The 138,821-nt window shown below is 55.2% G+C and overlaps 8 protein-coding genes and 1 non-coding gene across 14 annotated transcripts in view; 1 reads left to right on the top strand and 8 right to left on the bottom strand.

Moving 5' to 3' along the window:
* Window positions 1-15,459, bottom strand: part of SLC27A3 (solute carrier family 27 member 3) — a 16,780-nt gene extending 1,321 nt beyond the window's left edge. The window contains exons 1-9 of the mRNA XM_064732651.1: window positions 14,895-15,459; window positions 13,165-13,374; window positions 11,976-12,134; window positions 9,553-9,677; window positions 8,099-8,293; window positions 7,123-7,213; window positions 4,968-5,166; window positions 1,904-2,001; window positions 951-1,081 (exon numbers count right to left, since the gene is read on the bottom strand). Of these exons, the coding sequence (XP_064588721.1) occupies window positions 951-1,081; window positions 1,904-2,001; window positions 4,968-5,166; window positions 7,123-7,213; window positions 8,099-8,293; window positions 9,553-9,677; window positions 11,976-12,134; window positions 13,165-13,374; window positions 14,895-15,429 (1,743 nt within the window). The 5' untranslated portion in view covers window positions 15,430-15,459. The remainder of the gene's footprint in view (window positions 1-950; window positions 1,082-1,903; window positions 2,002-4,967; window positions 5,167-7,122; window positions 7,214-8,098; window positions 8,294-9,552; window positions 9,678-11,975; window positions 12,135-13,164; window positions 13,375-14,894) is intronic.
* Window positions 15,460-21,271: 5,812 nt separating this feature from the next.
* Window positions 21,272-68,906, bottom strand: INTS3 (integrator complex subunit 3). The gene is made up of 30 exons (XM_064732782.1): window positions 68,594-68,906; window positions 67,525-67,608; window positions 65,963-66,046; window positions 65,059-65,172; window positions 62,302-62,386; window positions 59,138-59,204; window positions 56,263-56,407; window positions 53,047-53,176; window positions 52,849-52,946; window positions 49,999-50,190; window positions 48,134-48,221; window positions 47,137-47,216; window positions 45,493-45,584; window positions 43,927-44,033; window positions 42,620-42,739; window positions 40,395-40,524; window positions 39,576-39,630; window positions 38,100-38,203; window positions 36,281-36,325; window positions 35,620-35,739; window positions 33,330-33,483; window positions 31,330-31,398; window positions 28,018-28,093; window positions 26,586-26,699; window positions 25,409-25,457; window positions 24,126-24,293; window positions 22,611-22,711; window positions 22,057-22,129; window positions 21,810-21,969; window positions 21,272-21,713 (listed from the first exon to the last, which is right to left on the bottom strand). Exons 1-30 carry the CDS (start codon window positions 68,681-68,683, stop codon window positions 21,636-21,638), a joined length of 3,072 nt encoding a protein of 1,023 aa, XP_064588852.1. The 5' UTR covers window positions 68,684-68,906; the 3' UTR covers window positions 21,272-21,635.
* A 756-nt stretch (window positions 68,907-69,662) lies between these two features.
* On the bottom strand, window positions 69,663-93,901 carry NPR1 (natriuretic peptide receptor 1). 2 transcript variants are annotated; one of them, XM_064732780.1, is made up of 21 exons: window positions 93,148-93,900; window positions 88,048-88,247; window positions 86,696-86,809; window positions 85,564-85,699; window positions 84,096-84,187; window positions 83,870-84,005; window positions 83,708-83,792; window positions 83,511-83,631; window positions 82,862-82,936; window positions 81,788-81,865; window positions 81,562-81,666; window positions 80,910-80,981; window positions 78,814-78,976; window positions 78,569-78,724; window positions 77,290-77,458; window positions 76,249-76,395; window positions 75,957-76,149; window positions 73,638-73,812; window positions 71,365-71,463; window positions 70,669-70,760; window positions 69,663-70,027 (listed from the first exon to the last, which is right to left on the bottom strand). In XM_064732780.1, exons 1-21 carry the CDS (start codon window positions 93,845-93,847, stop codon window positions 69,977-69,979), a joined length of 3,159 nt encoding a protein of 1,052 aa, XP_064588850.1. In that variant the 5' UTR covers window positions 93,848-93,900; the 3' UTR covers window positions 69,663-69,976. The 2 variants fall into 2 exon arrangements, with proteins under 2 accessions (XP_064588850.1, XP_064588851.1); XM_064732781.1 differs by lacking the exons at window positions 69,663-70,027; window positions 70,669-70,760; window positions 71,365-71,463 and having other exon boundaries at window positions 73,684-73,812; window positions 78,569-78,626; window positions 93,148-93,901.
* A 688-nt stretch (window positions 93,902-94,589) lies between these two features.
* On the bottom strand, window positions 94,590-94,661 carry TRNAM-CAU (transfer RNA methionine (anticodon CAU)). Its single transcript has one exon. It is a non-coding gene; the product is annotated as a tRNA-Met (tRNA).
* Window positions 94,662-94,852: 191 nt separating this feature from the next.
* On the top strand, window positions 94,853-105,640 carry ILF2 (interleukin enhancer binding factor 2). Its single transcript, XM_064732783.1, has 14 exons — window positions 94,853-94,926; window positions 95,452-95,493; window positions 95,670-95,712; window positions 96,500-96,604; window positions 97,912-97,989; window positions 99,578-99,680; window positions 99,779-99,844; window positions 100,749-100,865; window positions 101,804-101,882; window positions 103,392-103,479; window positions 103,572-103,633; window positions 105,014-105,128; window positions 105,208-105,298; window positions 105,385-105,640. The coding sequence occupies exons 1-14, from the start codon at window positions 94,922-94,924 to the stop codon at window positions 105,543-105,545; spliced, it is 1,155 nt and encodes a 384-aa protein (XP_064588853.1). The 5' UTR covers window positions 94,853-94,921; the 3' UTR covers window positions 105,546-105,640.
* A 973-nt stretch (window positions 105,641-106,613) lies between these two features.
* Window positions 106,614-107,881, bottom strand: SNAPIN (SNAP associated protein). The gene is made up of 4 exons (XM_064732580.1): window positions 107,727-107,881; window positions 107,181-107,227; window positions 106,977-107,095; window positions 106,614-106,881 (listed from the first exon to the last, which is right to left on the bottom strand). The coding sequence occupies exons 1-4, from the start codon at window positions 107,831-107,833 to the stop codon at window positions 106,792-106,794; spliced, it is 363 nt and encodes a 120-aa protein (XP_064588650.1). The 5' UTR covers window positions 107,834-107,881; the 3' UTR covers window positions 106,614-106,791.
* A 254-nt stretch (window positions 107,882-108,135) lies between these two features.
* On the bottom strand, window positions 108,136-119,781 carry LOC135457610 (mothers against decapentaplegic homolog 4-like). Its single transcript, XM_064732317.1, has 12 exons — window positions 119,468-119,781; window positions 117,930-118,179; window positions 117,091-117,265; window positions 116,270-116,290; window positions 114,884-115,033; window positions 114,141-114,212; window positions 113,956-114,063; window positions 113,839-113,877; window positions 113,575-113,758; window positions 111,580-111,748; window positions 110,300-110,438; window positions 108,136-108,548 (listed from the first exon to the last, which is right to left on the bottom strand). Exons 2-12 carry the CDS (start codon window positions 118,152-118,154, stop codon window positions 108,349-108,351), a joined length of 1,482 nt encoding a protein of 493 aa, XP_064588387.1. The 5' UTR covers window positions 118,155-118,179; window positions 119,468-119,781; the 3' UTR covers window positions 108,136-108,348.
* Window positions 119,782-121,286: 1,505 nt separating this feature from the next.
* On the bottom strand, window positions 121,287-133,686 carry CHTOP (chromatin target of PRMT1). 4 transcript variants are annotated; one of them, XM_064732426.1, is made up of 6 exons: window positions 133,521-133,686; window positions 130,742-130,817; window positions 128,014-128,164; window positions 125,738-125,918; window positions 123,944-124,081; window positions 121,287-121,581 (listed from the first exon to the last, which is right to left on the bottom strand). In XM_064732426.1, exons 2-6 carry the CDS (start codon window positions 130,804-130,806, stop codon window positions 121,379-121,381), a joined length of 738 nt encoding a protein of 245 aa, XP_064588496.1. In that variant the 5' UTR covers window positions 130,807-130,817; window positions 133,521-133,686; the 3' UTR covers window positions 121,287-121,378. The 4 variants fall into 4 exon arrangements, with proteins under 4 accessions (XP_064588496.1, XP_064588494.1, XP_064588493.1 ...); XM_064732424.1 differs by having other exon boundaries at window positions 121,287-121,599; XM_064732423.1 differs by having other exon boundaries at window positions 121,287-121,599; window positions 125,738-125,921; window positions 133,521-133,685.
* Window positions 133,687-136,075: 2,389 nt separating this feature from the next.
* S100A1 (S100 calcium binding protein A1) overlaps window positions 136,076-138,821 on the bottom strand; it is a 3,840-nt gene continuing 1,094 nt past the window's right edge. The window contains exons 1-3 of one of the 2 annotated variants that reach the window (XM_064732569.1): window positions 137,738-137,834; window positions 136,436-136,619; window positions 136,076-136,334 (exon numbers count right to left, since the gene is read on the bottom strand). In XM_064732569.1, coding sequence (XP_064588639.1) covers window positions 136,191-136,334; window positions 136,436-136,576 — 285 coding nt within the window. In that variant the 5' untranslated portion in view covers window positions 136,577-136,619; window positions 137,738-137,834 and the 3' untranslated portion in view covers window positions 136,076-136,190. Of the gene's footprint in view, window positions 136,335-136,435; window positions 136,620-137,737; window positions 137,835-138,821 lie in introns of those variants that run through there. The other variant, XM_064732570.1, reaches the window with a different exon arrangement.

Raw genomic sequence — 138,821 nt, forward strand, 5'->3', positions numbered from 1 at the left:
CCAAACAGCCCCCTGAGCACCCCTGGGACCCACCGGGACCCTCTGGGATCCCCCAGCACCCCCAGGACCCCCAAACACCCGCCCGGTACACCCCAAGCACCCCCCGAGCACCCCCCGGTACCCCCAGGACACCCCAGGACCCTCCGGTACCTCCTGGGACCCCTAAACACCCCCCGGGAGACCCTGAGCACCCCCCGGGACCCCCTGAGCACCCCCTGGGACCACCCTGAGCACCCCTTAGCAACCCCCGGGGACCCCCAAGCACACCCAGGACCCCCAAACACCCCAAACACCCCCAAACAGCCCCCTGAGCACCCCTGGGACCCACCGGGACCCTCTGGGATCCCCCAGGACCCCAAACACCCGCCAGTACACCCCAAGCACCCCCGAGTACCCCCCGGTACCCCCAGGACACCCCAGGACCCCCAAGCACCCCAAACAGCCCCCTGAGCACCCCTGGGACCCACCGGGACCCTCTGGGACAGCCCAGCACCTCCCGGGACCCCCTGGGGACCCTCCAGCACCCTCCAGGACCCCCAAGCATCCCCCGGGGACCCCCCAGCACCCCCGGTACCCCCCGTTATCCCCCGGTACCGTCAGCCGCAGGAAGCGGGGCAGCGCGGCAGGAGCCGCTCCAGGTGCCCCCGTTCCCCCGTTCCCCCGTTTCCCCGTTTCCCCGTTCCCCCGTTTCCCCGTTCCCCCGTTCCCCCGTTCCCCCCGTTCCCCCGTTCCCCCCGTTCCCCCCGTTCCCCCGTTCCCCCCGTTCCCCCGTTCCCCCGTTCCCCCGTTCCCCCGTTTCCCCGTTCCCCCGTTTCCCCGTTCCCCCGTTCCCCCGTTCCCCCGTTTCCCCGTTCCCCCGTTCCCCCGTTCCCCCCGTTCCTCCGTTCCCCCCGTTTCCCCGTTCCCCCCGGTACCCCGGTACCCCCGGTACCCCCGTTATCCCCCGGTACCGTCAGCCGCAGGAAGCGGGGCAGCGCGTAGGGCGGCAGGAGCCGCTCCAGGTGCCGGTAGAGCCCGGGGCCGTCCAGGGAGTGCCCGGGGCGCAGAACGAGAGCGGCCATGCCGGCCCGGCCCTCGTGTCCTGCGGGAGAGGGGACGGTGGGGACACTGGGGGGACTGGGGACACTGGGGACACTGGGGAGATTGGGGACATTGGGGACACTGGGGGATTGGGGACATTGGGGACATTGGGGACACTGGGGACATTGGGGACATCGGGGGGATTGGGGACATTGGGGGACATTGGGATATTGGGGACATTGGGGACATTGGAGCCATTGGGGACACTGGGGATGTTGGGGACATTGGGGGGTTTGGGGACATTGGGGACATTGGGGGACATCAGGGACATTGGGGACACTGGGGACATTGGGGGTGTTGGGGACACTGAGGACATTGGGGACATTTGGGGACATTGGGGGACATTGGGGACATTGGGGACATTGGGGACATTGGGGGGATTGGGGACATTGGGGACACTGGGGGGACTGGGGACATTGGGGACGTTGGGGACATTGGGGGGGATTGGGGACATTGGGGACGTTTGGGGGATTGGGGACATTGGGGACATTGGGGACATTGGAGGGATTGGGGACACTGGGGACATTGGGGACATCGAGAATATTTGGGCACATTTGGGGGCGTTGGGGACACTGAGGGGATTTGGGATATTGGGAACATCGGGGACATTGGGGGGCATTGGGGACATCGGGGACATTTGGGACATTGAAGACATTGGGGATATTTGGGGACATTGGGGGTGTTGAGAACATTGGGGACATTTAGGGACATTGGGGACATTGGGGGGCTTGGGGACATTGGGGGGATTGGGGACATTTGGGGGGGACACTTGGGAATATTTGGGGGACATCTGGGGACATTTGGGGACACTCGGTGGCCGTACCTGGCACGGTGACCCCGTAGACGGTGGCGTCCTGCAGGGACTCGTGGGCCAGCAGCGCCTCGCTCACCTCGGTGGTGGCCACGTTCTCCCCCTTCCACCTGGGGCGGGGGGAGAGGAAAACGTTTAATGGGGACCCCCAGGGGACCCCCAAACACCCCCGGGACCCCCAAACACCCCCAGGACCTCCCGGGACCCCCAAACACCCCCGGGACCCCCCGGGACCCCCGACCTCTCCTGAGACAAGCCCAGAACATTCCACAGGGCTGAGCCCCCCTGGCTGTGCAGGGAGGGGGGGTCTGGGGGTCTCCCCATCCCAGAAGGGTCCCTGGAAGTGTCCCCATGGTGGGGAGGGGACTCTGGGGGTGTCCTTGGGGGTCTCCCCATCCCAGCAGGGTCTCTGGGGGTCTCCCCATCTCGGGGATGTCCCTGGGGGTGTCCCTGTCCTGGGGGGGGGAGGGGGCTTTGGGGGTCTCCCCATCCCTGGTCATACAGGGAGGAGGCTCTGGGGGTGTCCCATTGTGGGGAGGGGACTCTGGGGGTGTCCTTGGGGGTCTCCCCATCCCAGCAGGGTCTCTGGGGGTGTCCCTGTCCTGGGGGTGGCTCTGGGGGTGTCCCCACTCTGGGGAGGGGGCTCTGGGGGTGTCTCCATTGAGAGGGGTGTCCTTGGGGGTCTCCTCACCCTGGGGGTGTCCCTGTCCTGGGGGTGTCCCTGGGGGTCTCCTCATCTTGGGGATGTCCCTGGGGGTGTCCCTGTCCTGGGGGTGGGAGGGGGCTTTGGGGGTCTCCCCATCCCTGGTCATACAGGGAGGAGGCTCTGGGGGTGTCCCATTGTGAGGAGTGGGCTTTGGGGGTGTCCCCATTATGAGGGGGTCTCTGGGGGTGTCCCTGTTCCAGAAGGGTCTCTGGGGGTCTCCCTGTCTCAGGGGGGGCTCTGGGGGTGTCCCATTTTGAGGAGTGGGCTCTGGGGGTCTCCCCACCACATGGGGTGTCCCTGGAGGTGTCCCCATCATGGGGAGGGGGCTCTGGGGGTGTCCCCATCCCTGGTCATGCAAGGAAGGGGCTCTGGGGGTGTCCCTGGGGGTCTTCCCATCCTGGGGGATGTCCCTGGAGGTGTCCCCATCCCAGGGGGGTCTCTGGGGGTGCCCCATTTTGAGGAGTGGGCTCTGGGGGTGTCACATTGTGAGGAGTGGGCTTTGGGGGTGTCCCCATTACGAGGGGGGCTCTAGGGGTGTCCCTGTTCCAGGAGGGTCCCTGGGGGTCTCCCCACCTCATGGGGTGTCCCTGGAGGTGTCCCCATCATGGGGAGGGGGCTCTGGGGTGTGTCCCCATCCCTGGTCATGCAAGGAAGGGGCTCTGGGGATGTCCCTGGGGGTCTCCCCATCCTGGGGATGTCCCTGGAGGTGTCCCCATCCCAGGGATGTCCCTGGGGGTGTCCCTGTCCTGGGGGGGGGAGGGGGCTTTGGGGGTCTCCCCATCCCTGGTCATACAGGGAGGAGGCTCTGGGGGTGTCCCATTGTGGGGAGGGGGGCTCTGGGGGTCTCCCTTTTCCAGGAGGGTCCCTGAGGGTCTCCCTGTCTCAGGGGGGGCTCTGGGGGTGTCCCATTGTGAGGAGTGGGCTTTGGGGGTGTCCCCATTATGAGGGGGGCTCTGGGGGTCTCCCTGTTCCAGGAGGGTCTCTGGGGGTCTCCCTGTCTCAGGGGGGTCTCTGGGGGTGTCCCATTTTGAGGAGTGGGCTCTGGGGGTCTCCCCACCCCATGGGGTGTCCCTGGAGGTGTCCCCATCATGGGGAGGGGGCTCTGGGGGTGTCCCCATCCCTGGTCATGCAAGGAAGGGGCTCTGGGGGTGTCCCTGGGGGTCTTCCCATCCTGGGGGATGTCCCTGGAGGTGTCCCCATCCCAGGGGGGTCCCCCATTTTGAGGAGTGGGCTCTAGGGGTGTCCCCATCCTGGGGTTGTCCCTGGGGCTCTCCCCACCCCATGGGGTGTCCCTGGAGGTGTCCCCATCATGGGGAGGGGGCTCTGGGGGTGTCCCAGTCCCAGGGGATGTCCCTGAGGGTGTCCCCATCCCGGGGGGTGCTCTGGGGGTGTCCCCCCAGTCCCCAGGGGTGTCCCTGGTGGTCTCCCCACCCCATGGGGGTGTCTCCATCCCAGGGGCGTCTCTGGGGGTGCCCCATTTTGAGGAGTGGGCTCTGGGGGTGTCCCCACCCCATGGGGTGTCCCTGGAGGTGTCCCCATCATGGGGAGGGGGCTCTGGGGGTGTCCCAGTCCCAGGGGATGTCCCTGAGGGTGTCCCCATCCCTGGTCATGCAAGGAAGGGGCTCTGGGGGTGTCCCTGGGGGTCTCCCCATCCCAGGGGCGTCTCTGGGGGTCTCCCCATCTCGGGGATGTCCCTGGGGGTCTCCCTGTCACAGGGGGGGCTCTGGGGGTGTCCCTGGTGGTCTCCCCACCCCATGGGGGTGTCTCCATCCCAGGGGTGTCCCTGGGGGTGTCCCCATTGCAGGGGTTCTCCCTGGAGGTGTCCCCATCCCAGGGGGGTCTCTGGGGGTGTCCCATTTTGAGGAGTGGGCTTTGGGGGTGTCCCCATTATGAGGGGGGCTCTGGGGGTGTCCCTGGGTGTCCCCCCAGTCCCCAGGGGTGTCCCTGGGGGTGTCCCTGGAGGTGTCCCCATCATGGGGAGGGGGCTCTGGGGGTGTCCCAGTCCCTGAGGGTGTCCCCATCCCGGGGGTGCTCTGGGGGTGTCCCTGGGTGTCCCCCCAGTCCCCAGGGGTGTCCCTGGTGGTCTCCCCACCCCATGGGGGTGTCTCCACCCCGGGGGTGTCCCTGGAGGTGTCCCCATCCCAGGGGTGCCTCTGGGGGTGCCCCATTTTGAGGAGTGGGCTCTGGGGGTGTCCCCACCTCATGGGGTGTCCCTGGAGGTGTCCCCATCATGGGGATGTCCCTGGGGGTCTCCCTGTCACAGGGGGGGCTCTGGGGATGTCCCCATCCCTGGTCATGCAAGGAAGGGGCTCTGGGGGTGTCCCTGGGGGTGTCCCTGGGTTTGTCCCCAGCCCGGGGTGTCCCCGGCACCTGAAGGTGTCCCCGGTGCGGTCCCGGAAGCGCACGAACTGCTCCCGGTCCTGCTCCACCAGGTCCCCGGTGTTGAAGAATTCGTCGCCCTCGGTGAAAACCCCGCGGAGCAATTTCTGCTCCGAGAGCTCCCGGCTGCCGGCGTAACCCAGGAACGGCGTGCGGGGAGTGACCGGCGCGATCAGCAGCCCCGTCTCACCTGGGGGACAGCGAAATAAAATGGAGAGATTTTAAAGAAATTTGAGTTAATTAAAATATATTAATTATTTTAACCGGGGTGATCAGCAGCCCCGTCTCACCTGGGGGCATGGGGACACAAAATTCAGGGAATTTAAAGAAATTTTAATTAATTAAAATAGCCCAGGAATGGAGTACAGGGCATCACCAGGGCAATCAGCAGCCCCGTCTCACCTGGGGGACAGCGAAATAAAATTGAGAGATTTTAAAGAAATTTGAGTTAATTAAAATAGCCCAGGAATGGAGACCAGGGCCTCACCAGGGCGATCAGCAGCCCCGTCTCACCTGGGGGCATGGGGACACAAAATTCAGGGAATTTAGAGAAATTTGAATTAATTAAAATAGCCCAGGAATGGAGTCTGGGGTGTCACCGGGGCGATCAGCGGCCCCGTCTCACCTGAGGATATGGGGGCACAAAATTCAGGGAATTTAGAGAAATTTTAATTAATTAAAATAGCCCAGGAATGGAGTCCAGGGCATCACCAGGACAATCAGCAGCCCCGTCTCACCTGGGGGACAGCGAAATAAAATTTAGTGAATTTAGAGAAATTTGAATTAATTAAAATAACCCAGGAACGGAGTCCTGGGTGTCACCGGGGTGATCAGCAGCCCCGTCTCACCTGGGGGACAGCGAAATAAAATTTAGGGAATTTAAAGAAATTTGAGTTAATTAAAATATATTAATTATTTTAACCGGGGTGTCACCGGGGTGATCAGCAGCCCCGTCTCACCTGAGGGCATGGGGTGATAAAATTTAGGGAATTTAGAGAAATTTGAGTTAATTAAAATATATTAATTATTTTAACCGGGGTGTCACCGGGGCGATCAGCGGCCCCGTCTCACCTGAGGATATGGGGGCACAAAATTCAGGGAATTTAGAGAAATTTTAATTAATTAAAATAGCCCAGGAACGGAGCAGCCCCGTCTCACCTGAGGGCATGGGGGACACAAAATTCAGGGAATTTAGAGAAATTTGAGTTAATTAAAATAGCCCAGGAATGGAGTCCAGGGCGTCACCGGGGCGATCAGCAGCCCCGTCTCACCTGGGGGCATGGGGACACAAAATTCAGGGAATTTAGAGAAATTTGAGTTAATTAAAATATATTAATTATTTTAACCGGGGTGTCACCAGGGTGATCAGCAGCCCCGTCTCACCTGGGGACATGGGGGACACAAAATTCAGGGAATTTAGAGAATTTGGAGTTAATTAAAATAGCCCAGGAACAAACTACTCATGCTTAATAACTTTTGAACTAATTACCATACAAAGTGGGGAATGGGATGTATCAGAGTTATGAATGCGTATTTGTATTTTGGGTATTCATTTTATCTCTACAATAAATACCCAAATACATAAATATCCATGTATTTGGGTATTTATTGTAGAGATAAAATCTGTAATCACCTGTAAATCACAGTGTGTAGTTGGGAGTTATCCCACAATAAACATTCACTTCCTAACTTTAAATTGTCAAGAGTTTTCTGGATATCAAAATCCAGATTTTAGATAGATAGATTTTAGATAGATTTTAGATATCAATATCCATGTTGGGAATGGGATGTACCAAAGTAATGAATATTTGGATATTCAATATTGTATAGATATAATGTGTAATCACCTGTGAATCACGGTGTGTGTAGTGTAAATTTGGGAGTTATTAACTTTCTAACTTTAAATTGTCAGAGATATTAAAATCCATAGATCAATATCCATATTGGGAATGGGATGTACCAAAGTAATGAATATTTGGATATTCAATATTGTATAGATAAAAATCTGTAATTACCTGTAAATCACAGCGTGTATTTGGGAGTTACCCCCAAAACAAACTCACAATTTCTAACTCTAAACGGTCAGAGTGTTTGGATGTGGTTTCTAGATCAATATCCATAATTTGGGATCCATCCCGCTGCTCACCGGTGCTGGCGCGGATGCAGCGCCCGTTCCGGTCCCGCTCCGGTGCCCCGGCAGCGACGTCGTAACGAACGACCTCGAACGGGGAGAAGAGCTGGGACAGGGAGGGGAAGGGTTATTTTTATTAATGAAAATAAAATTAAAATATTAAATTAAAATTAAATTAAATTAATAAAGAGAAATAAAAATGTTACTTTTTAAAACTAAACAAAACCCTAAAAACAGCTCTAATAAATGTAAAATAATGAACTTTTGTCCCTTAGTCCTAACCCAAACCCTCCTTTATTTATAGTCCCATCTCACAACAAAAATTATATAAATATATTTATATATTTCCTTATAAAAATAAATATATTTTCCCGGCCTATTTTCCTGGCCGGGGGTGCCGGTGTAGTTGAACAGGGTCACGTTATATAGTTATATATTTATATTTATATTTTTATATTTCTATATTTCTATATTTCTATATTTATATATTTATGTATTTCTACATTTGCAGACCTTGTAGAGGGCGGAGCAGCGGCCCACGGCGCCGGGGGTGCCGGTGTAGTTGAACAGGGTCACGTTACACAGTTATATATTTATATTTATATATTTATATATTTATATATTTATATATTTATATATTTATATATTTATATATTTATATATTTATATATTTATATATTTATATATTTATATATTTATATATTTCTGTATTTGCAGACCTTGTAGAGGGCGGAGCAGCGGCCCACGGCGCCGGGGGTGCCGGTGTAGTTGAACAGGGTCACGTTATATAGTTATATATTTATATTTATATATTTATATTTATATATTTCTATATTTCTATATTTGCAGACCTTGTAGAGGGCGGAGCAGCGGCCCACGGCGCCGGGCGTGCCGGTGTAGTTGAACAGGGTCACGTTATATAGTTATATATTTATATTTATATTTATATATTTATATATTTATATATTTCTGTATTTCTGTATTTGCAGACCTTGTAGAGGGCGGAGCAGCGGCCCACGGCGCCGGGCGTGCCGGTGTAGTTGAACAGGGTCACGTTGCCCTCGCTCATCCCGTACGTCTCCACCACGCGCACGGGCCCGAAGCGCCGCTGGAAGCTGCGCCACACGTCGGGCCGGAGCCCGCTGCCCACGGCCAGCCGGAGCCCGTGCTGCCGTTCCGCGGGGCGCTGGGGGGGCAGCGTCAGTGCCGGGGGCCCTCGGGGGCACCGGGAACCGCCCGGGACCACCGGGAACCCCTTGGGACCACCGGGAACCCCTTGGGGGCACCGGGAACCCCTTGGGACCACCGGGAACCGCCCGGGACCACCGGGAACCCCTTGGGACCACCGGGAACCCCTCGGGACCACTGGGAACCCCTTGGGACCACCGGGAACCGCCCGGGACCACCGGGAACCCCTCGGGGGCACCGGGAACCCCTCGGGGGCACCGGGAACCCCTCGGGACCACCGGGAACCGCCCGGGACCACCGGGAACCCCTCGGAACCACTGGGAACTCCTTGGGACCACTGGGAAACCCTCGGGGGCACCGGGAACCCCTTGGGACCACTGGGAACCCCTCGGGGGCACCGGGAACCGCCCGGGACCACCGGGAACCCCTTGGGGGCACCGGGAACCCCTCAGGACCACCGGGAACCCCTTGGGACCACCGGGAACCCCTCGGGACCACCGGGAACCCCTTGGGACCGGCCCAGGGCCACCGTCAGCACCGGGAACCCCTTGGGACCACTGGGAAACCCCTGTGACCACCGGGAACCCCTTGGGACCACCGAGAGACCCTCAGGACCACCAGGAACCCTCGGGACCACCGTCAGCACCGGGAACCCCTTGGGACCACTGGGAACCCCTCGGGAACACCGGGAAACCCTCGGGGTCACCGTGGAATCACCAGGAACCCTCGGGGGCACCGGGAATCCCTTGGGACCACCATCAGCTCTGGGAGAACCCCACGGGACCCTCCCCTCATCCCAGGACCACCATCAGCTCCTGGGGAGTCCCCCGGGACCCCCACCCTGCTCCAGGGAACCCCTCAGGACCCTCAGGACCCTCCTGAACCCCTCAGGACCCTCCAGCCTGGCCCAGGGCCACCGTCAGCTCGGGGGGACTCTTGGGACGCCCCCCCAGATCTGGAGAACCCCCCGGGACCCCCTCTCAGCCCGGGACCACCGACAGCTCTGGGAGAGCCCCACGGGACCCTCCCCAACCTGGCCCGGGACCACCAACAGCTCTGGGGAACCCACCAGGACCACCCCAATTCGGGACCCCCACCAGCTCCAGGGAACCCCCGGGAGCCCCCTCAAGCCCAGCACCACCGTCAGCTCCAGGGGACCCCCCCGGGACCCCTCCCCAGCCCAGGACCCCCTCCCCAGCCTGGGACTCCCCTCAGCTCCAGGGGACCCCCCCGGGACCCCCATTGTGTCCCCCCGACCTGGGGCTGGTTGACGAGGTAGCGGCACAGCTCCCCGATGTACTGGAACACGGTGACGCCCTCGGCGCGGCAATCCTCCCAGAACTGGCTGGCCGAGAACTTCTCCTTCAGCACACACGTGGCTCCTGCGGCACGGAGATGGGGGGATCAGCCCCAAAACAGCCCCAAAAACAGCCCCAAAACAGCCCCAAAATATCCCAGAAACACCCCCAAAACATCCCCAAAACAGCCCCAAAACACCCCCAAAACACCCCCAAAAAAGCACCCCTAAAATATCCTAAAAACACCCAAAACTACCCCTAAAACACCCCCCAATACAATACCAAAACCACGCCCAAAACATCCCGAAACACCCCCAAAATACCCCCAAAACAGCCCCAAAAACCTCCCCAAAATCACCCCCAATAACACCCCGAAAAATCCCCAAAAGCATCCCCAAAACATCCCCAAAGACACCCCCAAAAACATCCCAAAACCACCCCCAAAACACCCCCAAAACATCCCCAAAACAGCCCCAAAAACCTCCCCAAAATCACCCCTAATAACACCCCGAAAAATCCCCAAAACCACCCCCAAAACACCCCCCAATACAATACCAAAACCACGCCCAAAACATCCCAAAAAACACCCCCAAAACACCCCCAAAACTCCCCCAAAATATCCCCAAAACAGCCCCAAAAACCTCCCCAAAATCACCCCCAATAACACTCCGAAAAATCCCCAATAACACCCCAAAACATCCCCAAAAATATCCCAAAACCACCCCGAAACATCCCCAAAACACCCCCAAAACAACCCCAAAACACCCCCAAAACTTCCCCAAAATATCCCCAAAACAGCCCCAAAAACCTCCCCAAAATCACCCCCAATAACACCCCGAAAAATCCCCAAAACATCCCCAAAGACACCCCCAAAAACATCCCAAAACCACCCCCGAAACATCCCCAAAACACCTCCAAAACGCCCCCAAAATAGCCCCAAAACATCCCCAAAAATGCCCCCCAATAAAACACCAAAACATCCCCCCAAAATGCCACCAAACATCCCCAAAACATCCCCAAAAACATCCCCAAAACACCCCCAATAACACCTCCAAAACACCCCAAACATCCCCAAAAACACGCCCAAAAACAACCCCAAAACACCCCCAAAACATCCCCAAAACACCCCAAAAACCACCCCCAAAACATCCCAAAAAACATGCTCAAAACACCCCCAAAACCATCCCAAAAACATCCAAAAAACACCCCCAAAACATCCCCAAAACCAGCCCCAAAATATTCCCAAAACATCCGAAAAACATCTCCAAAACACCCCTAAAACATCCCCAAAAACATCCCCAGAACACCCCCAAAAACACCCCCAAAACACCCCCAAAATACCCCAAAAACACCCCCAAAACACGTCAAAAACACCCCCAAAAACATCCCCAAAAACATCCCAAAAACACCCCAAAACCACCCCCGGTGCCCCGTGCCCGCTGACCGATGCCCAGGCAGCCCACGATGCCCAGCAGGGCCCCAAAACCCCCCCAAAACCCCCCCAAATCCCCCCCAAAACACCCCAAAACACCATAAAACACCCCAAAACCACCCGTGGGAGCCCCGTGCCCGCTGACCGATGCCCAGGCAGCCCACGATGCCCAGCAGGGCCCCAAAACCCCCCCAAAACACCACAAATCACCCCCAAAACACCCCAAAACCACCCGTGGGACCCCCGTGCCCGCAGACCGATGCCCAGGCAGCCCACGATGCCCAGCAGTGCCCCAAAACCCCCCAAAACCCCCCCAAAACCCCCCCCAAATCACCCCAAAACACCCCAAAACCACCCCGGTGCCCCGTGCCCGCTGACCGATGCCCAGGCAGCCCACGATGCCCAGCAGTGCCCCAAAACCCCCAAAACCCCCCCAAAACACCATAAAACACCATAAAACACCCCAAAACCACCCGTGGGACCCCCGTGCCCGCTGACCGATGCCCAGGCAGCTCACGATGCCCAGCAGGGCCCCAAAACCCCCCAAAACCCCTCAAAACCCCCCAAAACACCCCAAAACACCCCAAAACCACCAGTGGGACCCCCATGCCCGCTGACCGATGCCCAGGCAGCTCACGATGCCCAGCAGTGCCTCAAAACCCCCCCAAAACACCATAAAACACCATAAAACACCCCAAAACCACCCGTGGGAGCCCCGTGCCCGCTGACCGATGCCCAGGCAGCCCACGATGCCCAGCAGGGCCCCAAAACCCCCCCAAAACACCATAAAACACCCCAAAACCACCCCCGGTGCCCCGTGCCCGCTGACCGATGCCCAGGCAGCCCACGATGCCCAGCAGGGCCCCAAAACCCCCCAAAACCCCCCAAAACCCCCCCAAAACACCCCAAAACACCCCAAAACCACCCGTGGGAGCCCCGTGCCCGCTGACCGATGCCCAGGCAGCCCACGATGCCCAGCAGTGCCCCTGCCATGTGGTAGAGGGGCAGTGCCAGGTACACCACGTCCCTGCTGGAGGCTCCCACCAGCTCGTAGAAGCTGAGGCACATGACGGCCTTGAGGTGGGACACGCGGGCGGCCTTGGGGAGCCCTGGGAGGGGGAAAAAAATTCAATTTGTAAAAGAAAAATTGATAGAAATTGGTAAAATTTCATAAAAATTTTATAAAGCCCATCGCTGGTGCCACCAGTCCAACTTTGGTACCATGCTTGGTGCCACCAGCCCATTCCCGGGGGTCACCAGTCCATCCCCGGTGCCACCATTGAGCCCCGGTGCCATCCCCGGTGCCACCAGCCCATCCCAGGTGTCACCAGCCCATCCTCAGGGCCACCACCCTACTCCAGTGCCACCACCCCATCCCCGGTGCCATCCCCAGTGCCATCACCTCACTCCTGGTGACACCACCCCATCCCCAGTGCCACCATTGACCCCTGGTGTCACCACCCCATCCCCGGTGCCATCCCTGGGGTCACCATCGACCCTCGGTGCCACCAGCCCATCCCTGGTGCCATCAGCCCATTCCCGGTGCCACCACCCTACTCCAGTGCCACCACCCCATCCCTGGTGCCATCCCCAGTGCCATCACCTCACTCCTGGTGACACCGCCCCATCCTCAGTGCCACCATCGACCCCTGGTGCCACCGCTCCATCCCTGGTGCCACCAACCCATCAACCCCTGGTGCCATCCCCGGTGCCACTAGCCCGTCCCCGGTGCCATCACCCCATTCCCGGTGCCACCACCCCTACCCCAGGTGCCACCATCCAACCCCCAGCGCCATCCCCGGTGCCACCAGCCCATCCCCGGTGCCATTCCCGGTGCCACCATCCCATCCTCGCCACCAGCGCATGCCCAGTGCCATCCCCGATGTCACCATCCCATCTCTGGTGCCACCACCCCATCCCCGGTGCCACCATCCAACCCCCAGCGCCATCCTCAGTGCCACCATCCCATCCCCAGTGTCACCACCCCATTCCCGGTGCCACCACCCCTACCCCCAGTGCCACGAGCCCATCCCTGGTGCCACCATCCAACCCCCAGCCCATCCCCGGTGCCACCAGCCCACCCCCGGTGCCAATTTTATCCAAATGTGACAAAAATCAGAATGCCCGGTGCCGCCGTACCGGTGGTGCCCGAGGTGAAGATGTACAGGCACGTGTCGTTCATGTCCTCGGGCTCCCACAGCTCCTCGGGCCGCAGCTGCTCCGAGGCCGCGTCCAGCAGCTCCTGCAGGGCCAGGGCGCCCTCGGGGCACGGCCCCGGCCCGAGCACCCACACGGCCACCCCGTCCTCCCGCAGGGCGGGCAGCAGCGGCGCCACCGAGCCCAACAGCTCTGCGGGAACGGAGGGGCGTGGGGGCAGCTCGGGGGGCACCGGGCTCACGGCTCCATCATCCGCAGGGACACCCCGGTGCCATCGGCCCATTCCCGGTGCCACCACCCCTACCCCTGGTGTCACCACCCCCCAGTGCCATCCCCGGTGCCATCGGCCCATTCCCGGTGCCACCACCCTATCCCCAATGCCACCACCCCCCAGTGCCATCACCCCATTCCCGGTGTCATCACCTCAACCCCGGTGCCATCCATGGTGCCACCACCCCATCCCTGATGTCACCATCCTACCCCCGGTGCCACCAGCCCATCCCCGGTGCCACCAGCCAAGCCCCGGTGCCACCACCCTATCCCCGGTGTCATCACCCCAACCCCGGTGCCATCCATGGTGCCACCACCCCATCCCCAGTGTCACCACCCCATCCCCGGTGTCACCATCCTACCCCCGGTGCCACCAGCCCATCCCCAGGGTCATCACCCCAACCCCGGTGCCATCCATGGTGCCACCACCCTACCCTCAGTGCCACCACCCCATCCCCGGTGTCACCATCCCATCCCCAGTGCCATCCCCGGTGCCACCACCCCACCCCCGGTGCCACCACCCCATCCCCGGTGCCACCACCCCATCCCAGTGCCATCCCTGGTGCCACCAGCTCATCAATCCCCGGTGCCACCATCGACCCGTGGTGCCATCAGCTCATCCCTGGGGCCACCACCCCACCTCGGTGCCACCCAACCCAAACCCGGTGCCACCATCAATCCCCGGTGCCATCCCCGGTGCCCCAAGTGCCACCCACTCCTCGTTCCCTTCGTCCCCGTTCTTTATCTCCCTGGTCCCACTCCGGTTCCCCGTCCTCTCATCCCCCGGTATCCCCGGTATTCCCGCTCTGTCCTCGTTATACCCCGGGATCTCGGCACTCCGCGGTCCCCGTTATCCCCCAGTCCCCTCCCGGTCCCCTCGGTGTCCCCCGGTGTCTCCCCGTTATCCCCCGGTCCCCCCGGTGTCCCCCCGTTATCCCCGGGCTCCAAAATCTCCTCGCATCCTCTCGGCCCTTTTCCCCCACGCTCCCCGCTCCCGTCCCGGTGTCTCCCCGTTATTCCCCGGTCTCGCCGGTTTCCCCGGTGCCCCCTGCATTCCTCGCTCCCCTCCCGGTGTCCCTCCGTTATTCCCCGGTCCCCCCGGTGCCTTTCCCTCTCCATTTCTCGATTCCCTTCCCGGTGCCCTCGGTGTCCCCCCGCTTCCTCTCGCCCCTTTTCCCGCACGTTCCCCGCTCCCCTCCCGGTGCCCCCCGTTATCCCCCGGTTTTCTCCCCTCCATTCCTCGCTCCCCTCTCGGTCCCCTCGGTGTCCCCCCGTTATCCCCTGGTCCCCCCGCTTCCTCCGGGCCCTTTTCCCCACGTTCTCCGCTCGCCCCCGTTATCCCCCGGTCCCCTCAGTGTGCCCCCGTTATCCCCCGGTGCCTTTCCCCCTCCATTCCCCGCTCCCCTCCCGGTGCCCCCCGTTCTCCCCCGTTCGTTTCTCACCATCCGCCACCAGCAGCGCCGTGGCCCCGCAGCTCCTCAGGCAGTGCCGGAGCCCCGCCGGTCTCAGCGCCGTTCCCAGGAAGGCCGGGCGGGCTCCGAGCGCCGCCAGCCCGAACCATCCCCACACGAACCGGGGCTCGTTACCGACCAGCAGCCCCACGGTGTCGCCGGGCCTCGGCGGGGCCGGCAGCGCCCGCAGCGCGTTCGCCACCCGCGCCACGCTCCGCGCCGCGCTGCCCAGCGGCTCCGCTCGTCCCCGGAACCGCAGGAACGGCCGCGCCGGCGCCTCCCGGGCCGCCCGTAGGAACCGGGACACCACGCAGCCCCCGGGGCCGCGCCGCGCCCGCCGCCGCACCCGCAGCGCCCGCAGCGCGAACGAGAGATCGGCCCAGAGGTGCGGCCGGAGGAGCCGCTGCAGCAGCCCCAGAACGCCCAGAGCGGCCAGGAGCGCCCCCAGAGCGGGGCCGGGGGGCCCCAGGAGCGCCCCCAGCCCCAGCGCCCCCAGAGCCGCCCCCAGCGCCGCCGCCAGCGCCATCGCCCGCGCCCGCCTCGGGGCGGGGGGACACGCCCGCCCTGGCCACGCCCACCTTGGCCACGCCCACCGACCGCACCCGCTTTGGACACGCCCACTCGGAGCCCCCACCCCCCATTCGCGATCCCTCTGCCAAGCCCATCCCGTCCCTATTGTCCCCACTGTCCCCACCCCTGGTCCATCTGTCCCCTCCCCATTGTCCCGATTGTCCCCTCCCCTCTCCCATTTGTCCCCTCCCCATTTTCCCCACTGTCCCCTCCCCTCTGTCCCCCCCATTGTCCCCTCCCCTGTCCCTTCTGTCCCCTCCCCATTTTCCCCATCGTCTCCTCCCCATCGTCACCTCCTCATTGTCCCCTCCCTGTCCCCCTATTGTCACCCCCATTGTCCCCTCCCCGTTGTTACCCCTACATTGTCCCTCTGTCCCCCCCATTGTCACCTCCCCATTTTCCCCTCCCCTCTGTCCCCTCCGCTCTCCCCTCTCTGCCCCCCAATTGTCCCCTCTGTCCCCCCCTCTGTCCCTTCCCCATTTTCCCCACTGTCCCCTCCCTGTCCCCCCCCCACTGTCACCCCCATTGTCCCCTCCCCTGGTCCTTCTGTCCCCTCCCTCCTGTTCCCCCTTCTGTCCCCTCCCCATTTTCCCCACTGTCCCCCACATTGTCACCCCTGACCCCTCCCAGTGTCACCTCCTCTGTCCCCCCCGTCCCCTCCCCATTGTCACCCCCCGCTTGTCCCCCCATTGTCCCTCTGTCCCTCTGTCCCCCCCATTGTCCCTCTGTCCCCGCCTCTGTCCCTTCCCCATTTTCCCCATTGTCGCCTCCCCTGTCCCCCCTCTGTCCCCCCTGTCCCTTCCTGATTGTCCCCCCTCATTGTCCCCACCCCATTGCCCCCATTGTCCGTCTGTCCCCCCCATTGCCCCCATTGTCTCCATTGTCTCTCTGTCCCCCCATTGTCCCTCTGACCCCCTCATTGTCCCCTCTGTCCCCCCCATTGTCCCTCTGTCCCCCCCATTGTCCCTCTGACCCCCCTCATTGTCCCTCTGTCCCCCCATTGTCCCTCTGTCCCCTCTGTCCCCCCCATTGTCCCCACTGTCCGTCTGTCCCCTCTGTCCCACCATTGTCCCTCTGTGCCCCCATTGTCCCTCTGTCCCCTCTGTCCTCCCCATTGTCCCTCTGTCCCCCCATTGTCCCCATTGTCCCCATTGTCCCTCTGTCCCCCCCATTGTCTCTCTGTCCCTCTGTGCCCCCACTGTCCCTCTGTCCCCCCCATTGTCCCCATTGTCCCTCTGTCCCCCCCATTGTCCCTTTGTCCCCCCCACTGTCCCTTTGTCCCCCCCATTGTCCCCCCTCATTGTCCCCACCCCATTGCCCCCATTGTCCCCTTCCCTCTGTCCCCTCTGTCCCTCTGTCCCCCCATTGTCCCTCTGTCCCCCCATTGTCCCTCTGTCCCTCTGTCCCCTCTGTCCCTCTGTCCCCTCTGTCCCCCATTGTCTCTCTGTCCCTCTGTCCCCTCTGTCCTCCTCCATTGTCCCTCTGTCCCTCTGTGCTCCCCATTGTCCCCACTGTCCCTCTGTCCCCTCTGTCCCTCCCATTGTCCCTCTGTCCCTCTGTCCCTCTGTCCCCCCCATTGTCCCTCTGTCCCTCTGTCCCCTCCGGGGCCTCCCCGTGTCCCAGATTCCCCCTATCCCGGGGGGTTTGGCAGTGCCACCATGGGGGGGGGGGGGGTTGGCACTGTGGCAGTGCCACCACCCCCGTGTCCCCCCCGTGTCCCATCCCTGTCACCCCTTTTGTGGGGAGGGGGACACACGACCCCCGCCCCCCCCCCATGTCACAAATCGGGGCTGTTTAATGCAAAACAGGAAAGATTTTATTAAAGTTTTTATTAAAGTTTTTATTGCTGATTTCTTCAAAACACCTAAAAACGCTCAGAAGGGGGGGTGCAGGACCCCTCCCCAAATTCTGCCGCCCCCAGGACCCCCCAACTCCCCCTCCCCAAATCCTCCTGGAGCAGCCGCTCGGTTCCACCCTTTATTTACAACACTGGAGGAAAATGGGGCTGGGGGCTCCCCCTTTGTCCCCTTGGGGGGACCCCCACCCACACTGGGAGGTCCTGGGGCTGGGGGGGGCAGAGACCCCTCCCCATGTGGTGAAAATTGGGGGGAAAAGGAAAAGGACCCTGAGTTTGGGGATTTGCTGGCACCGGTTTGGGGTTTATTACAAAGGGCATTTTGGGATTTGGGGTTTATTGCAAAAAACCTTTTTGGGATTTGGGGTTTATTACAAAGGGTTTGGGTGCAGGGACATTTTGGAATTTGGAGTTTATTGCAAAGGGCATTTTGGGATTTGGGGTTTATTGCAAAAAACCTTTTTGGAATTTGGGGTTTATTACAAAGGGTTTGGGTGTAGAGGCCTTTTGGAATTTGGGGTTCATTGCAAAAAACCTTTTGGGATTTGGGGGTTTATTCCAAAAGGCATTTGGGAATTTGGGGTTTATTGCAAAAAACCTTTTGGAATTTGGAGTTTATTGCAAAAGGACTTTTGGGATTTGGGGTAAATTGCAAAGGGTTTGGGTGCAGGGGCATTTTGGGATTTGGGGTTTATTGCAAAAAACCTTTTTGGGATTTGGGATTTATTGCAAAGGGCCTTTTGGAATTTGGGGTTTATTGCAAAAAACCTTTTTGGGATTTGGGGTTTATTGCAAAGGACCTTTTGGGATTTGGGGTTTAAATCTCCTCTTTGGAAAGAGGAGATTTAATGGATTGTTCCATTAAAGGGAATTCATTGTTTTCCTGTTGTTTCATAACTGAGGGATCTCAAAGCTTGCTCTCATTTCAACCTCCCTTCTGGTTTCCATGGTCTCAAACTCTTTTTAAAATTTTGAATCATCTTCTGAAAATTATCTTTTTATAATTTCCAACTAACAGACTGGGATGAAGTCAGAACAATGAAAAAAGTCTAAATCCTCTTTGTGTTTGTTGTCTCATATTGTCCTAATTCAAATTAGTCCCAATTATTATTATTCTAATTGTATTACTATTTTTATAACACTATTATACTTTAAAAAATTTTAAAACCAAGCGATTGGCGTTTTTCACAATCCCAGTCTCTCAGTTGAAAATTATCAAAAGATTTTTGTGACTTTTCTAATTTTGGGATTAATGCTGGTGAATTTTCAGGGTCCCAAACACTGGGAGGGGGGAACTCTGGAGCTGTTTGGGAACAGCTGTTTTTAAAATTTAAAAAGTTGAATAGTAATAAAATGGTTATAAAAATAGTGATACAATTAGAGTGATAATAATTTGGACAATTTGAATTAGGACAATATGAGACAACAAACACAAAGAGGGTTTAGAATTTCTTCTTTCTTCTGACTTCATCCCAGTCTGTTAGTTGAAAATGATCAAAAGATAATTCAAAATTTTAAAAACAATGATCCCAACACAAAAGATAAAAGGGTTGGCATTTGCAGGGGCGAAATAATTCCCTGTCCGTGCTGTATTTATGAAAGCAGCTGTCATATTCCAGCCTCCCCCTCCTTTGTGTGCGTGGCTGCGGCTGTGCGGGAGAACCGTGACACAAAGTAGTCCCGCTCGGTGCCGGGAGCGCGGAAGGCGAAAACGCGGAGGGATACCAGGGATCGGCTGAGCCGCGTCACGCGCTGCGGAGGGATCTCTCGGTGATGCGGCCCGGAGAGGGGGCCGGCAGAGGGAGAGACGCGGAGGGATACAGGGAAGGCGCCGCCGTATTCGCCGGCTGTGGTGCCGCGTATGGACCCGGTGACGGCGGCAGCGGCGTGACCGGGCACGGGGATGTCGGCACGCAGCGGCTCGGAACCGGCACCGGGCTCGGAACCGGGAGCGGGCTGCACCAAAGCCGCGGCGAAAGCAGCGGCGGGGCCGTGGAGATAGGACTGCGCATGCGCGCGGCAGATCCCGGCAGCAGCGCTGCGGTTGGATGAGGCGGCGCGGAGGGATACCGCAGCTGCGGCGGTTGTAGCACTGCGCATGCGGAGGTTGTAGCACTGCGCATGCGTCACTGGGGCAGCGGGAGGGAGCCATCATGGCGGGTGGGCGGTGGCGGCGCGGCGGGAACGGGAACGGCGGCACCGCCGTGGCTGCAGGAGGTGGCGGAGCCGCGCTATCAGCAGCTCTGAAGCGGGGAGCTGCGCTGGGGCACGGCACGGAACGGGAAGGCGACCACGGGCGGCGGCGGGGCGGGCTCGTCAGCGGGAGATGATGCCGGAGAGGCGGCGGGAGCGGGAGCGGCGCCGGCTCGGGGCGCCCCGGAGCTGTGCCGGTACCGGGGCATTGCGCCGAAACGGCGGCACGGCTGGGGCGAGCCGTGGGCGGTGCCGTGCCGGGGGCCCGGGGGCAGCTCGGGGTGCACTGCGGGCGGCACAGGGGGCGCCGGGCGGGCTCGGAGCCACCGGGGACGGCAAAGACGGGACTCGGGGCAGCACCAGCAAAGGGGGCGACGGGGGCGGGAGGAGCGGCGGGGAAGCTGCGGGGGGACCGGAGCCGTGCGGTCCCGAGGGGAGGGGGGGGGGCGGGTCCCGGTAAAGACTCGCGGCTGCTGCTCTGGGGCTCCCCCGGGCAGCACAGAGCCCCTGCAGGCCGGGGCCCGCCATGCGCGGCCATGTCCCAGCGGGAGATACCAATAAAGTGCTCTGCTCAAACTGTGTCCTAAAGCCTCTGGCAAACCCGGCCGTGCGGTCAGAATGGGGAAATTCATTAAAGTGCATCCTGAAAGGTTGTTAAACTCCCGTCGTGGTCATGCTTTACGGCCGCTTTACGACAGTGCTGCTTTATAACAGCTTTGGGGCAGTCGCGCTTTACGGCGCCTTTTACGACAGTCGCGCTTTACGGCCCCTTTTTGCGACACTCGCGCTTTACGGCCGTATTTACGACAGTCGCGCTTTACGGCCGATTTTACGACAGTCGCGCTTTACGACCGATTTTACGACAGTCGCGCTTTACGGCGCCTTTTACGACAGTGGTGCTTTACGGTGCCTTTTGCGACAGTCGCGCTTTACGGCAGTTTTGCAACAGTCGCGCTTTTCATCATTTCCGTTTCTGGAACTTTTCCAGCACTTTCCAGCCCTTCACTTTACAGCACTTTATGCTTTTTATTTTGCTTTTTATTTATTTTTAAGAAACTTCATTTTTAAAATTTTGAGTTATCTTTTATTTAATTAACCTTAGCCATGCCCACTGACCACGCCCACTTTGGACACGCCCATTCTGAGCCCCTCCCCAACCTCTCTGCCAAGTCCAACCCCCTCATGTCACCTCTGTCCCCTCCCCTCCGTCCCTCTGTCACCCCAGCATTGTCCCCCGATTGTCCCCATTGTCTCCTCATTGTCACCCCCCCATTGTCCCCTCCCCTGTCCCCACTCCCTCCGTGTCCCAGATCCCCCCTGTCCTGGGGGGGGTTGGCAGTGCCACCATCTCGGGGGGGGGGGGAGATGGCAGTGCCACCATGGGGGTATTGGCAGTGTCACCAAGGGGGAGGTGGCAGTGCCACCGGGGGATGTTGGCACTGTCACCATCACGGTGGGGGGGGTTGGCAGTGTCACCATGGAGGGGGTTTGGCAGTGCCACCATCGTGGGGGGGGAAATGGCAGTGCCACCATCGTGGGGGGAAAAATGGCAGTTTCACCATCGGGGGGGTGTTGGGAGTGTCACCAGGGGGAGTTGGCAGTGCCACCAAGGGGGTTGGCACTGTCACCATCCCGGGGCTGTCACCACCCCCCCCCATGTCACAAACTGGGTCCATTCAATACAAAACAGGAAAATTTTTTATTGCTGCTTTTCTTAAAAACACTTAAAAACGCTCATGGGGGAGGGGGCAGGACCCCTCCCCAAATTCTCCTGCCCCTCCCCACCCCCAGGACCCCCCAACTCCCCCTCCCCAAATCATCCTGGAGCAGCCACTCGGTTCCACCCTTTATTTACAATTCTGGAGGAAAATGGGGCTGGGGGCTCCCCCTTTGTCCCCTTGGGGGGACCCCCACCCACACTGGGGGGTCCTGGGGTGGGGGGGCAGAGACCCCTCCCCATGTGGTGAAAAGGGGGTGAAGGGAATGATGGGGACCCCAAGCTTGGGGATTTGCTGGCACCGGTTTGGGGAGTCCTGGGGGGTTCCCCATGGAAAGGGGGGGTCCTGGAGGGGGTCCCCATGGTGGGGAGGGGTCCTGGGGAGGGGTCCCACCCCTCAGTCACTGTCAGACCCCACAGCAGAGGAACCTTTCCTTTTCCTCTTGGCCGGTTTGGGTTTGGTGTCCTCCTCCTCCTGCAGGGACATGGTGGGTGGGTGAGGAGGGGTCACACGGGATTTGGGGACCCCTTTGGGGGTCTCAGGGGGTCTGGGGGAGGGCGGGGGTCTCACCGAGGCGCTGCTGGAGCCGGACTCCTCCTCGTTGTTCTGGGGCTGTGCCGCGTTTTTGCGGCTGCGGGGGCTGGCCAGGGCCGTGGCCTTGCGGCGGCTCTTGGGGGGTTTGCTGGAGGAATCCTCGTATTCCTCAGCCAGGGAGAAGAGATCCGAGAACCTGGGGAGGGGGGCACCAGAGGGGCTCAGGGAGGGGGGGTCTGGGGTCTCCAGGAGGGGAGGGAAATGTGTGGGGAGGGGGTCTCACTTCATTTTGTGAGCTTCGTCGCAGCTGGCCTGGACGTGCTGCAGCGCCTGCAGGATCGGGGTCTGGCTGAAAACTGAGGGGAAAAATGGGGACAATGAGGACAATGGGGACAATGGGGACAATGGGGATGGAAAATGGGGACAATGGGGACAATGGGGACAATGGGGACAATGGGGGATAATGGGGATGGATAATGGGGACAATGGGGATAATGGGGATGGATATTGGGGACAATGGGGACAATGGGGACAATGGGGAGGGAAAATGGGGACAATGGGGACAATGGGGATGGATATTGGGGACAATGGGGACAATAGGCATAATAGGGATAATGGGGAGGGAAAATGGGGACAATGGGAATAACAGGAATGGGTAATGGGGACATTGGGGACAATGGGGTTAACAAGGATAATGGGGATGGATAACAGGGATAATGGGGACAACGGGGACAATGGGGACAATGGGGATGGAAAATGGGGACAATGAGGAGGGTCAGGGGCAGGGAGAGACCCCAGACCCAAATTGGACAGCTCGGGGTGTGGGGAGGGACCCACAGTTGTGCTTGGTGTTGGTGAGGTTGAGCCTGAGGTTGTCCAGGTGCTCCAGGATCTGCTCCAGGGTGAGCTGGGCCAGTTTGCTGCTGGAGCTGCGGAGGCTGCGGGAGAGGAGGGCAGAAAATGGGGTGAGAAATTCAAAAATGGGGTGGGAAACTAAAAAAAAAAAATGGGGGTGAGAAACTAAAAATGGGGAGGAGACACCAAAAAATGGGGTGGGAAACTAAAAAAAATGGGGGTGAGAAACTAAAAATGGGGAGGAGACACCAAAAAATGGGGTGAGAAATTACAAATGGGGAGGAGAGGCCAAAAATGGGGATGAGACCCCCCCAGGGACAGATTCCAGACCTCTGGCACTTTTGAGGCAGGAGAGAAAAACCGAAATTCCTCAGGGTGGGAATTCTGTGGGAATGGGGTAAAAGGTGATAAAACCTCCCCAACTCCTCAGGGAGGGAATTCTGTGGGAATGGGGTACAGGGAAGAAAAACCAATTCTTTAGGGCGAGAATTCTGTGGGAATGGGGCACAGGGAAGAAAAACCACCCCAATTCTTTAAGGTGAGAATTCTGTGGGAATGGGGTAGAGAGGAGAAAAAAAAACCCAATTTCTTAGGGAGGGAATGGGGTACAGGTGAGATAAAGCACCCCAGTTCTTTAGGGAGGGAATTCCTAAGGCCAGAACCCCCAGACCTCTGTCTTTTTTTGGGGCAGGGAAGAAAAACCACCCCAATTCCTTAGGGTGAGAATTCTGTGGAAATGTGGTAAAGGTGATAAAAACCACCCCAATTCCTTAAGGTGAGAATTCTGTGGGAATGGGGTAGAGAGGAGAAAAACCACCCCAATTCTTTAGGGAGAGAATTCTGTGGGAATGGGGTAGAGAGGAGAAAAACCACCCCAATTCCTTAGGAAGGGATTCCCAGTCCCAGGACCCCCAGACCTCTGCCATTTGTGGGGCAGGGGACAAACAGCACCCCAATTTTTGGGAAGGGCATTTCAGAATTGCCAGACCTCTGCCGTTTGCGGGGCAGGGGACAAAGAGCACCCCAATTTTTGGGAAGGGATTCCCAGGACCCCCAGACCTCTGCCGTTTGTGGGGCAGGGGACAAACAGCACCCCAATTTTTGGGAAGGGATTTCCAGTCCCAGGACCCCCAGACCTCTGTCGTTTTCGGGGCAGGGGACAAAGAGCACCCCAATTTTTGGGAAGGGCATTTCAGAATTGCCAGACCTCTGTCGTTTGTGGGGCAGGGGACAAACAGCACCCCAATTCTTTGGGAAGGGATTCCCAGTCCCAGGACCCCCAGACCTCTGTTGTTTGCGGGGCAGGGGACAAAGAGCACCCCAATTTTTGGGAAGGGCATTTCAGAATTCCCAGACCTCTGTCGTTTGTGGGCAGGGGACAAAGAGCACCCCAATTTTTGGGAAGGGATTCCCAGGACCCCCAGACCTCTGTTGTTTGCGGGGCACAAGACAAACAGCACCCCAATTTTTGGGAAGGGATTTCCAGGACCCCCAGACCTCTGCCGTTTGCGGGGCAGGCTGTTGTTTTTGATCAGCAGGGCCTTGATGTGCTCGCCCAGGAGGTCGTCGTGCCGCAGCCCCCAGTGCCGCAGGATGCTGGTGGTGAACTGGTCCTCGGGGTGGCACGGCCGGCTCAGCACCATCTTCACCATCTCCTCACTGGGCCTGCGCAAACGGGGGTGCGGGAGGGTGGGGGGCACACCTGGACCACCAGGAGAACCCCCCAGGTTCCCCAAATCCCTTTAGTGCCCCCCAAATCCCCTCAGTGTCCCCAAATCCCCTCAGTGTCCCCTGGAACTTTTTAATGTCCCCATATCCCCTCAGTGTTCCCCCTTTAGTGTCCCCAAATCCCCTCAGTGTCCCCTGGAACCCCTCAGTGTCCCCCAGTTTACTCAGTGTCCCCAAATCCCCTTGGTGTCCCCTGGAACTTCTCAATGTCCCCAAATCCCCTCAGTGTTCCCCCTTTAGTGTCCCCAAATCCCCTCAGTGTCTGCCCCTCGGTGTCCCCAAATCCTCTCAGTGTCCCCAAATCCCCTCAGTGCCCTCCCAAATCCCCTTGGTGTCCCCTGGAACTTCTCAATGTCCCCAAATCCCCTCAGTGTCCCCTGGAACCTCTCAGTGTCCCCAAATCTTCTCAGTGTCCCCAAATCCCTTTAGTGTCCCCTGTGGCCCCTTGGTGTCCCCAAATCTCTTCAGTGTCCCCCAAATCCCCTCAGTGTCCCTTGGAACTCCTCAGTGTCCCCAAATCCCCTTGGTGTCCCCTGGAACTTTTTAATGTCCCCAAATCCCCTCAGTGTCCCCCTCCCAGTGTCCCCAAATCCCTTAAGTGCCCCCTGTGGCCCCTTGGTGTCCCCAAATCCCTTCAGTGTCCCCCAGATCCTCTCAGTGTCCCCTGGAACCCCTCAGTGTCCCCCAGTTTACTCAGTGTCCCCAAATCCCCTCAGTGTCCCCTGGAACCCCTCAGTGTCCCCCTCCCAGTGTCCCCATATCCTCTCAGTGTCCCCAGATCCCTTTAGTGTCCCCTGTGGCCCCTTGGTGTCCCCAAATCCTCTCAGTGTCCCTTGGAACCCCTCAGTGTCCCCCTCTCAGTGTCCCCAAATCCCTTTAGTGCCCCCCCAATTCCCCTCAGTGTCTGCCCCTTGGTGTCCCCAAATCCCTTCAGTGTCCCCCAAATCCCCTCAGTGTCCCAAAATCCCCTCAGTGCCCCCCCCAGATCCCCTCAGTGCCCCCTGGAACCCCTCATTGTCCCCAAATCCCCTCAGGGTCCCCCCCAGACTCACTTTTCCCTGCGCAGCTGCAGCAGGAGGCAGGACAGGGCCTCGGGGTGCTCTGAAAGGGGAAGGAGGGTGGCAATGTCCCCAAAAAATGTCCCCAAAAAATGTCCCCAAAAAAACATCCCCAGGAATGTCCCCAAAATACGTCCTCAGAAATGTCCCCCGTGGGAATGTCCCCAAAATGTGTCCCCAGAAACGTCCCCCCATGGCAATGACCCCTGGGAATGTCCCCCCCAGGATGTCCCTGGGAAAGACCCATGGGAATGTCCCCAAAAAATGTCCCCAGGGTGTCCCCAGGCTCACCCTTGTACTTGAGGTGCTGCAGGATGGGGCTGAGGGTCTCCAGGGGGATGTTGTGGGACAGCAATGTCCCCATGGCAATGTCCCCCCATGGCAATGTCCCCCCATGGCAATGTCCCCATGGCAATGTCCCTTCAGAGTGTGTCCCCAGCTGTCCCCTGGGTGTCCCCAGCTGTCCCCTGGGTGTCCCCAGGATGTCCCCAAGCTGTCCCCAGGCTCACCCTTGTACTTGAGGTGTTGCAGGATGGGGCTGATGGTCTCCAGGGGGATGTTGTGGGACAGCAATGTCCCCATGGCAATGTCCCCCCATGGCAATGTCCCCAGCTGTCCCCTGGGTGTCCCCAAGCTGTCCCCAGCTCACCCTTGTACTTGAGGTGCTGCAGGATGGGACTGAGGGTCTCCAGGGGGATGTTGTGGGACAGCAATGTCCCCATGGCAATGTCCCCATGGCAATGTCCCCCCATGGCAATGTCCCCCCAGAGTGTGTCCCCAGCTGTCCCCTGGGTGTCCCCTGGGTGTCCCCAGGGTGTCCCCAGCTCACCCTTGTACTTGAGGTGCTGCAGGATGGGGCTGATGTTCTCCAGGGGGATGTTGTGGGACAGCAATGTCCCCATGGCAATGTCCCCCCATGGCAATGTCCCCATGGCAATGTCCCCATGGCAATGTCCCCCCATGGCAATGTCCCCTCAGAGTGTGTCCCCAGCTGTCCCCTGGGTGTCCCCTGGGTGTCCCCAGGCTCACCCTTGTACTTGAGGTGCTGCAGGATGGGGATGATGGTCTCCAGGGGGATGCTGTGGGACAGCAATGTCCCCCCATGGCAATGTCCCCCCAGAGTGTGTCCCCAGCTGTCCCCTGGGTGTCCCCAGGGTGTCCCCAGGCTCACCCTTGTACTTGAGGTGCTGCAGGATGGGGATGATGGTCTCCAGGGGGATGTTGTGGGCCAGGAACAGCTGCCAGGTGCAGTACTGCTCAAAGGTCTCCCAGTCCAGGCTCTGAACTGCGCACGGGACGGACGGACAGGGGGACAGACGGACAGGGGGACAGGGATGGATAACAGCGAGAATGGGGACAATGGGACAAAGGGGATAACAGGGACAATTAACCCCAATAAAATGGAGTTAACAGGCATAATGGGGATGGACAATGGGGACAATGGGGACAATGGGGATGGACAATGGGGACAATTTCTGTTCTCATTCCCATCCCAATCCCATTCCCAATACCAATCCCATTCCCATTCCCAGTCCATTCCCAATCCCACTTCCATTTCCCACTCCCATCCCCAATCCCCATTCCCATTTCCTCTCCCTCTCCCAATCCCATTCCCCAATTCCCAATCCCAATCCCCATTCCATTTCCCATTCCCGTTCCCATTCCCCAATTCCCGTTCCCATTCCCCAATTCCCAATCCCAATCTCATTCCCTCTTCCATTTCCCATTTCCCACTCCAATTCCCAATCCCACTCCCTTTCTCATTCCCATTCCCCCTCCCATTTCCCAATCCCATTCCTTCTCTCAATCCCATTTCCTCTCCCATTCCCATTTCCCAAACCCATTTCCCTTTCCCATTCCCAATCCCATTTCCATTCCCATTCCCAATCCCATTTCCCATTCCCGTTCCCATTCCCCAATTCCCAATCCCCATTCCATTTCCCATTCCCCAATTCCCGTTCCCATTCCCCAATTCCCAATCCCAATCCCATTCTCTCTTCCATTTCCCACTCCCACTCCAATTCCCAATCCCACTCCCTTTCTCATTCCCATTTCCCAATCCCATTCCTTCTCTCAATCCCATTTCCTCTCCCTTTCCCATTTCCCAAACCCATTTCCCATTCCCAATCCCATTTCCATTCCCATTCCCAATCCCATTTCCCATTCCCATTCCCCAATTCCCAATCCCCATTCCATTTCCCATTCCCCAATTCCCGTTCCCATTCCCCAATTCCTAATCCTAATCTCATTCCCTCTTCCATTTCCCATTTCCCATTTCCCACTCCGTTTCTCATTCCCATTTCCCAATCCCATTTCCTCTCCCAATCCCATTTCCCAAACCCATTTCCCATTCCCAATCCTATTTCCATTCCCATTCCCCTTTCATTTCCCATTCCCACTCCCACTCCAATTCCCAATCCCATTCCCATTCCCATTCCATTCCCATTCCCTGTTGCTCCCAATCCTATTCCCAATCCCATTTCCATTCCCGTTTCCCATTTCCATTTCCAATCCCATTCCCACTCCCATCCCATTTCCCACTCCCAATCCCACTCCCATTCCCCATTCCCAATCCCTGTTGCTCCCATTCCACTCCCACTCACTGAGGATGTTCAGCACGGAATCCTTGCGGAACATGACGAGGTTTCCCATCATCACGTGGCACACGAGCTCCTGGAGCTGGGGTGGGACAGGGAATGGGGTCAGGGGGCTCTGAGGACCCTCCCCAAATGGGATCCAGTGGGAACACCCCTGGGATCCCTGGGATGGGACAGGGAATGGGGTCAGGGGGCTCTGAGGACCCTCCCCAAATGGGATCCAGCAGGGAACAGAGCCAGCACCACCCCTGGGATCCATGGGGTGGGACAGGGAATGGGGTCAGGGGGTGACATTCCAGAGGTGCCCCCGGGAATTTTTGGGTTCTCCCAGCAAATTCCAAGCCAGGAAGAGCCACAAGGGGCTCATTAGGGGTAATTAGGTAATTAGCGCTGATTGCCCAGGAAATGGCTCTGCAGGAGATCCCGTGGGATCGACCTTTGGACCAGGAGATTTAGGAGAGGATTTGGGTCATGGATGGCTCATTTTGGGGTTAAATTTGGGAAGGATTTGGGGCCATGGATGGCTCATTTTGGGGTTAAATTTGGGGTCATGGATGGCTCATTTTGGGTTAAATTCCCAGGTTTGGGGCCATGGATGGCTCATTTTGGGGTTAAATTTGGGAAGGATTTGGGGCCATGGATGGTTCATTTTGGGGTTAAATTTGGGAAGGATTTGGGGCCATGGATGGCTCATTTTGGGGTTAAATTTCCCAGGATTTGGGTCATGGATGGCTCATTTTGGGGTTAAATTCCCCAGGATTGGGGCCATGGATGGCTCATTTTGGGGTTAAATTTGGGAAGGATTGGGGCCATGGATGGCTCATTTTGGGGTTAAATTTGGGAAGGATTGGGGCCATGGATGGCTCATTTTGGGGTTAAATTTGGGCAGGATTTGGGGCCATGGATGGCTCATTTTGGGGTTAAATTTGGGAACGATTTGGGTCATGGATGGCTCATTTTGGGGTTAAATTTGGGAAGGATTGGGGTCATAGATGGCTGATTTTGGGGTTAGATTTGGGGCCATGGATGGCTCATTTTGGGGTTAAATTTGGGAAGGATTTGGGGCCATGGATGGCTCATTTTGGGGTTAAATTTGGGGCCATGGATGGCTCATTTTGGGGTTAAATTTGGGAAGGATTGGGGCCATGGATGGCTCATTTTGGGGTTAAATTTGGGAAGGATTTGGGGTCATGGATGGCTCATTTTGGGGTTAAATTTCCCAGGATTTGGGTCATGGATGGCTCATTTTGGGGTTAAATTTGGGCAGGATTGGGGCCATGGATGGCTCATTTTGGGGTTAAATTCCCCAGGTTTGGGGCCATGGATGGCTCATTTTGGGGTTAAATTTGGGAAGGATTTGGGGCCATGGATGGCTCATTTTGGGGTTAAATTCCCCAGGATTGGGGCCATGGATGGCTCATTTTGGGGTTAAATTTGGGTCATGGATGGCTCATTTTGGGGTTAAATTTGGGGAGGATTGGGGCCATGGATGGCTCATTTTGGGGTTAAATTTGGGGTCATGGATGGCTCATTTTGGGGTTAAATTTGGGAAGGATTGGGGTCATGGATGGCTCATTTTGGGGTTAAATTTGGGTCATGGATGGCTCATTTTGGGGTTAAATTTGGGCAGGATTTGGGGCCATGGATGGCTCATTTTGGGGTTAAATTTGGGAAGGATTTGGGCCATGGATGGCTCATTTTGGGTTAAATTTGGGAAGGATTTGGGGCCATGGATGGCTCATTTTGGGGTTAAATTTGGGGTCATGGATGGCTCATTTTGGGGTTAAATTTGGGCAGGATTGGGGCCATGGATGGCTCATTTTGGGGTTAAATTTGGGCAGGATTTGGGGCCATGGATTTCTCATTTTGGGGTTAAATTTGGGCAGGATTTGGGTCATGGATTTCTCATTTTGGGGTTAAATTCCCCAGGATTTGGGTCATGGATGGCTCATTTTGGGGTTAAATTCCCAGGATTGGGGCCATGGATGGCTCATTTTGGGGTTAAATTTGGGAAGGATTGGGGCCATGGATGGCTCATTTTGGGGTTAAATTCCCAGGATTTGGTCATGGATGGCTCATTTTGGGGTTAAATTTGGGAAGGATTTGGGCCATGGATGGCTCATTTTGGGGTTAAATTTGGGAAGGATTGGGGCCATGGATGGCTCATTTTGGGGTTAAATTTGGGAAGGATTTGGGGCCATGGATGGCTCATTTTGGGGTTAAATTTGGGAACGATTTGGGTCATGGATGGCTCATTTTGGGGTTAAATTTGGGCAGGATTGGGGTCATGGATGGCTCATTTTGGGGTTAAATTTGGGGCCATGGATGGCTCATTTTGGGGTTAAATTTGGGCAGGATTTGGGGCCATGGATGGCTCATTTTGGGGTTAAATTTGGGGCCATGGATGGCTCATTTTGGGGTTAAATTTGGGAAGGTTTGGGGTCATGGATGGCTCATTTTGGGGTTAAATTCCCCAGGATTTGGGGCCATGGATGGCTCATTTTGGGGTTAAATTTGGGTCATGGATGGCTCATTTTGGGGTTAAATTTCCCAGGATTGGGGCCATGGATGGCTCATTTTGGGGTTAAATTTGGGAAGGATTTGGGGCCATGGATGGCTCATTTTGGGGTTAAATTTGGGGCCATGGATGGCTCATTTTGGGGTTAAATTCCCCAGGATTGGGGCCATGGATGGCTCATTTTGGGGTTAAATTTGGGTCATGGATGGCTCATTTTGGGGTTAAATTTGGGCAGGATTTGGGGCCATGGATGGCTCATTTTGGGGTTAAATTTGGGCAGGATTGGGGCCATGGATGGCTCATTTTGGGGTTAAATTCCCCAGGATTGGGGCCATGGATGGCTCATTTTGGGGTTAAATTTGGGGCCATGGATGGCTCATTTTGGGGTTAAATTTGGGAAGGATTTGGGGCCATGGATGGCTCATTTTGGGGTTAAATTTGGGTCATAGGTGGCTCATTTTGGGGTTAAATTCCCCAGGTTTGGGGCCATGGATGGCTCATTTTGGGGTTAAATTTGGGAAGGATTTGGGTCATGGATGGCTCATTTTGGGGTTAAATTGCCCAGGATTGGGGTCATGGATGGCTCATTTTGGGGTTAAATTTGGGCAGGATTGGGGCCATGGATGGCTCATTTTGGGGTTAAATTTGGGGTCATGGATGGCTCATTTTGGGGTTAAATTCCCCAGGATTGGGGCCATGGATGGCTCATTTTGGGGTTAAATTTGGGCAGGATTGGGGCCATGGATGGCTCATTTTGGGGTTAAATTCCCCAGAAAAGGGAAGGGAAGGATCCCCCTCACCTGGAAGGAGTCGATGACAGCCACGATCATGTTCAGCAGCTCCCCGCTCCTCAGGGTCTCATCTGGAAACTGGGAATGAACAAAATCAAACTGGGAATGAAAAATCCCAAACTGGGAATGCACAAAATCCCAAACTGGGAATGCACAAAATCCCAAACTGGGAATGCACAAAATCCCAAACTGAGAATGCACAAAATCAAACTGGGAATGAAAAATCCCAAACTGGGAATGCACAAAATCAAACTGGGAATGAAAAATCCCAAACTGGGAATGCACAAAATCCCAAACTGGGAATGCACAAAATCCCAAACTGGGAATGAAAAATCCCAAACTGGGAATGCACAAAATCCCAAACTGGGAATGCACAAAATCCCAAACTGGGAATGCACAAAATCAAACTGGGAATGAAAAATCCCAAACTGGGAATGCACAAAATCCAAACTGGGAATGCACAAAACCCAAACTGGGAATGCACAAAATCCCAAACTGGGAATGCACAAAATCCAAACTGGGAATGAAAAATCCCAAACTGGGAATGCACAAAATCCCAAATCCGGGCAGGGAGAGCCCTCCCAAAATCCCAAAAATTTCCATCGGGGGGCAGCAGTGAGCCAGAGCTCTGGAATTCCCGGAATTCCCGTTTTTTTTTCCCTTTTCCTGGCTCTGCTCCCGCAGGAAACACAAAATCAATCAGGGCAGGAGCCAAGGGCGGGAACGGCGGCGCCAGGGAGAGGGACGGGATCTGGGATGGATCCTGGATTTGGGATCAGTGTGGGGAACACTGGGATCCTGCCCTGGATGGATCCTGGATTTGGGATCAGTGTGGGGAACAGTGGGATCCTGCCCTGGGATTTGGGATCAGCACAGGAACAGTCTGGGATGGATCCTGGATTTGGGATCAGCACAGTGAACAATGGGATCCTGCCCTGGGATGGATCCTGGATTTGGGATCAGCACAGGGAACAACGGGATCCTGCCCTGGGATGGATCCTGGATTTGGGATCGGCACAGGAACAGTGGGATCCTGCCCTGGGATTTGGGATCAGCACAGGAACAGCCTGGGATGGATCCTGGATTTGGGATCAGCACAGGGGAAAACAGTGGGATCCTGCCCTGGGATTTGGGATCAGTGTGGGGAACAGTGGGATCCTGCCCTGGATGGATCCTGGATTTGGGATCAGCACAGGAACACTGGGATCCTGGATTTGGGATCGGCACAGGAACAGCCTGGGATCCTGGATTTGGGATCAGTGTGGAAAACAGTGGGATCCTGCCCTGGGATTTGGGATCAGCACAGGAACAGCCTGGGATGGATCCTGGATTTGGGATCAGTGTGGGGAACAGTGGGATCCTGCCCTGGGATGGATCCTGGATTTGGGATCAGTGTAGGGAACAACGGGATCCTGCCCTGGGATGGATCCTGGATTTGGGATCAGCACAGGAACAATGGGATCCTGCCCTGGGATGGATCCCGAGGAAGGGCAGGGATCCAGCTGCACATTCCAGGGCTGCAGCTTTCTGAATTTAGAGAGAATTTTTTTGGGGGGGATTCTCTGAATTTAGAAAGAATTTTAGGGATTCTCTGCTGCAGCACACCTGGGATGGGACCTGGGGCACACCTGGGATGGGATTTTGGGCACACCAGGGATGGGATTTTGGGCACCCCTGGCACTCAGGGCTCCCCTGGGATGGCATTTTGGGCACACCTGGGATGGGATTTTGGGCACCCCTGGCACTCAGAGCTCCCCTAGGATGGGATTTTGGGGACCCCTGGCACTCAGGGCTCCCCTGGGATGGGATTTTGGGCACACCTGGGATGGCATTTTGGGGAGCCCTGGCACACAGGACTCCCCTGGGATGGTACTCAGGGCACACCAGGGTTGGGATTTTGGGCACCCCTGGCACTCAGGGCTCCCCTGGGATGGCATTTTGGGCACCCCTGGCACTCAGGGCACACCTGGGATGGCACTCAGGGCACACCTGGGCAGGTGAGGGCTCACCTCGGTGTAGATGGAGGGCGTGAGGAAGCAGAGCAGGCGCACGTCGTCCTCCTGGCACGCCTTCATGTCCATCATGAGGCACGTGTGCAGCTCGCCCAGCTGCGTGGCCTGGGCAAAGGACTCGTAGAGCGCCATCCTGCCCAGCGCCGCCTTGCTGGGGACACAGAGCACACCTGGCACACCTGGCACCTGGGCACACACCTGGTACTGCTGGGATACACCTGACACAGCTCACACACTCACAGAGCGCCATCCTGCCCAGCGCCGCCTTGCTGGGGACACAGAGCAAACCTGGCACACCTGGCACCTGGGCACACCTGGCACACCTGGCACACTCACAGAGCGCCATCCTGCCCAGCGCCGCCTTGCTGGGGACACAGAGCAAACCTGGCACACCTGGCACCTGGGCACACCTGGCACACTCACAGAGCGCCATCCTGCCAGCGCCGCGTTGCTGGGGACACAGAGCACACCTGGCACCTGGGCACACCTGGGCACCTGGCACACAGCTCACACAGCGCCATCCTGCCCAGCGCCGCCTTGCTGGGGACAGAGCAAACCTGGCACCTGGGCACACCTGGCACCTGGGCACACCTGGCACACCTGGCACACTCACCAGCGCCATCTGCCAGGCTGCAGCCTTGCTGGGACAGAGAGCAAACTGGCAACACCTGGCACAACCTGGCACACCTGGCACACTCACAGAGTGCCATCCTGCAGCGCCGCCTTGCTGGGACAGAGCAAACCTGGCACACCTGGCACACTCACAGAGCGCCATCCTGCCCAGCGCCGCCTTGCTGGGGACAGAGAGCACCTGGCACCTGGGCACACCCGGGGCACTCGGCACACCTGGCACACTCACAGAGCGCCATCCTGCCCAGGCCGCCTTGCTGGGGACAGAGAGCACACCTGGGCACCTGGGCACACCTGGCACACCTGGGCACACCTGGGCACACCTGGCACCTGGCACACAGCTCATATACTGACACACAGAGCGCCTCCTGCCCAGCGCCGCCTTGCTGGGGACAGAGCACACCTGGCACACCTGGCACACCTGGGCACACCTGGGCACACTGACAGAGTGCCACTCCTGCCCAGCGCCGCCTTGCTGGGGACACAGAGCACACCTGCACACCTGGGCACACCACCTGACACAGCTCACACACTCACACAGCGCCATCCTGAGCCCAGCGCCGCTTGCTGGGACAGAGAGCACACCTGGCACACCTGGCACACCTGGCACACTAAACAGAGTGCCATCCTGCCCAGCGCCGCCTTGCTGGGGACACAGAGAAAACCTGGCACACCTGGCACACCTGGCACAGCTCACACACTCACAGAGTGCCATCCTGCCCAGCGCCGCCTTGCTGGGGACAGAGCAACCTGGCACACCTGGACACTCACACAGTGCCATCCTGCCCAGCGCCGCCTTGCTGGGGACACAGAGCAAACCTGGCACCTGGGCACACCTGGCACACCTGGCACCTGGCACACCTGGCACACAGTTCACACACTCACAGAGCGCCATCCTGCCCAGCGCCGCCTTGCTGGGGACAGAGAGCACCTGGCACCTGGGCACACCGGGGCACACACTGGTACTGCTCGGACACACCTGGCACACACCAGGCACAGCTAACACACACATGGCACAACCTGGTACCGCTGGGACACAGCTGACACAACTGACACCACACCTGGCACTGCTGGCATACACATGGCACACGCCTGGCATGTGACACCTCACACACGTGGTACACACCTGGCACAGCTGGCACACACCTGGCTCATGCTGCCACTGGGGACAGGGACAGGCACAGGTAAGGGAGGTGCCCAGGTAAGAGGGCGGGGCCAAGGTGAGGGGGAGGAGTCACAAGAGGGGGAGGAGTCAGAGCAGAGTGGGAGGAGTCAGAGCAGGGCAGGGCCCATCTGAGGGGGCGGAGTCAGAACAGGGCAGGGCCCAGGTGAGGGGGTGGAGTCAGGGTGAGAAGGTGGGGCCCAGATGAAGGGGAGGAGCCTGAGCAGGGCGTGGCCCATGAGAAGGGGAGGAGTCACAGGAGAGAGGGAGGAGTCAGAGGTAGGCGTGGCCCATCTGAGGGGCGGAGTCAGAACAGGGCAGGGCCCAGATGAAGGGGAGGAGCCTGAGCAGGGCGTGGCCCATAAGAAGGGGAGGAGTCACAGGAGAGAGGGAGGAGTCACAGGCAGGCATGGCCCATCTGAGGAGGAGGAGGAGGAGTCAGAGCAGGGCGTGGCCCATCGGAGGGGGCGGAGCCAGCGCAGGGCGTGGCCTCACCTGGCCCTCAGGTAGTAGAGCAGGTGGTATCCGATCTTGGGCTGCTTCTGGTAGAGCTCCGAGAGCAGGTCCAGCAGCAGCGAGAAGCCGCTGTTGTCCTCCTGCATCTGGCACAGGTTCCTTGGGGACAGCGGGAATGTCACCGGGATAACGGGGACCAAACACCCCAAAAAACCCCAAAAACCTCAAAAATTCCCAAAACCCACCAAAAAATCCCCAAAAAACCCTGGATTTCCCACTTGGAATGAGCAGGTCCAGCAGCAGCCAGAAGCCGCTGTTGTCCTCCTGCATCTGGCACAGGTTCCTTGGGGAGAGCGGGAATGTCACTGGGATAACGGGGACCAAACACCCCAAAAAACCCCAAAAATTCCCAAAAACCACCAAAAACCCCCAAAAAACCCCAAAAATCCCCAAAATCCACCAAAAAAACCCCAAAAAACCCCAGATTTCCCACTTGGAATGAGCAGGTCCAGCAGCAGTGAGAAGCTGCTGTTGTCCTCCTGCATCTGGCACAGGTTCCTTAGGGAGAGTGGGAATGTCACCGGGATAACGGGGACCAAAAACCCCAAAAATTCCCAAAATCTCCCCCAAAAACCCCGGATTTCCCACCAGGAATGGGATGGGAGGCCGGGAATTCCTGAGGGTTTGGGAAGGAACCTACCGGAATATCAGGTACAGGGGCTTCCCCACGGACTCCTCCAGGGACCTGGGGACAGACAGACGGACACTCTGAGCTCCGGGAATGACACGGGAACAGCCCTGGATATCTCCAGGATTTCCCAGGAATGGGACAACCCAGAATTCCTCTGAGTTTTCCCAGGAAATGGGACAGGAACTGCCCTGGGTCCCTCTGGATTTTCCAGGAATAGGAACAACCCAGAATTCCTCTGAATTTTCCCAGGAAATGGGAGACGAACAGCCCTGAATTCCTCTGAATTTTCCCAGGAATGACAAAAGAACAGCCCTGGATCCTGTTGGGAACCCAAGAACAGCCCTGGATCCCTCTGGATTTCCCAGGAATAGGAACAACCCAGAATTCCTCTGAGTTTTCCCAGGAAATGGGACAGGAACAGCCCTGGGTCCCTCTGGATTTTCCAGGAATGGGGACAACCCAGAATTCCTCTGAATTTTCCCAGGAAATGGGAGAGGAGCAGCCCTGGATCCCTCTGGATTTCCCAGGAAATGGGACAGGAACAGCCCTGGATCCCTCTGAGTTTTCCCAGGAATAGGAACAACCCAGAATTCCTCTGAATTTTCCCAGGAAATGGGACAGGAACAGCCCTGGATCCCTTGGAGTTTTCCAGGAATGACAAAGGAACAGCCCTGGATCCTTCTGGCTGCTCAAACCCCTCCAGGTTTTCCCAGGAATAGGAAAAACTCTGAATTCCTATGGGTTTTCCCAGGAAATGGGACAGGAGCAGCCCTGGATCCCTCTGGATTTTCCAGGGAATGGGAACAGCCCTGGATCCCTCTGGGTTTTCCTGGGAATGGGAACAGCCCTGGATCCCGTTGGGAGCCCAAGAACAGCCCTGGATCCCTCCAGGATTTCCCAGGAAATGGGATAGGAACAGCCCTGAATTCCTCTGAATTTTTCCAGGAAATGTCACAGGAACAGCCCTGAATCCCTCTGGGTTTTCCTGGGAATGGGAACAGCCCTGGATCCCATTGGGTTTTCCCAGGAATGACAAAGGAATAGCCTGGATCCCTGTGGATTTTTCTGGGAATGGGAACAGCCCTGGATCCTCTGAGTTTTCCCAGGAATAGGAACAACCCTGAATTCCTATGGGTTTTCCCAGGAAATGGGACAGGAACAGCCCTGGATCCCTTCAGAATTTCCCAAGAATGGCATGGGAGCAGCCCTGGATCCCTCTGGATTTCCCAGGAATGTCACAGGAACAGCCCCGGATCCTGTTGGGTTTTCCCAGGAATGGGAACAGCCCTGGGTCCCTCTGGATTTTCCAGGAATGGGGACAACCCAGAATTCCTCTGAATTTTCCCAGGAATGGGAACAGCCCTGGATCCCTCTGGATTTTCCAGGAATGGGAACAGCCCTGAATTCCTCTGAATTTTCCCAGGAAATGGGACAGGAATAGCCCTGGGTCCTCTGGATTTCCCAGGAATGGGAACAGCCCTGAATCCCTATGGGTTTCCCAGGAACAGGAACAGCCCTGGATCCCTCTGGATTTCCCAGGAACAGGAACAGCCCCGGATCCCTCTGGATTTCTCAGGAATGGGAACAGCCCTGGATCCCTCTGGATTTTCCTGGGAATGGGAACAGCCCCGGATCCCGTTGGGTTTTCCCAGGAAATGGGAGAGGAACAGCCCTGGATCCCTCTGGATTTTCCAGGAAATGGGAACAACCCTGAATTCCTATGGGTTTTCCCAGGAATGGGAACAGGAACAGCCCTGGATCCCTCTGGATTTCCCAGGAATGTCACAGGAGCAGCCCCGGATCCCTCTCTGGTTCCCCCAGCCCTTACTCCTCCGTGATCTCCTCCGGCAGCACCTCCCCACGGAAATGGGCCTTGAAGAGCTCCTGCAGGCACGAGGCGAGAACGGAGAGCTGCTCCGAGTCAAAGTCCTCCTGCAGGGACAGGGGGCAGCGATGGACCTGGCACGGGCACAGGGATGATCCTGGCACGGGCAGGGGGCACAGGGATGGACCCTGGCACGGGCAGGGGGCACAGGGAGGGGGCACAGGGACTGATCCTGGCACGGGGAGGGGGCACAGGGACTGATCCTGGCACAGGGACTGATCCTGGCATGGGGAAAGGGCACAGGGACTGATCCTGGCACGGGCAGGGGGCACAGGGACTGATCCTGGCATGGGGAAGGGCACAGGGACTGATCCTGGCACAGGGAAAGGGCACAGGGACTGATCCTGGCACAGGGAAGGGGCACAGGGACTGATCCTGGCACGGGAAAGGGCACAGGGATGACCTGGCACGGGGAGGGGCACAGGGATCCTGACGGAGGGCACAGGGCGTGGCACAGGGAGGGGCACAGGGATGGACCCTGGCACGGGCAGGGGGCACAGGGATGGACCTGGCAGGGGCACAGGAATGGACCCTGGCATGGGGAGGGGGCACAGGGACTGATCCTGGCACGGGAAAGGGCACAGGAATGGATCCTGGCATGGGGAGGGGGCACAGGAATGGACCCTGGCACAGGAATGGACCCTGGCACGGGGAAAGGGCACAGGGACTGATCCTGGCATGGGAAAGGGCACAGGAATGGATCCTGGCACGGGAAAGGGCACAGGGACTGATCCTGGCACAGGGACTGATCCTGGCACGGGGAAAGGGCACAGGGACTGATCCTGGCACGGGGAATGGGCACAGGGATTGATCCTGGCACAGGAACGGATCCCAGGCTGCTCTGGAGAGGTTCCAGCACCAGGGGATCCCAAATCACTGCCAGGATGGATCCCAGATCCTCTCCATGACAGATCCCAGATCCCCCCTAGGATTAATTCCAGATCCTGGCCAGGATGGATCCCAAATCCCAGCTGGGATGGATCCCAAATCCTTCCTGGGACAAATCCCAGATCCCACCCAAGATGGACCCCAAATCCCATCCAAGATGGATCCCAAATCCCAGCTGGATGGACCCCAAATCCTTCCTGGGACAAATCCCAGATCCCACCCAAGATGGACCCCAAATCCCGTCCAAGATGGATCCCAAATCCCAGCTGGGATGGATCCCAAATCCACCCAAGATGGACCCCAAATCCTTCCTGGGACAAATCCCAGATCCCACCCAAGATGGACCCCAAATCCCGTCCAAGATGGATCCCAAATCCTGCCCAGGACAGATCCCAAATCCCACCCAAAATTGATCCCAAATCCCACCCATGACAGACCCCAAATCCCACCCAAGACTGATCCCAAATCCCACCCATGACAGATCCCAAATCCCACCCAAACGGATCCCAGATCCCAGCGTGGCTCCGTTACCTCCAGGACCTGATCCACGATCTCCTGCATGACCTCGCACTGCGCCTCCGTGTCACTGCAGGGACAGCAACAAACCCTCACTGGGAGCACTGGGAGCACTGAATGGGAGCACTGGGAATGGGAATGGGAGTGGGAATGGAATGGGATGGGATTGGAATAGGAATGGAGTGGAGATGGGAATGGGATTGGGAATGGAACAGGAATGGAATGGGAATGGGATTGGGAAGGGCAATGGGATTGGATTGGGAATGATGGATGGGATGAATGGGAATGGATTGGATGGAATGGGATTGGATGGAAGGGAATGGATTGGATTGGGAATGGGATGGGAATGGAGTGGACGGAATGGTATTGGGAATGGAATGGGAATGGGATTGGGAAGGGCAATGGGACTGGATTGGGATTGGGAATGGGATGGGAATAGAATGTAGTGAGAATGGGATTGGGAATGGGATTGGGATTGGAAACAGGAATGGAAGTAGGAATAGGAATAGAATGGAAACGGGATTGGGAGTGGAATTGGAATGGGAATGGAAACGGGAATGGAAGTAGGAATAGGAATGGAATGGGAATTGGAGTGGGAAGGGCAATGGGATTGGATTGGGAATGGGATGGGAATGGCATTAGGAAGGGGAATGGGATGGGAATAGAATGTAGTGAGAATGGGATTGGAATGGGATTGGGATTGGAAACGGGAATGGAAGTAGGAATAGGAATAGAATGGAAATGGGATTGGGAGTGGGATTGGAATGGGAATGGAATGGGATTGGGAACAGAAATACGGGAACAGGACTGGGATGGGGACTGGGATGTGCCCACCTGCCCTTCTGCAGCTGCAGCACTTTGTCCCTCAGGGTCTCGTCCAGCTGCTCCAGGAACGGGGTGATGTCCACGGGCTCCTCCACGATGGACTCCTTGATGGGATGGAAGCGGAACTCCCTCTTCTTGCCTGGAAGCAGGAATTCCCTGGGATTCCAGCAGGAATTCCCTGGGATTCCAGCAGGAATTCCCTGGGATTCCAGCAGGAGCTCCCTGGGATTCCAGCAGGAATTCCCTGGGATTCCAGCAGGGATTCCAGCAGGAATTCCCTGGGATTCCAGCAGGAATTCCCTGGGATTCCAGCAGGAATTCCCTGGGATTCCAGCAGGAATTCCCTGGGATCCCAGCAGGAATTCCCTGGCATTCCAGCAGGAGCTCCCTGGGATTCCAGCAGGAGCTCCCTGGGATTCCAGCAGGAGCTCCCTGGGATTCCAGCAGGAATTCCTGGGATTCCAGCAGGAATTCCCTGGGATTCCAGCAGGAATTCCCTGGGATTCCAGCAGGAATTCCCTGGGATTCCAGCAGGAATTCCCTGGGATTCCAGCAGGAGGAATTCCCTGGGATTCCAGCAGGAATTGCCTGGGATTCCAGCAGGAATTCCCTGGGATTCCAGCAGGAATTCCCTGGGATTCCAGCAGGAATTCCCTGGGATTCCAGCAGCAGGAATTCCCTGGGATTCCAGCAGGAGTTCCCTGGGATTCCAGCAGGAATTCCCTGGGATTCCAGCAGGAATTCCCGGGATTCCAGCAGGAATTCCCTGGATTCCAGCAGGAATTCCCTGGGATCCCAGCAGGAATTCCCTGGCATTCCAGCAGGAGCTCCCTGGGATTCCAGCAGGAATTCCCTGGGATTCCAGCAGGAATTCCCTGGATTCCAGCAGGAATTCCCTGGGATTCCAGCAGCAGGAATTCCCTGGGATTCCAGCAGGAGTTCCCTGGGATTCCAGCAGGAATTCCCTGGGATTCCAGCAGGAGCTCCCTGGGATTCCAGCAGGAGTTCCCTGGGATTCCAGCAGGAATTCCCTGGGATTCCAGCAGGAGCTCCCTGGGATTCCAGCAGGAATTCCAGCAGGAATTCCCTGGGATTCCAGCAGGAATTCCCTGGGATTCCAGCAGGAGCTCCCTGGGATTCCAGCAGGAATTCCCTGGGATTCCAGCAGCAGGAATTCCCTGGGATTCCAGCAGCAGGAATTCCCTGGGATTCCAGCAGGAGCTCCCTGGGATTCCAGCAAGAATTCCCTGGGATTCCAGCAGGAGCTCCCTGGGATTCCAGCAGGAGTTCCCTGGGATTCCAGCAGGAATTTTCTGGGATTAAAGCAGGAATTCCCTGGGATTCCAGCAGGAATTCCCTGGGATTCCAGCAGGAGCTCCCTGGGATTCCAGCAGGAATTCCCTGGGATTCCAGCAGGAATTCCCTGGGATTCCAGCAGGAATTCCCTGGGATTCCAGCAGGAATTCCCTGGGATTCCAGCAGGAGCTCCCTGGGATTCCAGCAGGAATTCCCTGGGATTCCAGCAGGAATTTGGGATTTGGGAATCAGCTCCTCCAGATCCTCCCTAAAGAGGAAATCTGGGATTTCCCAGCGGAATCAGCTCCTGATTTTTGGGAATTGGCTCCTGGGATTTTGGGAATCAGCTCCTGTAGGACAAAATCTGGGATTTCCCAGCGGGATCAGCTCCTGATTTTTGGGAATTGGCTCCTGGGATTTGGGAATCAGCTCCTGATTTTGGGAATCAGCTCCTCCAGAGCCTCCCAGCAGAGGAAATCTGGGATTTCCAGTGGGATCAGCTCCTGGGATTTGGGAATCAACTCCTGGGATTTTGGGATCAGCTCCTGATTTTTGGGAATCAGCTCCTGATTTTTGGGAATCAGCTCCTGATTTTTGGGAATCAGCTCCTGGGATTTGGGAATCAGCTCCTGGGATTTGGGAATCAGGGAATCTCCACCAGGATCAGCTGCTGGGATTTTGGGAATCAGCTCCTGATTTTTGGGAATTGGCTCCTGGGATTTGGGGATCAGCTCCTGATTTTTGGGAATCAGCTCCTGGGATTTTGGGAATCAGCTCCTGATTTTTGGGAATTGGCTCCTGGGATTTTGGGAATCAGCTCCTGATTTTTGGGAATCGGCTCCTCCAGAGGAAATCTGGGATCCCCACCGGGATCAGCTCCCGGTTTTTGGGTTTTTAGGGAATTCTGGAGCCCGGGGGTGTCCCGGGGGTTCCCGCACCCCCTTTGCTGCTCAGCTCCTCCTCATCGTCACTGAAGGCGGCCTCGGCGTTGTCATAGCAACCGTCATCCTTCTCCAGGTGATTCTCCATCTCCATGGCAACGGGCTCCTCGATTTTCACTGCACCAAAAAATCCCAGCTTAATCCCTAAAAATCCCAATTTAATCCCTAAAAATCCCAATTTAATCCCTAAAAATCCCAATTTCATCCCCCAAAAAATCCCAATTTAATCCCCAAATATCCCAATTTAATTCCCCAATTTAATCCCCCTAAAAATCCCAATTTAATCCCTAAAAATCCCAATTTAATCCTCAAAATCCCAATTGAATTATTTCCCTAAAATCCCAATTTAATTCCCCAATTTAATTCCCCAAAAATCCCAATTTAATCCCTAAAAATCCCAATTTAATCCCCCCAAAAATCCCAATTTAATCCCCAAAAATCCCAATTTAACCCCTAAAAATCCCAATTTAATCCCCAAAAATCCCAATTTAATTCCCAAAAATCCCAATTTAAATCCCCAAAAATCCCAATTTAATTCCCAAATTTAATCCCCAAAAATCCCAATTTAATTCCCAAAAATCCCAATTTAATCCCCCCAAAAATCCCAATTTAATCCCTAAAAATCCCAATTTAATCCCCCCAAAAATCCCAATTTAATCCCTAAAAATCCCAATTTAATCCCCCCAAAAATCCCAATTTAATCCACCCAAAAATCCCAATTTAATCCTCAAAATCCCAATTGAATTATTCCCCTAAAATCCCAATTTAACTCCCAAAAAATCCCAATTTAATTCCCCAATTTAATTCCCCAAAATTCCCCAATTTAATTCCCCAAAATCCCAATTTAATCCCCAAAAATCCCAATTTAATCCCACAAAATCCCAATTTAATTCCCTGATTTAATCCCCAAAATGCAAATTTAATTCCACAATTTAATCCCTAAAAATATGAATTTAATTCCCAAAAATCCCAATTTAATTCCTTAATTTAATCCCCAATTTAATTCCCCAATTTAATCCCCCAGTTTAATCCCCAAAAATCCCAATTTAATTCCCCAATTTAATCCCCAAAACCCCAATTTAATTCCCAAAAAAAATCCCAATTTAATCCCCAAAAATCCCAATTTAATCCCCAAAAATCCCAATTTAATCCCCAAAAATCCCAATTTAATTCCCAAAAATCCCAATTTAATCCCCAAAAATCCCAATTTAATCCCCAAAAATCCCAATTTAATCCCCAAAAATCCCAATTTAATTCCCAAAAATCCCAATTTAATTCCCAAAATTCCCAATTTCATTCCCAACCTTCCATGGGGGGCGAGGGGGAGCTGCAGAATTCCGGAAATTTCTCCCGGAGCATCGCCCGGAGCTCCTTGTCCAGTTTGGGGTTGTCAAAGAGCGGGGCCAGGTGCCTGGGAGGGGAAAAATTGGGAAAATTCCACGGAAATTTGGGAAAATTCCACGGAAATTTGGGAAAATTCCACCGAAATTTGGGAAAATTCCACGGAAATTTGGGAAAATTCCCCCTAAATTTGGGAAAATTTCACCGAAATTTGGGATCAGCCAGAGCTGGGATGGGGCCTGATCCCACTGGGAATGGAATTCCTGGAAAATCCCAATTTTCCCTCTTTTCCCTCATGGTCATTGGGATCCCCTCAATGGGAAATGGGGAAATTTTCCTGGAAAATCCCAATTTTCTCTTTTTCCCTCATGATCTTTGGGATCCCCTCACCAGAAAATGGGAATGGGAAAAGGGTCTGAAATTCCTGAAAAATCCCAATTTTCTCTTTTTTCCCAATCCCTTTTCCCTCATGATCTTTGGGATCCCCTCACCAGAAAATGGGAATGGGAAAAGGGTTGGAATTCCTGAAAAATCCCAATTTTCCCTCTTTTCCCTCATGATCTTTGGGATCCCCTCAATGGGAAATGGGGAAATTTTCCTGGAAAATCCCAATTTTCTCTTTTTTCCCCCATTCTTTTTCCCTCACCTGTGCCAGAAAATGGGAATTGGAAAATGGTTGGAATTCCTGAAAAATCCCAATTTTCCCTCTTTTTCCTCATGATCTTTGGGATCTCCTCAATGGGAAATGGGAAAATTTTCCTGGAAAATCCCAATTTTCTCTTTTTTCCCCCATTGTTTTTCCCTCACCCGTGCCAAAAAATGGGAATGGGAAAAGAGGCTGAAATTCCTGAAAAATCCCAATTTTCTCTTTTCCCTCTTTTCCCTCATGGTCATTGGGATCCCCTCACCAGAAAACGGGAATGGGAAAAGGATTGGAATTCCTGGAAAATCCCAATTTTCTCTTTTCCCCTCATGAACTTTGGGATCCCCTCACCAGAAAATGGGAATGGGAAAAGGGGCTGGAAAAATTGGGCTGAAAAATCCCAATTTTCTCTTTTTCCCAATCCTTTTTCCCTCATGGTCTTTGGGATCCCCTCAATGGGAAATGGGGAAATTTTCCTGGAAAATCCCAATTTTTTCTTTTTTCCCAATCCCTTTTCCCTCATGGTTTTTGGGATTTCCTCACCAGAAAATGGGAATGGGAAAAGGGCTGAAATTCCTGAAAAATCCCAATTTTCTCTTTTTTCCCAATCCCTTTTCCCTCATGATCTTTGGGATCCCCTCACCAGAAAATGGGAATGGGAAAAGGGTTGGAATTCCTGAAAAATCCCAATTTTCCCTCATGGTCATTGGGATCCCCTCAATGGGAAATGGGGAAATTTTCCTGGAAAATCCCAATTTTCTCTTTCCCTTCTGATCCCAAATTTTCCTGGATAACCCCAGAGCTCCAGGAGAGGCCCAGGGCAGTTGGGAGCAGCTGGAAATTCCGGGAAATTCCAGGAAATTTGGGAAAATGTGGGAATTCTTACGCCAGGACTCGCTTCTCCACGATGTGCGTGAGGGAGTTGAAGACGCCCTGGCGGACGTGAGCTTCCAAAGGGGGGTAAAAATTGGGAATGATCTGGGAAAAACAGGGAGGGAGAGAGGAATGTTAGGGAAAAAAATTGAGTTTTTTTAGGGGATTTTTGGGGGATTTTTTGGGATTTTTTTGTGATTTTTTTGGGATTTTTTTGGGATTTTTTGGGATTTTTTGTGATTTTTTTGGGATTTTTTTGGGATTTTTATGGGATTTTTTGGGGATTTTTTGGTGATTTTTTGGGGATTTTTTTTGATTTTTTGGGATTTTTTTGGGATTTTTTTGGGATTTTTTGGGGATTTTTTTGGGATTTTTGGGGATTTTTTGGGGATTTTTTGGGATTTTTTTGGGATTTTTTTGGGATTTTTTGGGGATTTTTTGTGATTTTATGGGGATTTTTTGGGGATATTTTTGTGATTTTTATGGGATTTTTTGTGATTTTTTGGGATTTTTATGGGGATTTTTTGGGATTTTTTTGTGATTTTATGGGGATTTTTTGGGATTTTTATGGGGATTTTTTTGTGATTTTATGGGGATTTTTTGGGATTTTTTTGTGATTTTATGGGGATTTTTTGTGATTTTTATGGGGATTTTTTGGGATTTTTATGGGGATTTTTATGGGGATTTTTTTGTGATTTTTATGGGGATTTTTTGGGGATTTTTTTCTTTTTGGGATTTTTTTGGGGGGATTTTTTGAGGAATTTTTTTGAGGTATTTTTTTGAGGACTTTTTTTGGGACGTTTTTGGGGGGGAATTTTTTTGGGGTGATTTTTTGGGGTCTTTTTTTGAGGAATTTTTTTGAGGAATTTTTGGGAATTTTTAAAGGATTTTTCTGAGGGATTTTTTTGGGATTTTTTTTGGGGTGATTTTTTGGGGGGATTTTTGGAGGTATTTTTTGGAGGACTTTTTTTGAGGAATTTTTTGGGATTTTTTTGGGATTTTTTTGGGGGGATTTTTTGGGGAATTTTTTTGAGGAATTTTTTGGGGGGATTTTTTGGGGGGATTTTTTGAGGAATTTTTTTGAGGAATTTTTTGGGGATTTTTTTGGGGGGGGAATTTTTTTGGGGGATTTTTTGGGGAATTTTTTTGGGGGGAATTTTTTTGGGGGATTTTTTGGGGGTTTTTTGGGGTGATTTTTGGAGGACATTTTTTGAGGAATTTTTTTGGGGAATTTTTTTGGGGAATTTTTTTGGGGTGATTTTTTTGGGGAATTTTTTTGGGGGGATTTTTTGGGGGGATTTTTTGGGGGGATTTTTTGAGGACTTTTTTTGAGGAATTTTTTTGGGATTTTTTTTGGGGGGGAATTTTTTTGGGGTGATTTTTTGGGGGGATTTTTTGGGGGATTTTTTTGGGGAATTTTTTTGGGATTTTTTTTTGGGGGGAATTTTTTTGGGGGGATTTTTTGGAGGACTTTTTTTGAGGAATTTTTTTGGGATTTTTTTTTGGGGGGAATTTTTTTGGGATCATTTTTTGGGGTGATTTTTTGAGGACTTTTTTTGAGGAATTTTTTTGGGATTTTTTTTGGGGGGGGATTTTTTTTGGGAATTTTTTTGGGGTGATTTTTTGGGGTGATTTCTGGAGAAGAAGGATTCCTCACCCTGCACATGAAGTCCAGCAGCGTGGCCGTGATGGCCGGGTGGGGTTTCATGGAGTGGTGCATGACCAGGATGGCAGGTTCTGGGGGACACAACGGGGTCAGACCCCAAAACCCCAAATCCTGGACCCCAAAAACCCCAAATCCTGGACCCCAAAACCCCAAATCCTGGACCCCAAAAACCCCAAACCCTGGACCCCAAAACCCCAAATCCCCACTCCTGAACCCCATAAACCCCAAATTCCTGCTCCTGGACCCCAAATTCCCAGGAACATCCCATGGATCCCACCCCAGGAACATCTCATGGATCTCATTCCAAGGTGGATCCAACCCCAGGAACATCTCATGGATCCCATCCCATGGATCCCACCCCAGGATCCCATCCCAAGGTGGATCCCCATGGATCCCATCCCAGGAACATCCCATGGATCCCACCCCAGGAACATCTCATGGATCCCATCCCATGGATCCCATCCCAAGGTGGATCCCCACAGATCCCACTGCAGGAACATCTCATGGATCCCATCCCAAGGCAGATCCTCCATGGATCCCATCCCAGGAACTGCCAGGATCCCACCCCAAGGTGGATCCCCATGGGTCCCATCCCAGGATTCCATCCCACTCCATGAATCCCCCACAGATCCCATCCCATGGATCCCACCTCAGGAACATCCCACGGATCTCATTCCAAGGTGGATCCAACTCCAGGAACATCCCATGGATTCCACCCCAGGAACATCTCACAGATCTCATCCCATGGATCCAACCCCAGGAACATCTCATGGATCCCATCCCATGAACATTTCATGGATCCCATCCCATGGATCCCACCTCAGGATCTCATCCCAAGGTGGATCCCCATGGGTCCCACCTCAGGATTCCATCCCACTCCATGAATCCCCCACAGATCCCATCTCAAGGTGGATCCCAGCCCAGGAACATCCCATGGATCCCATCCCAAGCTGGATCTCCTGGATGCCACCCCACAGGCCCCACGCACCGATGTTCATGATGCTGTCCTTCTCGGGGTTGAAGAAGAGCCAATCATAGAACAGAGCCAGCTTGGCGTTGGAGGCGGCCACGTTGGACTGCAGGAGACCAAAAACCCCAAACATCCCATGAACACCAGGCTGAGATCCCACCAAGAACCCCCTGAGATCCCACCAAGATCCCACCAAGAACCCCCTGAGATCCCACCAAGATCCCACCATGAACCCCCTGAGATCCCTCCAAGAACCCTCTGAGACCCCACCATGAACCCCCTGAGATCCCACCAAGATCTCCGAGACTCCACCAAGAACTCCCTGAGATCCCACCATGATCCCTCCAAGAACCCTCTGAGATCCCACCATGAACCCCCTGAGATCCCACCAGGATCCCTCCAAGAACCCTCTGAGACCCCACCATGAACCCCCTGAGATCCCACCAAGAACCCTCTGAGATCCCTCCAAGAACCCCCTGAGATCCCACCAAGAACCCTCTGAGATCCCTCCAAGAACCCTCTGAGATCCCACCAAGAACCCCCTGAGATCCCACCAAGATCCCACCAAGAACCCCCTGAGATCCCTCCAAGATTCCCTGAGACACCTCCAGGAACCCTCTGAGATCCCTCCAAGATTCCTGAGACCCCTCCAGGAACCCCTGAGATCCCACCAAGAACCCCCCGAGACCCCACCATGAACCCCCTGAGATCCCACCATGAACCCCCTGAGATCCCACCAAGATCCCTCCAAGAACCCTCTGAGATCCCACCAAGAACCCCCTGAGATCCCACCAGGAACCCTCTGAGATCCCACCAAGATCCCTTTTTGGGATGTTCCTGCTCCTGTTTTCGGGATGTTCCCATTCCCAGCCCACCCCATACCCCATTTGGGGTTTTTTTTCCCATTTTTGGGGTTCTCCCAGGCCCCTGTACCCCGTTTTGGGGCTCTCACCATGCAGGTGGTGAGCAGCCCCCCCTGTACCCCATTTTTGGGTTCTCCCAGCCCATTTTGGGTTCCCCCAGCCCATTTTTGGGTTCTCCCAGCCCATTTTGGGTTCTCCCAGCCCATTTTTGGGTTCCCCAGCCCATTTTTGGGGTTCCTCCCACCCTGTACCCCGTTTTGGGGCTCTGACCGTGCAGGTGGTGAGCAGCCAGCCAATGATGGCCCTGTGCCCCGTTTTTGGGTTCCCCCAGCCCATTTTGGGTTCCCCCAGCCCATTTTGGGTTCTCCCACCCCGTTTTGGGGTTCTGACCGTGCAGGTGGTGAGCAGCCCCCCCTGTACCCCATTTTTGGGTTCTCCCACCCCATTTTGGGTTCTCCCACCCCATTTTTGGGTTCTCCCAGCCCATTTTTGGGGTTCCTCCCACCCTGTACCCCATTTTTGGGTTCTCCCAGCCCATTTTTGGGTTTTTTCCCCCCCTGTACCTCATTTTTGGGTTCTCCCAGCCCATTTTTGGGTTTTCCCAGCCCATTTTGGGATTCCCCAGCCCATTTTGGGGTTCCCCCAGCCCATTTTGGGTTCTCCCACCCCATTTTTGGGTTCTCCCAGCCCATTTTTGGGATTTTTCCCCCCCCGTACCCCATTTTTGGGTTCTCCCAGCCCATTTTTGGGTTCTCCCAGCCCATTTTTGGGTTCCCCAGCCCATTTTTGGGGTTCTCACCGTGCAGGTGGTGAGCAGCCCCCCTGTACCCCATTTTGGGGTTCTCCCACCCCGTTTTTGGGGCTCTGACCGTGCAGGTGGTGAGCAGCCAGCCGATGATGGCCCTGTGTCCCATTTTGGGTTCTCCCAGCCCATTTTTGGGATTTTTCCCCCCCCGTACCCCATTTTTGGGGTTCCCCCAGCCCATTTTGGGTTCTCCCACCCCGTTTTGGGGTTCTGACCGTGCAGGTGGTGAGCAGCCAGCCGATGATGGCCCAGCGGGGCAGGATGTCCGAGCTCAGCACCTCGTTGGACGGGTGCACCACGCCGCAGATGTAGCGGATCAGGTCACAGCGCAGCGACTGGCTGTCCGGCGTGGCCAGGTACTGCCGCTGGAACCAGTCCTGGTAGCGCTTCTGCTGCCCAAAGCGCACCTGGGGACAGGGATGGGGACAGGGATGGCACATGGGGACATGGGGACAGGGATGGGACATGGAGATAGGAACAGGGACATGGGGACACAGCTGGGGACACAGCTGGGGATAGGTATGGGACATGGGACATGGCTGAAGACATGGGGACAGGTATGGGACACAGCTGGGGACATGGGGAGAGGTATGGGGACAGGGATGGGACATGGGGACACAGCTGGGGACATGGGGACATGGCTGGGGACACACCTGGGGACAGGGACATGGGGACACAGCAGGGGACATGGGGACATGGCTGGGGACAGGTACTGCCGCTGGAACCAGTCCTGGTAGCGCTTCTGCTGCCCAAAGCGCACCTGGGGACAGCGATGGGACATGGGGACACAGCTGGGGACAGGGATGGGACATGGCTGGGGACACACCTGGGGACAGGGATGGGACATGGGGACAGGTATGGGGACACAGCTGGGGACATGGGGACAGGGATGGGGACAGGTACTGCCGCTGGAACCAGTCCTGATAACGCTTCTGCTGCCCAAAGCGCACCTGGGGACAGCCACAGGGACATGGGGACAGGGATGGCACATGGGGACAGGGATGGGGACATGGGGACATGGATGGGGACACAGCTGGGGACAGGTATGGGGACATGGCTGGGGACAGGGACAGGGATGGGGACACAGCTGGGGACACACCTGGGGACAGGGACAGGGACATGGGACATGGATGGGGACATGGGGACATGGCTGGGGACAGGTACTGCCGCTGGAACCAGTCCTGGTAGCGCTTCTGCTGCCCAAAGCGCACCTGGGGACAGCCACAGGGACATGGGGACACACCTGGGGACATGGGGACAGGTATGGGGACATGGCTGGGGACACACCTGGGGACAGGGATGGCACATGGGGACACAGCTGGGGACATGGGGACAGGGATGGGACATGGGGACAGGGATGGGGACATGGCTGGGGACACATCTGGGGACAGGGACAGGGACATGGGGACACATCTGGGGACATGGGAACACAGCTGAGGACATGGGGACATGGGACAGGGATGGGACATGGAGATAGGCACAGGGACATGGGGACACTGCTGGGGACACAGCTGGGGACAGGTATGGGGACATGGGGACAGGTATGGGGACACATCTGGGGACATGGGGACAGGGATGGGGACAGGTATGGGACATGTGGACACAGCTGGAGACACAGTTGGGGACATGGGACAGATATGGGGACATGGGGATAGGCACAGGGACATGGGGACACTGCTGGGGACACAGCTGGGAACAGGGACAGGGACAGGGGACACAGCTGGGGACAGGGGACACAGCTGGGGACACACCTGGGGATAGGTATGGGACATGGCTGGGGACAGGTATGGGACATGGGGACACTGCTGGGGACACACCTGGGGACATGGGGACAGGTATGGGGACACATCTGGGGACACAGCTGGGGATAGGTATGGGACATGGGACATGGCTGGGGACATGGGGACACATCTGGGGACATGGGGACAGGGATGGGGACATGGCTGGGGACAGGTATGGGACATGGGGACACAGCTGGGGACAGCCACAGGGACATGGGGACAGGGATGGGGACATGGGGACACAGCTGGGGACATGGGGACAGGGATGGGGACATGGCTGGGGACAGGTACTGCCGCTGGAACCAGTCCTGGTAGCGCTTCTGCTGCCCAAAGCGCACCTGGGGACAGGGGACAGGGATGGGACATGGGGACACACCTGGGGACACAGCTGGGGACATGGGGACAGGGATGGGGACACGGCTGGGGACACACCTGGGGACAGGTATGGGACATGGAGATAGGCACAGGGACATGGGGACACATCTGGGGACATGGGGACAGGGGACACAGCTGGAAATGGGGACACAGGACAGGACTGGCAGTGGGGACAAGCAGGACCCTGAGCTAGGGGGAATTTGGGATGGAACCCATCAGGAATTTGGGAACCCATCAGGAATTCAGGACAGAACCCATCAGGAATTTGGGAATCCAGGTGGAATTTAGGACAAAACCCAGGTGGAATTTGGGATCCAGGTGAAATTCAGGACAGAACCCATCAGGAATTTGGGATCCAGGTGGAATTTGGGAGGGAACCCATCAGGAATTTGGGATCCAGGTGGAATTTAGGACAAAACCCAGGTGAAATTGGGAACCCAGGGGGAATTTGGGAGGGAACCCATGTGGAATTTGGGAGGGAATCCAGGGGGAATTTGGGATCCAGGGGGAATTTAGGACAAAACCCAGGTGAAATTTGGGAACCCATCAGGAATTTGGGATCCAGGTGGAATTTGGGAGGGAACCCAGGTGGAATTTGGGATCCAGGTGAAATTCAGGACAGAACCCATCAGGAATTCGGGATCCAGGTGGAATTTGGGAGGGAACCCATGTGGAATTTGGGATCCAGGTGGAATTTAGGACAAAACCCAGGTGGAATTTGGGGATCCAGAGGGAATTTGGGAGGGGGAAACCCATCAGAAAATTTGGGAACCCATCAGGGAATTTGGCAATCCAGGGGAATTTAGGACATAAACCCAGGTGGAATTTGGGAACCAGGTGAAATTTGGGAACCCAGGGGGAATTTGGGAGGGAACCCATGTGGAATTTGGGATCCAGGTGGGATTTTACCCTCGAGGTCATGAAGAGCAGCTTGGTCTCCATGTCGGGCGTGAGCCGACACGCCAGGAACTTGCGGGAGGTCCTGGACTGCAGCAGCTGCAGCACCCCTGGGGCACAGGGACAGAAACGGCGCTTTTGTCACCAAAAATCCCTGGAAAAGCAGAAAATGGGGGAATCCGTGGAAAAGAGAGGGTTGCCAGGCTGTACCTGTGAACTGGGGGCTGAGCACCTGCGGGTTGTGCAGGATGTCCTTCCAGAGCTGCTCGAACTCGGGGATCCGAGCCACGTTCTGCAGCAGCCGCACCAGGTCCCGGCCGATCATGAAACAGTCCATGAACTGGGGGAATTCCAGGGAAATCATTCATGGAAACACCATGGAATAACGCAGGAAAATCCCATTAAATAGCCCATGAAAATCCCATTAAACAGTCCATGAACTGGGGAAATTCCAGGGAAATCATTCATGGAAACACCATGGAATAATGCAGGAAAATCCCATGGAAAAATTCAGGAAAATCCCATTAAACAATCCTTGAAAATCCCATGGAATAATCCATGAAAATGCCATGAAATAATCCATGAAAATCCCATGAAATAATCCATGAAAAAATCCATGAAAATCCCATGGAATAATCCATGAAAATCCCATGGAACAATCCATGAAAATCCCATTAAATAGCCCATGAAAATCCCATTAAACAGTCCATGAACTGGGGAAATTCCAGGGAAATCATTCATGGAAACACCATGGAATAATGCAGGAAAATCCCATGGAAAAATTCAGGAAAATCCCATGAAATAATCCATGAAAATCCCATGGAACAATCCAGGAAAATCCCATTAAATAGCCCATGAAAATCCATTAAACAGTCCATGAACTGGGGGAAAAGGGGGAAAATCCAGGGAAATAATTCATGGAAACACCATGGAATAATGCAGGAAAATCCCATTAAACAATCCTTGAAAATCCCATGAAATAATCCATGAACTGGGGAAATTCCAGGGAAATAATTCATGGAAACACCATGGAATAATGCAGGAAAATCCCATGGAAAAATTCAGGAAAATCCCATTAAACAATCCATGAAAATCCCATGGAATAATCCATGAAAATCCCATGGAATAATCCATGAAAATGCCATGAAATAGTCCATGAAAATCCCATGACATAATCCATGAAAAAATCCATGAAAATCCCATGGAATAATCCATGAAAATCCCATTAAACAATCCTTGAAAATCCCATGGAATAATCCTTGAAAATCCCATTAAATAGCCCATGAAAATCCCATTAAACAGTCCATGAACTGGGGAAATTCCAGGGAAATCATTCATGGAAACACCATGGAATAATGCAGGAAAATCCCATGGAATAATGCAGGAAAATCCCATTAAACAATCCTTGAAAATCCCATGGAACAATCCATGAAAATCTCATGGAATAATCCTTGAAAATCCCATGAAATAGCACATGAAATCCATTAAACTGGGGAAAAGGGGGAAACTCCAGGGAAATAATTCATGGAAACACCATGGAATAATGCAGGAAAATCCCATGGAAAAATTCAGGAAATCCATTAAACAATCCATGAAAATCCCATTAAATAACCCATGGAAAATCCCATGAAACAATCCATGAAATACCATAGAACAATTCAGGAAACAATCGATGAAAATGCCATGGAACAATCCAGGAAATCAATCCCATTCCCAATCCCACCCAAATCCCAATCCCAAACTCATCCTCTCCCTGAGCAGGCACACACAGAACTCCAATCCCAATCCCATAGAATCCCATAGAATCCCATATAATCCCACAAACACTCACCCTCTCCCTGAGCAGGCAGATGCAGAACTCCAATCCCAATCCCAAATAATCCCATAACCCTTTCTCTCAGCAGGCACACACAGAACTCCAATCCCAATCCCAAATAATCCCATATAATCCCATATAATCCCATATAATCTCACCCTTTCCCTCAGCAGGCACACACAGAACTCCAATCCCAATCCCACCCCAACCCCAATCCATTCCCATTCCCAACTCCAATCCCATATGATCCCAATCCCAAACTCACCCTCTCCCTGAGCAGGCACACACAGAACTCCAATCCCAATCCCAATCCATTCTCAATCCCAATCCTGCCCCAACCCCAATCCATTCCCATTCCCAACTCCAATCCCAAACTCACCCTCTCCCTGAGCAGGCACACACAGAACTCCAATCCCAATCCCATATAATCCCACAATCCCAAATAATCCCAAACTCACCCTCTCTCTGAGCAGGCACACACAGAACTCCAATCCCAATCCCAATCCCATAGAATCCCAAATAATCCCATATAACCCCAAACTCACCCTTTCCCTGAGCAGGCACACACAGAACTCCAATCCCAATCCCACCCAATCCCAATCCATTCCCAATCCCAATCCATTCCCAATCCCAATCCCAATCCCATATAATTCTATAATCCAAATCTCACCCTCTCCCTGAGCAGGCACACACAGAACTCCAATCCCAATCCCAAATAATCCCATATAATCCCATAAACACTCACCCTCTCTCTCAGCAGGCACACACAGAACTCCAATCCCAATCTCACCCCAATCCCAATCCATTCCCAATCCCAAATAATCCCATATAATCCCATAAAATCCCAAACTCACCCTCTCCCTGAGCAGGCACACACAGAACTCCAATCCCAATCCCAATCCAATCCCAATCCATTCTCAATCCCAATCCCACCCCAACCCCAATCCATTCCCATTCCCAACTCCAATCCCATATAATCCCATAATCCCAAACTCACCCTCTCTCTCAGCAGGCACACACAGAACTCCAATCCCAATCCAATCCCAATCCCACCCCAATCCCAATCCAATCCCAATCCATTCCCAATCCTAAATAATCACTCACCCTTTCCCTAAGCAGGTAGATGCAGAACTTCAATCCCAATCCCACCCCAATCCCAATCCCATATAATCTCACCCTTTCCCTCAGCAGGCACACACAGAACTCCAATCCCAACCCCAATCCCAATCCCAAATAATCCCACAATCCCATAAAGTCCCAAACTCACCCTCTCTCTCAGCAGGCACACACAGAACTCCAATCCCATATAATCCCATAAAATCCCAAACTCACCCTTTCTCTGAGCAGGCACACACAGAACTCCAATCCCAATCCCAATCCCATATAATCCCATAAAATCCCATATAATCCCATAATCCCAGACTCACCCTCTCCCTGAGCAGGCACACACAGAACTCCAATCCCAATCCCATATAATCCCATATAATCCCAAATAATCCCAAATAATCCCAAACTCACCCTCTCCCTGAGCAGGCACACACAGAACTCCAATCCCAATCCCAATCCATTCCCAATCCCAAATAATCCCATATAATCCCATATAAACTCACCCTTTCTCTGAGCAGGCACACACAGAACTCCACCTCCTTCTGGCGCAGCGCCTGCAGCGCGGCCGTGCCGTGGTGATCCACGATCAGCCTCAGGTACGTGTACACGGCCATGGCCACCAGCAGGCTGCTCTTCAGCACCCACTCCCTGCAGAAACCCCAAACCCGCCCCAGATCAGCCCCAAATCCGCCCCAAATCCGCCCCAAATCAGCCCCAAACCCGCCCCAAATCAGCCCCAAATCAGCCCCAAATCCGCCCCAAATCAGCCCCAAACCCGCCCCAAATCCGCCCCAAATCAGCCCCAAAAGGGGACGGGGTTACAGGGGATCCTGGGGAATGGGGGGCGGGAATGGGGCGAGGAGCAAAGGGGGGACAGGGTTGGTGTCACCTGGAAACATCACCCAGGGCATCAATAATAAAGAAATAAATTTACTTATTAATAAGTGTATTAATTGGGGAATGTGTTAATTAATAAAGATATTAAATGGTATCTTTGTGGGATTGGGGTATGGGAAGGGAACAGCGGGAATGGGGCGAGGAGCAAAGGGGGGACGGGGTTGGTGTCACCTGCAAACATCAGCCAGAGCATCAGAAAAGGTGATTAAATAATAAATAAATTAATTAATGTGTTAGTTAGTTAATGCATTAATTGGGGAATGTGTTAATTAATAAAGACATTAAATGGTATCTTTGTGGGATTGGGGTATGGGAAGGGAACACCAGGAATGGGCCAGCAGCAAATGGAGGACAGGGTTGGTGTCACCTGGAAACATCACCCAGGGCATCAATAATAAAGAAATAAATTTATTTATTAGTTAGTAAGTGTATTAATTGGGGAATGTGTTAATTAATAAAGAGAATAAATTATAAAGATATTAAATGATATCTTTGTGGGATTGGGGTATGGGAAGGGAACAGCGGGAATGGGGCGAGGAGCAAAGGGGGAACGGGGTTGGTGTCACCTGGAAACATCACCCAGGGCATCAACAATAAATAAATAAATGTATGTATTCATTAGTAAGTGTATTAATTGGGGAATGTGTTAATTAATAAAGATATTAAATGATATCTTTGTGGGATCAAGATACAGGAAGGGAACACCAGGAATGGGCCAGCGGCAAATGCAGGACAGGGCTGGTGTCACCTGGAAACATCACCCAGGGCATCAGAAAAGGTGATTAAATAATAAATAAATTAATTAATGCATTGATTAATTAATGTAGTTATTGGGGAATGTGTTATTTAATAAAGAGAATAAATTATAAAGGTATTAAATGATATCTTTGTGGGATTGGGGTACAGGAAAGGAACACCGGGGATGGTGTGAGCAGCAATGGGGGACGGGGTTGGTGTCACCTGGAGCCATCACCCAGGGCACCAAAAATAAAGAAATAAATTTATTTATTCATTAGTAAGTGTATTAATTGGGGAATGTGTTAATTAATAAATTATAAAGATATTAAATGATATCTTTGTGGGACTGGGGTATGGGAAGGGAACAGCGGGAATGGGGTGAGGAGCAAAGGGGGGACGGGGTTGGTGTCACCTGGAAACATCACCCAGGGCATCAATAATAAATAAATAAATTTACTTATTCATTAGTAAGTGTATTAATTGGGGAATGTGTTAATTAATAAATTATAAAGATAATAAATGATATCTTTGTGGGAAGGGAACAGCAGCAGCAATGGTGGGACTGGGTTGGTGTCACCTGGAACCATCACCCAGGGCATCATTAAAGATGTTAATTAATAACTGGGAAATGTATTAATTAATAAGGATAATAAATAATAAATATGTTAAATAATACAGATATGAATTGATAAATATATTGGTGATGAACACAGAATTGATAAACACTGGAAAATCCAGCCCAGCCCTGGCGTGTCCAAGGAAAAAACAAAACAATCCCAGGAAAAACAAAATCCCAGGAAAAAAAAAAAATCCCAGGAAAAAAAAAATCCCAGGGAGAAAAAAATCCCAGGAAAAAAAAATCCCAGAAAAAAAAATCCCAGGAAAAAAAAAATCCCAGGAAAAAAAAATCAATCCCAGGGAGAAAAAATCCCAGGAAAAAAAAATCCCAGGAAAAAAAAATCCTAGGGAAAAAGAAATCTCAGGGAAAAAAATCCCAGGAAAAAAAAAACCCAGGAAAAAAAAATCCCAGGGAAAAAAAAAACCCAGGGAAAAAAAAATCCCAGGGAAAAAAAAATCCCAGGGAAAAAAAACCAATCCCAGGAAAAAAAAAATCCCAAAAAAACCAAAACAATCCCAGAAAAAAAAAATCCCAGGAAAAAAAAATCCCAGGAAAAAAAAATCCCAGAAAAAAAAAAATCCCAGGAAAAAAAAATCCCAGGAAAAAAAAATCCCAGGGAAATTTTTTGGGGTGTCCAGGGGGATTTCGGGGTGTCCAGGGGGGATTTTTGGGGTGTCCAGGGGGGATTTTGGGGTGTCCAGGGGGGATTTTGGGGTTTCCAGGGGGGATTTTGGGGTGTCCAGGGGGGATTTTGGGGTGTCCATGGGGGATTTTTGGGGTGTCCAGGGGGATTTTGGGGTGTCCAGGGGGGATTTTGGGGTGTCCTGGGGGATTTTAGGGGTGTCCAGGGTGGATTTTGGGGTGTCCTGGGGGGATTTTGGAGTGTCCTGGGGGATTTTGGGGTGTCCTGGGGGATTTTGAGGGTTCCAGGGTTGATTTTGGGGGGTCCAGGGTGGATTTTGGGGTGTCCAGGGTGGATTTTGGGGTGTCCTGGGGGATTTTGGGGTGTCCAGGGGGGTTTTTGGGGTGTCCAGGGGGGATTTTGGGGTGTCCAGGGGGGATTTTGGGGTGTCCAGGGGGGATTTTGGGACGTTTTGGGAAGCTGGGAAGGGCTCTGGGGTTACCTTTGCTCTGTCAGGATTTCCAGAACGTTCTCTGCCAGCCAGATGTTCTTGGCAGTGACGTCCCCACCTGGGGAAACAGCGGGGAAAGAGAGCTGGGGATGGAGGAGCAGAGGGGATTTGGGAACTGGGATGTGGGACAGAACAGGGGATTTGGGATGGAACAGGGGGATTTGGGAGCTGGGATATGGAAAAGGAGGATTTGGGAGCTGGGATTTGGGAGCTGGGATGTGGAATGGGGATTTGGGAGCTGGGATTTGGGAGCTGGGATTTGGGAGCTGGGATGTGGAATGGGGATTTGGGAGCTGGGATTTGGGATGGGACAGGGGATTTGGGAGCTGGGATGTGGAACAGGGATTTGGGAGCTGGGATTTGGGAGCTGGACAATGGAAAAGGAGGATTTGGGAGCAGGGGGATTTGGGAGCTGGGATTTGGGAGCTGGGATATGGAACAAGGATTTGGGAGCTGGGGGATTTGGGATGGGACAGGGGATTTGGGAGCTGGGATTTGGGAGCTGGGATATGGAACAAGGATTTGGGAGCTGGACAATGGAAAAGGAGGATTTGGGAGCTGGGATTTGGGAGCTGGGATGTGGAACGGGGATTTGGGAGCAGGGGGATTTGGGATGGAACAGGGGGATTTGGGAGCTGGGATTTGGGAGCTGGACAATGGAAAAGGAGGATTTGGGAGCTGGGATTTGGGAGATGGAGCAGAGAGGATTTGGGAGATGGGATTTGGGAGCTGGGAGATGGAGCAGAGAGGATTTGGGAGCTGGGATGTGGAATGGGGATTTGGGAGCCGGGGGATTTGGGAGCTGGGATCTGGGAGCTGGACAATGGAAAAGGAGGATTTGGGAGCTGGGATGTGGAATGGGGATTTGGGAGCTGGGGAATTTGGGATGGGACAGGAGATTTGGGAGCTGGGATTTGGGAGCTGGACAATGGAAAAGGGGGATTTGGGAGCTGGGATTTGGGAGCTGCCTGCTCCCATTCCTGTGATCCCAGGGAGGCTCCTCATGGAGACCAGGGGAAAACCCAGGGAAAAACCAGAGAGAACCAGGGAAAAAAAAAAAAACAAAAACAGGGAAAATCAGGGAAAAATCAGGGAAAAACCAGAGAGAACCAGGGGAAAAAATCAGGGAAAAACTAGAGAAAAACCAGGGAAAATCAGGGAAAAATGAGGGAAAACCAGGGAGAACCAGCAGGTGCAGACAATGGTGGCAGTGAAGGGCAGGGAGTGAGAGCCAGCGGACACGGGGCCTTCCCAGGGCTGCATTTCCAGGGATTCCTTTCCCAGGAACCTTTCCCAAGGCTCCTTTTTCAGTGCTTTTCCCATTTCCCCCTCCCGGCGTTCATTTCCCAGGGACACAATTCCCGCTCGGGAACACGGAAGAGGCTCCGGAAGGGCGGGAGCGGGGCGGGGATGCCGGGAGTCCCCAGGGATGGGTGAGGGGGGATGGATGGATGATGGAGGAGGAACCGGCTCCTCCTCCTCCTCCTCCTCCTCCTCCTCCCATCCCCGGCCTGTCCCGGGAGCTCCCGGCTGGGAATGATCCCAAGGATTCCCGGCCCAGATCCTGAGGGATTCCCAGCTCAAACCCTCAGGATTTCCCAGCTCAGATCCTGAGGGATTCCCAGCCCAGATCCTGAGGATTCCCAGCTCAAATCCTCAGGATTTCCCAGCTCAGATCCTGAGGGATTCCCAGCCCAAATCCTGAGGGATTCCTGACTCAGATCCCAAGAATTCCCAGCAATTCCCAGCTCAGATCCTGAGAATTCCCAGCTCAAATCCTGAGGGATTCCTGGCTCAGATCCTGAGGGATCTCCCAGCTCAGATCCTGAGCATTCCCAGCTCAGATCCTGAGGGATTCCCAGCAATTCCTGACTTATATCCCAGCAATTCCCAGCTCAGATCCTGAGGGATTCCCAGCCCAGATCCTGAGGGATTCCCAGCAATTCCTGACTCCTATCCCAGCAATTCCCAGCTCAGATCCTGAGGGATTCCCAGCTCAGATCCTGAGGGATTCCCAGCAATTCCTGACTCCTATCCCAGCAATTCCCAGCTCAGATCCTGAGGGATTCCCAGCCCAGATCCTGAGGATTCCCAGCCCAGATCCTGAGGGATTCCCAGCCCAGATCCTGAGGGATTCCCAGCAATTCCTGACTCATATCCCAGCAATTCCCAGCTCAGATCCTGAGGAATTCCTGGCTCAGATCCTGAGGGATTCCCAGCTCAGATCCTGAGGGATTCCTGACTCAGATCCTGAGGGATTCCCAGCTCAGATCCTGAGGGATTCCTGGCTCAGATCCCGATCAGGGATTCCCAGCTGATCCCGATCTGATCCCTGGTTCAGATCCTCGGGCATTCCCTGCTCAGATCCTGAGGGATTCCCAGCAATTCCTGACTCAGATCCCAGCAATTCCCAGCTTAGATCCTGAGGAATTCCTGGCTCAAATCCTGAGGATTCCCAGCAATTCCCAGCCCAGATCCTGAAGATTCCCAGCTCAGATCCTGAGGGATCTCCCAGCCCAGATCCTGGGGATTCTCAGCTCAAACCCTCAGGATTTCCCAGCAATTCCTGACTCAGATCCCAAGAATTCCCAGCCCAGATCCTGAGGATTCCCTGCTCAGATCCTGAGAGTTCGCAGCTCAAATCCTCAGGATTTCCCAGTCCAGATCCTGAGGGATTTCTGGCTCAGATCCCGATCAGGGATTCCCAGCTGATCCCGATCTGATTCCTGGTTCAGATCCTCGGGCATTCCCTGCTCAGATCCTGAGAATTCCCAGCTCAAATCCTCAGGATTTCCCAGCCCAGATCCTGAGGATTCCCAGCCAAAATCCTGGGGATTCTCAGCAATTCCTGACTCATATCCCAGCAATTCCCGGCTCAGATCCTGAGCATTCCCAGCCCAAATCCTGAGGGATTCCCAGCTCAGATCCTGAGCATTCCCACCATTCCCAGCCCCCATTCCCAGCATTCCCAGCATTCCCAGCCCACACTCCCACCATTCCCAGTATTCCCAGCATTCCCAGTATTCCCAGCATTCCCAGTATTCCCAGCCCCCATTCCCAGCATTCCCACCATTCCCAGCCCCCATTCCCAGCATTCCCAGCATTCCCAGCATTCCCAGTATTCCCAGTTCCCACCCCAAGGGTCCCCAGCTCACCTGCAATCTGTTTCATGAAGGTCATGCACACCCCGTCAGCCCCCAGCACGCCGCTCTTCACCAGCTCCCGCAGCAGCCACAGCAGCTGGGCAGGGAAATGGGGGGGTCAGGGACCCCCAAAACCCCCAGGGACCCCCAAAAACCCTCAGGGACCCCCCAATCCCACCCACAGCAGCTGGGCAGGGAAATTGGGGGGTCAGGGACCCCCAGGGACCCCCAAAAACCCCCAGGGACCCCCAAAAACCCCCAGGGACCCCCAGGGACCCCCAAAAACCCCCAGGGACCCCCAAAAACCCCCAGGGACCCCCAAAAACCCTCAGGGACCCCCAAAAACCCCCCCAGGACCCCAATCCCACCCACAGCAGCTGGGCAGGGAAAATATGGGGGGTCAGGGACCCCCAGGGACCCCCAAAAACCCAGAGGGACCCCAATCCCACCCACAGCAGCTGGGCAGGGAAATTGGGGGGTCAGGGACCCCCAGGGACCCCCAAAAACCCTCAGGGACACCCCAAACCCACCTACAGCAGCTGGGCAGGGAAAATATGGGGGGTCAGGGACCCCCAGGGACCCCCAAAAACCCCAGGGACCCCCAAAAACCCCCAGGGACCCCCAAAACCCCCAGGGACCCCCCAGTCCCACCCACAGCAGCTGGGCAGGGAAATGGGGGGGTCAGGGACCCCCAAAAACCCCCAGGGACCCCCAAAAACCCCCAACCCACCCACAGCAGCTGGGCAGGGAAAATGGGGGGTCAGGGACCCCCAGGGACCCCCAAAACCCCCAGGGACCCCCCAATCCCACCCACAGCAGCTGGGCACAGAAATTGGGGGGTCAGGGACCCCCAGAGACCCCCCAAAAACCCTCAGGGACCCCCCAAAACCCCCAAAAACCCCAGGGACCCCCCAATCCCACCCACAGCAGCTGAACATGGAAAATCTGGGATGCCAGGTGGGACACAAAATTTTGGGTGGGACAGGAGAATTCCAGGTGGGACAGAAGAGTCCAGATAGGACAGGAGATTTCAGGTAGGACAGGAAATTTTGGGTGGGACAGGAGGTGCCAGGTGGGATGGGAAATTTTGGGTGGAACACAAAATTCTAGGTGGGACAGGAGATGTTGGGTGGGATAGAAGAGTCCAGGTGGGACAAGTGGGACAGGACATTCCAGATGGGACAGGATGGACAGGAGAATTCCAGGTGGGACAGAAGAGTCCAGATGGGGACAGGAAACCCCAGGCAGAACATGAGATTTTGGGTGGGACAGAAGAATCCAGGTAGGACAGGAGAATTCCAGGAAAATCCAGGTGGGACAGGAGATGTTGGGTGGGACAGAAGAGTCCAGGTGGGACAAGTGGGACAGGATGGACAGGAGAATTCCAGGTGGGACAGAAGAGGCCAGGTGGGACAGAAAATTCCAGGAAAATCCAGGTGGGACACAAAATTTTGGGTGGGACAGGAGATTTTCAGTAGGACACAAAATTCCAGGTGGAACAGAAGATTCCAGATGGGGACAGGAAACCCCAGGCAGAACAGGAGATTTTGGGTGGGACAGGAGATTTTCAGTAGGACACAAAATTCCAGGTGGGACAGAAGAATCCAGGTAGGACAGGAGATTCCAGGAAAATCCAGGTGGGACACAAAATTTTGGGTGGAACAGGAGAATCCAGGTGGGACAGGAGATTTTGGGTGGAACAGGAGATTTTGGGTGGAACAGGAGAATTCCAGGTGGGACAGGAGAATTCCAGGTGGGACAGGAGAATTCCAGGTAGGACACGAGATTTTGGGTGGGACAGGAGGTGCCAGGTGGGATGGGAAATTTTGGGTGGAACACAAAATTCTAGGTGGGACAGGAGATTCCAGGAATTTCCAGGTGGAACTTCAGAAGAGTCCAGGTGGGACAGGAGATTCCAGGAATTTCCAGGTGGGACACAAAATTTTGGGTGGGACAGGAGATTTTGGGTGGGCCAGGAGAATCCAGGTGGGACAGAAGAGTCCAGATAGGACAGGAGATTTTGGGTGGGACAAGAGGTGCCAGGAAATTCAAGATGGGACACGAAATTTTGGGTGGGACAGGTGGGACAGGAGATTCCAGGTGGGACAGGAGGGGAAGAAGAATTCCAGGTGGGACACAAAATTCCAGGTGGAACAAGAGATTTTAGGTGGGACAGGAGAATTCCAGGTGGGACAGAAGAGTCCAGGTGGGACAGAAAATTCCAAGAAAATCCAGGTGGGACACAAAATTTTGGGTGGGACAGGAGATTTTGGATGGGCCAGGAGAATTCAGGTGGGACAGGAAATTCCAGATGGGACAGGATGGACAGGAGAATTCCAGGTGGGACACAAAATTCCAGGTGGAACAAGAGATTTTAGGTGGGACAGGAGATGTTGGGTGGGACAGGAGAATTCCAGGTGGGCCAGAAAATTCCAGGAAAATCCAGGTGGGACACAAAATTTTGGGTGGGACAGGAGATTTTCAGTAGGACACAAAATTCCAGGAGGGACAGGAAATTCCAGGAAAATCCAGGTGGGACACAAAATTTTGGGTTGAACAAGAGATTTTAGGTGGGACAGGAGAATTCCAGGTGGGACAGGAGAATTCCAGGTGGGACAGGAAATTCCAGGTGGGACAGGAGATGCCAGGTGGGACAGAAAATTCCAGGAAAATCCAGGTGGGACACAAAATTTTGGGTGGAACAGGAGATTTTGGGTGGAAGAGGAGATTTTGGGTGGGCCAGGAGAATTCCAGGTGGAGGTCCCTGACCTGTGTCCTGCAGGTGTCCTGCAGCTTCAGGTACTTCTCCATCAGGATGTGGTTGATCTTGTTGAGGACGATGTTCATCCCATCCCTGCTGACCAGCGCCAGGTCCCGGTAACACTGAGGGCAAAAAATGAGGAATTTATGGAAAATTCAAGGATTTTTGGGAAAAACCAGCCCAGGAATGGACGGAAAATCCAAGGAGTTTTGGGGAAAATCCAGGAAATTCCATGGAAAACTCATCCTGAGCAGGGGATGGATGGAATCCATTGCCAGGATGGAATCCTCAATTCCCATGAGGAAATTCCCAATTTTCCATTATAAAATCCCAATTTTCCATTACAAATCCCAATTTCCATGATCAATCCCATTCCCATGACAATTCCCAATTTCCATGAGGAAATTCCCAATTTTCCATGACAAATCCCAATTTTCCATTATAAAATCCCCATTCCCATGACAAATCCCAATTTTCCATGATAAATCCCAATTTCCATGAGGAAATTCCCAATTTTCCATGACAAATCCCCAATTCCCATGACAAATCCCAATTTTCCATTATAAAATTCCCATTTCCATTATAAAATTCCCATTTCCATGAGGAAATTCCCAATTTTCCATGACAAATCCCAATTTTCCATGAGGAAATTCCCAATTTTCCATGACAAATCCCAATTTTCCATGAGGAAATTCCCAATTTTCTGCGACAAATCCCAATTTTCCATTATAAAATTCCCATTTCCATGACAAATCCCAATTTTCCATGATCAATCCCCATTTCCATGAGGAAATTCCCAAATAATTCTCCAAAAATTCCCTTTTTTCCCAGTTTTTCCCAGTTTTTCCCAGGTTTCCCAGTTTTTCCCAGTTTTTCCCATTTTTTCCCAGTTTTTCCCAGTTTTTTCCTCACCTTCTGGGCCTGGGCCGGCTCTGTCAGCACCAGGGTGAAGAGCCCCAGGCAAATCTCCTCGTGCTGGGGGGTCCCTTTGCAGATCTGGGAGGGGGAAAAAAATCCCAAAAATATTCCAAAAAATTCCCAAAATCCCAATTCCCTGTTCCCGGCAGGGAATTCCCATTTTCCAGGATGAAATCCCCAATTTCCAGCAGAAATTCCCAATTTTCCCAGTAGAAAATTCCCATATTTCCAGTAGAAAATCCCCATATTTCCAGTATAAAATCCCCATATTTCCAGTATAAAATCCCCATATTTCCAGTAGAAAATCCCCATTTTTCCGGTAGAAAATCCCCATTTTTCCAGCAGAAAATCCCCATTTTTTCCAGTATAAAATCCCCATTTTTCCAGTAGAAAACTCCCAATTTTCCAGTATAAAATCCCCATTTTTTCCAGTATAAAATCCCCATTTTTTCCAGTAGAAAATCCCCATTTTTCCAGTAGAAAATCCCCATTTTCCAGTATAAAATCCCCATTTTTCCAGCATAAAATCCCCATTTTTTCCAGTAGAAAATCCCCATTTTTCCAGTAGAAAATCCCCATTTTTCCAGTAGAAAATCCCCATTTTTTCCAGTAGAAAATCCCCATTTTTCCAGTATAAAATCCCCATTTTTCCAGTATAAAATCCCCATTTTTTCCAGTAGAAAATCCCCATTTTTTCCAGTATAAAATCCCCATTTTTCCAGTATAAAATCCCCATTTTTTCCAGCATAAAATCCCCATTTTTCCAGTATAAAATCCCCATTTTTTCCAGTAGAAAATCCCCATTTTTCCAAGTATAAAATCCCCATTTTTTCCAGTAGAAAATCCCCATTTTTTCCAGCATAAAATCCCCATTTTTTCCAATATAAAATCCCCATTTTTCCAGTATAAAATCCCCATTTTTCCCGTATAAAATCCCCATTTTTTCCAGTATAAAATCCCCATTTTTCCATTCATAAATTCCCAATTTTCCATTAAGAATCCCCATTTTTTCCAGTAGAAAATTCCCATTTTTCCAGTATAAAATCCCCATTTTTTCCAGTATAAAATCCCCATTTTTCCAGTAGAAAATCCCCATTTTCCAGTATAAAATCCCCATTTTTCCAGCATAAAATCCCCATTTTTTCCAGTAGAAAATCCCCATTTTTTTCAGCATAAAATCTCTATTTTTTCCAGTAGAAAATCCCCATTTTTTCCAGCATAAAATCTCTATTTTTTCCAGTAGAAAATTCCCATTTTTCCAGTATAAAATCCCCATTTTCCCCAGTATAAAATCCCCATTTTTCCAGTAGAAAATCCCCATTTTTCCAGTAGAAAATCCCCATTTTTCCAGTAGAAAATCCCCATTTTTTCCAGTATAAAATCCCCATTTTTCCAGTATAAAATCCCCATTTTTCCAGTAGAAAATCCCCATTTTTCCAGTAGAAAATCCCCATTTTTTCCAGTATAAAATCCCCATTTTTCCAGTAGAAAATCCCCATTTTTTCCAGTATAAAATCCCCATTTTCCAGTATAAAATTCCCATTTTTCAGACTCACGTGGGCGTTGAGGGCGTCGTTGGCCTCGCGCTCCGAGAGGCCGCTGGTCAGCGAGGAGACGATGCCAACACAGCGCTCCAGGCGCTGGAAAATGGGGAAAAAATGGTGAAAATGAGGATAAAATGAGTGAAATTGGGGGAAATGGGGAAAAAGAGGAAAAAAACTGGAGGAAAAACGGAGGAAAAATGAAGAAAAACGGGGGGAAAATGGGGGGAAAATGGAAGAAAAGTGGGGAAAAATAGGGGGAAAGATGGGAGAAAATGGGGGGAAAATGGGAAAGGAACTGGAAAGAATGGGGGAAAATTTGGGGAAAAATAGAGGAAAAAAATGGAGGAAAAATGGAGAAAAATGGGGAGAAAATGGGGGAAAAAATGGAAGAAAAGTGGAGGAAAATGTGGGGGAAAAATGGGAGAAAATGGGAAAGGATTTGGAAAGAATGGGGAATAAAAATGGGGGGGAAATGGGGGAAAATGGAGAAAAAATGGGAGAAAAACGGGGGAAAATGGAGGGAAAACAAAGGGGAAAAATGAGGAAAAAATGGGAAAAAAGGGAGGAATAATGGGGGAAAAATGGGGGGAAAATAAAGGGAAAATGGGAGAAAAAATGAGAAAAACAGGGAAAAATGGGAAAAAATGGAGGAAAACATGGGGGGAAATAATGGGGAAAAAAACGGGAAAAATGGGGGGAAAATGCAAGAGGGAAATGGGAAAAACTGAGAAAAAAACCGGGGAAAATCAGAGGAAAAACAGGAGGGAAAAAAGGGGAAAATCAGAGGAAAAACAGGAGGGAAAAAAAGGGGAAAAAATGGGGGGAAAACAGAGGGAAAATGGGGAAAAAAAGGGGAAAATTGGATAAAAATGGGGAGGAAAGAGGAGAAAATTGGGGAAAAAATGGGAGGAAAATGGGGAAAAATTGAGGAAAAAATGGAGGAAAAAGTGGGGGAAATTTTGGGGATTTGGAGGAATTTTTGAGGAAATTTTAAGACATTTCGGAGCAGGAGCATGCGCAGATCCGCGCCCCCAGCCCGGTACCCCCCGTTATTCCCGGTGTATCCCCGGTATCCCCGCACCTCCTCCAGCTCATCCTTGGAGTCCAGCAGCGAGCTCACCAGCAGCTTCCCGGCCGCCGCCGCCCCCGCCTTGCCCTTGGCGAGCTCCATGGCCCGGGACGGGCGGCGGGAGGCGGCGGCCGCGGTCGGTGCCCGGTGAGGGAACGGGAGCGGAGCGGCCCCGGGGGCACCGCGCGGTTCCGGCGCGGTTGCGGCGCTGCCGTGCGGGGCTCGGAGCCGCTGAGCGGAGCCCGGGCCGGGCCGGTCCCGTTTGGGCCGGGCCCGGTGAGACGGCGGCGGCCGGAAGTTACCGGAGAGCGACGGAGGAGCTGGGCCGGAAGCGGAAGCGCGGCGAGGGAGGAAGTCCCGCCCTCCCCTCCTCCGTCGGCCAATGGAAGGGGAGGGATGGGTGTGAGTGACAGCGCGCTGGGCGGGGACTGAGGGGCGGGGCGTAGCGGAGGGTTGGCCAATGGGGAAGAGGGGGCGGGGCTTGTGAGGGGAGCAGACTCCGCCCACCCGCAGGGGCGGGGAAAGCGCGGGAAAAGCCCCGGGAGAACCGGGAGCACCGGAATGAACGGGAATAACCGGGAAATGGACCGGGAACCCACCGGGAACACCAGAATAAACGGGAATGGCCGGGAAACCGCTGGGGAAGCCCGAAATCACCGGGAATAACCGGGAAACCACTGGGGAACCCCTCGGGAACCCCGAAACCACCGGGAACCCCCGGGAAACGCACCGGGAGCCCACCGGGAACACCGAAATCACCGGGGAACCCCCTCGGGAACACCCCGGGAGCCCCAAAATCAACGGGAACCTTCCAGAATCCCCCTCCCCGGAACCCCTCGGGAACCCCGAAATCACCGGGAGCCCCCAAATCACCGGGAACCCACCGGGACCCTCAAAACCTCCCAGGAACCCCGAACCCACCAGAAACCCCCCCCCCCCGAGACCCCCAAGAACCGCCCCCAGGAACCCCAAAACCTCCCATGAACCCCCCGGGAACCTCCGGGAACCCCAAATTCACCGGGAACCCTCCCGGGACGCCGACCCCCCCAAAGGAGACCCCCGGGTGCTTCCACAGCAGCTTTATTGCAAACGGGACCCCCGATTTTGGGGGGCACCCCCGATTTTGGGGGGCACCCCCGGTTTTGGGGACACCCCCAGATTGGGGGGACACCCCCGGTGCCCCCTCAGGGTGTGCAGGGATTTTGGGGTGCCCCGCAGCCCCCGGTGCAGATTTCGGGGTGCAGATTTGGGGGTGACCCAGCCCCCGTTCCATGGTCCCCGGTGCAGGTTTTGGGGTGCAGGTTTTGGGGTGCAGGGATTTTAGCGTGACCCAGCCCCCGGTGCTGGTCCCGGTGCCGATTTCGGGGTGCCGATTTCGGGGTGCCGATTTCGGGGTCACCCCCCGCGCTCCCCCAGCAGCCAGTAGGTCCTGAGCTTGCCCTTGCCCTGGGGGGGGGGAACCCCGAGTTTGGGGGGGACCCCTGGGTTTGGGAGAACCCCAGAATTTGGGGGGGTGGGATTGGGGATCCGCTGGGATTTGGGGTGTGGGGGATTTGGGGGTATCCCGGGTTTGGGGGACCCCGGGGTTTGGGGTGAGTGATGGGGATTTGGGATTTGGGGGCCCCAGAAATTGGGGGGGGAGATTTGGGGGAGATTGAGGGGACCCCAAGGTTTGGGGAGGATTTGGGTTTTGGGGTGCGGGGGGGGATTTGGGGGGACCCCGGGGTTTGGGGTGGTTTTGGGGGTCTCAGGGCAGTTTTGGGGGGTTCAGGGCAGTTTTGGGGTTATCAGGGCAGTTTAGGGGGGTCTCAGGGAAGTTTTGGGGTTATCAGGGCAGTTCTGGGGGGGTATTGGGGCAGTCTGGGGTAGTTTTGGGGTGTCAGAGCAGTTTCGGGGGTATTGGGGCAGTTTTGGGGTCTCAGGGCAGTTTTGGGGGTATTGGGGCAGTTTTGGGGTCTCAGGGCAGTTTTTGGGGTCTCAGGGCTGTTTTGGGGGTATTGGGGCAGTTTTGGGGTATTGGGGCAGTTTTGGGGGGGTTTCAGGGCAGTTTTGGGGGTATTGGGGCAGTTTTGGGGTTCAGGCCTCACCTTCATCTCCACGTCCCCCCTGAGCTCCAGCTCGAAGCCCCCGAACTCCTCCAGCACGGCCTTGGTGACCCCCGAGATGTGGATCTTCAGGGCTGGGGGGGTGGCACCATCACTGTCCCCAAAGTGTCCCCAAGGTGACCCCACAGTGTCCCCAAGGTGTCCCCAGGGTGTCCCCAGAGTGTCCCCAAGGTGAGATGTGGATCTTCAGGGCTGGGGGATGGCACCCTCAGTGTCCCCAAGGTGTCCCAAAGATGTCTCCATGGTGTCCCCAGGTGTCCCCAATGTCCCCAGGTATCCCCGTGGTGTCCCCAGGTGTCCCCAGGTGTCCCCCATGGTGTCCCCATGGTGTCCCCAATGTCCCCAAGGTGTCCCCAGGTGTCCCGCCCCGCTCACCCTCCCCGTTGGACTCCATGTGTGACGCGGTGTTCACGGTGTCCCTGTGGTGTCCCCAATGTCCCCAAGGTGTCCCCAATGTCCCCAGGTGTCCCCATGGTGTCCCCAATGTCCCCAGGTGTCCTTACCCCGCTCACCCTCCCGTGGACTCCATGTGTGACACCGTGTTCACAGTGTCCCCATGTGTCCCCAAGGTGTCCCCAATGTCCCCATGGTGTCCCCAGGTGTCCCCAATGTCCCCATGGTGTCCCTGTGGTGTCCCCAATGTCCCCATGGTGTCCCCAGGTGTCCCCACCCGCTCACCCTCCCCGTTGGACTCCATGCGTGACGCCGTGTTCACGGTGTCCCCGAACAGGCAGTACCGCGGCATCTTCAGCCCCACCACGCCCGCGCACACCGGGCCTGGGGACACCTGGGCGTCACCGCTGGGGTGCCACTCCCGTCCCCATTCCCGTCCCCATTCCCATTCCCATTCCTGTCCCCATTCCCATTCCATTCCCGTCCCATCCCTTTTCCCATTCCTGTTCCCATTGCCATCTATTTCCCATTCCCATTCCCGTTCCCATTCCCGTTCCCATTCCCGTCCCCATTTCCCATTCCCATCCCTGTTCCTGTTCCCACCGGTGTGGATGCCGATGCGCAGCTCCATTTCCCATTCCCATTTCCCATTCCCATTTCCCATTCCCCTTCCCAATCCCATTCCCATTTCCCAATCCCATTCCCCTTCCCAATCCCATTTCCATTCCCAATCCCATTTCCCATTCCCATTTCTCCGTTCCCATCCCCATCCCCATTCCCACCAGTGTGGATACCAATGCCCATTCCTCATTCCCATTTCCCAGTTCCCATTCCCAATCCCATTCCCATTTCCCAATCCCATTTTTCCCATTGTTCCCGTTCATTCCCACCGGTGTGGATGCTCCAGGCGCTCCCGGCCAGTGCGATGCTTTCCCCGTTCCCATTCCCAATCCATTTTCCCAATCCCATTTTCCCTTCCCATTCCGTTATCCCACCGTTGAGCCTATGCCCGTTCCCGTCCCTGGGCATGTCGATGCTGATTCCCATTCCCCATTCCATTCCATCCCATTTTCCGTTCCCGTTCCATTTTCCCTGTTCCCATTTCCACCACGTGTGGATACCGATGCCCGTTCCCCGTTCCCTTTCCCATTCCCATCCCATTCCCATTTTTCCGTTCCCGTTCCCGTTTTCCCGTTTCCGTTCATCCCACCGGTGTGGATGCCAATGTGCATTCCATGCGCTCCCAGGGCTGGTTGGCCGGATGTCGATTGCCCATTCCCCCATTCCCCATTTCCCATTCCCATTTTCCCATTCCCGTTTTTCCCGTTGTTCCCGTTCATCCACCACGGTGTGGATGCCGATGCCCGTTCCCTCCATCCCATTCCCGTTCCCATTCCCGTTTTTCCCGTTGTTCCGTTCATCCCCACCGTGTGGATGCCAATGCCCATTCCCCCGTTCCCATCTCCCATTCCCAATCCCATTTTTCCCATTTTCATTCCCGTTGTTCCCGTTCATCCCCACCGGTGTGGATGCCGATGCCGTTCCCCGTTCCCATTCCCGTTCCCATTCCCGTTTCCGTTGTTCCGTTCATCCCACGGTGTGGGATACGATGCCCGTTCCCCGTTCCCATTCCCATTCCCATTCCCAATCCCATTTCTCCCATTCCCATTCCGTTGTTCCCGTTGTTCCCGTTCATCCCACCGGTGTGGATGCCGATGCCCATTCCCCGTTCCCATTCCCGTTCCCATTCCCAACCCATTTTTCCCGTTCCCATTCCCGTTCATCCCCACCGGTGTGGATGCCGATGGCAGCTCCAGCTGCTCCCGGGGCCGGTGGCGGATGCTGATGCCGTTCCCCATTCCCATTCCCATCCCATTTCTCCATCCCATTCCGTTTTTCCGTTGTCCGTTATCCCACCGTGTGGATGCCATCCCGTTCCATTCCATTTCCCATTTCTCCATTCCTCCGTTTTTCCCGTTATTCCCGTTCATCCCACCGGTGTGGATGCCGATGCCCTTCCCATTCCCATTCCAATCCCATTTTCCCGTTCCCACCCATTTTCCCGTTCGTTCCCGTTCATTCCCACCGGTGTGGATGCTCCAGGCGCTCCCGGGGCCGGTGGCGGATGCTGTTCCCCGTTCCCATTCCCATTCCCAATCCCATTCCCATTCCCGTTTTTCCCGTTGTTCCCGTTCATCCCCACCGGTGTGGATGCCGATGCCCGTTCCCCGTTCCCATTCCCGTTTTTCCCGTTGTTCCCGTTCATCCCCACCGGTGTGGATGCCGATGCCCGTTTCCCGTTCCCATTTCCCATTCCCATTCCATCCATTTTTCCCATTCCCATTCCCGTTTTTCCCGTTGTTCCGTTCCTCCCCACCGGTGTGGATGCCGATGCCCGTTCCCCGTTCCCATTCCCATTCCCATCTCCCTTTTTCCCCGTTGTTCCCGTTATCCCCGTGTGTGCTGCAGCCCCAGCCGGTGGGGATGCGATGCCCATTCCCCATTCCCATTCCCATTTCCTTCCCATTCCCACTCCCGTTGTTCCCGTTCATCCCCACCGGTGTGGATGCCGATGCGCAGCTCCAGCCGCTCCCGGGGCCGGTGGCGGATGCGGAACGAGCGCACGGCCTCCAGCAGCGCCAGCGCCATCCGCGCCACCTCCCGCGCGTGCAGCTTCCCGTTGCGCACCGGCAGCCCCGACACCACCATGTACGCGTCGCCGATGGTCTCCACCTGCGGCGGGATGAGCCACGGGAATACCGGGAATTCCATAGGGAACGGCCCCGGGAGTTCCGCGGGGAACAGGAAGGAACGGCACCGGGAATTCCACAGTTAACGGCCCCGGGATAGGAAAGACCAGTCCCGGTAATTTCGCGGGGAACGGCCCCGGGAATTCCGCTGGGAACAGGAGGGAACGGCCCCGGGAATTCCGCGGGGAACGGCCCCGGGAGTTCCGCGGGGAACAGGAAGGAACGGCACCGGGAATTCCACAGTTAACGGCCCCGGGATAGGAAAGATCAGTCCCGGGAATTTCGCGGGGAACGGCCCCGGGAATTCCGCGGGGAACAGGAGGGAACGGCACCGGGAATTCCACAGTTAACGGCCCCGGGATAGGAAAGACCAGTCCCGGTAATTTCGCCGGGAACGGCCCCGGGAATTCCGCGGGGAACAGGAGGGAACGGCACCGGGAATTCCACAGTTAACGGCCCCGGGATAGGAAAGATCAGTCCCGGTAATTTCACGGGGAACGGCCCCGGGAATTCCCCAGGGAACGGGCCCCGCAGGACAACGGGAACGGCCCCGGGGATTTCGTGGGGAACGGCCCCGCGGGAGAACAACGGGAATTCCAGGAATTCCACAGGGAACGGCCCCGAGAAGGGAGGGAACGGCCCCGGGAATTCCACAGGGAACGGCCCCCGCGGGACAACGGGAGAACAACGTGAATTCCTGGAATTCCGCAGGGAACGGCCCCGGGAATTTTGGGAATTCCACAGGAAACTGCCCCGGGAATTCCGCGGGGAAGGGACAACGGGACAAGCACTGGGAATCCCGGGAATTCCGCGGGGAACGGGAGGGACCAGCCCCAGGAATTCGGCGGGGAACGGCCCCGCAGGACAACGGGAATTCCGGAAATTCCACAGGGAACGGCCCCGGGGAAGGGAAGGGAAGGGAAGGGAAGGGAAGGGAAGGGAAGGGAAGGGAAGGGAAGGGAAGGGAAGGGAAGGGAAGGGAAGGGAAGGGAAGGGAAGGGAAGGGAAGGGAAGGGAAGGGAAGGGAAGGGAAGGGAAGGGAAGGGAAGGGAAGGGAAGGGAAGGGAAGGGAAGGGAAGGGAAGGAACGCTCTGTGAATTCTGCAGGGAACGGCCCCGCCGGGACAACGGGACAAGCGCCGCGAATACCGGGAATTCCACAGGGAACAGCCCCGGGAGGGGAGGGACCAGCCCCGGGAATTCCTCAGGGAATGATCCCAGGAAGGAAGGGACCAGCCCCAGGAATTCTGCACGTTGAGCGTGTTGAGTGTATCCCTACCTGTCCCTAAATGTCCCCAGGGTGTCCCCTCACCTTGTAGACACCAAAATTGCCGATGATGGCGTCAAAGTCATTGAGCATGGCCAATGTTGAGCATGTTGAGCATGTCCCTACCTGTCCCTAAGTGTCCCCAAGGTGTCCCCAAGGTGTCCCCTCACCTTGTAGACATCAAAGTTGTCAATGAGCAGATGAAGAGGTCGTTGAGCAGGTCCGTCCAACATGTCCCTACCTGTCCCCAAGGTGTCCCCAGGGTGTCCCCTCACCTTATAGACATCGAAGTTGTCAATGATGGCATCAAAGCAGGTGTAGAGCATGTCCAACACATCCCAGGTGTCCCTACCTGTCCCTACCTGTCCCCAGGGTGTCCCCTCACCTTGTAGACATCGAAGTTGTCGATGATGGCATCAAAGCAGGTGTAGACATCATTGAGCATGTCCAACACATCCCAGGTGTCCCTACCTGTCCCTAAATGTCCCCAGGGTGTCCCCAGGGTGTCCCCTCACCTTGTAGACACCAAAATTGCCGATGATGGCGTCAAAGTCATTGAGCATGGCCAATGTTGAGCGTGTTGAGCATGTCCCTACCTGTCCCTACCTGTCCCCAAGGTGTCCCCAAGGTGTCCCAAGGTGTCCCCTCACCTTGTAGACATCGAAGTTGTCGATGAGCAGGTGTAGAGGTCATTGAGCAGGTCCAACATGTCCCTACCTGTCCCCAAGGTGTCCCCAGGGTGTCCCCTCACCTTGTAGACATCGAAGTTGTCAATGATGGCATCAAAGCAGGTGTAGAGCAGGTCCAACACATCCCAGGTGTCCCTACCTGTCCCTAAATGTCCCCAGGGTGTCCCCTCACCTTGTAGACGTCGAAGTTGTCGATGATGGCATCAAAGCAGGTGTAGAGGTCGTTGAGCAGCGTCACCACCTGCATGGGCGTGCTCTGCGCCGAGAGCGCCGTGAAGCCCACGATGTCGCTGAAGTAGATGGTGACGCTGTCGAAGGCCTCGGCCTGCACCGTCTCGCCCCTCTTGAGCTGCTCCGCCACCGAGCTGGGGACAGCGGGGCTGGGTCAGGGCGGGCACCACCCTCTCAGAGCCACCCGGGACCCCCAGAGCCCCCCGGGACCCCCAGAGCCCCCCGGAGCTCACTGGGGCAGGATCTGGTAGAGCAGGGCCTCGGCCTTGCGCTTCTCCTCCAGGTAGGCCTGGGTGCGCTCCTCCACCAGCTCCTCCAGGTTGTTGGCGTACTGCTCCATGCGGGACAGCAGGTTGTCCAGGATGTTGGTGCTGCTCTCCCTGCGGGGACGGGGTCAGCTCGCACATGGGGACTCTTTTGGGGGTCATCTCCCACCCCTGGACCCTTTTCAGGGGTCACCTCCCACCCATGGACTCATTTCGGGGGTCACCTCCCGCCTCAAAATCCTCTCTGGATGTCATCCCTCATCTGGGGACTCTTTTTGGGGGTCACCTCCCACCCATGGACCATTTTAGGGTGTCACCTCACATCTGGGGACCTTTTTCAGGGGTCACCTCCCAGCTGGGGGATCTTTTTGGAGGTCATCTCCCACCCACAGACTCTTTTTGAAGGTTACCTCCCATCTAGGGACTCTTTTTGGGGGTCATCTTCCATCTCAGGACCCTTTTTGGGAGTCATCTCCCACCCATGGACCATTTTCAGGGGTCATCTCCCATCCATGGACTCTTTTCAGGGGTCACCTCCCACCTCAAAATCCTCTCTGGATGTCATCCCTCATCTCGGGATTCTTTTTGGAGGTCACCTCCCACCCAGGGACCCTCTCTGGATGTCACCCCTCATCTGGGGACCCTTTCTGATGGTCACCACCCACCCAGGAACCCTTTTTGGGGGTCACCCCTCACCCAGGGACCCTCTCTGGAGGCCACCCCTCAACTGGGGACTCTTCCTTGGGGTCACCACCTACTCAGGAACCCTCTCTGGATGCCACCCCTCATCTGAGGACCCTTTCTGATGGTCACCACCCACCCAGGAACCCTTTTTGGGGGTCACCCCTCACCCAGGGACCCTCTCTGGAGGCCACCCCTCAACTGGGGACTCTTCCTTGGGGTCACCACCTACTCAGGAACCCTCTCTGGATGCCACCCCTCATCTGAGGACCCTTTCTGATGGTCACCACCCACCCAGGGGCCCTCTCCAGGGGTCCCTGGTGGCACCTGTTGAACTTGCGGAGCTGGACGCGGATCTGGTTGAAGTCGGGGCGCTCCAGGACGTCCTCGGCCCAGCAGTGCTGCATCAGCTGCCCCAGCTCCTCCAGGTGGCACCCCACGTTGGCCGAGGGCCGGAAGCTCGGCCGCTCGCCGCTCTTCACCCGCTCGATGATCTCTGGGGGATCGGGGACCCGTCACCCACCGGGGCTCAACAGAGGGTCCAGGAACCCAAACGGGGGTCCAAGAACCCGTCTGAGGGTCCAAGAACCCATCTGAGGGTCCAAGAACCCGTCTGAGGGTCCAGGAACCCAAACGGGGGTCCAAGAACCCATCTGAGGGTCCAAGAACCCATCTGAGGGTCCAGGAACCTATTGGTCAATCCAGTAACTCATGAGAAAGTCCAAGAACCCATTCATGGGTTCAAGAACCCATTGGCCAGTCCAGTTACTCATCAGCAGGTCCTAGAACCCATCTGTGGGTCCAGGAGCCCTTCTGAGGATGCAAAATCCTATTGGCCAGTCCAGGAAGTCATCAGAAGGTCCAAGAACCCATCCATGGGTCCAAGAACCCGTTGGCCAGCCCAGTAACTCATCACCAGCTCCAAGAACCCATCAATGGTTCCAACCACCCATGAACACCTCCAAGATTGGATCAATCACCCAAGAACCCACCAATGGTTCCAACCCATCAATGGATCATCCAATGGATCATCCAAGAACCCATCAATGGATCATCCAAGAACCCATCAATGGATCAATGGATCACCCAAGAACCCATCCATGGTTCCAACCCATCAATGGATCATCCAAGAACCCATCAAAACATCCAAGACTGGATCAATGGATCACCCAAGAACCCACCAACGGTTCCAACCCATCAATGGATCACCCAAGAACCCATCCATGGTTCCAACATATCAAGAACACATCCAAGAATGGATCCATGGATTGTCCAAGAGCCATCAATGATTCCAAGCACCCATGAACGGATCAATGGACCACCCAAGAATGGATCAACTGATCATCCAAGAATGGATCAATGGATCACCCAAGAGCCCACCAACACTTCCAACCACCCACAAACACCTCCAAGAATGGATCAACAGTTCCAACCACCCACAAACACCTCCAAGAACCCACCAACACTTCCAACCACCCACAAACACCTCCAAGAATGGATCAACAGTTCCAACCACCCACAAACACCTCCAGACCCCACCATCCTCTCCGGCCACCCCTCTGGGTGTCCCCAGAGTGTCCCCTGAGCGTCCCCTGTCCCCGCCGACCTTTGGGGCTGAGCTCCACGCCCTCCACGTAGAAGACGCCGCAGCGCAGCGCGATCTCCTGCAGGATGATGCCGAAGCTGTAGACGTCGCCTTTCTGCGTGCCCCGCGCCGGCGGCTCCTCCATGCGCAGCAGCTCCGGCGCCGTCCACAGCTTCTCTGCGGCACGGGGACCCCGTCAGGGACACTCCGGGGACACTTTGGGGACGTTTTTTGGGGGGTTGGGGACGCGTTTTTTGGGGCCTCACTGGCGAAGAGCGCGTGGGTGTCGCCGTCGCCGTCGGGGCACGCGCGGAAGCTCTCCAGGCCGTAGTCGGTGATCTTGAGCACGAAGCGCGAGTCCACCACGCAGTTGGAGGACTTGAGGTTGCCGTGGGACACGATGACGCCGCTGTGCAGGAACTGCATCCCCTAAAAGGGCACGGGGGCGTCGGGGGAGAGATGTGGGGTGGGGGATTTCTATGGGATGGGGAGAGATGTGGGGTTTCTATCGGATGGGGACCCCTGTGGGATGGGTGACTCTATGGGATGTGGGATTTCTATGGGATGGGGGATGTCCATAGGGTGAGGCATTCTATGGGATGGGGGTTCCTGTGGGGATGTGGGATTTCTGTGGGATGGGGGATGTCCATAGGGTGAGGCATTCTAGGGGATGGGGACCCTTTTGGGATGGGGAAATCTGTGGGATTTCTACAGGATGGATGGATGTCCATAGGGTGAGGCATTCTATGGGATGGGGAAATCGGTGGGATTTTACAGGATGGATGGAGGACCCCTGTAGGACACAGGATTCCTGTGGGATAGGGGATTCCTGTGGGGTGGGAGAGATCCGTGGGGTGGGGGATTTCTATGGGATGGGGGATGTCCATAGGGTGGGGCATTCTATGGGATGGGGGTTCCTGTGGGGATGTGGGGTTTCTATGGGATGGGGACCCTTTTGGGATGGGGAAATCTGTGGGATTTCTACAGGATGGAGGGAGGACCCCTGTAGGACACAGGATTCCTATGGGATAGGGGATTCCTGTGGGGTGGGAGAGATCCGTGGGGTGGGAGAGATCCGTGGGTGGGGATTTCTATGGGATGGGGGTCCTGTGGGGATGTGGGATTTCTATGGGATGGGGACCCGTTTGGGATGGGGAAATCTGTGGGATTTCTACAGGATGGATGGAGGACCCCTGTAGGACACAGGATTCCTGTGGGGTGGGAGAGATCCGTGGGGTGGGGGATGTCTATAGGGTGGGGCATTCTATGGGATGGGGGTTCCTGTGGGGATGTGGGGTTTCTATGGGATGGGGACCCGTTTGGGATGGGGAAATCTGTGGGATTTCTACAGGATGAGGACCCCTGTGGGATGGAGGACCCCTGTAGGACACAGGATTCCTATGGATGGGGATGGGGAGATCTGTGGGGTGGGGGATTCCTGTGGGGTGGGGGATTTCTATGGGATGGGGGATCCTTGTGGGGAGGGGATTCCTATGGGGTGGAGGAGACCTCTGGGGTGGGGGGGGAAGATCTGTGGGATGGGGGGTGCCCATAGGATGGGGGTCCTCTTGGGTGGGGGATTCCTGTGGGATGGGGGATTTCTATGGGGTGAAGGATTCCTGTGGGGTGAGGACCCCTGTGGAATAGGGGATTTCTATGGGATGGGGGATTCCTTGGGATGGGACCCTGTGGAATAGGGGATTTCTATGGGATGGGGGATTCCTGTGGGATTGGGGACCCCTGTGGAATAGGGGATTTCTATGGGATGGGGGTTCCTGTGGGGTGGGGACCCCTGTAGGATGGGGGATCCCTGTGGAATGGGGGGGATTTCTGTGGGATGGGGGACACTCATGGGATGGGGACCCCTTTGGGGTGGGGGATTTCTGGATTTCTATGGGATGGGGGATGCCCTTTGGGATGGGGGATTTCTATGGGACAGGGGAGATCTGTGGGATATGGGATCCCTGTGAGATGGGGATTTCTATGGGATGGGGGATTTCTATGGGATGGGGATTCTTATGGGGTGGAGGAGACCTCTGGGGTGGGGGGGAAGATCTGTGGATATGGGATTCTGTGGGTGGGGTTCCTATGGGATGGGGATTTCTCTAGGGTGGAGGATTCCTGTGGATGGGGACACCCACAATCTGTGGGATGTGAGATTTCTATGGAATGGGGGGATTTCTATGGGATGGGGGATTCCTATGGGATTGGGACCCCTGTGGAATAGGGGATTTCTATGGGATGGGGGTTCCTGTGGGGTGGGGACCCCTGTAGGATGGGGGATCCCTGTGGAATGGGGGGGATTTCTATGGGATGGGGGGATTCTGTGTCATGGGGGGACCCCCGGGACCGTCCCCGGTACCTTGACGATGTCGTTGGTGAGGGAGTAGCGGAACATCCAGTCCAGGGTGATGCTCTCGTTCTCCAGGATGTCCTGGGGACGGGATGGGGGGTGAGGGCAGGGATCGGGACGGGCTCCCGGTGCTCTCCCGGTCCCATCCCGGTCCCGTCACAGCCCCAGAGGCTCCCGGTGCCGGTCCTGGAGCATCCCCGGAAGCTCCGTGCTCCCCGGTCCTGATGCAGCCGCAGAGACTCCCGTCCCATCCGGTCCTGATGCAGCCCCAGAGACTCCCGGTCCCATCCCGGTCCCGTCACAGCCCCAGAGGCTCCCGGTGCCGGTCCTGGAGCATCCCCGGAAGCTCCCGGTGCCCCCCCGGTGCCGGAGCAGCCCGGGAGGCTCCCAGTCCCATCCCAGTCCTGTCCCGGTCCCATCCCGGTGCATCCCCGGAGGCTCCCGGTGCCGGAGCAGCCCGGAGGCTCCCAATCCCATCCCAGTCCTGTCCCGGTCCCATCCTGGTGCCCTCGCAGTCCCGGTGCATCCCCGGAAGCTCCCGGTGCCCCCCCGGTGCCGGAGCAGCCCGGGAGGCTCCCAGTCCCATCCCAGTCCTGTCCCGGTCCCATCCCGGTGCATCCCCGGAGGCTCCCGGTGCCGTTCCCGGTGCCGTTCCCGGTACCTGCAGGCTGCCCCGCGGGCAGTACTCGGTGAGGATGCAGATGTTGGGCGGGTCGGTGCAGGCGCCGATGAACCGCGTCAGGTGCTCGTTCTGCACGTCCCGCATCTACCGGGGACACCGGGGACACCGGGCACGGGTGGGTGGGGGGGTCCCCCCGCCGTGTGTCCTCCCTGCCGGTGGTGCCCGGTGTCACATCCCGGTGTCCCCCCCCGCGGTTTTCACGTACGTGTTTGAGCTCGAACAGCACCTTGCGGGTCAGCTCGATGCGTTTGCGGTTCACGTGCTTGACGGCCACCAGGTTACCCTGCGGGGACACCGGGGTGGGGACACGGTGGGGACACGGTGGGGACACAGTGGGGACACCGGGGGTGGTGACACGGTGACACCGGGGTGGTGACACGGTGGGGACACCGGGATGGGGACACAGTGACACCGGGATGGGGACACGGTGACACCGGGGGTGGTGACACGGTGACACAGTGGGGACACGGTAACACCAGGATGGGGACACGGTGACACCGGGATGGGGACACGGTGACACCGGGGTGGGGACACGGTGGGGACACCGGGATGGGGACACGGTGGGGACACAGTGACACAGTGGGGACACAGTGGGGACACAGTGGGACACGGTGACACCGGGATGGGGACACGGTGGGGACACCGGGATGGGGACACGGTGGGGACACGATGGGGACACAGTGGGGACACGGTGACACCGGGGGGTGACACAGTGGGGACACCGGGGTGGGGACACGGTGGGGACACGGTGGGGACACAGTGGGGACACCGGGGGTGGTGACACGGTGACACAGTGGGGACACGGTGACACCGGGATGGGGACACGGTGGGGACACCGGGATGGGGACACGGTGACACCGGGGTGGTGACACGGTGGGGACACCGGGATGGGGACACGGTGACACCGGGATGGGGACACAGTGACACCGGGGGTGGTGACACGGTGACACAGTGGGGACACGGTGACACCGGGATGGGGACACGGTGACACCGGGGGTGGGGACACAGTGGGGACACCGGGATGGGGACACAGTGACACAGTGGGGACACGGTGACACCGGGGTGGGGACACGGTGACACCGGGGGTGGTGACACGGTGACACCGGGATGGGGACACAGTGGGGACACAGTGGGGACACAGTGGGGACACGGTCACACCGGGGGTGGGACACCGGGGGTGGTGACACGGTGACACCGGGGGTGGTGACACGGTGACACCGGGGTGGTGACACGGTGGTGACGCCGTGGGAGGGGTCCCGATGCTGTCCCCTCCCCGTACCTTGTAGTAGGCGGTCTTGGCGTACACCTGGAGCTGCCCCTCGGCCGTGAGCAGCGAGCCGTAGTTGGAGCCTCGCTGTGCCCGGGGTGGGTGCGGGGTGAGAACGGGAACCGACCCCGAACCGCCCAGAGAGAGACCCGGAGGGGCTGGGGGGGGCCCGGTCCCCAAAACCCCCGGTCCCCAAAACCCCCGGTCCCGGGGCTGTGGGGCGACCCCGGTCCCCGTTCTTACCCCGGTCCCGTTTCCCCGGTTCCCCCGGTCCCGTTCCCCACCAGGGACAGGGTCAGTTTGCTGCCCCGGTTCCCCTGGTCCCGGTTCCCCCCGTTATCCCCCCGTTATCCCTCCGTTATCCCCCCGGTTTCCCCAGTTCCCCACCAGTGACAGCGTCAGTTTGCTGCCCCGGTTTCCCCGGTCCGGTTCCCCCCGTTATCCCCCCGTTATCTCCCCGGTTTCCCCGGTCCGGTTCCCCCCGTTATCCCCCCGTTATCTCCCCGGTTTCCCCGGTCCGGGTTCCCCCGGTTCCCCCCGTTATCTCCCCGGTTTCCCCGGTCCGGTTTCCCCGTTATCCCCCCCGTTATCCCCCGGTTTCCCCGGTCCGGGTTCCCCCGGTTCCCCCCGTTATCCCCCCGTTATCTCCCCGGTTCCCCACCAGCGACAGCGTCATCCTGCTGCCCGCGCTCCTCAGGTGTTTCTCCAGGCTGCTCATCTGCAGATCCTCCCAGCGCACCCTCCACAGCTCCGCCGCCAGCTCCTTCTCCAGCTGCAGCTTCCTGCACCCATTGGGGGCTCCGTGAGACCCCTCCCCACACCCCCAAACCCCCCCGGACCCCCCGGACCCCCCCAAACCTGCAGATGAAGAAGGAGGTGACGGTGATGGCCATGAGCATCAGGCTCACCACCAGCGACAGCACCTCCAGCGTGGACAGCGAGGCTGCGGGGACAGGAGGGGACAATCAGGACCCGATCTGGGGGTCGGGCGGGGGTCTCGGGGCTGGGACCCCCCCTCACCTTTGCGGCAGCGCGGGTCGGTGCCCTCGAAGCCGCAGGGAGGGACATCGGCGGGCACCGAGCTGCCCGGCCAGTGGAAATCCCTGCCCGGCACCATCTGGATCTCCTTGGTGGTGCCGTTGTAGTTGGCCACGATCTGTGGGGTGCGGGGGGTGGGGAGTGGGTGGGGGGAAGCCCCCAGACCCATCCCCCGGTCAGGACACCCCCCGTGGGTCTGGGGGCTCACCTGGAACTCGCCCAGCTCGGGGTCCATGTCCCACAGGGAGTAATCGCTCTCGCGGTCGCCCTGCTCGTCGATCTTCAGGAAGCCGGTGACGCCTGGGGAGGGGGCGTGGGGGGCTCAAAAAGGGGGGTCTGAGCCCCAAAATCTCACCTGGGAGTGGGGCTGGGAGGTGACACCTGGGAGGGGGCGTGGGGGGCTCAAAAAGGGGGGTCTGAGCCCCAAAATCTCACCTGGGAGTGGGGCTGGGCAGGTGGCACCTGGGGAGGGGGCGTCAGGGGCTTGGGGGGGCTTTAAAGGGGGGCTCTGAGCCCCAAAATCCCCAAAATATCACCTGGGAGTGGGGCTTGGGGGGCTCTGAGCCCCAAAATCTCACCTGGGATGGGGATGGGCAGGTGACACCTGGGGAGGGGGCGTCAGGGGCTTGGGGGGGGGGGGGCTTTGATCCCCAAAATATCACCCTGGGGAGGGTGAGGGGCTGGGGGGCCCTCCGGGGGGCTCTGATCCCCAAAATCCCCCTGGGAGTGGGGCTTGGGGGGGTCCGAGCCCCAAAATCTCACCTGGGATTGGGGCTGGGTGGGTGACACCTGGGGAGGGGGCGTCAGGGGCTTGGGGGGACTCAAAGGGGGGGTTCAGTCCCCAAAATCTCACCTGGGAATGGGCTGGGTGGGTGACACCTGGGGAGGGACGTGGGGGGCTTGGGGGGGCTCAAAGGGGGGGTTCAGTCCCTGAAATCTCACCTGGGAATGGGGCTGGGTGGGTGACACCTGGGGAGGGGCGTGGGGGGATTGAGGGCTCAAAACGGGGTCCAAGCCCCAAAATCTCACCTGGGATTGGGGCTGGGTGGGTGACACCTGGGGAGGGGGCGTGGGGGGATTGGGGGACTCAAAACGGGGGTCCAAGCCCAAAATCTCACCTGGGAGTGGGGCTGGGGGGGGATCCCAGTCCCCAAAATCTCTGTCCTGGGAGGGGGACAGGGCTGGGGACAAGGACAGGATGGGGAGGGGTCCGGGGAGGGTCCGGGTGGGTCCCGATGGGTTCGGGAAGGATCGGGAAGGATCGGGAAGGTTCGGGAGGGATCGGGAGGGATCGGGGAAGGTTCGGGAGGGATCGGGAGGGTCCGGGAAGGATCGGGAAGGTCGGGAATGTCCGGGAGGGATCGGGAAGGTTCGGGAGGATCGGGAAGGATCGGAGGGATCGGGAAGGTCCGGGAGGGATCGGGAATGTCCGGGAGGATCGGGAATGTCCGGGAGGGATCGGGAAGATTCGGGAGGGATCGGGGAAGGTTCGGGAGGGATCGGGGAAGGTTCGGGAATGTCCGGGTGGGACCGGGAGGGTCCCGATGGGTTCAGGAAGGTTCGGGAGGGTCCGGGAAGGTTCGGGAGGGACCGGGAAGGTCCGAGCAGGTCCGGGAGGGTCCTGATGGGTTCAGGAAGGTTCGGGAAGGTTCGGGAGGGTCCAGGTCGGGTCTCACCGTAGAAGGTTCGGTTCCACATCTGGCGGGTGACGGCCGAGGCGTCGCTGACGGAGCCGCCGCGCTCCAGGGTCTCGTTGAGCGCCTGGGCCCAGAGCAGCACCCCGTCATGGAAGGCGGCGGCGATGACATTCATCTGGGGACAGGGAATTCATGTGGGGACAGGGAATTCATCTGGGGACAGGGAATTCATCTGGGGACATGAAAATCGTCTGGGGACACCAAATTCATCTGGACATGAAATTCATGTGGGGACAGGGAATTCATGTGGGGACAGGGAATTCATGGATTCATCTGGGGACAGGGAATTCATCTGGACAGGGAATTCATCTGGGGACACGGTGACAGCTCGAGGGGACAGGGCACAGCCGGGGGTCCCCATCCCCAGACCCATCCTGTGTTCCCCTGATAGCTCCAGATTGATGCTGTGTCCCCCTGGTGTCCCCTCCCAGTGTCCCCTCAGTGTCCCCAATGTCCCCTCAGTGTCCCCAATGTCCCTTCAGTGTCCCCATTGTCCCCAATGTCCCCTCAGTGTCCCTGCTGTCCCCTCAGTGTCCCCTCAGTGTCCCCAATGTCCCCATTGTCCCCTCAGTGTCCCTCAGTGTCCCAATGTCCCTCAGTGTCCCCATATCCCCATAGTCCCAATGTCCCCTCAGTGTCCCCAATGTCCCCATTGTCCCCTCAGTGTCCCCTCAGTGTCCCCAATGTCCCCATTGTCCCCATTGTCCCCTCAGTGTCCCCAATGTCCCCAATATCCCCAATGTCCCCAATGTCCCCTCAGTGTCCCATTGTCCCCAATGTCCCCTCAGTGTCCCCTCAGTGTCCCCTCAGTGTCCCCAATGTCCCCTCAGTGTCCCATTGTCCCCAATGTCCCCTCAGTGTCCCCATTGTCCCTCATGTCCCCATTGTCCCCAATGTCCCCTCAGTGTCCCATTGTCCCCTCAGTGTCCCCTCTGTCCCTCACCAGCCCGTCCTGCAGGGAGCTGTTGAATCTCTCCCTGTGGCCAATGTCCCCTCAGTGTCCCCATTGTCCCCAATGTCCCCTCAGTGTCCCCATTGTCCCCAATGTCCCCATTGTCCCCAATGTCCCCATTGTCCCCTCAGTGTCCCCAATGTCCCCAGTGTCCCTCACCAGCCCGTCCTGCAGGGAGCTGTTGAATCTCTCCCGGGCCTCCCGGTGCAGCCTCTGCAGGAACGGTCGGTACTCGGCGTTCTGCGGCTCCGCGTACGTGATGATGGTCACGGCCTGGGGACACACGGGGACGGGGCTGGGCACACCTGGGGGTGCCCCGTGCCCACCTGGGGGTGCCCTGTGCCCACCTGGGGGTGTCCCGTGCCCACCTGGGGGTGCCCCGTGCCCACCTAGAACCATCTGTGCCCACCTGGAACCATCTGTGCCCACCTGGAACCATCTGTGCCCACCTAGGTGTGTCCCTGCTCACTTGGCCGTGCCCCTGCCCATCTAGTTATGTCCCTGTGCCCACCTGGCTGCATCCCCCGTGCCCACCTGGGCAGGCCGTGCTCACCTCTGACTGTCGCCGTGCCCACCTGGCCGTGCCCCCTGCCCACCTGGACATTTCCTGCCCACCTGGGTGTATCCACGTGCCCACCTCTCCCTGCCCACCTGGCCATGCCCCCTGCCCACCTGGGGCCATCTCTGCCCACCAGGAACCATCTGTGCCCACCTGGCCATGCCCCCGTGCTCACCTGTCCATGTCCCTGCCCTCCTGGGCATTTCCCTGCTCACCTGGGGCCATCAGTGCCCACCTGGATGCCCTCCCTGTGCCCACCCGGGGGTGTCCCTGTGCCCACCTGTGTGTGTGTCCCTGCCCCCCTGGGCATTCCCCTGCCCACCTGTCCGTGCCCCTCCGCTCACCTGTCCATGTCCCCGCCCACCTGGCTATGCCCCCATGCCCACCTGGCCGTGCCCCCGTGCTCACCTGGGCATGTCCCTGCCCTCCTGGGCATTTCCCTGCTCACCTGGGGCCGTCAGTGCCCACCTGGCTGTGTCCCTGTGCCCACCCGGGGGTGTCCCTGTGCCCACCTGGGCATTTCACTGCCCACCTGAGGACATCTGTGCCCACCTGTGTGTGTCCCTTCCCCTGGGCATTCCCCTGCCCACCTGTCCGCGCCCCTCCACTCTCCTGTCCATGTCCCGCCCACCTGGCTATGCCCCCCGCTCACCTGGGCATTTCCCTGCCCACCTGGCTATGCCCCCATGCCCACCTCTCTGTGCCCCCCGCTCACCTGGGCATTTCCCTGCCCGCCTGGCTATGCCCCCATGCCCACCTGTCCGTACCCCCGCTCACCTGGGCATTTCCCTGCCCACCTGGCTATGCCCCCATGCCCACCTGTCCGTGCCCCCCGCTCACCTGGGCATTCCCCTGCCCACCTGGCTATGCCCCCATGCCCACCTGTCCGTGCCCCCCGCTCACCTGGGCATTTCCCTGCCCGCCCGTCGCTGTGGGTGCCCCCGGTGCTCACCTGGAAGGCTCGGCGGGCTCGGGCATCGTCGCTGTCCCCGCGTTTCCAGGGCCGTTGCGGTTCGGGGAAGCCGCGGCCCTGCAGGCTCGCCCCGAAGGTGTCGATGTAGAAAAAGGCGAAATCGCCGCCCGTGAGCCCCGCGCGCTCCGCCTGCAGCAGCAGCGCCCGCAGCGTGTCCGGGGCGCAGCAAATGTACACCACTGTGGGGGGGGGATGGCGCTGAGACCCCCACCCAAATACAGCCCCGAGACCCCCACCCAAATACAGCACCGAGACCCCCACCCAAATCCCGGGTTATTGGGGGACACAGCCCCGGCTGCAGCAGCAGCGCCCGCAGCGTGTCCAGGGCAGCACAGGTACACAACTGGGAAAAGGGGGATGGCGCTGAGACCCCCACCCAAATACAGCAAAGAGACCCCCACCCAAATACAGCAAAGAGACCCCCACCCAAATACAGCACCGAGACCCCCACCCAAATCCCGGGTTATTGGGGGACACAGCCCCGAGACCCCCACCCAAATCCCGGGTTATTGGGGGACACAGCCCCGAGACCCCCACCCAAATACAGCAAAGAGACCCCCACTCAAATCCTGGGGTGCCGGGTTATTGGGGGACACAGCCCCGGCTGCAGCAGCAGCGCCCGCAGCGTGTCCGGGGCGCAGCAAATGTACACCAATGTGGGGGGGGATGGCGCTGAGACCCCCACCCAAATACAGCAAAGAGACCCCCACCCAAATCCCGGGTTATTGGGGGACACAGCCCCGGCTGCAGCAGCAGCTCCCGCAGCGTGTCCGGGGCAGCACAGGTACACAACTGGGAAAAGGGGGATGGCACCGAGACCCCCACCCAAATCCCCGGGGTGCCGGGTTATTGGGGGACACAGCCCCGAGACCCCCACCCAAATCCTGGGGGTCCCTGGTTATTGAGGGACACAGCCCCGAGACCCCCACCCAAATACAGCAAAGAGACCCCCACCCAAATACAGCAAAGAGACCCCCACCCAAATCCCCGGGGTCCCGGGTTATTGGGGGACACAGCCCCGAGACCCCCACCCAAATCCCGGGTTATTGGGGGACACAGCCCCGAGACCCCCTGGGAACACCCCTGGAGACCCCAGCCCCAATCCCGGGGGTCTCTGGTTATTGTGTGACACAGCCCCAAGACCCCATGGGAGACCCCAGCCCCAGTTTTGGGGGTCTCTCATTATTGTGTGACAGCCCCGAGACCCCCACCCAAATCATGGAGTTCCAGGTCAATGGGGGGACACAGCCCCGAGACCCCATGGGAGACCCCAGCCCCAATCCCGGGGGTCTCTGGTTATTGTGTGACACAGCCCCGAGACCCCATGGGAGACCCCAGCCCCAATCCCGGGGGTCTCTGGTTATTGTGTGACACAGCCCCAAGACCCCATGGGAGACCCCAGCCCCACATCCTGGGGGTCCCTGATTGCTGTGTGACACAGCCCCGAGACCCCCACCCAAATCCCGGCGGTCCCGGTGTGGGGGTCCCGCCCCCCGCGCCCTGCCCGGCGCTGGCCCGGGCGCAGCCCCGGTGCCGTTTCCTGTTTTCCCGACTCCGTTTCCTCCTCGCCGCGGCCCTGACGGATTCCCGGCGGCTCCGTGACCCCGGGGGCCCCTCCGGCCGTGGCCGCCCCGGGGGAGCCGAAATTCACCCGCGGGACCGAGCCCGCACCGACAAACCCCGGGATCCCGGTGCCCCCCGGTGCCTCCCGGTGCTTTCCCGGGATCCCGGTGCCCCCCGGTGCCCCCCGGTGAAACCCGGGGTTCCCGGGGCCTCCCTGGGGTTCCCGGTGCCCCTCGGTGTTCCCGGTGCCCCTCGGTGTTCCCGGTGCTCCCCGGTGAAACCCGGGGTTCCCGGGGCCTCCCTGGGGTTCCCGGTGCCCTCGGGGTTGGTGACAACGCCCGGAGATTTGGGGGGGACACCGGGGTGGGTGGGGCAGGGGCGGTGTTGGGGGGTGGGATATGGGGGCAAGGCTGGGGGGGGCTGTGGGCAGGCGTGGACAGCCATGAAAAACCATAAAAAACCGTGAAAAAACCATGAAAAAACCATGAAAAAAACCATGAAAAAACCATAAAAAAACCATGAAAAAACCATGAAAAAAACCATGAAAAAAACCATGAAAAAAAACATGAAAAAAACCATGAAAAAACCATGAAAAAACCATGAAAAACCATAAAAAACCATGAAAAAACCATAAAAAACCATAAAAAACCATGAAAAAACCATAAAAAAAAACCATGAAAAAACCATAAAAAACCATGAAAAACCATGAAAAAAACCATGAAAAACCATAAAAAACCATAAAAAACCATAAAAAGACCATGAAAAAATCATGAAAAAAACCATGAAAAAACCCATGAAAAACCATGAAAAAAACATAAAAAAACCATAAAAAAAAACCATAAAAAAACCATAAAAAACCATGAAAAAACCATGAAAAAACCATGAAAAAACCATGAAAAAAACCATAAAAAAAAAAGAAAAAGCCATAAAAAACCATGAAAAAAACCATGAAAAAACCATGAAAAAAACCATGAAAAAAAAAATGAAAAAACCATAAAAAACCATAAAAAACCCATGAACAGCCATGGACATCCATGTGCTGCCATGAACAACTGTGAACAACCATGAACAGGCATGAAAAACCATGAACAGCTGTGAACAATCACGGACAACCACGTACAGGCATGAACAATCATGAACAACCGTGAACAGCCATGAACAAGTATGTACAGGCATGAACAACCCTGTACAGCCATGAACAAGCATGTACAGGCATGAACAGCCATGGACTACCACGTTCAGGCATGAACAACCGGGAACAACCATGAACAGCCATGAACAGCCATGAAGAACTCTGAACAAACATGTACAGCCATGAACAACCATGAACAACCCTGTACAGCCATGAACAACCGTGAGCAGCTGTGAACAGGCATGAACAGCCATGAATAACCATGAACAACCGTGTACAACCATGAACAAACATGTACAGCCATGAACAACCATGAACAACCCTGTACAGCCATGAACAACCGTGTGCTACCAGGCACGACTGTGAACAACCACGAACAGGCATGAACAGCCATGAACAACCATGTGCTACCATGAACAACCATGTACAACCATGAACAGCCGTGAACAACTGTGGACAGCCATGTACAGGCGTGAACAGCCATGTGCTACCATGAACAACTGTGTACAGGTATGAAAAAGCTTAAACAACCATGAGCAGCCATGAGCAGCCATGTACAGGCATGAACAACCATGAACAACTGTGAACAGCCATGTACAGGCATGAACAACCAGGAACGACCATGAACAACTGTGAACAGCCATGAACAACCGTGAACAGGCATGAACAGGCATGAACAACAGTGTGTTACCATGAGCAACTGTGAACAACCATGAACGGCCATGAACAACTGTGTATAGCCATGAACAGCCATGTACAGGCATGTACAGCCATGTACAGCCGTGCACAATCATGAACAGCCATGAACAGCCATGAACAGCCATGAACAGCCATGAACAGCCATGTAAAACCATGTACAACCGTGCACAATCATGAACAGCCATGTAAAACCATGAACAGCCATGTAAAACATGAACAGCCATGAACAGCCATGAACAGCCATGAAATCCCCGTGCAGAGCTCAGCACAGCCCTGTCTGCCCACGGAAACCTCGGCACAGCCGTGAATAACCCTGAAATCCAACCAGGCACAGCTGGGCACAGCTGCAAACGCCCCCATACAGCTGTGCCCAGCTGTGCCCAGCTGTGCCAGCCAGCCACGAACCCACAAACCCCCCTGTGAGGCCGGGCACAGGCGGGCACAGCCGGGCACAGCCGGGGCCGGCTGTTGTGAACACCCCTGTAAAGTTGGGCACAGCCATGTATGGCCATGAACAACAACACCCCGGGCACAGCACGGCGTGCCAAGGCTGGCACAGCCACGGGCACCGGTGTGGGGCTGGGCACTGCCCTATGGGGCTGGGTACACCCCAATGGGGCTGGGCACTGCCCAGTGGGGCTGGGTACACCCCAGTGGGGCCGGCACGTAGGCACGGCTCTGTGTGGGGCTGGGCATCCCTATGGGGCTGGGTACACCTTCCCACTCAGTGGGGCTGGGTACTCCTCTATGGGACCGTTCCCTCCTCTATGGGGCCGTGCCCACCCCAGTGGGGCCGTTCCCTCCTCTATGGGGCTCTGAACTCCTCTATGGGGCCGTTCCCTCCTCTATGGGGCCGTTCATCCTATATGGGCCGTGCACCCTCTATGGGGCTGTGACTCCTATATGGGCCTGTTACCCTGTTGGGACCGTTCCCTCCTCTATGGGGCCGCCCCCCTGTAGGGGCTCTGCCACTCCCATGGGGCCGTTCCCTCCTCTATGGGCTCTGAACTCCTCTAGGGGCCGTTTCCCTCCTTATAGGGCCGTTCCCTCCTCTATGGGGCCGCACATCCGTGTAGGGCTCTGTACTCCTCTATGGGACCGTTCCCCCCTCTATGGGGCCGTGCCCTCCTCTATGGGGCCGGACACTCCTCTATGGGGCCGGTCACCCCTCTATGGGCCGTTCCCTCTCTCTATAGGGCCGCACATCCTGTATGGGCTCGTACTCCTTATGGGGCCGTTCCTCCCTCTATGGGGCCGTGCCCTCCTCTATGGGGCCGGACACTCCTCTTGGGGCGTGCACTCCTTTAGGGCCTGAACTCCTCTATGGGGCCGTCCCTCTTTAGGGCCGTGAACTCCTCTATGGGGCCGTTCTCCCTCTATGGGGCCTTTCCCTCATGAGGCTCCCCTCTATGGGGCCGTCCATCCCTATGGGGCCGTTCCTCTCTATGGGGCTCTGAACTCCTCTATGGGGCCTTCCCTCCTCTTGGGGCCGTGCACTCCTCTATGGGCGTTCCTCTCTGGAACCTTCCCTCTTGGGGCCGTTCCCTCCTCTATGGGGACCTGACTCCTCTATGGGGCCGTTCCTCCCTCTATGGGGCCGTGCCCCCCCAGCGCCGCCGCACCCGCCCCGTGCCCCCCGTGCCCATGCCCATCCCCGCCCGCCCCACGGCGCTGCCCGCACTCACCGCGCCCCTTCGCCTTGATCTCGTGGATGATGAAGGAGAAGTTGCCGCCGTCGCGGAACACCACGTCCATGACCGTCAGGTTGCGCACGGTGGGCAGCTGCACGTACAGACCCTCGGCGGCGAAATAATAGGGCCGGTCCCCGGCGGGCTCGTCCGAGTACACGAGCAGCGCCCGCCGCGTCCAGTTGAAGCGCCGGTGCAGCCGCACGCCCAGCTCGCCCAGTTTGCGGTGGCTCGGACCGGCGCGGGTGGTCAGACGGAACTCCTCGCTCTTGTCGTCGAACCCGTGAGCCTCGGCCCCCGCCGTGAGCAGCGGCAGCTGCCAGTGCCCGGTGAAGCGAGCCACGGGAGCGGCGGAGTAGACGCAGCCCGGCCCGAGGAAGGCGGCGGGGCGGTGGGCGAGCCACAGGTCCACGGCCACGAGCGGCGCGGCCATTTCGGAGCAGACCCCGTGGCGGTCCTCGCTGTCGCCGAACACCCAGCGCACGGTGAAACCGGGCAGCAGATCGCGGCGGGCATTGACGGCGGCGGCGGCCAGGCTGACGGCGGGACCCACGCGCGGCCAAGCCCACGGGTAGGTGAGGTTGCGGCGGGGCAGGACCACGGCGAGGGTCAGCGGGAGCGCCGGGGCCGCCGTGGTGGCCGCCGCCGCTACCGGGGCCAGCAGCGGGGCCAGCAGCGGGGCCAGCACGGCCAGCATCGCCCACGGAGCGAGAGTGGCGGCGTTCGCGACCCCCCCGCGGCGGGGCTGAGCCCTGGCTCGCCGCCCCCACTGGTGACACAAAGGGCTGTTATCATTAACTCCTTCCTGCCCGTGCCACCCCCCCCCCGTCCGAGCGGCATTCCAGCCGGGATCGGGGGTGGGGGGGTGGGGACATGGGGACATTGCCACCCGTGGGGTGTGGAGGGATTTGTCCCGCTCCGGTCTCACCCAGGTCACGCGTGGGGCGATGAGAGCCGAGGGACTCGTTAAGGTGCGGGGATATCGCGACCCACGCAGCCCGCGCTGACCCCACGCAGATCCGCAGCCTTCGCTTCGCTTTGGGGGTTTTGGGGAACCCGGAGGGGCTCGGACACCTCTGGCCCCCCAACATCCGTGGGAGGTTCGGCCCCACGGAGGGGTCACGGCAGCCCCACGGCAGCGCGGGGGTGACCCTGGATGTGCCACTCGGGGGTTGCGCGGCGATGGCAGCGCTCGGGGGACACGGGCAGAGGTTGGGGACACGCACAGGGGGACGCGCGCAATGGCTCGGCGGGGTCTCGGTTATCAGTGTCACGAGTGGGGTAACACACGTGAAACCCCTAACCCCACGCAGCTGCTGGCTCGCCAGCAGGCCAGACAAGCCTGGACGAGCACGAGGGAAGCGTTAAGAATCCAACGCAGCAAATAAAGAAAATAATAACTGGCAAAACGAACCTTGTGTGGAAGGAAAAAGTTATGCTAGCAGAGGATGGTTTCGATCCATCGACCTCTGGGTTATGGGCCCAGCACGCTCCCGCTGCGCCACTCTGCTGCCGCGTGCGGCCCCTGCCGCGCGGTTTATACCCGCGGCGCGCGCGCTCCATTCATGAGCTCCGCGCCCCCTCCAGCGGCCGCCTCGGCGCGCGCCGCCATTGGCCACCTCCCGCTCTGATTGACGCGCCACCTCACCAATGGCTGCTGGAGAAGCGCCCGCCAGGGGCGGGATGAGGGAAAGCGGCGGCCAATGAGCGGGCGGGTTGCTGCGGGGTCTGCGAGCGGCGTTTCATTGTCGGGAACGGCAGCGGCGGCGACATGAGGTGGGACCGGGGGATACCGGGGGGACACCGGCACTGAGACCGGGGGGATACCGGGATTAGGGGAGGAAGGGGGGAAGTGGAGGGAGAACCGAGCCTGGAGGAATCACGAGGACCGTGGGGGGGACGGGCACCGGGAGCGACCGGGACTGGGGGGCCACGGGAGCGCGGGGTGGGGAACGGGGCGAACCAAGGGGAACCGGGGAATGGGGCCGGGAATGGAGCACCGGGAGGGGCGGCACCAAAGGGAACCGGGGGATGGGGGAGAGCAGCAGCGAAACCGGGGGTGGGCGGAGCCTTAAAGGGACCGGGGAGCACCGGGAGGGGAGCGGGAAAGGAGCGGGAAAGGACGGGGGAGCACCGGGGAGGAACCGGGAAGGGGCTGGGAAGCACCGGGAGGGGACCTGGAAGGGACCGGGGAGCACCGGGAGGGACCGGGCAGCACCGGGAAGGCAGAAGCGGCACCGGAGGATCGCTGCCGGTGCTCGGTTCCCTCACTCAGCGCCGCTCCCGTTCTCTCTCCCGCAGGGGCGATCGAGGCCGCGGCCGCGGCGGCCGCTTCGGTTCCAGGCGAGTCCCGGGGCGGCCCCGGTGGGGCGGGAGCGGCGGGCGGGGGTCCCGGAGGGGCGGGCGGGGGTCCCGGAGGGGCGGGCGGGGGTCCCGGAGGGGCGGGCGGGGGTCCCGGAGGGGCGGGCGGGGGTCCCGGAGGCTCCGGGAGTGATTTCGGGATTTTTTATCCTCTGCAGGTTCCGGCCCTTTGTGCCCCACATCCCCTTCGACTTCTATGTGGTGAGTGGCACCGGGAATTAACGGGATTTCCCGGGATTTACCGGGAATTTTCCGTGAATTTTCTCCTGTTCCAGTGTGAGATGGAATTAGAAAATGGGAATTTTGCCTTTTCCCAGTGTGAGATGGCTTTTCCATGAATTATAAAATCGGATTTTTGTCCTTTCCCAGTGTGAGATGGAATTCCATGAATTATAAAATGTGAATTTTGTCCTTTTCCCAGTGTGAGATGGGGAGAATTTAATGAATTCCAGGTGGGAATTTTCTCCTGTTTCAGTGTGAGATGGAATTGGAAAAATGGGAATTTTCTCCTGTTTCATTCAGTGTGAAATGGGGAGAATTCCATGAATTGGGAAAATGGGAATTTTCTCCTGTTCCAGTGTGAGATGGAATTGGAAAATGGGAATTTTGTCCCGTTTTCAGTGTGAAATGGAATTCCCTGAATTATAAAATGTGAATTTTGCCTTTTCCCAGTGTGAGATGGCTTTTCCATGAATTATAAAATCGGATTTTTCTCATTTTTGCAGTGTGAGATGGCTTTTCCATGAATTATAAAATGTGATTTTTCTCCTGTTTCTGAATTATAAAATGTGAATTTTCTCTTTCCCAGTGTGAGATGGAATTATAAAATCAGATTTTTCTCCTTTCCCAGTGTGAGATGGAATTATAAAATGTGTATAAAATGTGAATTTTGCTTTTTCCCAGTGTGAGATGGCTTTTCCATGAATTATAAAATGTGATTTTTCTCCTGTTTCTGAATTATAAAATCGGATTTTTTACCTTTTCCCAGTGTGAGATGGCGTTTCCCCGCGTCAAACCCGCGGCAGACGAGTCAGCGTTCAGCGAGGCGCTGCTCAAGAGGAACCAGGACCTGGCTCCCACCGCTGCTGAGCAGGTGCTGGCCCCAAAAAAACCCCAAAATTCCCAAAAAACCCACAAAATCCCCAAAATTTGGGGTTTGGGGAACCCAAACTTCCTCAGGAATCACCCAAAAATGAATTTTTGGGGAATTTGTGCTGTGTAAATGGGATTATTCCTGGGGGATTGAGCTCAAAATCCACCTAAAAGCCTCAAAATTTGGGGTTTGGGGAACCCAAACTTCCTCAGGAATAACCTAAAAATGAATTATTTTCTGGTATTAGCTCCTTGAAGGAGATTTTTGGGGAATAATGTGGATTTTGTGCTCTGTAAATGGGATTATTCCTTGATAATTGAGCCCAAAATCCCCAAAATTTGGGGTTTGGGGAACCCAAACTTCTTCAGGAATAACCTAAAAATTAATTATTTTCTATAATTAATTAATATTTGGGGGAGATTTGTGGGGAATAATGTGGATTTTGTGCTCTGTAAATGGGATTATTCCAGAGGAATTGAGCCCAAAATTTGGGGTTTGGGGAACCCAAACTCCTTCAGGAATAACCTAAAAATTAAATATTTTCTGGAATTAATGAAAATTTGGGGGAAATAATGTGGATTTTGTGCTCTGTAAATGGGATTATTCCTTGATAATTGAGCCCAAAATCCTCAAAATTTGGGGTTTGGGGAACCCAAACTTCCTCAGGAATAACCTAAAAATGAAATATTTTCTGGAATTAATGAATTTTTGGGGGAAATAATGTGGATTTTGTGCTCTGAAAATGGGATTATTCCAGAGGAATTGAGCCCAAAATTTGGGGTTTGGGGAACCCAAACTCCTTCAGGAATAATCTAAAAATTAAATATTTTCTGGAAATAAAGTGGATTTAGTGCTCTGTAAATGGGATTATTCCTGGATAATTGAGCCCAAAATCCCCAAAATTTGGGGTTTGGGGAACCCAAACTTCTTCAGGAATAACCTAAAAATGAATTATTTTCTGGAATTAATGAATTTTTTTGGGGGAAATAATGTGGATTTTATGCTCTGTAAATGGGATTATTCCTGGGGAATTGAGCCCAAAATTTGGGGTTTGGGGAACCCAAACTTCTTCAGGAACAATCTAAAAATAATTATTTTCTATAATTAATTAATATTTGGGGAGATTTGTGGGGAATAATGTGGATTTTGTGCTCTGTAAATGGGATTATTCCTGGGGAATTGAGCCCAAAATCCCCAAAATTTGGGGATAACCTTCAGGAATAACCTAAAAATGAAATATTTTCTGGAAATAAAGTGGATTTAGTGCTGTGTAAATGGGATTTTTGCTGGATAATTTTCTTTTCCAGGCTTCCATCCTGTCCCTGGTGACCAAGATCAACAACGTCATCGATAATTTAATTGTGGCACCGGGAACGTTCGAGGTGGTGAGTGCGGAAATTGGGGAAAAATCCAGAGAGGGGGGAATGGGAAATTCTCCCTGTCCTGGGTGGAATTTGGGTTGAATTTTTGGGATTTTGGGTTGAAGTTTGGGTTGAATTTTTGGAATTTTGAGTTGAATTTTGGGTTGAATTTTTGGAATTTTGGGTTGAGTTTTGGGTTGAATTTTTGGGGATTTTGGGTTGAATTTTGGGTTGAAGCTTGGGGATTTTGGGTTGAATTTTTGAGGATTTTGGGTTGAATTTCGGTTGAATTTCTGGGATTTTCGTGAATTTTGGGTTGAAGTTTTGGAATTTTGGGCTGAATTTTGGGTTGAAGTTTGCGATTTTTCGTTGAATTTTGGGTTGAATTTTTGAGGATTTTGAGTTGAATTTTGGGTTGAATTTTGGGTTGAATTTCTGGATTTTGGGTTGAATTTTTGAGGATTTTGGGTTGAATTTTTGGGGATTTTGGGTTGAATTTGGATTGAATTTTGAGGATTTTGAGTTGAAGTTGGGTTGAATTTTGGGTTGAATTTTTGGGATTTTGGGTTGAAATTTTGGGATTTTGGATTGAAGCTTGGGATTTTGGGTTGATTTTTGAGCATTTTGGTTGAATTTTTGGGATTTTGGATTGAATTTTGGGTTGAATTTCTGGGATTTTGGGTTGAATTTTGGGTTGAATTTTGGGTTGAAGTTTTGGGATTTTGGGTTGAATTTTGGGTTGAATTTTGGGTTGAATTTTTGAGGATTTTGGGTTGAATTTTTGGGATTTTTGGTTGAATTTTTGGTTGAATTTTGGGTTGAATTTTTGGGATTTTGGATCGAATTTTGGGTTGAATTTCTGGGATTCTGGGTTGAATTTTTGAGGATTCTGGGTTGAATTTCTGGGATTTTGGGTTGAATTTTGGGTTGAATTTTTGGGATTTTGGGTTGAATTTCTGGGATTTTGGGTTGAATTTCTGGGATGAAGTTTGGGGATTTTGGGTTGAAGTTTTGGGATTTTGGATTGAATTTTGGGTAGAATTTCTGGGACTTTGGGTTGAATTTTTGGGATTTTGGATTGAATTTTGGGTTGAATTTTTGGAATTTTGGGTTGAAGTTTGGGTTGAATTTTGGGTTGAAGTTCTGGGATTTTGGGTTGAATTTTGGGTTGAATTTTGGGATTTTGGGTTGAGTTTTGGGTTGAATTTTTGGGATTTTGGGTTGAATTTTGGGTTGAAGCTTGGGGATTTTGGGTTGAATTTTTGAGGATTTTGGGTTGAATTTTGGGTTGAATTTTTGGGATTTCAGGTTGAATTTTGGGTTGAATTTTGGGTTGAATTTCTGGGATTTTGGATTGAATTTCTGGGATTTTGGATTGAATTTTTGAGGATTTTGGGTTGAATTTTGGGTTGAATTTTTGGGATTTTGGGTTGAATTTTGGGTTGAATTTCTGGGATTTTGGGTTGAATTTTTGAGGATTTTGGGTTGAATTTTGGGTTGAATTTTTGGGATTTTGGGTTGAATTTTGGGTTGAATTTTTGAGGATTTTGGGTTGAATTTTGGGTTGAATTTTGGGTTGAATTTTTGAGGATTTTGGTTCTTTCCCCCCCAGCAAATCGAGGAGGTTCGCCAGGTGGGCTCCTACAAGAAGGGCACCATGACCACGGGGCACAACGTGGCCGACCTGGTGGTGATCCTGAAGATCCTGCCCACCCGTGAGTGTGGGGCCGGGGCAGCCTCGGTGCCCGGCCTTCCTCCAAAGCCTCCTCATCCTCATCCTCATCCTCATCCTCATCCTCCTCTCCTTTCCCAGTGGAAGCCGTGGCAGCCTTGGGGAACAAGGTGGTGGAGAGCCTGAGAGCGCAGGACCCCAGCGAAGGTGAGCCCTGGTTTTTAAAATTTTTTAAATTTTTAAAAATTTTTTAAAATTAAAAAAAAAAAATTAAAATATTTTTTAATATTTTCTAAAGATTTTTAAAAAATTTTAAACATATAAAATTTGGGATTATAACAGGTAAATTTTGGGATTGTAAGAGGCAAAATTTGGGATTGTAAGAGGTAAATGTTGGGATTATCACAGGTAAATTTTGGGATTTAACAGGTAAAATTTGGGATTGTAACAGGTAAATTTTGGGATTTTAACAGGTAAAATTTGGGATTGTAAGAGGTAAATGTTGGGATTATCACAGGTAAATTTTGGGATTGTCACAGGTAAAGTTTGGGGTTGTAAGAGGCAAAATTTGGGATTGTAAGAGGTAAATGTTGGGATTCTGACAGATAAAATTTGGGATTTTAATGGGTAAATTTTGGGACTGTAAGAGGTAAATTTTGGGATTGTGGCAGGTAAAATTTGGGATTGTGACAGGTAAAATTTGGGAGTTTAACAGGTAAATGTTGGGATTTTCAAAGGTAAATTTCAGGATTGTAAAACATAAAATTTGGGATTGTAGCAGGTAAATTTTGGGATTTTAATGGGTAAATGTTGGCACTGTAGCAGGCAAATTTTGGGATTGTAAGAGGTAAATTTTGGAATTTTGACAGGTAAATGTTGGTATTGTCACAGGTAAATTTGGGGATTGTAACACATAAATTTGGGGATTGTGACAGGTAAAATTTGGGAGTTTAACAGGTAAAACTGGGGATTGTAACAGGTAAATGTTTGGGATTGTGACAGGTAAATTTTGGGATTGTGACACCATTCCTGGTTTCTCCAGACCCAATTCCTGAATTTTCCAGCCCCAATTCCTGGTTTCTCCAGCCCCCATTGCCGCTCTGTCCCGCAGTGCTGACCATGCTGACCAACGAGACCGGCTTTGAGATCAGCTCGGCCGACGCCACGGTGAAGATCCTGATCACCACGGTGCCGCCCAACCTGCGCAAGCTGGACCCGGAGCTGCACCGTGGGTACCCAGCCCTGCCCCTGCCCCCGGGCACTGCGGGCACTGGGAGCACTGGGAACATTGGGGGCACTGGGAGCACTGGGGGCACTGGGAGCACTGGGAGCACTGGGAATACTGGGAGCACTGGGGGCACTGGGAATGGGGCACTGGGGGCACTGGGAATACTGGGAGCACTGGGAGCATTGGGAGCACTGGGAGCACTGGGAACACTGGGGGCACTGGGAGCACTGGGAATACTGGGAGCATTGGGAGCATTGGGGGCATTGGGAGCAGTGGGAGCACTGGGAACACTGGGGGCACTGGGAGCAGTGGGAGCACTGGGAGCACTGGGAAGGACTGGGAAGGGACTAGGCAGAACTGGGAAGGACTGGGAACACTGGGAGCATTGGGAGCACTGGGAACATTGGGGGCACTGGGAGCAGTGGGAGCATTGGGAAGGACTGGGGGCACTGGGAGCACTGGGAACACTGGGGGCACTGGGAGCATTGGGAATACTGGGAGCACTGGGAACACTGGGAGCACTGGGAACACTGGGAACACTGGGAACACTGGGAGCACTGGGAACACTGGGAACACTGGGAATACTGGGAATACTGGGAGCACTGGGAGCACTGGGAACACTGGGAGCACTGGGAGCACTGGGAACACTGGGAGCACTGGGAATACTGGGAACACTGGGAGCACTGGGAATACTGGGATCAGTGGGAGCACTGGGAGCACTGGGAACACTGGGAATACTGGGGGCACTGGGAACACTGGGAATACTGGGAGCACTGGGGGCACTGGGAACACTGGGAACACTGGGAGCATTGGGGGCACTGGGAGCACTGGGAGCATTGGGAACACTGGGAGCACTGGGAACACTGGGAACACTGGGGGCACTGGGAGCACTGGGAATACTGGGAACACTGGGAGCACTGGGATTTTGCTCCTCGCAGTGGACATCAAGGTGCTGCAGAGCGCCCTGGCCGCCATCCGGCACGCGCGGTGGTTCGAGGAGAACGCGTCGCAGTCCACGTGAGTGAGGGCTGCGATGGGGATGGATCTTCAGTTCTGGGTCCGGATCCTCATTCTGGATCCAAATCCAAAATCTGGGTCCAGATCCTCCTTCTGGGTCCAGATCCTCCTTCTGGCTCCAGATCCTCAGTCTGGGTCCAGATCTTCATTCTGGGTCTGAATCCTCAATGTGGGTCTGAATCCTCAATGTGGGTCCAAATCTTTATTCTGGGTCCAAATTCTCAGTCTGGGTATAGATTTTCCTTCTGGATCTGGATTCTCAATCGGGGTCTGAATCCTCAGTCTGGGTCCAGATCCTCCTTCTGGATCCAGATCCTAAATCTGGGTCCAGATCCTAAATCTGGGTCCAGATCCTCAGTCTGGGTCCAGATCCTCATTTTGGGTCTGAATCCTCAGTCTGGGTCCAGATCCTCAATCTGGGTCCAGATCCTCATTTTGGGTCTGAATCCTCAATCGGGGTCCAGATCTTAGTTATGGGTCCAGATCCTCATTTTGGGTCTGAATCCTCAGTCTGGATCCAAATCCTAAATCTGGGTCCAGATCCTCAGTCTGGTTACAGATCCTCCTTCTGGGTTCAGATCTTCAGTCTGGGTCCAGATTTTCAATCTGGGTCTGAATCCACATCCTCCTTCTGGGTCCAGATCCTTACTCTGGGTCTGAATCCAAAATCTGGGTCCAGATTCTCAATCTGGGTCTGAATCCTCAATGTGGGTCCAAATCTTTATTCTGGGTCCAGATCCTCAGTCTGGGTATAGATCTTCCTTCTGGATCTGGATTCTCAATCGGGGTCTGAATCCTCAGTCTGGGTCTGGATCCTCAGTCTGGATCCAGATCCTCAATCTGGGTCCAGATCCTCATTCTGGGTCCAGATCCTCCTTCTGGATCCAGATCCTCAATCTGGATTAAGATTCTCCTTCTGGGTCTGAATCCTCAGTCTGGGTCCAGATCTTAGTTATGGGTCCAGATCTTCATTCTGGGTCTGGATCCTCATTCTGGATCCAAATCTTCAATCTGGGTCCAGGTCTCCAATCTGGGTCTGGATCCTCAGTCCTGGATATAGATCTTCAATCTGGGTCCAGATCTTAGTTCTGGGTCTGAATCTTCAGTCTGGGTCCAGATTCTCCTTCTGGATCCAAATAATAGTTCTGGGTCCAGATCATCAATCTGGGTCCAGATCATCAATCTGGGTCCAGATCATCAATCTGGGTCCAGATCCTCCTGGATCTGAATTCTCAGTGTGGGTCTGAACCCTCCTGTTGAGTCCAGATCTTAGTTCTGGCTCCAGATTCTCAAGGTGGGTCTGAATCCAGATTCTCCTTCTGGATCCAAATCCTGGTTCTAGATCCTAAACCCGGTTCTAGATACAAATCCTTGTTCTGGGTCCAGATGCTGATTCTGGGTCCAGATCATTGTTCTGGGTCCAGATCCTCGATCTGGATCCCCAATCCCATTCCCAAGATCCCAGAGCAGTTCCTGGTGTGGGCCTGAGCTGCTCCTGCCTCTCTCCAGGGTGAAGGTTCTGATCCGGCTGCTCAAGGACCTGAGGATTCGCTTCCCCGGCTTCGAACCGCTCACACCCTGGATCCTGGACCTGCTGGTGGGGCCACCTGATGATCCTGATCCTGATCCTGATCCCAACAGGAGCTGGGGTTCTGGGAATCTCCTAATTCCTCTCCATTCCCTCTGCAGGGTCACTACGCCGTGATGAACAACCCCACCCGGCAGCCCCTGGCCCTCAACATCGCCTACAGGTCTGTGGGGTTTCCATTCCACAGGTTCCCCTCGTGGGATAAAAGCGTTTTTCCTGATAAAACCACTGGGATATCACGGGAGATAAACCCAGCTGGGATTTCCTGGTGGGGTTTTCATTTGTGATTCCATTTTCCCAACAAAACCATTGGAATCTCACGGGCTGACTGGGCATAAACCCAGCTGGGATTTCGTGGTGGTGGTTTCCATTTGTGGTTCCATTTTCCTGACAAAACCATTGGAATCTTATGGGCTGACTGGGAGATAAATCCAGCAGGGATTTCCTGGTGCTGTTTTCCCTTTGTGGCTCCATTTTCCTTATAAAACCACTGGAATCTCATGGCAGACAAACCCATCTCCTCCAACTGGGATTTCCTGGTGGTGGTTTCCCTTTGAGGTTCCATTTTTCCTGATAAAACCATTGGAATCTCATGGGCTGACTGGGAGCTGGGAATTCCTAATGGGGTTTCCCTTTGAGGTTCCATTTTTCCTGATAAAACCATTGGAATCTCATGGGCTGAGTGGGAGTTAAATCCTGGTGGGGTTTTCCCTTTGTGGTTCCATTTTCCCAACAAAACCATTGGAATCTCATGGGCTGACTGGGAGATAAATCCAGCTGGGATTTCCTGGGCTGTTTTTTCCTGAAATGATCCATTTTCCCAACAAAACCATTGGAATCTCATGGCAGACAAACCCATCTCCTCCAGCAGGGATTTCCTGGCGCTGTTTTCCCTTTGTGGCTCCATTTTCCCAACAAAACCATTGGAATCTCACAGGCTGGGATTTCCTGGTGGTTTTCCCTTTGTGACTCCATTTTCCCAACAAAACCATTGGAATCTCACAGGCTGACTGGGTGACAAACCCATCTCCTCCATCAGGGATTTCCTGGCGCTGTTTTTTCCTGAAATGATCCATTTTCCTTATAAAACCACTGGAATCTCACGGACTGACTGGGAGATAAACCCAGCTGGGATTTCCTGGTGGTGTTTTCCCTTTGTGGTTCCATTTTCCCAACAAAACCATTGGAATCTCATGGACTGACTGGGAGATAAATCCAGCTGGGATTTCCTGGTGGTGTTTTCCCTTTGTGGTTCCATTTTCCCAACAAAACCATTGGAATCTCATGGGAGACAAACCCATCTCCTCCAGCAGGGATTTCCTGGTGGTGTTTCCCTGACAAAACCACTGGAATCTCATGGGCTGACCGTGTGATAAATCCAGCTGGGATTTCCTGGGCTGTTTTTTCCCTTTGTGGTTCCATTTTCCCAACAAAACCATTGGAATCTCACGGGTGACAAACCCATCTCCTCCCTCAGGGATTTCCTGGGCCGTTTTTTCCCTTTGTGACCCATTTTTCACCCCGATTTCCCCCCGTTTTGCAGGCGCTGCCTGCAGATCCTGGCGGCCGGGCTCTTCCTGCCCGGCTCCGTGGGCATCACGGACCCGTGCGAGAGCGGCAACTTCCGCGTGCACACGGTGATGACGCTGGAGCAGCAGGCAAGGAGGGGACCCCAAAAGGCCAGGGGACACTTTTGGGGGTCTCTCTGTCCTCACATTGTCCCCTCCTCATCACCAGGACATGGTGTGCTACACCGCCCAGACCCTGGTGCGCATCCTGAGCCACGGAGGGTACAGGAAGATCCTGGGGCAGGAGGGTGATGCCAGCTGTGAGTTTGGGGTTTGGGGGGGTGTCAGGGTGGGCACGGGGTTGGTGTCACCTCGAGGAGGTGCCCATTGTCACCTCGTGGGGCAGACCTGGCCTCTGAGATGTCCACGTGGGACGGGGTGATTGTGACGCCGTCGGAGAAGGCGTACGAGAAACCGCCGGAGAAGAAGGAAGGGGAGGAAGAGGAGGAGAACCAGGAGGAGCCGGCGGCCGGGGAGGAAGAGGAGAGCATGGAGACGCAGGAGTGACACCTGTGGCAGCTGCAGCAGGTGAGGGGACACAGCCCAGTGTCCCTGTGCCCTGTCCCTGTTTTGTACTTGCACATTAAAGCCTTCCCACCTTTGCAGCGTGTGCTGTTTGCTCGGGGGTGTGTGGGGTTGAGGGGCAGCAGGAGAAGGATCCAGAACTTGAAGGAAACACCTGGGGGTGTCCAGACCCCAATTGGGGCAGCCCAAATCCCAATTGTGCCTCCCAAATCCCACCTGGGTTTCCAAAATTCCACCTGGGATGTTCCAAATTCAACCTGGAGGTGCCCAAACCCCATCTGGGCTTCCCAAATTTCACCTGGGGGTGTCCAAATCCAACCTGGAGGTGCCCAGACCCCATCTGGGCTTCCCAAATTCCACCTGGGCTTCCCAAATTTCACCTGGGGGTGTCCAAATCCAACCTGGAGGTGCCCAAACCCCACCTGGGCTTCCCAAATTTCACCTGGAGTTGTCCAAATCCAACCTGGGGCTGCCCAAACCCCACTTGGGCTTCTCAAATTCCACCTGAGCCTCCCAAATCCCACCTGGAGGTGCCCAAAGTGAACCTGGAGGTGCCCAAACCCCACCTGGGCTTCCCAAATTCCACCTGAGCCTCTCAAATTCCACCTGGGATGTTCCAAATTCAACCTGGAGGTGCCCAGACCCCATCTGGGCTTCCCAAATTCCACCTGGGGGTGTCCAAATCCAACCTGGAGCTGCTCAAACCCCACCTGAGCCTCCCAAATCCCACCTGGAGGTGCCCAGACCCCATTTGTGCCTCCCAAATCCTACCTGGGGGTGTCCAAATCCCATTTGGAGCAGCCCAAATTCCACCTGAGCCTCTCAAATTCCACCTGGAGGTGCCCAAATTGAACCTGGAGGTGCCCAAACCCCACATGGGCTCCCCAAATTCCACCTGGGGGTGTCCAAATCCAACCTGGAGGTGCCCAAATCCAACCTGGGGGTGCCCAAATCCAACCTGGGGGTGCCCAAATCCAACCTGGGGGTGCCCAAACCCCCCTGGCAGCACCTCTGTTGTCCCCAAGGCCCCTCAGGGATGTGGGATCAGCATCACCACAAACTCTCAGTCACTTTTATTCCAGCGCCCCCAAATCCGGGATCGCGGCTCCGAGCATCCCAAATCCCTCATGTGCAGGTGATGGGGGGGACAGCTCCTCAATTCCACAATTCCTGCTCCATCATCATGCCCTGCTTGGTCACCTGGATGGTCACCTGGATGGTCATTTGGTCACTTGGCCTGGTAGCCCCCAGCCTCCAGCATTGCTCTCCTCCTCACCGTCTCCTTGGCCACGCTGTGGTTCAGCCTCCTCAGCCTCTCCTGGACGTGACAAAAAATCACAAAAATTCACAAAAATCATCTGTCAGCACCTTGGGGGGCTCTGAGACCCCCAAATTTCTTTGTTCATCCCTCACCTGGGCGTTCTGGAGGATGTTGTTGACCAGCACCACGCGGCGCCGGGCGTTCAGCAGCTTCTTCACGTAGGGGTCGAGGTCCAGAGCCACCTTCTGGTCCTCATTGATGCGGCAGAGCTCTGGGGAGGGGTCTGCGTGAGCCCCCCTTGCCCCCCTCGGGATGATGGGGGGACAGGGGGGACCCCCACCCTGCGTTGGGCTCACCTGTGGCCAGGCTGTCGATGTGCTCCCGCAGCTCCACCTGGCTCTCCCTGGGGATGGGGGAAAATTGGGATTTATACCCTAAATTCGGCTGTGTTCACCCATAAAATGATGGGAGATGTGTGGCCAGCAACCCCCAGGCAACAACACCAAGAATTGCCCAACTCACGTTCCCCCAAATCCCCCAAAATTCGCCCTCACGTACCTCCAAATCCCTTCAGCCCCAAAATTCACCCTCATGAACCCCCAAAGCTCTTCAGTGCCAAAATTCGCCCTCGTGTACTCCTACATCCCCAAAATTTGCCCTCACATACCACAAAATCCCTTCAGCCCCAAAATTCACCCTCATGTACCCCTAAAGCTCTTCAGCCCCAAAACTCACCCTCACATACTCCTACATCCCCAAAATTCACCCTCACGCCCTCACAAATCCCTTCATCCCCTCAGAACTGCCCTCCCCGGCTCTCCCTACCCCTCAGCCCTGCAGCCCGCCCAGCCCCGCTCCCGGCCCGTCCCAGCCCCGCCGCCGGCCGCTCTCGGTGCCCGCACCTGACGCTGTGGACGTGGCGGTCGAGCTGTCGCACGGCGGGGCGCAGGAACTGCAGCAGCCCCTCAGCAAAGAGCTCCCGAGCACCGGGGCCGCTCCCCGCCGCCATCTTAACCCGCGGGGGCTGCCGGGAAACCGAGTCCGTGTGGAGAGGGAGAGGCCGCTTCCGGTGCGCGCCGCGAAGGCTGATGGGAAACAGAGTCCGCAATGAGGGGGAGGAGCTGAAGCTTCCGGTGCGCGCCGCGGGGGCTGCTGGGAAATGTAGTCCTAAAAGGCACAGAGGGAGGCACATCTGGAAGTGCATCGGGCGGCACATCTGCACTGCTCAGCGTCCGTCACAGGCCACAGATTCCAACCCCATCCATTAAATAACTAAATAATGGTAAAAACAACACGGTGTTGGTCCTTTCGCCTTGTTTTAAAATTTTCTTTTTTGGTTTATTTTCGTACAAAAGTTAAAGCAGGAGGTGGAAATCAGCACTGAGGGCTGCACTACACCCAGGCCACAAGGCCTGACCCAATCCATTAAATAACCGTTAAACAAACAAATTTTTGGTCATTTTGCTTCGTTTTTTTGCCATTTCTCTTCATTTTTTTTCCTTTTTTTGGCATTTCTTGCAGGATTCAGGCGTGTGCGTCGGGCAGGGCGTGCAGGACGTGGTCCAGCAGCTGCAGGGCGCGGTGCAGGTGCACCTCGATCCAGCAGGGCGTGCAGGTGATGCTGGCGCGGGGGTAGTCGGGCCCCCAGCCCTTAACGAAGCTCAGCCTAACGAGGCAAAGGCGCCGCAGGTCGTCCACGCCGAGCCCCGCGGCCACCGACAGCCCTGGGGGGGGGACACGGTCAGGATGGGGGGCTCAGCTTGTCCTGGGGTCACTCATGGGGGTCTCAGTCCGCCCTGGGGTCACTCATGGATGGTGGGAGGGGTCAGCACAGGGGGTCCCAACCTGCCCTGGGGTCACTCATGGGGGTCCCAGCCCATCCTGTGGTCACTCACAGATGGTGGGAGGGGTCAGCACGGGGGTCCCAACCTGCCCTGGGGTCACTCATGGGGGTCCCAGCCCACCCTGTGGTCACTCACAGGTGGTGGAACAGCCCCAAGGGGGTCAGCATGGGGGTCCTGTCCCCCCTGTGGTCACTCACAGATGGTGGGGGGGGTCAGCATGGGGGTCCCAACCTGCCCTGGGGTCACTCATGGGTGGTGGTGGGGGTCAGCATGGGGGTCTCAGCCCATTCTGTGGTCACTCACAGGTGGTGGAACAGCCCCAAGGGGGTCAGCATGGGAATCCTGTCCCCTCTGTGGTCACTCACAGATGGTGGGGGGCGTCATCATGGGGGTCCCAGCCCACCCTGGGGTCACTCATGGATGGTGGGAGGGGTCAGCACAGGGTCCTGTCCTTGCTGTGGTCACTCACAGATGGTGGGACAGACCCGGGGGGGTCACCATGGGGTCCTGGCCCTGTTGTGGTCATTCAGGGGTGGTGGGACAGCCCTGGGGGGTCAGCACGGGGGTCCCAACCTGCCCTGGGGTCACTCATGGGGGTCCCAGCCCACCCTGTGGTCACTCATGGATGGTGGGAGGGGTCAGCACAGGGTCCTGTCCCCACTGTGGTCACTCACAGATGGTGGGGGGCGTCATCATGGGGGTCCCAGCCCACCCTGGGGTCACTCATGGGTGGTGGGGGGGGTCAGCATGGGGGTCCTGGCCCCACTGTGGTCATTCAGGGGTGGTGGGACAGCCCTGGGGGGGTCAGCATGGGGGTCCCAAACTGCCCTGGGGTCACTCATGGGTGGTCAGTGGGGTCAGCACGGGGGTCCCAGCCCACCCTGGGTGGTGGGACAGCCCTGGAAGGGTCAGCACAGGCACTGACCAGCACTGTGGTCACTCAGGGGGTTCAGCACAGGCACTGACCAGCACTGTGGTCACTCAGGGGGGGTCACCATGGGGTCCTGCCCCCCTGTGGTCACTCACAGATGGTGGGACAGCCCCGGGGGGGTCAGCACAGGCACTGACCATCCCCGTGGTCACTCAGGGGGTTCAGCACAGGCACTGACCATCCCCATGGTCACTCAGGGGGAGTCACCATGGGGTCCTGTCACCCCCGTGGTCACTCAGGGGGGTTCAGCACAGGCACTGACCATCCCCGTGGTCACTCAGGGGGGGTCAGCACAGGCACTGACCAGCACTGTGGTCACTCAGGGGGGGTCACCATGGGGTCCTGTCACCACTGTGGTCACTCAGGGGGGTCAGCACAGGCACTGACCACCCCCGTGGTCACTCAGGGGGGGTCAGCACAGGCACTGACCAGCACTGTGGTCACTCACAGGCACTGACCAGCACTGTGGTCACTCAGGGGGGTCAGCACAGGCACTGACCATCCCCGTGGTCACTCAGGGGGGGTCACCATGGGGTCCTGTCACCACTGTGGTCACTCAGGGGGGTCAGCACAGGCACTGACCAGCACTGTGGTCACTCACAGGCACTGACCACCCCCGTGGTCACTCAGGGGGGTCAGCACAGGCACTGACCAGCACCGTGGTCACTCACAGGCACTGACCACCCCCGTGGTCACTCACCGATGGCCGGGGCGATGCCCCCCACAGACCCCGCCCCGGGGATGGTCCCGGCCACCGCGGCCGCCTGGGCAGTGGCCGCAGCCTGGGCCGTGGCCGCCTGCTGCTGCATCTGCCGGTGGCACTGCCGCAGGTCAAACACCTGCCGAGGGCACACAGGTTTAGCAAAAATCCTTTCTTTTATCAAAATCAGTTTTTTTCTCCTGAGAAGCTGAGAAACCTCATAAAGAAAATGTAAATGATAATTATCTGCTGCTGTAAAAATGCAACAAGTAGATCTGTGATTGGTCTACTGCTAGAAAATGCAATTAATTATCTACTGCTATAAAATGCAACAGGTAGATCTGTGATTGGTCTCATGGAATTATTTCTAATGAATTATTCTAATTATTTCTAATTAATCTGTCTGGACTGTCTCAGTCAACCACAAACCTCTATCATCGTTCCTTTTCTATTCTAACTAACCTCCTTTCTTCTATTTTTTAATATAATATAAATAAATAAATATATAAATAGATAATTTATATATTTATCATATATTTATTTCTTAATAAATATCTATTTGATATAATGTATAAAATTTATAAATTATATTACACATATTCGTATATTATTATATACTACTATATATTATATTAATATATATCATTATATACTATATATTATAGATATTATAGATATTATAGATATTGTTATATATTATATATTACATTATATATATTATATATCTTATTATATATTTTATATATTTATATAATAAATTACATTATCATATGTTATTTTACATTTGGTATATATTCATATAATAATTATGCTACTATATAGTAGATATATATTTGATACAATATATAAATAAATGTATAATATGTACTATATTATATATATATAATATATTATAAATTTATTTATCGAATATATGTTTATTTATAAAAACATATGTTTTAGAAGGTTTGATTTATAAATAAAATACAAAATTATTAATAATAAGTAAAAATAAATAAATGCAAAATAGAATAAATATAAAGATTAAAGTAAATAAGAATAAAAATTTATTTATTTATAAATCAAACCTTCTAAAACATCAACACTCATCTCTTCCCTCATCCTCAAACCCCTGCAAACACCAAACTCCACCACACGGGGGCACCACTGAGCAGGGCACATTTAGGGTTGGGGGCGTCTCTCCATCCCTGGGGCGCTTCCACTGCTCTGAACCCCCCAAAATCCAAACACAGACCCCCCCCAGCCCCTTGGGGACCCTCGGGGAGCTCTGGGGTGCCCACCTTGACGTGCGCTCCGGGGTACACCTTGTGCACGGCGTCTCCGGGGGCCCTGCCCGCCTCCCTGTCCAGGTAGAAGCTCTGCACGAACACGGCGTGCTCGCTGCGGCAGCGCATCCACACATCGCCCTCTCCGCGGCGCTCCAGCTGCACGCCCCGGCCGATGTGCAGCCTGGAGAGAGCGTCAGGACGGACCCCCAGGACCCCTGAGCACCCCCAGGACCCCCGAGCCCCCCCAGGACCCCCCAATTCCCTGTTCCACCTGCCCAGCCCTCTCCCTTGCCGCTCCACCTGCACGCCCCGGCCGACGTGCAGCCTGGACAGAGCGTCAGGACAGACCCCCAGGACCCCCGAGCCCCCCCAGACCCCCCAGTTCCCTGTTCCACCTGCCCAGCCCTCTCCCTGGCGCTCCACCTGCACGCCCCGGCCGATGTGCAGCCTGGAGAGAGCGTCAGGACGGACCCCCAGGACCCCCGAGCCCCCCAGGACCCCCCAATTCCCTGTTCCACCTGCCCACCCCCAGTTCCTGCCCCTGTTTCATCTCCCTTGCCGCTCCAGCTGCACGCCCCGGCCGATGTGCAGCCTGGAGAGAGCGTCAGTGCAGACCCCTGAGCACCCCCAGGACCCCCGAGCCCCCCCAGGACCCCCCAGTTCCCTGTTCCACCTGCCCACCCCCAGTTCCTGCACGCCCCGGCCGATGTGCAGCCTGGAGATGTGTCAGCATGGACCCCTGAGCACCCCAGGACCCCTGAGTCCCCCCAGGACTCCCCAGGAATCCTGAGTCCCTGTCCCACCTGCCCCAGGTTCTGTTTTGCCCTGATTATCCCACATATTCCCCGATTACCCCGTGTTATCCACTCCTATTCTGCCCTTATTATCTCTTCTGGATCCCTCTTTTCCTCATCACCCCATTTTCCCCCTTTTTCCTGATTTTCCCCTTTTTCCTCCTTCTGCCCTAACTATCCCCTATTTCCCCCCTATCCCCTTTTCCCCTTTATCCCCCAACCCTCCCCTTTTTGCCCCCCATCCTTCACACCCCCTGCCCCATTCCCAGACCTGATTCCCCCATTGCTCCCAACCCTCCCCAACGCCCCCCGTCCCCTCTGTGCCCCCCTTAACCCTCCAGTGCACCCCATGCCCACCATGCCCTCCACACCCCCCTGTGCCCCCCATGCCTCCCGACCCCCATCTCCCCCATGTCCCCTATGTGCCCACTGTCCCCATCCCCTCCCTGCCCTCCATTCCCCCTATGCCCCTCTCACCCCCCATGCCCCCTTCCCCCTTATGCCCCTCTGTGCCCCCCATGCCCCCCTGATCCCCATCTCCCCCATGCCCCCCGTGTCTCCTCACCCCCCATGTCCCCCATGACCCCGTGCCCCCGACCCACCGTGCGCTCTCCGTGTCCCCCATTTACCTTGTGCCCCCCATTCCCCCTGTGCCCCCCAGTGCCCTCTGTGTGCCCCCCATGCCCACCGTGCCCTCTCGCTGGCGGCGCAGCGCTGCACGTTGGAGAGCAATGCCCCCAATGCCCCCCATGCCCCCCATGCCCTGTGACCCCCCAATGCCCCCCATGCCCCCTGTGCCCCCCATGCCCACCGTGCCCTCTCGCTGGCAGCACAGCGCTGCACGTTGGAGAGCAATGCCCCCAATGCCCCCCATGACCCCCATTCCCCGTGACCCCCCCATGCCCACCGTGCCCACTGTGCCCCCCATGCCCACCGTGCCCTCTCGCTGGCAGCACAGCGCTGCACGTTGGAGAGCAATGCCCCCAATGCCCCCCATGCCCTGTGACCCCCCCATGCCCACCATGCCCCCTGTGCCCCCAATGCCCCCCATGCCCCCCGTGCCCCCCATGCCCACCGTGCCCTCTGTGTGCCCCCAATGCCCCCAAGCCCCCTGTGCCCCCCATGCCCACCGTGCCCCCCTGTGCCCCCATGCCCACCGTGCCCTCTGTGTGCCCCCCATGCCCACCATGCCCCCTGTGCCCCCCATGCCCACCGTGCCCTCTCGCTGGCAGCACAGCGCTGCACGTTGGAGAGCTGCCCCAGGCAGAACCGAGCGCCCCCCGAGGGATCCACGTATCCATCCACGACCACCGAGGGGCAGCTCGAGGGCACCTTGAAGATCTCCCCCACCTGCACGTCCTGCTCGAAGTAGGCGATGGAGCACCAGAACTCCGGGCCTGAAACGGGGGGAAAATTGGGGGTTTTTTGGGGGGGGTAACGGCACCCATGGGTGCTAAAGAGGGTGGGGGGCACTCACCAGGGTGGGTGGACACGGGGGGCTGCAGCATGGGGGGCCCTGGGTGGGTACAGAGGGGTCAGCACAGTGAAGATCCCCCCCAAAGTGTCACCCAGTGCCCCCCAAACCCAAACCTACAGCAGTGCTGGGGGTGGCTCTGGCTGCTGGGGTGGTGGTGGGGAGGGGGCTGTGAGCCCCCCAAAGTCGGGGTGTGGATGGTGGCAGGGCTCCAGCTCAGCGGGGAACCTGCAGGGGGACATGGGGGGACATGAGGAGGGTCCCCCCAAAGGGGTTGGGGGGCAGTGGGGCACCCCCATACTCACCGTGCTGGGGGGGTTTGGGGCACCCGTTCTGTGCTGGGGGGCGCTCGGGGTGGGCCTGGGGGTCCTGGGGGTCTGTGGGGAGAGTTTTTATTTGGGTTTAATTTATTTATTATTTTTATTTTATATTTTAATATTTAATTATTTAATATATTTTTTTATATATATTTCGATATTAATATATGTATATATTTAAATACAGTTTTATATACATTTATATATTTTATATATTTTATATATATTTATATACTTCATATATTTTAAAATATGCATATTATTATATATATATTATATTTATATATAGTTCTAGATATTTTATATATTTATATATCTATATATTTATATACATATTTATATATTTTTATATATATTTTTTAATATATTTTATTTTTTATATATATGTATATTTATATATTTAATATATTATGTATATTTATATATTTTAACATAGTATGTATATTTTTATGTATTTGTATATATTTATATATGCATATAGTTTAATTATTTATTATAATTATAATAAATATATATTAAATAATTATAATAAATAAATATAAATTATAAATATAATAAATATAAATAAATAAAAATTATAATAAATATAATATATATTATAATTATTTATTATACATATATTTATATATTTATATCCATATATATTTATATATATTTCTATATAGTGGAGTGGGGGGCTCAGTGTGACACCCCAAACTCCCTCAGTGTTGGGTGTTATGTGGGGGTCTCACCTTGGGGCAGCTCCGGGCAGCTCCGGGGGGGCACTCGGGGGGGCAGCGCTCGGTGGGGGCACCCGGGGGTCTCCTCCCCCAGCTCCGGCAGCTCCATTGGCACCAGACACTCATGGACACGCTCCTGCTTCACCGGGCACGGCGGCGACACTGGGGACACACCGGGCACCGTGGGGGGCACTGGGACACACACCGGGCACGGGGGGGACACTGGGGACACACACCGGGCATGGGGGGGACACTGGGGCACACACCGGGCACACTGGGGGGACACACACCGGGCATGGGGGGACACTGGGACACACACCGGGCACCGTGGGGGGACACTGGGACACACACCGGGCACCGTGGGGGGACACTGGGGCACACACCGGGCACGGGGGGGACACTGGGACACACACGGAGACCATGGGGGACACTGGGGACACACCGGGCACGGGGGCGACACTGGGGACACACACCGGGCATGGGGGGGCACGGGGACACACACGGAGACCGTGGGGGGACACACACCGGGCATGGGGGGGCACGGGGACACACACCGGGCACACTGGGACACACACCGGGCACTGTGGGGGGACACTGGGGACACACACCGGGCACGGGGGGGACACTGGGACACACACCGGGCACCGTGGGGGGACACTGGGGACACACACCGGGCACCGTGGGGGACACGGGGACACACACCGGGCATGGGGGGGACACACACCGGGCACGGGGGGACACTGGGGCACACCGGGCATGGGGGGACACGGGGGACACACACCGGGCATGGGGGGGACACTGGGGACACACCGGGCATGGGGGGACACTGGGGACACACACCGGGCACGGGGGGACATTGGGACACACACCGGGCACAGGGGGACACACACCGGGCATGGGGGGACACTGGGGACACACCGGGCATGGAGGGGACACACCGGGCACCGTGGGGGACACTGGGGACACACCGGGCACGGGGGGACACTGGGGACACACCGGGCACCGTGGGGGGACATTGGGACACACACCGGGCACGGCGGCAACACTGGGGACACACCGGGCATGGGGGGGACACTGGGACACACACCGGGCACGGGGGGGACACTGGGACACACACCGGGCATGGCGGGGACACTGGGACACACACCGGGCACGGGGGGGACACTGGGGACACACACCGGGCACGGGGGGACACTGGGACACACACCGGGCATGGGGGGGACACGGGGACACACACCGGGCACCGTGGGGGGACACTGGGGACACACACCGGGCATGGGGGGACACTGGGGACACACACCGGGCACCGTGGGGGGACACTGGGGACACACACCGGGCACGGGGGGGACACGGGGACCCGTGGCGGGGGGCTCGGGGGGCTCCGGGCCGGGGTCTCACCTGTGCGCGGGATGCTCAGACCTGCGGGACAGGGTTGGGGTGAGGGGTTTAGGATCAGGATTAGCGGTGCTGTGACCCCCCCTTGGTGACCGGGATCCCAGTTTAGGGGGGTCCCGGTGTGGGGGTTTGGGGGGTCCCGGTGTGGGGGTTTGGGGGGTCCCGGTGTGGGGGATTGGGGGGTCCTGGTGTTGGGGATTGGGGGGATCTCGATGTGGGGTTTTGGGGGATTAAGGGTTTATCATTAGGATCAGCGGTGCTGTGACCCCCCTTGGTGACTGGGATCCCAGTTTAGGGGGGTCCCGGTGTGGGGCATTGGGGGGTCCCGGTTTGGGGGATTGGGGGGTCCCGGTGTTGGGGATTGGGGGGATCTCGATGTGGGGTTTGGGGGGATTAAGGGTTTATCATTAGGATCAGCGGTTCTGTGACCCCCCCTTGGTGACCGGGATCCCAGTTTAGGGGTTAGGGTTAGGGTTAGGTGGGGGATTGGGGGGTCCCGGTGTGGGGGATTGGGGGGTCCCGGTGTGGGGGATTGGGGGGATCTCGATGTGGGGTTTTGGGGGATTAAGGGTTTATCATTAGGATCAGCGGTGCTGTGACCCCCCCTTGGTGACCGGGATCCCAGTTTAGGGGGGTCCCGGTGTGGGGGATTGGGGGGTCCTGGTGTTGGGGATTGGGGGGTCCCGGTGTGGGGGACTGGGGGGATCTCGATGTGGGGTTTTGGGGGATTAAGGGTTTATCATTAGGATCAGCGGTGCTGTGACCACCCCTTGGTGCCCCCCCCACCCTTGGTGACCCCTCCCCATTTCGGGGGTCCCGCTCACCGCCGCCGGGGGTCCCCACGCGCTCGTAGTGGTAGGGGTTGACGCAGACGCTGTCGCACTTGAGGTCGAAGGCGAACTGGCAGAAGCGGGCGGGTTTGAGCTCGTTCTTGTGCAGGTCGGGCCAGCGCCAGAGCCGCGCGTAGATGACGTGAGGGAAACCCTTCCTGCCGGCCACCTGTGGGGAGGGGGACACGGACGGGTGGGACCCCTCCCCGGGGTGACAATATCGGGATAGCCCTGGGGTGACAGCACTGGGATCCCCTCAGGGTGGCAATACTGGGATGACCCCAGGGTGACAACGTCGGGGTCCCCCCGGGGGGACAACAGCGAGATACCCCTGGGGAGGATCTGGGAGGTTTGGGACCCCCCAAACCCCCACACCGGGAACCCCCTGGGGTGACAACACCGGGGTCCCCAGGGGGCTCAGCCCCCATCCCAGGGGTCCCCAAGGGGCTCAGCTCCCATCCCGGGGGGGTTACCCCCATTCCGGGGGTCCCCACAGGGGTCAGCCCCCATTCCCAGGGGGTTACCCCTATTCTGGGGGTCCCCATAGGGGTCATTCCCCATTCCCAGGGGGTTACCCCTATTCTGGGGGTCCCCATAGGGGTCATTCCCCATTCCCAGGGGGTTACCCCTATTCCGGGGGTCCCCATAGGGGTCAGCCCCCATTCCCAGGGGGTTACCCCTATTCTGGGGGTCCCCACAGGGGTCATCCCCCATTCCCAGGGGGTTACCCCTATTCTGGGGGTCCCCACAGGGGTCAGCCCCCATTCCCAGGGGGTTACCCCTATTCTGGGGGTCCCCATGGGCGGGGGGGTTTAACCTCCCTCGCGGGGTACCTGGAGCCGCCCGTCCAGCGTTCTCTGCACGGTGACGCACTGGCCGGGCTGGGCCCCTCCGGAGGTGACAGCGGCCACCAGCGCGTCCAGCTCGTCCCTCTTCTCCTTGAGCTTCCTCAGCAGGCTCTGGATGGCGCGGCGGGCGAAGGCCTCGCTGTCCCCTCCCTGCCGGTGGCACAGCAGGCTGTGCACGATGCCGGGGCCGCTGTCGCCGCCCAGGGACATGGCGTGTGCCCAGAGGGTCGCCCTGCTGCAGGGGACACCGAGCTGCTGGCACCGGTGACAAAACCATGTCACCCAAAGCCTGAGTTCTGTGGTCCCTGAATGACAGAGTTTGTCCCCAGAGGGTCACCCTGCTGCAGGGGACACCGAGCTGCTGGCACTGGTGACTAAACCATGTCACCCAAAGCCTGAATGACAGAGTTTGTCCCCAGAGGGTCACCCTGCTGCAGGGGACACCGAGCTGCTGGCACCGGTGACAAAACCATGTCACCCAAAGCCTGAGTTCTGTGGTCCCTGAATGACAGAGTTTGTCCCCAGATTGGGGTCACCCTGCTGCAGGGGACACCGAGCTGCTGGCACTGGTGACAAAACCATGTCACCCAAAGCCTGAGTTCTGTGGTCCCTGAATGACAGAGTTTGTCCCCAGAGGGTCACCCTGCTGCAGGGGACACCGAGCTGCTGGCACCGGTGACAAAACCATGTCACCCAAAGCCTGAGTTCTGTGGTCCCTGAATGACAGAGTTTGTCCCCAGATTGGGCTGACGTGACCCAGCACAGTTCACAGGGACACTCGGGGTGTCCCCAGGCAGAGTTGGGCGCTGGCACACGCTCGGGGACAGCGCTGTCCCCAGGCTGGCACGGAACAGCCGCGATGGAGCCGCTCCCGCAGCCGCCGCCGAGCCCAGACTAAACAGAGCCCGGCCTGGCGCCGCTCCTTAACCCCGCTCTGTCTCTCTCGGCTTCTCCCTTTCCTGCCAGAGCCTGGAAAATCCTCGGGATGGCGGCAGACACAACAATCGCCGCTCTCTGCTCCTTATCCGAGCCTGAGCGTCCTGCCAGCACCCCCAGTATGCCCCCAAATGCCATCTCAGTATGGGGACACTTCCAGGGATGCTGAGGGAGGTGAGACCCTCACCCCCCGCCATGCTCTGGGGTTCACCCCGGGCATCTCATCCCTGCTCCTTGCCTCGTGTTTTGGGGTTAAAAGCGGTGGGAGAGGGGATTTGGGGTCCTGCTCTCCCTCCCTGCATCCCAAGGCTGCTCCAGGGAAGGCTGGAAGGGTCGGAGCCCGGGTTTGGGGCAAGCTGGGCTCAGTGGGGCCAGACCCAGCCCCGTCCTCACCCCACATCGCCCTGTCAGAACCCCCGGCTGATCCCAGTCCCAAAACTCGTCCTGGGGATGTTCCTGGGACACCACGGGAAGGTGACAGGGACAGCGCAGGGGCTCTGAGGGGTGACAGGCTTTAAGAAGGGGGTGACGCTTCAAGGAGGAGGGGACACATCGGGGACCCTCGGGGTGGCTCGGGCTGGACTCACCTGCACCGGCCCCGCTGCCGTCACTCGCGGCCCGGCTCCCGCCGCATCTCCTCCGGCTCACGGTGGTGCCTGCAGAGCCCTGATTTTCCTTCAGCCCCCTGTCCTGAGCTTCCTGGCCTTCTCTGAGTCCTCTGCCTTTCCCTCAGGCCCCTGTCCTGCCCTGAGCTCCTTGCTCTTCTCTCAGCCCTTCCCCTCAGCCCCCTGCCCTTCCATCAGCCCCTGCCTTTCCCTCAGCCTCCTTCTCCTGTCAGCCCTTTCCCTCAACCTCCCTCGCTTTCTCTGAGCCCTCTCCTCCTGCTCCCAGCTTTTTCCTCCTCCTCCTCCTCTCCCCGGTCCCGCTCCCGCTCTCTCGGCCCTTTGCCAACTCCGGCCCTACAATAACAAAAGGAGCGGCCGGAGCGCGTGAGGCGCCGCCGCGCCTCAGCCAATGGCAGCGCCCGTGACAGCCGGGCCGGGCCCCGCCAGCCAATGGCGGCCGAGCTTTCATGGCACCAACCCGGCCCCCCCCCAGACGGGTCCCGCCCCCGGCGCCGCCGGGCCCGGCTCGCACGGGGAGCGCGGCGGGTCCGGCCCCGGTTATACCGCGGGAGCGGATCCCGTTATACCGCGGGAATGTAGCGGGTCCGGCCCCGGTTATACCGCGGGAGCGGATCCCGTTATACCGCGGGAATGGCTCCGGTTACACCGCGGGAATGTAGCGGGTCCGGCCCCCGTTATACCCCGGTTATCCCGCGGGTCCGGTCCTGATCCTACCAGGAATGCCATGGATCCGGCCCCGGTTATACCGCAGGTATCCATCCCAAACCACAAGAACTCATCCCAAAACCCAACCAAACCATCCCAAAACCCAACAACCCCATCCCAAAACTTGACAAACCATCCCAAAACTTGACAAACCATCCCAAAACCCAACCAAACCATCCCAAAACCCAACAACCCCATCCCAAAACCCAACCAAACCATCCCAAAACCCAACCAAACCATCCCAAAACCCAACAACCCCATCCCAAAACCCAACCAAACCATCCCAAAACCCAACAACCCCATCCCAAAACTTGACAAACCATCCCAAAACCCAACCAAACCATCCCAAAACTTGACAAACCATCCCAAAACCCAACCAAACCATCCCAAAACCCAACCAAACCATCCCAAAACCCAACCAAACCATCCCAAAACCCAACAACCCCATCCCAAAACTTGACAAACCATCCCAAAACCCAACCAACCCATCCCAAAACCCAACAACCCCGTCCCAAAACCCAACCAACCCATCCCAAAACCCAACAACCCCATCCCAAAACTTGACAAACCATCCCAAAACCCAACCAAACCATCCCAAAACCCAACCAAACCATCCCAAAACCCAAGAAATTTGTCCCAAAACCCAACCAAACCATCCCAAAACCCAACAACCCCATCCCAAAACTTGACAAACCATCCCAAAACCCAAGAAATTTGTCCCAAAACCCAACAACTCATCCCAAAACCCAACCAAACCATCCCAAAACCCAACAACCCCATCCCAAAACCCAACCAAACCATCCCAAAACCCAACCAAACCATCCCAAAACCCAACAACCCCATCCCAAAACTTGACAAACCATCCCAAAACCCAACCAAACCATCCCAAAACCCAACCAACTCATCCCAAAACCCAAGAAATTTGTCCCAAAACCCAACAACTCATCCCAAAACCCCTCCATGGAGCTCCACAGCCACAGGTGCACCCCTGGCCCTGCCACCACCAGACTTCCCCACATCAGCTCCACCCCATCCTCAGTGCAAAACCACCAAAAAAAAAGATCCCAGGGAAAAGAACAATCCAAAAAAAGTTTAATACAACAGAGAGTATCAAAACATCCAAGAACACACTAAGTCTGATTTCCCCCGGGGGTCGATCCCGGCGCCTCAGTCGGCGGCCTCGGGGTCCGTCTGTGCCATGTACGCGTCCAGCTCGGCGTCCAGGTGTCCCTTGGTCTTGGACATGTAGGCGTCCAGCTGGTTGTCCAGCTGCTCCTTGGTGAGGGCGGGCCGTGCCGAGCCTCTGCCGCGGCCCCGGCCTCTGCCGCGCCCGCCGAAGCCGCCCCGGCCGCGCCCGGCCATGCCGCGCCCTGCGGGGTGGGAAGGGACTGAACTGGGGTTTCCAGCACAGCCTCCAACTCAGGATTGCACACCCCTCATTCCTGGGATTTCACACCCCTCCATCCTGGGATTTCACACTGCATCCCAGGATTGCACACCCCTCATTCCTGGGATTTCCCACATTTCACACCCCTCCATCCTGGGATTTCCAACCCCTCCATCCTGGGATTTCCCACCTCTCATTTCGTCCATTTTGGGATTTCTCATCCTACCCTGTCACTGCCTCCATCCCAGGATTGCACACCCCTCATTTCGTCCATTTTGGGATTTCTCATCCTACCCTGTCACTGCCTCCATCCCAGGATTGCACACCCCTCATTTCGTCCATTTTGGGATTTCTCATCCCACCCTGTCACTGCCTGAATCCCAAGATTTCCCACCCCTCATTCCTGGGATTTCACACCCCATCACTGTCTGCATCCCTCCATCCTGGGATTGCACACCCCACCCTGTCACTGCCTACATCCTGGGATTTCACACTCCATCACTGTCTGCATCCCAGGATTTCCCACCCCTCATTTCATCCATCCCAGGATTTCCCACCCTGTGACTGTCACTGCCTCCATCCCCAGATTTCCCACCCCTCATTCCCTGGGATTTCACACTCCTCATTCACGGGATTTCACACTCCATCACAGCCTGCATCCCAGGATTGCACACCCCTCATTTCATCCACTTTGGGATTTCTCACCCCACCTGGTCACTGCCTCCATCCTGGGATTTCACACTCCATCACAGCCTGCATCCTGGGATTGCACACCCCTCATTTTGTCCATTTTGGGATTTCTCACCCTACCTGGTCACTGCCTCCATCCTGGGATTTCACACCCCATCACTGCCTGCATCCCAGGATTTCCCACCCCTCATTCCTGGGATTTCCCACATTTCCCACCCCTCCATCCTGGGATTTCCCACCCCTCTCAGCCCCTTGGTGATTCCCAGAGATGTGTCTGACTCATGGCTACACTCCCAGCTCCTTCTCATCACTCAGAGAATTCCTAATCCCAGCCTAACACCAACAGGGCATTTCCCCTCCCACCCCTGCTGAGCTTCCACCACATCTTGGATTAAAGCTCTGAATTCCAGGCTGGGAATTTTTGTGTTTGCAGGCTCCACTCCCCTGTGTCAGCCAGGACAGGATTCCCCCTGGATGAACCCCTGCCATGCCAGGGCACTGACCTCTGCCGCCGATGCCACCTGGCCCATGGTGCCTGATGCCGCCTCTCTGCACCATCCCAGGATTCCCACCCCTCATTTCATCCATCCCAGGATCTCCCACCCTTCTTTGCCTCCATCCTGGGATTTCTCACCCCTCTCAGCCCCTTGGTGATTCCCAGAGATGTGTCTGACTCATGGCTACACTCCCAGCTCCTTCTCATCACTCAGAGAATTCCTAATCCCAGCCTAAAACCAATAGGGCATTTCCCCTCCCACCCCTGCTGAGCTTCCACCACATCTTGGATTAAAGCTCTGAATTCCAGGCTGGGAATTTTTGTGTTTGCAGGCTCCACTCCCCTGTGTCAGCCAGGACAGGATTCCCCCTGGATTAACCCCTGCCATGCCAGGGCACTGACCTCTGCCACCGATGCCACCTGGGCACATGGCCCCTGATGCCGCCTCTCTGCACCATCCCAGGATTTCCCACCCTTCTTTGCCTCCATCCTGGGATTTCCCACCCCTCTCAGCCCCGTGGTGATTCCCAGAGATGTGTCTGACTCATGGCTACACTCCCAGCTCCTTCTCATCACTCAGAGGATTCCTAATCCCAGCCTAACACCAATAGGGCATTTCCCCTCCCACCCCTGCTGAGCTTCCACCACATCTTGGATTAAAGCTCTGAATTCCAGGCTGGGAATTTCTGTGGTTGCAGGCACCACTCCCCTGTTTCAGCCAGGACAGGATTCCATCTGGATCAGGATTACCCCTGGATTAACCCCTGCCATGCCAGGGCACTGACCTCTGCCGCCGATGCCGCCTCTCTGCACCATCCCAGGATTTCCCACCCTTCTTTGCCTCCAAATCCTGGAATTTCCCACCCCTCTCAGCCCCTTGGTGATTCCCAGAGATGTGTCTGACTCATGGCTACACTCCCAGCTCCTTCTCACCACTCAAGTTAAGAGCTTCCTGAAAATTCCTCAATCCCAGTCTAACACCAACATCTGCCTCTTGGCTTTCCCATCCCACCCTGCTGAAAAAACCATCACAATCTTGGATTAAAGCTTTGAATTCCAGGCTGGGAACTCTTGGTGCTGCAGGCCTCCAGCCTCACAGAAGGATTCCATCTGGATCAGGATTACCCTGGATTAACCCCTGCCATGCCAGGGCACTGACCTCTGCCGCCGATGCCGCCCCGGCCCATGGCGCCCCTGCCCAGGCCGCCTCTGCCCGGGCCCCCGCGGCCCCTGATGCCGCCTCTGCGCAGGCCCATCCTGGGGGCAATCCCTCTCCCGCCACGCAGCAGGCCTTGACCTTGGGTGGGAAACACAGAAAAACGGCTCCTGAGGTGGGAAATCTCACCCTCCCAGGTGTGTCAGTCATCCCTCCTTTCCCCACCCTGAGCCCTGCTGAGCGCTGTCGGTCAGTCCTGGAATTCCAGGAGGGACATTGGGACATCCAGGTGTCCTTTGTCCCTTGAAACCTCCCCTCCTGTACCCTGTTCCTCCTCCTCTCCCCCAGCAACCACACGGTCTGGGAGTTCTGTTGGAGCTGTTGCAGATTCAGAATAAAACTCTGCATTAAAACTCTCCATCAGAACCAACTCCTGTCCTTCACCATCACCTTAAAACTTCTCCATCAGAGGGAAACCTGAGGAACCTTCCATGGGAGGAAAATCCATCCTGCCACCACCAGAGCCTTGAAATGTTTGGACTTCTCTCCATGCACCCAACTGCAACATCCAGCTGGCCAAAAAGCCTTTTTGGGGTGATCCAGCCGGCCAAAAGTGTCTTTGGGTGAAAACACCACACATCCGGTCAGCCAGAAGTGTCTCTGGGGTGATCCAGGTGGCCAAAAGTGTCTCTGGGGTGATCCAGATAGCCAAAAGTGTCTCTGGGGTGATCTGGGGTGTCTCTGGGGTGATTCAGATAGCCAAAATTGTCTCTGGGGTGATCCAGCTGGCCAAAATTGTCTCTGGGGTGAAACACCACACACCCAGCCAGTCAAAAGTGTCTCTGGGGTGATCCAGGTGGTCAAAATTGTCCCTGGGGTGATTCAGATAGCCAAAAGTGTCTCTGGGGTGATCCAGCTGGCCAAAATTGTCTCTAGAGTGAAACACCACACACCCAGCCAGTCAAAAGTGTCTCTGGGGTAGAAACACCACATCCAGCTGGCCAAAAGTGTTTCTGGGGTGATCTGGGGTGTTTCTGGGGTGATCCAGATAGCCAAAACTGTATCTGGGGTGATCCAGGTGGCCAAAATTGTCCCTGGGGTAATTCAGATAGCCAAAAGTGTTTCTGGGGTGATCCAGCTGGCCAAAATTGTCCCTGGGGTGATTCAGATAGCCAAAAGTGTATCTGGGGTGATCCAGTTGGCCAAAAGTGTCTCTAGAGTGAAACACCACACACCCAGCCAGTCAAAAGTGTCTCTGGGGTAAAAATACCACATCCAGCTGGCCAAAAGTGTTTCTGGGGTGATCTGGGGTGTCTCTGGGGTGATCCAGCTGGCCAAAAGTGTCCCTGGAGTGATTCAGATAGCCAAAATTGTCTCTGGGGTGATCCAGCTGGCCAAAATTGTCTCTGGGGTGATCCAGGTGGCCAAAACTGTCCCTGGGGTGATTCAGATAGCCAAAAGTGTCCCTGGGGTGATTCAGATAGCCAAAAGTGTCCCTGGGGTGATTCAGATAGCCAAAAGCATTTCTGGGGTGATCCAGCTGGCCAAAAGTGTCTTTGGGTGAAAACACCACACATCCGGTCAGCCAGAAGTATCTCTGGTGTGATCCAGGTGGCCAAAATTGTCTCTGGGGTGATCCAGCTGGCCAAAAGTGTATCTGGGGTAGAAACACCACATCCAGCTGGCCAGAAGCGTCTCTGGGGTGAAACAAACCCCACAGTTGCCCCCATTTGGCTCAGCCCAGCCAAGGCACTATCAGCAACACCAACAAACCCAATTTCACCCGTGGGCACTGACCTCGGAGCGCCACCCCTCCTCGGAGGATGGCCCGGGCCCCGCGGCCCCGCAGAGCCCCCCGGGGCAGCCCCCGCTGGCCCAGGGCCAGCCCCCGTTGGCCCAGGGCCCCCCGGGCCAGCGCCCCCGCCGGCCGGCCCAGCCGCGCCTGGATGTTGCTCTTGCCGAGGCGCTGCTTCAGGCTCTTCTGGAAGAGAAGATTTGGAGGGGGACAGGGGTCATGCAGCCATCTGGGATTGGGGACACCACAGGGCTCCATGGCAGGAAGGGTAAAGAGGGAGGGAGGGAGGGAAGGAGGGGTTTTAGGGGGTGTTGTTGCCATGGGTTGTGAGGTGAAGCAGCTCCCGGAGGCCGGGATGAGCGTTTGGTCTGGAAAAATAGAGAGGAGACATCAACAGGCAGCAGCACCCAACATCCCCAGTGAGAAACCCCCACTGACAACCAGGGGGTGTCACTGAGCTGAGGGAAAAAGTGGAAATTTTCTGCCAGTCCCTCCCAGGTATTTTGTTTTTAGGATTATGGAATGATCAGAGTTGGGAGGGATCCATGAGGATCATCCAGGCCAACTCCTGGCCCTGCACACACACCCCAAAATCCCACCCTGGGCATCACTGGGAGCATCTCCTGGAGCTCTGGCAGCACTGGGAATGTGCCCATTGCCAGGGGAGGCTGGGCAGGAAGGGTAAAGAGGGAGGGAGGGGTTTTAGGGGGTGTTGTTGCCATGGGTTGTGAGGTGAAGCAGCTCCCGGAGGCCGGGATGAGCGTTTGGTCTGGAAAAATAGAGAGGAGACATCAACAGGCAGCAGCACCCAACATCCCTAGTGAGAACCAGGGAGGGAAAACCCCCACTGACAACCAGGGGGTGTCACTGAGCTGAGGGAAAAAGTGGAAATTTTCTGCCAGGTATTTCGTTTTTAGGATTATGGAATGATCAGAGTTGGGAGGGATCCATGAGGATCATGCAGGCCAACTCCTGGCCCTGCACAGACACCCCAAAATCCCACCCTGGGCATCACTGGGAGCATCTCCTGGAGCTCTGGCAGCATTGGGAATGTGCCCATTGCCAGGGGAGGCTGGGCAGTGCCCAGCACCCTCTGGGGGCTCTAAAATCCATCCTAAACCTCCCCTGGCACAGCTTCACCCCATTTCCTGGGGACACTGTGCAGGAAGAACCTTTCCCTAAAATCCATCCTAAACCTCCCCTGGCACAGCTTCACCCCATTCCCCATTCCCTGGGGAGCCTGGGTGTGCCCAGCACCCTCTGGGGGCTCTAAAATCCATCCTAAACCTTCCCTGGAACAGCTTCATCCCATTTTCTGGGGACTCTGTGGAGGAAAAACCTTTCCCTAAAATCCATCCTAAATCTCTCCTGGCACAGCTTCACCTCATTCCCTGTGGACTCTCTGGAGGAAGAACCTTTCCCTAAAATCCATCCTAAACCTCCCCTGGAACAGCTTCACCTCATTCCCATTCCTGGGAAGCATGGGAGTGCCAGCACCCTCCGGGGCTCTAAAATCCATCCTAAACCTTCCTGGCAGCTTCATCCCATTTCCTGAGAAGCCTGGGCACTGTGGAGGAAAACCTTTCCCTAAAATCCATCCTAAACCTCCCCTGGCACAGTTTCACCTCATTCCTGGGGCTCTCTGGAGAAAGAACCTTTCCCTAAAATCCATCCTAAACCTTCCCTGGCAGTTTCATCCCATTTCCTCAGAAGCCTGGGCACTGTGGAGGAAGAACCTTTCCCTAAAATCCATCCTAAACCTCCCCTGGCACAGCTTCAGCCATTTCCTGGGGACTCTGTGGAGGAAGAACCTTTCCCTAAAATCCATCCTAAACCTCCCCTGGCACAGCTCCAGCCATTCCCAGGATCCTGTCCCAGCTCTGTTCTCAGAGCTGCAGATCCCTGAGTGTCCTGTAACACCCTCAGCCATTCCTCCAGACCCTTCTCCATCCTCTGGACACTTTCCAACATCCTTTTTTTACACAATTCCAAAAAAGTTTCCAGGTTGGAAAAGACCTCCCAGAGCACTGAGTACAATCCCCACCTTGTGCCCAGCCCAGGTGCCACATCCAGGATTTTTCCTTTCCCTTCCCAGACAATTCCTCCTGATGTGTCCCATCCCACCCTCCTATCAAGGATTTAGGAAGAACCAGAAGATCCCCCCTGATCTCCCCACACTCACCCTCCATCCCCTTCCCTTCTCTGGCCATTTTCTCTTTCCGGAGCTGTTTTTTTTTTCTCCACATCCTGCAAGGTCTCAAATCTGTTTTCCCCTCACCTGTTTGAGTTTGAGAGCAGCCTGCACTGACGGCCTGTTCTCCATCTGCTGGGCCAAACGTCTGTTTCGAGCGCTGGCCAGCTGCTGCTGCTGCATGGTGGCCCGGATATTCACCGGCATCGGCTGTTTGTTCTTCAGCATGTTAGTGAAGCTTCAAGGTCGAATAAAACGGGGTTTAATTAAAGCTTAAATAAACAATTATCGCCATTTTCACGGTGCTCGAGTGGGGCTCCAGCTCCCATCAATATTTTTATGCAAAGAGTGGAACTTGATGGGATTTATGGATCCCTCGTTGGAGAGGCAGGAAATGAGGTTTTGGAAGTTTTTCAGTGGGAATGAGAAAGGTGGAGGTTAAGAGATGGTAGAAGGGGTGACAATCAGCAAAAAGCAGGGATGGTCGTGACAGAGAAGGGAGAAACAGGACAGAAAAAAGCAAAATGAAGCCCCAAAAAATCTGGGAAAAGTGGCAAAATTCCAGGTTAGGAGGGAGGTTGGGAAGACACCAGCATAAGGTTGGATGGGATCACGTTAAAGCTTTTTCCAACCGTGATTGTACAAAATTCCACCACCAAGAATCTCCTGAATTCTGCCAAATTGTTCTCCTGAAATGAGGCCACTTGGGAATTGATGAGAAATTGAATTTCTCCATTGAAGAGAGGTGGTAAATAAAGATGCTGAGCTCCAGCAGCTTCCTGGGAGCTGGTGAGCAAAATCCATCCCATAAAAATGAAAATTAATCCCTAAAAATGAAATTTAACCCCTAAAAATGAAATTCACCCCCTAAAAAGGAAATGAACCCCATTAAAAATGAAATTCACCCCCTAAAAATGAAATCTACCTCCTAAAAATGAAATCTACCTCGTAAAAACGAAATTCACCCCCTAAAAATTAAATTTATCCTCTAAAAATGAAAGTCAGCCCCTAAAAACAAAAATTCACCCCCCTAAAAATTAAATTTACCACCTAAAAATTAAATACACCCCATGAAAAGGAAATTCACGCCATAAAAAGGAAATTCACCCCCCTAAAAATGAAATTCACCTCCTAAAAATGAAATTTACCCCTTAAAAATGAAATTCACCCCCTAAAAATGAAATTCACCTCTTAAAAAGGAAATCCACCTCCTAAAAATGAAATTTATTCTCTAAAAAGGAAATTCACCCTTTAAAAAATTAAATTTACCCTCTCAAAATAAAATTCACCCCCTAAAAATGAAATCCACCTCCTAGAAATGAAATTTACTGTCTAAAAACAAAATTTAACCCCCTAAAAACAAAACTCATCCCCTGAAAATGAAATTTACCCCCTATAAATGAAATCCACCTCCTAGAAATGAAATTTACTGCCTAAAAACAAAATTTAACCCCCTAAAAATGAAATTTACTGTCTAAAAACAAAATTTAACCCCCTAAAAATGAAATCCAGCCGCTAAAAACAAAACTCATCCCCTAAAAATGAAATCCACCTCCTAAAAATGAAATTTACTGTCTAAAAACAAAATTTAACCCCCTAAAAATGAAATCCACCTCCTAAAAATGAAATTTACTGTCTAAAAACAAAATTTAACCCCCTAAAAATGAAATCCGGCCCCTAAAAACAGAACTCATCCCCTGAAAATGAAATCCACCTCCTAGAAATGAAATTTACTGTCTAAAAACAAAATTTAACCCCCTAAAAACAAAACTCATCCCCTGAAAATGAAATCCACCTCCTAGAAATGAAATTTGCTGTCTAAAAACAAAATTTAACCCCCTAAAAATGAAATTTACTGCCTAAAAACAAAATTTAACCCCCTAAAAACAAAACTCATCCCCTAAAAATGAAATCCACCTCCTAAAAATGAAATTTAACCCTCTAAAAATGAAATCCGGCCCCTAAAAACAAAACTCATCCCCTAAAAATGAAATTTACCCCCTATAAATGAAATCCACCTCCTAGAAATGAAATTTACTGTCTGAAAACAAAATTTAACCCCCTAAAAACAAAACTCATCCCCTGAAAATGAAATCCACCTCCTAGAAATGAAATTTAGTGCCTAAAAATGAAATCTACCCCTTATAAAGGAGGAGTTTGGGCTGACAGGGAGGGAAGGAGCCAGCAGGGTGTCCCTGCCCTCAGGCTGCCCCATCGCAGCGTGTTTAACCCCAAAGCAGGACAGACAGACAGACAGACAGACAGACAGACACCCGTCAGCCATCAGGGAGGAGCCAGACGTGGACAAACCCAGCGGGATGAGCTGGAACACAGCGAGAGATGGAGGTGAAGCCAAAGCTGGTGCCTCTTACAAGGCCCAGAGGGGCCTTCGGGCCGGTTCCGAGGCCGCCGCCGGCCTCTTACAGAGCCCACCCGGGCGGGCGGGACCCTCGGGCGCGGCAGCAGAGCCCAAATACCAATGTCAAAACATGTGGGAGAGACAGGGAGGGTGTGAGGTTGGTCTCTGCTCTTACAACGCATCCCACCGGATTTACGACAACTAAAAGGCACGGAGAAATCCCCTCTCCGGAATTTTGGTTTGGCCCTTTTAACCTTGGGTAAGGCAGGTGTTGGAAGGTACCACCCGCTGGCTGGAGGAGGTTAAAAGAGGGCGGAAAAACCACGGCGGGTTTTTTTTTTTTTTGGATTTTTTTTGGTTTTTGGATAGTGAGAATTAAGTAAAAAAAAAAAATAAAAAATAAAAAATATATATATATGATTTCTTAGGAGCTGAAGGTGCCGTTGGCTTCCTCACCGCTCGTTCAGAGACATCTTGGTGGTGCTCTTTAGCACGACCTTCGGTGCTGACTGTGCAGCCATCTTCAGAGAATCTGCAAAAAAAAATAAAAATTTAAACATTTAGCACACATTTATATCACTAAATACCAAAAATCCCTTCTTCAGAGAATCTGCACCAAAAAAAAAGGGACCCAAAAATAAAAATTTAAACATTTAGCACACACTTATATCACTAAATACCAAAAATCCCTTCTGTTCTGCAGCCATCTTCAGAGAATCTGCAAAATAAAGGACCCAAAAATAAAAATTTAAACATTTAGCACACATTTATATCGCTAAATACCAAAAATCCCTGCTGTTCTGCAGCCATCTTCAGAGAATCTGCAAAATAAAGGACCCAAAAATAAAAATTTAAACATTTAGCACACATTTATATCGCTAAATACCAAAAATCCCTTCTTCAGAGAATCTGCAACAAAAAAAAGGACCCAAAAATAAAAATTTAAACATTTAGCACACACTTATATCACTAAATACCAAAAATCCCTTCTGTTCTGCAGCCATCTTCAGAGAATCTGCAACAAAAAAAGGACTCAAAAATAAAAATTTAAATATTTAGCACATATTTATATCACTAAATACCAAAAATCCCTTCTTCAGAGAATCTGCACCAAAAAAAAAGGGACCCAAAAATAAAAATTTAAACATTTAGCACACACTTATATCACTAAATAGCAAAAATCCCTGCTGTTCTGCAGCCATCTGCAAAAAAAAAAGACCCAAAAATAAAAATTTAAACATTTAGCACACATTTATATCACTAAATACCAAAAATCCCTTCTGTTCTGCAGCCATCTGCAAAAAAAAAGGACCCAAAAATAAAAATTTAAACATTTAGCACACATTTATATCACTAAATACCAAAAATCCCTTCTGTTCTGCAGCCATCTTCAGAGAATCTGCAAAATAAAGGACCCAAAAATATAAATTTAAACATTTAGCACACATTTATATCACTAAATACCAAAAATCCCTTCTTCAGAGAATCTGCACCAAAAAAAAAGGGACCCAAAAATAAAAATTTAAACATTTAGCACACACTTATATCACTAAATAGCAAAAATCCCTGCTGTTCTGCAGCCATCTTCAGAGAATCTGCAACAAAAAAAAGGACCCAAAAATAAAAATTTAAACATTTAGCACACATTTATATCACTAAATACCAAAAATCCCTTCTGTTCTGCAGCCATCTTCAGAGAATCTGCAACAAAAAAAAGGACCCAAAAATAAAAATTTAAACATTTAGCACACACTTATATCACTAAATACCAAAAATCCCTTCTGTTCTGCAGCCATCTTCAGAGAATCTGCAACAAAAAAAGGCCCCAAAAATAAAAATTTAAACATTTAGCACACATTTATATCACTAAATACCAAAAATCCCTTCTGTTCTGCAGCCATCTTCAGAGAATCTGCAAAATAAAGGACCCAAAAATAAAAATTTAAACATTTAGCACACATTTATATCGCTAAATACCAAAAATCCCTTCTGTTCTGCCTCCATGAGTGAAGGTAATGAAGATTACTGCAGGTTATGTGTAATACATTCATTTATTTTCAGTGATTTTTATCCCTCTGACAGGAATTTTTCAGTTCTGATTCTGTGATTTTTAATGTTTTAATCAATCAGGGAGTTCCTTGATTTCTCCCTTACCAAAAATTGACATTTTCACAGTGAATGCTTCAGCAATATTAGGAGGAATAATATAAAAATCCAGCAGCAAGATGGAAACCAAATGGCATCTTTGGAGCAAAGATGCAAACCAGAGCCCAAGACATCAAATTAATACAATTACTACATATTTACATAATCAAACATTAAAAAAACCTCTGTTCTGTGTGGATAACACTAAGAGTGAGAAAAATGATAAATACTATATTTGTGTATTTCTAATGTTTTCTAACCCTCTAGCAGGTTTAACAAATATGGGAGTTATTTTAATTTACCATAAGTAAATATTTATCTTTTACAGCGAATATCTTATCAGTTTTTTGAGTAATAACACAAAAATCCAGCTGTAAATAAATAGCACCCAAATGCCTTTAGCACAGTGACACCTCCACATTTCCCATATTCTTAGCATGACCATGGTGCAAACCACAATTTTAAGGGCACAGGGAATAAAATTGGGAATAAAAATCCAAAAGGATGCTACAAAAGCATCATCGTATCCTCTAAAAACATCGAGGTTTAAATCCCCTCAGGGCAGGGATTTAAATACCCCCCAGTGCTGGATGCTACAGAAACACGCTGGGTTCCAACCTCCGAGCTCTGCAGATCGATTTATTAATTTAATTTATAATTAGCAGCAAATTTAACGGGTGGATGACTACCGGGATGCGCTCACTGTATAATACCCTCAAAAAACCGCTTTATTGAGAGGATTTACACCTGGAAATTGCGGCAACAGAAAGCCTTATTGCTGTTTTAAATTATTTTAATAATTTGATTTTAATACACAGCAGCTTCTTCAATTTAAAGTGATTTTTAAAGCGTTTTTCTTCCTGAGGGAAAAATAAATAAGGTCGGACTCCCTCAGGCCCGGCTCTGGAGCTCGATAAGGGGGAAAAGCCCCGACCCTGAGGGGGCCATGAGGGGATCATGAGGGGGATCGTGAGGGGGCCATGAGGGGATCGTGAGGGGGAACGTGAGGGGGCCATGAAGAGATCATGAGGAGACCGCCAGGGCCCTCAGGACCGCCCCCCCGGCTCTCCGCCCCCAGGCGCTCACTCACCGAAGCACACGGTCGCCAGGTCTCCGGTGGCTCCGGCGGGCGAGCGGGTGATTGCGGGGCCGGTGTGGGGCCGGCGCGGGGCCGGGGCCGGGGCTGGCGCTGAGCTCCGCCCGCTCCCGCCGCCGCCGCCGCCGCCGCTTCTCCCTCAGCTGCCCGCGACAAAATGGCGCCCGCGCCGCTCCCGCCCCCGCCGAAATGGCGGCCGCGCTCCCGGCCACGCCCCCTCTAGCGCGAGCCCCGCCCTTGATGGGCGGTGATTGGTGGAGCCGTGGAGGGGGCGGGGAAAGAGGCGGGGCGGATGGGGAGGCGGGACCAGTCTGGCGGGAATTCGGGGTGGAGTCCTGGTGACGTCATAGGGATCAGTGTCGTCATGGAATCGTCATGGAATCATCAGGGAATCGTCATGGAATTGTCGGGGAATTGTCAGGGAGTCGTCGGGGAATTGTCATGGAATTGTCATGGAACCATGCTGTGAAAAATGCGTATTTTATGATTGGCTTTTGGCAAATATAGAAATGAATATTATATGTGTTATGTCAGAAAGTGATGCTGTATTAATTCTCTTAAGTACTATGTTAAATACAGTTTTAGGTTATAACAAAATGTTAAAATAGAAACGACGCTATGTAAGATTCTTATTTTAAAGAAAGGACTCACACTGACATAGCAGCCACAGGACACCTGAATCTTTCAAAGAAAAAGAATTTATTGCTCCATTATCAGGAGAAACGAACTTCTTCCTGCCTTGATTAACCCTGAAGATGACATTAAGATTCAGAGGAAGAAGCTGACTCTGCCCAGACAGAATGCTGTATTTGAATGGAATTTATGCATTATGTATGAGATATATGAATATTCAACAGGCGGTTGCTTTTAAGGGTTAATCCTCTGTTAACGTGTGTCCTTTTTTGGGTTTATTTTGCCCAGAAAAGGAACTTGGACCATTTTCTTGTATTTTTATTGTCTCGTATTGTCCTAAATCCAAATTGTTTGAATTTTTATTACTGTAATTATATTACTATTTTTATATCTCGATCCCGAACCGGGATGGCGGGCGGGCGATGGCGCTGGCGGCCCTGCTGGAGCCCTTGGCCACTGTCCCGTCCCGTCCCGTCCCATCCCATTCCCGGGAGATCCCAACCGGTTCCTCCGGCCCCGCGGGTGCCTCCGGAGCCGCCCGTGGCGAGTCCCGGCCTGTCCCGTCCTCCCCCCCGTTCCCAAATCCCGGTGATCCCGGTGTGCCACAGCCCGGCGGGGTCACCCTGCCCTGGGGGGGATCCCAGTGGGAATCCCGGGGTGGATCCCAGGGGGGATTCAAGGGAGGATTCAAGGGGGATCCCAGGGAGGATCCCAAGATGGGGTCAAAACCCTTGGGGTGACCCCGGGTGGATTTCCCTGTGACCCCAGAGTGGACCTCAGGGTGGATCCCAGGCTGGATCCAGGACTATTTCCAGGCCCTTGAGGTGACCCAGGGTGGATTTCCCCATGACCCCGGGGTAAATCTGAGGGTGGATCCCAGAGTGGATCCAGGGCTGTCTCCAAACCCTTGGGGTGACCCAGAGTGGATTTCCCCATGACCCCGGGATGAATTCGAGGTTGGATCCCAGGGAGGATCCCAGGCTGGATCCAGGACTATTTCCAGGCCCTTGAGGTGACCCAGGGTGGATTTCCCCATGACACTGGGATGAATTCGAGGGTGGATCCCAGAGTGGATCCAGGGCTGTCTCCAAACCCTTGGAGTGACCCAGAATGGATTTCCCCATGACCCCGGGATGAATTCGAGGTTGGATCCCAGGGTGGATCCCAAGATGTTTTCCAAACCCTTGGGGTGACCCTGGGTGGATTTCCCTGTGACCCCAGAATGGACCTCAGGCTGGATCCAGGACTATTTCCAGGCCCTTGAGGTGACCAGGGTGGATTTCCCCATGACCCCGGGATGAATTCGAGGGTGGATCCCAGAGTGGATCCAGGGCTGTCTCCAAACCCTTGGAGTGACCCAGGGTGGATTTCCCCATGACCCTGGGATGAATTCGAGGTTGGATCCCAGGGTGGATCCCAAGATGGTTTCCAAACCCTTGGGGTGACCCCGGGTGGATTTCCCTGTGACCCCAGAATGGACCTCAGGGTGGATCCCAGGCTGGATCCAGGACTATTTCCAGGCCCTTGGGGTGACCCAGGGTGGATTTCCCCATGATCCCAGGGTGGATCCCAAGGGGGATCCTCGGGTGGATTCTGAGGTGGATCCTGGGGTGGATCGTGAGGTGGAATCATGGAATTCCAGGGTGGATCCAGGACTGTCTCCAGCCCCTTGGGGGTGGATTTCCCCATGACTCCGGGGTGAATCTGAGGGTGGATCCCAGGAGGAATCCCAGGGATGGATTCAGCCCTTTCCAAGCCCTTTTCCAGCCCCTTGGGGGTGACCCAGGGTGGATTTCCCCATGACCCCACACTGGGACATCCCCCGGGGGCACTCACAGGGTGGATCCAGGGCAGGAATCCCGAGCAGGACCGAAGGAAGGAGCTCAAACACCCCTCGGGTTGGGTCGGTGCCTTTATTGTGCAGCTGGATCCCATCAGGATCCCCTGGGAATTCCGGGGTGCAGAGGGGCTGAGCTGGGGGGGCTCTGGGGGCGCTCTGGATTTTGGGATCTGCAGCAGGAGAGGGGAGGGTCAGGCGTTCTCCCAGAAGAAAGTGTTGCAGGCCACGGTCAGGGTGGCCACCAGGACCACGAACTCCTGGAAATCCACCTCTCCATCGCCGTTCTCATCCAGGTCCTGCATGATCTTCTCCACGGCCCCCGCGTCCTTCTGGGCCTGGGGGTGACACAGGGTGAGCCCAGGCGCCGTTCCCCTGGGAAATGGGGGGAAAATGGGGGAAAAGGAGCCCTCCCAGTGGCCAAACTGGTCCCAGTTACCTCCAGGAAACATCCCAGCTCGCTCTGCAGCAGCTCCTTGAGCTCCTTCTTGCTCAGCTTGTACTTGTCGCCCTCCTTGCCCGAGTAGTGGTGGAAGACGTTGATCAGGGTCTCCATGGCCCCTTCCAGCTGCGATGCCATGGCTGCGGCTGCGGGACCCCCAGCACGTCACCTGCCAGCCCCCCTGTGTGGGTGACACGTCCTGGTCACAGCCCCCCGATTCCTCATTCTCCAAATTCCTGATCCCCCAAATTCCTAAACCCCCGAATTCCTCCTCTCCCAAATTCCTCAGACCTCAAATTTCTGATCCCCCAAATTCCTCATCTCCTAAATTCCTGATCCCCCAAATTCCTGATCCCCCAAATTCCTGATCCCCCCAATTCCTAATCCTCCAAATTCCTGATCACCTAATTTCTTGATCCCCCAATTCTGATCCCAATTCCTGATCCCAATTCCTGATCTCCCAAATTCCTCAGCCCTCAAATTCTGATCTCCAAATCTATCCCCCAAATTCCGATCCCCATCCTGATCCCAATTCCTTACCCCAAATTCCTCATCTCCTAATCCCCCAAATTCCTCAGCCCCCAAATTCCCCACCCTCAGATTCCTGATCCTCCAAGTTCCTGATCCCCCAAATTCTCTCCCTCTAATTCCTGATCCCCACATTTATCTCCAATCCCCAAATTCCTCAGCCCCAAAATTCACCCACCCCTCATGTGTCTGCCTCAAGTCCTGGATCCCAAGGTTGCATTCTAAATCCACTGATGGTCCCCAAATTGATCCCAAATTCCCATTTAATCCCTGAGATCCAGAGTTCTGAAGATCCCAAGGGTATGGATCCCACCTGGGGGATCAGGGTTCTGGGAGGATCAGGGTGGGGGTCAGGGTTGGGGGGTCCCAGGGGTTGGGCAGGGGGTTCTGAGGAGATCCCAGGGGGTTCTGAGGGGATCCCAGAGGTTGGGCGGGGGGTTCTGAGGGGATCCCAGGGGGTTTGGGGGGATCCAGGGGGTTCTGAGGGGATCCAGGGGGTTCTGAGGGGATCCCAGGGGTCTCTGAGGGATCCCAGAGGTTGGGGCAGGGGTCTGAGGGGATCCGGGGGTTTTGTGGGGATCCCGGGGGTTTGGGGGATCCAGGGTTTTCTGAGGAGATTCCAGGGGGTTTGGGGGGATCCAGGGTTTTCTGAGGAGATCCCAGAGGGTCTGAGGGGATCCAGGGTTTTCTGAGGAGATCCCAGGGGGTTTGGGGGGATCCAGGAGGTTCTGAGGGCCGATTCGGGGTGGCACCAGAGTCACCTGCGCTCACCTGAGCTCCCCGCGCTCCGAGTGCTCCCTCCCGGCCGGGCCGGGCACGTTAAATAAGCTCCAATCCCCCTCCCTCCGGGAGGATCCGATACCGGGGCTGGGCAGCCGGGCTGGCACCACGAGCCAGCCCCGCAGGGGCCGGGCATGGGGGGCACAACCCGCGGGCAGCGCCCCCAGACCCGCGGGGGCACAGCATCGCTCAGGAGGGGTGCCCGTGCCACCCTCCAGCGTCACCTGTCACCCCCAAAATGTGTCAAAACTGGGGACACTGCGAGGATTGGAATGGGCACGGGGGTCCCTCATTGCGGAGGTGACCTCGGGGTGGCACCGTGGTGGCACCGCGGTGGCACCGAGGGCATCCCCCGTCTGTCAGCGCCGGCACCGGGGCCGCATCCCCGGGGTCGCTCCCGGTGCCCATCACGGATCCGGTGTCCCCGGGAGCCGGCGCGGCCCGGGGGGAGCGCCGGGGGCTATCGGGTGACTCGGCGCTCTCAAAGGGCTCTTGTCCGCCCTCAAAAGGCCCCACAAGGCCCGGCCCGGCGTTGCTGCAGCAACGGCTCGGCCGAGGAAACCGGAGCCGAGCTGGCCCCGGGGATGCTGATAATGGCCGGGATCCCGTTACGGCCCCGGGGCCGAGCGGGCTGGAGCCCCGCAGCCCCCGCGGCTCCGGCGGCCCCGGGGAGAGCGGCACCGGATTCCTGAGTGCCCTGAATTGCTGATTCCCAGATTGCTGATCCCCTAAATTCCTCAGTGCCCGAATTACTGATCCCCCAGATTGCTGATCTTCCACATTCCTGATCCCCTGAATTCCTGATCCCCCGAACTCCTCAGCCCCCGAATTCCTGATGCCCCGAACTCCTGATCCCCCAAATTTTTAATCCCCTGAATTCCTCATCTCCTAAATTCCTAATGTCCCAAATTCCTCAGCCCCAAGTTCCTCAGCCCTCAAATTCCTCAGCCCCTACATTCCTAACCCCCCCAAAAGCTTCAGCCCCCAAATTCCTCATCCTCCAAATTCCTGATGCCCCAAATTCCTCAGCCCCCAATTCCAAATTCCTAATCCCCTGAATTCATCATCCTCCAAA

The sequence above is a fragment of the Zonotrichia leucophrys genome, chromosome 25, assembly GCF_028769735.1.
Source record: "Zonotrichia leucophrys gambelii isolate GWCS_2022_RI chromosome 25, RI_Zleu_2.0, whole genome shotgun sequence".
Taxonomy (NCBI): Eukaryota; Metazoa; Chordata; class Aves; order Passeriformes; family Passerellidae; genus Zonotrichia; species Zonotrichia leucophrys.

Coding starts and splice junctions, on each gene's coding strand:
- INTS3 (XM_064732782.1), bottom strand. CDS start 68,683: ATGGAGCTCGCCAAGGGCAAGGCGGGGGCGGCGGCGGCCGGGAAGCTG. Junction 56,408..59,137: donor GAAATCCTGACAGAGCAAAG/GTAACCCCAGAG, acceptor GGGTTTCTGCAG/GGAGTGGGTGCTGAAGAGCA. Junction 40,525..42,619: donor GGAGCTGAGCAGCAAAGGGG/GTGCGGGAACCC, acceptor TCCTGCTTCCAG/GCAAGAAGAGGGAGTTCCGC.
- SNAPIN (XM_064732580.1), bottom strand. CDS start 107,833: ATGGCGGCGGGGAGCGGCCCCGGTGCTCGGGAGCTCTTTGCTGAGGGG. Junction 107,228..107,726: donor CGCCACGTCCACAGCGTCAG/GTGCGGGCACCG, acceptor CCCCATCCCCAG/GGAGAGCCAGGTGGAGCTGC. Junction 107,096..107,180: donor CATCGACAGCCTGGCCACAG/GTGAGCCCAACG, acceptor ACCCCTCCCCAG/AGCTCTGCCGCATCAATGAG.
- NPR1 (XM_064732780.1), bottom strand. CDS start 93,847: ATGCTGGCCGTGCTGGCCCCGCTGCTGGCCCCGCTGCTGGCCCCGGTA. Junction 78,977..80,909: donor TCACCAACGACATCGTCAAG/GTACCGGGGACG, acceptor GTGCCCTTTTAG/GGGATGCAGTTCCTGCACAG. Junction 76,150..76,248: donor CTCTACCAGATCCTGCCCCA/GTGAGCTCCGGG, acceptor CGCTGTCCCCAG/CTCGGTGGCGGAGCAGCTCA.
- LOC135457610 (XM_064732317.1), bottom strand. CDS start 118,154: ATGTCCCTGGGCGGCGACAGCGGCCCCGGCATCGTGCACAGCCTGCTG. Junction 114,213..114,883: donor CTGCCCGGAGCTGCCCCAAG/GTGAGACCCCCA, acceptor CTCTCCCCACAG/ACCCCCAGGACCCCCAGGCC. Junction 113,759..113,838: donor CCCCGTGTCCACCCACCCTG/GTGAGTGCCCCC, acceptor CCCCCGTTTCAG/GCCCGGAGTTCTGGTGCTCC.
- CHTOP (XM_064732423.1), bottom strand. CDS start 130,806: ATGGCTGCACAGTCAGCACCGAAGGTCGTGCTAAAGAGCACCACCAAG. Junction 125,922..128,013: donor CTGCTCTCAAACTCAAACAG/GTGAGGGGAAAA, acceptor CTTCTCTTCCAG/AAGAGCCTGAAGCAGCGCCT. Junction 121,600..123,943: donor GGGCGGCATCGGCGGCAGAG/GTCAGTGCCCTG, acceptor ACCCCAGTTCAG/TCCCTTCCCACCCCGCAGGG.
- ILF2 (XM_064732783.1), top strand. Junction 96,605..97,911: donor CTCCCACCGCTGCTGAGCAG/GTGCTGGCCCCA, acceptor TTTCTTTTCCAG/GCTTCCATCCTGTCCCTGGT. Junction 99,845..100,748: donor AGCGCAGGACCCCAGCGAAG/GTGAGCCCTGGT, acceptor TCTGTCCCGCAG/TGCTGACCATGCTGACCAAC.